Genomic DNA, 144,179 nt, shown 5'->3' with positions numbered 1-144,179 from the left:
TCAAAAATGAAATTGCCAGGCCCGATTATTTGTAAAAACTGTTCAATAAGCATATATTGAAAGGAATGATCTCTTATAAAGACCTTTTCTATAAGCCAGTTAGAAATAAAATGAATGATAACATTAGAATGATATTGAAGAATGTGAAATAAGGACATTATTGCTTCTCAGCCTTTTGGCTAAGGTCAAGTGAGATAAGAAAATTCCATTTTTTAAAAAGTAATTTTATGTCTTAGGTACATCACTCACTTCTTAGAATTTTATTAAGTATTTGTTAGAACGGTGGGGGCGGCTGTCCCTATGGAGCCCCCCCACCTCACCTCCCCCCACCCCCTCCCCCCAGGTGCCTCTCTCTCTCCTGGCCTCTTTCTCTCTCCTGAGCTCCGAGGACCCTTCCTTTGCATCTATAACTCGTTTCCAAGGCCCGTTTCCTCTACAGCTCACTTCTGCTGCCGTGACTTTCTAAATAAACTTTCTCTCACAGTTAAAAAAAAAAAAGGAAGAAAGAAAAGAATGGTGGGGAGAGTAAAATGGAAGAATCCTCATTTTTAAAACCAGTGCACACTACTTTTCAAAGGCAGACAATAAAGCTAACACATGATATATGATGCTGAGCTGTAGGTCCTTTGAGAAAGGATTTGTTGAAAGCATTGTAGAAAAATAATGGGAAAATCATTACTGTTATATCCAGGAGACCTGCAATCATTTTGAAAGGTTTATTGAATATATATTCTCCAGAACTTTTTTCACTAAGAATATTTTTTATATAAAAAGTAAGAATAACATTTGCTTACAATGCAAAATCAAGTTTCAGCTGAAAAATGAAGCCTATTAAAAACAACATCAGCAAAAATTCCAAATATTTCTTCAACAGTTCTCATAAAATGATGTATTTGCTTTAAAAAACTTTTTTCTTTTTTATTTCTCTAAAAAGGAAGACAGTTAAAGAGACTTAGACATCTGAATGAACTCTTGGTGGGTTACAAGGAAAAATGTAATCAAAGACAAGAAGAAGAAGAAAGATTTCTCCTGACTGCTTCTCTTCTTGAATTGTCTTTTCTCCATAATTATCTTTTCCAATTAGTGATAGGGAGGAATTGGTGTAAATATTTTCAAAATGTCCTATTCCCTCGGTTTCCACATGATTACCTGCTTTAAAAATGGGTGCTTTTTTAGAAATATTCAAGGTCATGAAAAGCAGGGACCTGCAGCCAAGGTTGCTCTACCCAGCAAAGCTCTCATTTAGAATCGAAGGGCAAATAAACAGCTTCCCAGACAAGAAAACAAACTAAAGGAGTTCATCATCACCAAACCATTATTATATGAAAATTTTTAAAGATTTTATTTATTTATTTTTAGAGAGGGAAGGGAGGGAGATAGAGAGAGAGAGAAACATCAATGTGCGGTTGCTGGGGGTCATGGCCTGCAACCCAGGCATGTACCCTGACTGGGAATCGAACCTGCAACACTTTGGTTCGCAGCCCAGGCTCAATCCACTGAGCTATGCCAGCCAGGGCGCTATTATATGAAATGTTAAAGGGACTTTTTAAAGAAAAAGAAGATCAAAACTATGAACAATAAAATGGCAATAAATACATACCTATCAACAACTGAATCTAAAAAACAAACTAAGCAAACAAGAAGAACAGAGACAGACTCACGCATATGGAGAGCGTTTTGATGGCTGCCAGGTGGCAGGGGGTTAAGAAGTACAAGTAGGTAGTTACAGAATAGCCAAGGGGATGTAAAGTCCAGTGAAGCTATAGAACTTACACGCACGACCCATGGACACGAACAACGGTGGGGCTGCTGCCTGAGGGAGTGTGGGGTGCTGGGTGGAAGGGAGGAAAGGGGGGAAAATTGAGACAACTCTAATAGCATAATCAATAAAATATAATTTTTAAAAAACTTACTGAAAATACACATGTAGTAAAACGTGAGTGTCCTCCTCGGCCCCTAACCTGTGTCCATTCCCACTTTACAGGGCTTTTCTTGCTTCAGAAAAACCATAGTTTTCCTATGGGTCCTTCCAGATCCTCTTTTGCCAGATACAGATACGGTTTTTCATGTGAACATAAGTGTATGCTTATTTTAAACACTGTTCTACCTTTTTTTTTGATATGCCAAGGTCACACAGCTGGGAAGACCTGGGACTGAGATGGGCTCCTGGTGTGTCTGACTCTGCAACTTACTCGTCTCTAATGCTCAGTCACCAAGAGCACGGCCCCAGCTGGGAAGGCGGGTCCGGCGGTGTCGTGCAGCTACGTGACAGCAGCTACGCGACAGCAGTTAAACTCTTGATTCGATCAAGACTTTCTTGATTAGTGACTTGTGCATCTCCAGCAACCAGGAAATAAATTGTGCACATCGACCAGGTCATAGGCCAATGGTGAAAATAATGAAAACTATGTTGCAACATGGAGAAGTGTCTATGGTAAACTCTTCAGTGAAAAAAAAATGGTATCCTCTTGTGACTTTTACCAAAACAAGAGAATTTTGCACCAAATCTAAGTTGTCACTCTCACCTCCTATGACACTGGTTTTAATGGGAGTTTCCTTCTTCGCAACAAATAGAAAGTCCTGTCTCCCTGGGCAGAGATAGTAAAAGTCTTCTAGAAACTCTGAAGTTATGAGACAATTGCTTCCTATTCTTTTCCTGCAGGGGATGGAAAGTTGGCATGGAGTGAATTGCATCCTCCAAAAGGTATGTTGACACCCAAAGCTCTGGAACCTGTGAATGTGACCTTATTTGGAAATGTGGTCTTTCTAGATGCCAGGAAGCTGAGATGAGACCATCAGGACGGGCCCTGATCCAATGTGACTGGTCTCCTTACAAGAAGAGGGGACCGTGGACACAGACCCACAGAGAGGACATCACGGGAGGAAGGCACAGGCGCAGGAGGAGGACGGCGACAAGGTGAGGTCATGCTGCTTTGAGCCACAGAACAAACACCTGAGGTCAGCAGCAGCAGGCAGAGACCGGGAAGGAGTGGCCCCCTGCGGACCTCAGAAGGAGCGTGGTCCTGCCGACACCTTGCATCTGGACTTCTGGCTTCTAGAACTGTGGTAATAAATCTTTGTTGTTTTAAGCCACCCCATGTTTGGGGCTTTGTGATGGCAGCCCTAAGAAACGAATACAGAAATCCTTAAAGACTTTTAAGAGGGACGAGGGGAAGATTACCATTTACTGAGAAACTTCGATGCTGTTCCAGGCTCCGGGCTCGATGCTGCCCGTGTTTTATTTCATTCTAACAACTATGGGAAGAAGGCACTTTACAGAAGAGGCAGTCAAAGCTCAGGAACTGAGTAAAACGCTGATGTTCCCTCGGCTGGAAGGGTCTGGGGCTGAGCCCCTGCCTCCGAGGCCCACGGTGTTTCCAGCGCACCGCTGCCAAGAACACGGCGTCGGCCTGAGAAGACCGATTCAGCAGGATTGCAGCCACTGACGTTCAACATCAGTTACCACGCAACCTTTGCCCAGGTGAACCGGACCTTCCAGGTCTCCCCGGGAGGTGGGCCAACAGCTTTTCCCTGCCAAGTATGGCTGCGCATAGCCCTGCAGCTGCGTCGTTTGCCAGCTAGCACTTGAGCCCTGTCAGTTTTTAACCCAAGTTAACTGCAGTGCTGAGAGGGTGAACTAATAATCCCATCTGCTGGCTCCCAGGCCTTGACACTGAGTGGGAGAAGTCAAACACGGCCTGGTGGGCACACAGCCATCACAGACGATACCCTGGGGTCTAACTTGGTTTCTGGTTTCAACAGGTTTGCTTCAACCTCCATGTTCTCCCCGGGCTTCAGTGACGGCGAGCTGGTGGGTGATAAAGCTGGTCTCCAGGATATAAAGGCTCAGGACACCACTGGTTTGTAAAGTCAGTAGGGTGGGTACCTGAGAACTCAGACTCTGGACCCTCGATGGCTGGGTGGTAACATGCACAAGGACAGATACTGGAGAGGCGGGCGGCGGGCTGGGTGTCCGGCCCTGCGCAACCCTTCCGCAGGCCTTTTTGGGCAGGGCCCCGCCTGCAAGCAGGTGGATACCTCCGCTGACTGTGGGTGGTAGGGAGATAGGGTGTGTGGCCACACAGCCACAATCAATAAAGGCTACAGGAACTGTCAAGAAGATAATAAGACCACCCCTCGCTGGATTTATGGCTTAAAACCAGCAAAGACCAGCTCCATCCAACGTGGTGACTAATACCGTGTGGTAACCGCTGGCCCCATTACGCGCTCATTATACTACATTAGCATGCTAAATGACACATCTCACACTGCCGCGGTCATCGGAGACAGAAAGCCACCTGAGCACGCGAAATGACCAATGGGGCTAGTCCGAGAAGTCTCCACCCCTTTCCCCAGAAAGATCCTAAATGTTCCTCCTCCTCATTGAATGCCCTATCTCCCCTCCTACTAATAACCAAACCTCAATGAAGGAAGCACATCCCACTAAAGGGGGGCTGCTCTGTCTGGGGTATAGCCCACTCTCTGTCTCACTGCTTTACAATAAACCCACCTTCATGTCAAACCCAACGCCGGCTCACATTCCACAGTGGGTCACAGGTGCTCGGGTGCCCGGACCCCGGACGCCTGCATGGGAAGTGTTCTCCATGTCACCTACCTGCCCCCAAATACCCAAGTAAAAAGGAGGCAAGGCAATCTGAGTCCAAAACCATTACATACATTTGATACTAATGCGATTGTTAATGAAACCATGCATCTTCCCCAAAAAAGGAATGCAAAAACTGTATTCCTCCATCATTGTCGTTCTCCTCTCGAGGGACGACCTGAGAGAAAAGACAGGACTGTGGCCACGTGGTGTTGGGGTTCAGCCAGCCACGCCCCTCACCTGCTCCTCCAACTCCACTCAGCCAGCAGTCGGTCGTCAGGATGTGACACCTGGATGTGGCTGGGGATACGTGTCTCCGTGTCTCCGGGAAGACTAATGAGCAGCTTGCAGAGAAGAGCCCATTCTCTGGTGCCCCATTAATTACAGAGCTCCTGGCAACTCACGAACGCTTCCTGCGCAGAAAGGTCATACCCTGGTGTCACCAGTCAGATCTGCACGGGATCTGATTGCTCTTTATGGTTATTTCCCTGATCATCGCTCCCCAGAGGTCGGTCTGGCTACAGCCTGGGATATTTGAGTGCAGTAATTTGCAAGATTTATGGAAAACAATTTCTCAGAAATGTGCTCTCAATTTTCATTGGGCAAATTCTTCTTTCTCCAGTAAGTGCTGGAGCATATGGAGGCGGCAAATGGTTTAATGGACAGCGTAAAAGTAACATTTTTCTTCTGAAGTTGATGATTTGCACTTAAGGCTTCCAGTCGCATTTTTTACTATAGCAAGTGTTCAGAGCAAATTAAAGGGAAAGGGAAGAGCTCCCATCTTTCAAGCGGGCTATCTCCACAGCTTGGGAACAATGGGGCCATTCCATTTCAGAGACTCGTGTGCACCCCCTGGCGCTCCCCCCCTCACCTCCATCCTCGGGAAGGAGACTGAACGTCTCCACCCCAGGCTGTCCTCTCCTACCTGTCTCTGTGCTCTGTACAACGCACTCATTCCTTTCTAACATGCAACACAATGAGATCAAAATGGCCAAGAGCTGTCTTTCTAGTCTCTGGGCAGAAAGGTTCCTGGTGGAAACCATCACCTAATGAAAAGTTAGGAAAAAATACACAGCAGAAGTAAACACGGCCCAGGTGAATATGCACAAAGCCCAGCTGCTCTTTGTAATCATAACATTTGCAGCCATTATTACATTTTTGTCCTTTCACGGCGAGAGAGAACAGTAGAGGGAGGTCTTAGAATCAGCCATCTGACCATTTGAAGTTGGAGTAACAGCAGTGGGACACACTGGAACAATGGAACAGCCATATTGGAGTACAATGCACTCGTTTGTCCAGCCATGTCCATTCATTAAGCATCCACCAGGCTTCACGCACCCGTTTTTCCATCCCCCAGTGTCACCCACTGCGATGTCGCTCTCACACATCCATCAGGCGGCCTTCCTCTATCCTCCTATAACACCCTCTCCATCGCTCTGCCCTGCCTTTGTCACTACATGTGGCCATTAGCAGGTGACGTTTGTCCTCTACGTCGACAGTGGGCTGGGGTGATGACATAGCCCACTTTCCACTGAATACTCAGCACCTGGAGCAGGTGTTGAATAATGAACCACAACGTGGGCTCAACGAAATAATGAGGACCTGGTGTGATAGGCAAACGAGCCCAGTTCTCCTAGGGCCCGCTCTGAAAGTCGACGTGGAAGGTGGGGCTGCTCTAAGGAACTGTGAAACCGGAAGGAAAAGCTCTCTCTCTAAAACTGACATATCGGGGTGCTCTTTTAAAGGCTGCTATTGGATTTGTTTCAGCACCAGCAGGGAAAGTAGAGATCGCCTGGGAGACTCCACTCCTTCCTCTGCCCTCACTTACGTGCAGAGAAATGGAAGTTATGAAATCTGCTTAAAGTCATGCAAACCACTGGTGACTGGGCCATGGGAAGGGCAAAGGTTGTTGGATGCCCCCAGTCCACAGGCCCGGAAAGGCAAAGCTGACCACCTGCAAGACACACCCTTGAAGCACTAGCTTCTGCTTTCACAAATGCAACTCTGTGCCACACGTCAGAGAAGCCATGCCCTCGGGCTTGTGCTTTAAATGAAGGTTTGTGCAAATGAAGGCTCGTCCTTTATTGGACCTGTTCCCATCCAGCAGACATGCACACACACACACACACACACACACACACACATATATACACACACACATACACACACTCAGTGCAAACGCCACTTCTTCAAGGGAACCTTTCCTTACTATTCACCCACCCCCAGGCCAGATCAGATTCCCCATTACACTCCAGCAGGGCACCCCTTCTCACAGTTTCAACACTTATCGCAATTTGAAGTGACATGTTTGAGGGACTGTTCAATGAACAGCTGCAAGCCGTCTCCTCCATTAGATCAAGGGGTCGCAAATGATGTCTCTAGGGAGAAGACGCCTGCTAAAAGCTCATCCTAGCCCATCTTTTCTTCGCCACACCAACCTGGGAGTACAGAGAGCATCAGGGTGATGATGTCAAAGCTGTTTCACTGAATCTCCCCCACTTGCTAGTGTGGGTCCTTCTGACTCAATTCAAGGCCCTCCCCTCGGGCTTCCAGGAGTCCGTGTGCTCGCACCTGAGTCCCGCCCACTCTGCTTAGCCATCTCACACTCTGTCCCCATTGGGCGCTGGGTCCCGGTGTCGCTGTGCCGTGAGGTCTCTGCGTGTCTCAAGCCCACCTTGGTGTTGTCATACCCGACCCGCGGGTCCCACTCACAGAGATTTTAGTCAAATATCCCACTGATGCTTTGCTCCCAACCCTGAGCCCTAGGGCTCAAGACGACTGTCCTGCAGGGTTGGCAAAAAAAGACAAAGCTCTCGCCCCGTGTCTGGGAGCAAAGACTGAGATCCAGCCTGTGCACCTTGATGCCCTTTAACCTTGGGGCAAATTCTTCGCCAGAAGCCCCCTTGGTGGCTCATGTCAACAGGCCCCTGTACAGCCTACCAGATGGGCTTCCCGGCTGCCCAGGCCTGTGGGCATTTAAGGGCAATGGAGCTACGTCCCCATGTTGGACTCCTGCAAAGTCAGAGCAGGCCGCCGAATGTCCTCAGTGCCTGCGTGGCTCCGAGGGGAGGGGACCCTCCACTCGCACCTCTCATGCAGCAGCAATACAGCAGAGCAAGGTTTTCCAGGAACAGCCGGTGCGTGGGCACTGAAAATTACAGCCCAGCACACGTAGGACTTACAGAGCTCGGCAGGGTTCCGAGAAGGTGACTTCCGGCACGGAGGCCGGGGTGGGGGGGGCAGCCCTCTGCCGAGGGCTCCGAGCCCTGGCGGGCAGGTGAGTTCGGTGAGTTTCTCAGCCTCCTCGAACCAAAGGCTCCTCAGCCCTGAGCCAGCACAGCCTCTCTCCCTCTCAGGATCGTGCATGAGAACTAAACACAACCAGGTTGGTAGGCCAGCCGGCACGGTGCTGGGGACACAACAGATGCCCCATCAGTATTCAGTCCCTTTCCCGAGACTCGTTCATCTGTTCTGACGTTTACAGTCACTCCTTCTCCCACTGGCTTCGGTTTAAAGTTCTTCCATGAAAATCGTAAAATATGTATTTCATGAAGTAATAATTAAAATTCTACTGTGCTCCTAGAGTTTATTGTTTTAACATTAAATCCAAGAAATTATGCTCACTATTCTTTTTTTTTCTATTTTTGCCCTTCACTATTTTTTTTCACCTACTGATATTTTTTGGAGTGACAGGGGACGGGTGAGAAAGAGATTTGTTGTTCCACTTCCTCATGCACTCATCGGTTAATCCTTGTATGTGCCCTGACCGGAGATCGAACCCACAACCTTGACACATCAGGACAATGGTCTAACAAAGTGAGCCACCCAGCCAGGACTATGCTCACTATTAATTAGCTATTTCCTGGATTCATCCCGTCTGATGTGGGGGAGATCAATTTCCCCCACTTGGGAAATAGTTTCCAATGCAAAAAACCCACCTTGTGGGAAAGGATGGGAAGCTAGTATTTATTTATTACCTACTATGTGCCCAGGTGGCAACAAAGCTGGCAGCTGATGGCTTGGGCTTTGGAGCCACAACGCCGAGGTTCACATCCAGACTCCACCCCATAGGGAGCTGTGTGATCCTGGGCAGGTAACATACAGTGTTGGTGTCTGAGTTTTTAGTCCAGAAAAGGGTGGTGATTGCACCTACCTCACAGGATGGTGGTGACAATTAAACAAGTTAACAAGAACAATGCGTGGCCCATGATAAACCCTCGATACATACTAGCTATCATTGCTTTGCTGTGTTACATACAGATCCATCCTCTCAGCCACCCTTCAACAGCTGTGTTTTCCTCTGCAACCCCCAACTGAGGCGCTGTGACCGGGAACCTGGGAACCCTGCCCCAGAGCCCACGGCCAGCTCACAGCACCTGCATTCCTGCCCCAGGTTTCAGGAGCCCGAAGCCCTGACCTTTCCTCCTCAGCCTGAGGCTCCCCGGGGAGCTGCAGCTGGTTCTCCTGGAAGCACCCACACAATGAACACAATGTTAATTGTGGCATGGATATCACGTGTGGCCAAAGCCCGGCGGCCTGAGACTAGGTGAGACAGATGAGCCTCAGAGCTGCTTTTGCTCCAGCTTAAATCGTGGCCACATGCACGGTGACCAAACCCCGTGGCCACCTGGCAACCAAAGAGAGCACTGCAACCCGAAAGCCCCACACCTGCTTCCATCAGCGGAAAGGGGAAAGGGACTCCTCCTGCCTATGAGTGCCAGCAGGTTGGGCTGAGCATTTTTCATTGGCTATTTAATTCTCTGTCCAAAGGAGAAACTATTTCCCCCGTTTTCTAGGTGAGGCAGTCAAAGCTCAGACAGGTGATGCCGATTCTCCAAAGGTCAGACAGCCAGTTAGGTGTCAGAGGCAGCAGGACCACGCAGGTGGCCACCAGGCTCCAAGGCCTGAGGAAGAGCTCGTCTCTGGATGTAACTACCTGGGAACTGTGACATCCTCTCAAACCCCAGACTTTAGGTCGCAGCTGAGGTTTACCCAGCATCCACTGTGCACCGGGCTCTGCTCCAGGCACTTCCACAGGCAACGCTTCGTTCACTCCCTGAAGCGATCACCTGCTGGCAACGCTGTGGATGGCTCGTCAACACGCGAGAAAAACATACACAGAGACAACCAGGTCCTGTGGGGAAGTAGGAACGAAATGGCCACTCTCTCTGGTGGGGAGAGCCTTGGCCACCCTCTCTCCTGGAGGGCGCTGCTTGGTCACTCCTCACATGGGGAGCGCCCCATTCCCCCTCCGGCGAGGCTTTGTGTTGGTTTCATTTGCATAAGAATTCAGGTAAAGCTCATTACTCATTGCGAGGGAAGTAAGGATCAAACAATAAATAACAAGGAAGTCTGAGGGCCTATTTTGAGTCAGGATCTAAGAGCTGTAAAACTTTGAGGAACAAACTAACTTCCTCCTTGGACCCTTATCATTCAACTGAGAGCATTCTAAACAAAGCAGGTTTCACAGGAATTTACATATTCTTTCTTAGGCCTGATCACCTGGGGAACCCACCCTTTTCAGCACAGACCTGCACCACCCTGTCATTGTTTCAGGCTTAGGTGGAGCAAGGGAAGTAAGGCAGCCAAGAGATAAGGAGATTTTCTTCCAGATGATGAGGACTCAGGCTATGTCACAGCCAAGGAGCGAGGGTCCATCACCCCCTTTTGCTGTAGCCCCCAAAGTCCTCCCTTGGGGACCTCCCACGTGATCGTGCCTGTCTTAGATCGTTCCCCCCTTGGGGAATCTTAGCCGTCATTGGCTAACCAACCAGGCTTTGGGGTTCAGTTATGAATGAAGCAGCAGAAGCAGTGCTCCTGCCAGGGAGATAAGCTTTTGTCTCCCTGGTGGCTTACAGTCCAAGGCCACTCCCTCAGCCTTAGCCTTGGCAGGGGTTACAGCTTCTGATACCAGGCAGGGCAGTTCCCCACAAACTCCCCACCACAGACCCGGGGGTTTGTCCTCCTGCTCCTTCTGCTCACATAAGTGGAAATGGGCTTTTCCCACCTCACGTATCCTGGAGGCAGAGCCGGATGACCTCAGAGTGCATGATCTTAAACTCTGGGAGAGGTTTTCCTCCAGGTAGAGAGGTTGTGAGCACAGAAAGGAACCCCAGGATCCCTTCCCTAGCAACAAGCCTATCAGATGGAGCTCTGAACTGCAGATTAGCAGCCTGGGGCTGGTCCTCACACCTGAATCAATAACTCAGCCGCCCTGGGACTTAGTCTCCTGGCCTGTAAACCAGGGAGGCTGAGCTCGGGTTTTTTCCAGGGCTAGAAATCTAGGAGTCACAGCACATCAGCACCAGTGAGAGAAGCAAATCAACAGAGAATATTTCACTGGGCCGTGGACACCCTTCCTTGTCAAAGAGGCCACTGAAGACTCTAAGGCAGTTTGTTAACATTTACTTGAGCTAGAAACATGCTTTCTTTATTTTTTTATTAATTGATTTTCAGGGAGAGAGAGGAAAGGATGGAGAGAGAAAGAGACATATAGATTTCTTGTTCCACTTATTATGCATTCACTGGTTGATTCTTGCATGGGCCCTGGCCGGAGATCAAACCTGCAACCTCAGTGTATCGGGACACCACTCTAACCAACTGAGCTCCCTGGGCAAAACTTGCTTTGAAACTCATATTTTGCCACCCTAGAAAATGTACTTAATGCACTAATTTGGCATTAATATGTCATCCATATGACAGTGAGAGCTTAGCATATATAATGTAGATTTTTTACTGCCTGGGATGGATGGATGGAGAGTGGGAGGAAGGGAGAGAGGAGATGCCACTAAAGGCAGGTGACCACCTGCGTGGTTCAGCGGCCTCTGACATTTACTGGCTGTCTGACCTTTGAAGAAGTCACATAACCTGCCTGCACTTTGATTGCCTCACCTAGGAAATGTGGGAAGCAGTGCCTATGCTCCTGAGAGAATTAAACAACAAATGTAAAATGCTTAGCACAACACATCGGCACTCAACAGACAGGAGTTCCTTCCCCTCTTTGACTTATTCAGACAGGCATGCATACATACACGACATCTGTCCAGAAACAGTCCAGCCATTATTAATATAACGAGAATGGTTTGCACAATATCCATGTAACCTGGCAGCCAAGGAGAGTGGGCTGGAATGTGCATGTGTGAACGATGACGACTTCACTCTACTAGTCAGTGGGGACAGTAGATGCTGTTGACTGAGCATGTGTACTGTGAGGCCGTCACATTCAAAATGACTGAGCGAGTAGAACAATGAATCTGCATCAAATTTTATGTTAAGCTTGAACATTCCTCTGTAGAAACTATTCCGATGATTCAAAAGGCCACAGCTATGGGCAACTGGTGATTGGCAGCTTCATTACAACAACACACCCATTCATGCATCACGTCTTGTGCAGAGGTTTTTTTTTTTTGGCAAAACATCAAATCACCCAGGTGACTCAGTTCCACTGCAACCCAGATTTGGCACTCTGTGACTTCTGCCTTTTCCCAAAACTAAAATCACCTTTGAAAGGGAAGAGATTTCAGACCATTGACAAGATTCAGGAAAATACAACAGGGCAGCTGATGGTAGAATTGGTAGGTGATGGTAGAATAGGGCAGGTGATTGGTAGAATTGTGTGAGGTCCCAAGGTGCCACTTTGAAGGGAACTGAGGCATCATTGTCCTGTCTACACTCTTTCTTGTATCTTCAATAAATGTCTCTGTTTTTCATAGTACGTGGCTGGATACCTTCTGGACAGGCCTCATATGTAATCCTTAATTTTAAAAATTCAAAGACTAAGAGAAAAAGAAGAAAAAACAAGCACTACAAAGAAACAACCCAAGAGTGAACTGAAAGTTGGATATGTTAGGAGCATCCATATAAATTCAAATGTATCCCCACCCTGGCTGGTGTGGCTCAGTAGATTGAGTGCTAGCCTGTGAACCAAAGAGTCACTGGTTCGATTCCCAGTCAGGGCACAGCCTGGGTTACAGGCCAGGCCCCCAGTAGGGAATGGCACAAGAAGCAACCACACACTGATGTTTCTTTCCCTCTCTTCCTCCCTTCCCTTCTCTGAAAATACATAAATAAAATACTTAAAAAAAATAAATTCAAATGTCTCCCCCAGTGTAGCCAGTGGCAATGAGAACAGGTAGGCAGCGCAGTGAGGCTGCAACACGCTGCAGGTCCACTGAGAACTGTTGACTGACTTCCTCCCCACCCCCTCCCTCCCAAGGCTTGGGGAACACGACAGAGAGCTCGAACCTCTCACTGTCTCCTCATGAATTCTCCCAGTGATTCAGTCCGTGCTGTAATTCACTAATGTCCCTGCTGTCAACTGGAACCACTTAAAATCTCGGAAGTCTGCTACAGAAACGTGTGCTACTTCCCACACAGGCTGACAAACAGCAGAGCCAGTGACATTTTTGGAGGAGTCATCAGACACAGTTCCCAGTGGACTCACACAGCTCCTGGGGCGCAGCGGCAGAATGGGGACGAGGACTCCCTATGAGGCCAGGGAGAATGCCAAGAAAGGGAGCCGGAGAGCAGTGCGCACGGAGTTCATCCTTTTTTTTTTTTTTCAAGTGAACTATTTCTTTTTTTAACTTTCTCTTTGAAGATGAAGTGTCCATTGGCATACGTTTGTAAGAAGTAATGCAAGAGATCCCGTTTTTTACCCAGCTTCCCACCGTGGTAACATCTTGAAAATATATACCATGAGCCACAGCCAGGATATCGACAAGGACGTAGGCAAGACAGAGGACAGCTGCGTCCCCAGGAGGCTGCCTCGTGGTGGCCTCTGCTACCCCTCTCCTTCCTCAGCCCCAGGCAACCATTAATCTCTTCTCCTCACCCGTAAGTTTGTCAGCACAGAATGATAAATGAAATCGTACAGCATGGAATTCTGGGGCTTTAATCCTCTACTGACTCACCCAGGTTGTATGAGTATCAGTAGTTTTCTCCTTGGATTGCTGAGCAGCATTCCACTGTGGGAATGGATCACTGTTTGTTTCACTGCTCACCTGCTGGAGCACATCTGGGTTGTTTCCAGGCGTGGGTTACTACTAGTGAAGCTGCTATCAACATTCACGCAGAGATTTCTATACATACGTCTGCATTTCTCAGGGGGAAATGCGCAGGAGCGCAATCGCCGATCTATTCCTAAGTGTCTTCTTTTTTAAAGACAACAACTATACATGGCATTGTGATTTTAATTCTCATGTCTGTATGTTCATTGCTGGCAACAGAAATTCAACTGATTTTGTATGTTTGTCTGGCATCCTGTGACCTCGCTGAACCCACTGAGTTCTAGGAGGTTTCAGATTTTGTTTGTAAATGTGTCTTATAAGAACATAAATCAGATGATGTCCGTGGTTTCTGTGGCTTACCCTCCAATGGTTTTCCATTGCCCTTGGAACAAAATCCAAACTCTTTCAATGACAGCTGTGATCTGTTGCATTGGTTCCTTCTGTCCCTCAAAGTCGTCCGATGATTTCCCCACCTCAGGGCCGGCACCCTGGCAGGGCCCTGCCCCAGCTGTCCCCACACTGAGGCTCATCCTCAGCCTCCGGTCTCAGTCCCAACACGGCTCACTCCCCTCCCACCTACTTCCTTCACAGCACCGACCACTCGGGACAATTATCCTATGTGTTACGCTGGCTTGTCATCCGTATCTCCTCGCTGCCCCGAAATGCACACTCCGCAAGGGCACCCTTGTCTGCCTCACCCACGGCTGTGTGGCCGCGCCTAGTCCTGTGCCTGGAGCATGGTGGGGGCTCAATATACATGTCTGTGGAATGAACAAGTGAGCAAGTGCCGAGAGATTCTCACACCCTCTGTCCCAGATCAGAGCTGGGAGCCACGAAACTGAGACACCCCACGCACATTGCCTTGTGGGAAAACAAGTCTCCAAGAATTTAGAGTCTAAAGTTCATTCTTTTTTTTAAAATTTTAATTGCTGTTGCAGTACAATTTTCTATCTTTTACTCCCATCCCAGCACCCCCACCCAGCTCTCCCCTCCTCCCTCCCTTTTCCACCCACCTCTAGTTTTTGTGTGTGTATGTGTCCTTTATACCTGTTCCTGTAAACCCTTTAAAGTTCATTCTTAAAAGAAAAGGCGCCCTGGCTGGTGTAGCTCAGTGGATTGAGTGTGGGCTGCAAACCAAAGTGTCGCAGGTTCCATTCCCAGTCAGGGTACATGCCTGGGTTTCAGGCCGTGACCCCCAGCAACCACACATTGATGTTTCTCTCTCTCTCTCTATCTCCCTCCCTTCCCTCTCTAAAAATAAATAAATAAATATCTTAAAAAAATAAAAATTAAAAAATGCAGAATTAAAAAAAAAGAAAGAAAGAAAAGGCAAATGCTCAGTGTGCTAGGCCTCTGTGTCCCACCCCTAGAAATGATGAAATCGAGATGAAATTACCATTTGGAAAAACAACACGCGGTGGCTTCTATCCGCAATCTTCCAGGGGCTGCAGAAAAGACCAGATCTTTGCCAAGTCTCCATCCAGGCCGGCATAGGACACACAGAGGTGTTAAGAAACATAAACCTCTTTTGAGTTGCACCCAGAAGGCTGTGGTTTGAATGGAGTCTAGAACAATGAGTGCCAGGAGGAACAAACGCTGTGTATTGTAGGGGGAAAGAATACTGGTTTCTAAATACCCGGCGCTTCTTTACGCATGATCATTGGTCAGACATGGAAAAGCAGTCCTTTCAGTCAGCGAGCCCAGGGGCAGCTGAGAAAAGCCGATGCCTCCGCTGTTCCCGGAGCTCAGGTGCCGCCCCTGCCTCCTGCCGTGGAGTCCAGGCCCTGCGACTTCCCCCAGGGACCTGAGGTAGGTGGCTCCTTCCAAAGCAACTGCTGGTTCTAGTTACCTGGGAGGAAGGGGGCTGGAAGGGATGCTCTTCTTCTCAGGTTTGAATGATCTAATGCCTTAGAGCAAGGGTGTCCAGCCCGCTGCTGCGGCTCAGGATGGCTGTGTATGTGGCCCAACACACAATCGTAAATTCACTTAAAACATTATGAGATTTTTTTGTGATTACATGTCATTTAATGTGTGGCCCAAGACAATTCTTTTTCCAGAGTGGCCCAGAGATGCCAAAAGGTTGGACACCCCTGCCCTACAGCGAGACTGTATCAGTGTCTTACTTATAATAAAAAGAGAAAAAAACTGTGCTTTAAAAACGCACCTGTAGCGCATCTCCTCAGAGTGGGGCTCTCTGCCTTCCGGTGTGACAGCCCCTGGAAAAACCACTGGGCAGTTTTTTGTAAATGCACAGTCACCGTGCGCTCCAGCAGTCTCACTCCTTGGCGTCCACCAGGGCAAACGAAGACAGGTGCCCCCACACGTGAGCACATGAGTGTCTACAGCATTTTATCCTTAAGAGCCAAAGCTGGACACAATCCAAATGTCCAACAACAGACAAGTAGATAAACAAATTGGAGTATATGTGGAAAACTAGTGGTTAAAAAAAAGAAAAAGAAAGAAACAACAGGCTAAAATGGAGTCACCTTGTTGGGAACCGCCCTGCCTGGTATCAGAAGCTGTAACCCCCGCCAAGGCTAAGGCTGAGGGAGTGGCCTTGGACTGTAAGCCACCAGGGAGACAAAAGCTTATCTCCCTGGCAGGAGCACTGCTTCTGCTGCTTCATTCATAACTGAACCCCAAAGCCTGGTCGGTTAGCCAATGACGGCTAAGATTCCCCAAGGGGGGAATGATCTAAGACAGGCACGATCACGTGGGAGAACCCCAAGAAAGGACTTTGGGGGCTACGGCAAAAGGGGGATGATGGACCCTCACTCCTCGGCTGTGACATAACCTGAGTCCTCATCATCTGAAAGAAAATCTCCTTATCTCTTGGCTGCCTTACTTCCCTTGCTCCACCTAAGCCTGAAACAATGACAGGGTGGTGCAGGTCTGTGCTGAAAAGGGCGGGTTCCCCAGGTGATCAGGCCTAAGAAAGAATATGTAAATTCCTGTGAAACCTGCTTTGTTTAGAATGCTCTCAGTTGAATGATAAGGGTCCAAGGAGGAAGTTAGTTTGTTCCTCAAAGTTTTACAGCTCTTAGATCCTGACTCAAAATAGGCCCTCAGACTTCCTTGTTATCTATTGTTTGATCCTTACTTCCTAGCAATGAGTAATGAGCTTTACCTGAATTCTTATTCAAACAAAACCAATTAAAAAAAGCCTCTCCGGAGGGGGAACGGCGTGCTCTCCCCACCAGGGAGGATGGCCCTGCTGTTCCTATTCCCCCACAGGACCTGGTTGTCTCTGTGTATGTTTTTCTCGCGTGTTGACGAACATCCGCAGCCGAGATGGATACTGCTGGCCGGTATCCATTACATCGCCTTTGCTAAGCCATGTCAGCAAACCACGACTAACAACTAACGTCATTGCTGTCTCAGCCTTTCCCAGGAGTGGACTTTTAAACCAATCATTCTGGAGCTTCCTGGCCAGCACTAGCCAAGTGATCAGCCCGTTAAGACCCCCCGCCCCGGCGTGGGGTCTTAAGAAAAGGTGCCCCCAAGAAAAGGTGCCCTTGCCTGAAATAACCCACTCTTTTAACTTCTTAGTCCCACCCTCTTTCTGCTGATAAAAAACCTTCCATTTGGGACAACTCACCTGACCCCTTCTAGGTGCTGGATGGGAAGCTGCCCAGATTTGTGAATTACTTAATAAAGCCAGAGAGCTTCACATTTACTGGACTGAATTTTGTCCTTGAACACTACCCAGTAATAACATGTAGGGAATTAACGAGGCACACAACATAGGTGAATCTCAAAAGCATTAGCTGAAGAGTACATACTGCTTATTCATTTAAAAAAAAAAGAAGAAACAAACCTGCTCTATAACAACAGATGGTGTAACGGCGCAGAAACCCCATTTCTTTAACACGGCACTTTGTCCCTTCTGTCCGTCCACTCCCTGCCTTAATCACGAAGCCCTCAGGACAACATTCTGGTTGGCATCAAACTGTCTTAAGAACAAAGCCTTAGGTCTGCGGACCACAGAAACACAGTTTCCGGCAAGCTAAAGAGAACACCTTGTCTTAGCGGTGGGTCAGTGCAGGCCCATGAAAGCAAAACCACCCCACAGACCGCGCCCTCACAAAACCAGGCTGACCCACACCTGGGCCGCCATCGGGACCTGACACCCGGATAACCACTCCCTGCCTGGCCCCGACCAGTCGGTAGAGCCCACGACCCCAGCTCCTTCAGTGCCGGTGACGAATGATGCTTCCCGTGTATCATCTGTCCCCGTGGGGGCCGTCCAGGAGCCAGGTCTTGGGGGACTCGCTTATCTGGGACTCCAGACTGGGGGCCATTTCCTCCACTAATAAACCCTCGCTCTCTTGGCTTCAGACTCCTGTTCGTGCTTGGTCAGATTTTGGATGTGCGCAGGCACATGGACCGCCTGCGTCTGGCCACAGATCTTGTTTAGGCCACTGTTCCTTCAGGTTTTTGTCAGGAAAACATGATGTTTAGTCGATAAACTACACTGATGCTCATCTTTCTTAAACCTTTGACGTTTTCAATGCAATGATAAACGTTAAACTAATGGAAAACGTGCTTTATGTACTTACCTTTAAAAGAATAAGGTATGTATTCTTTTTACTCTGAGCTCATGGCCATGCTTACATTGTCATCATAAGAAAACAACGTGCCCCGACCGGCGTAGCTCAGTGGATTGAGCGCGGGCTGTGAACCAAAGTGTCGCAGGTTCGATTCCCAGTCAGGGCACATGCCTGGGTTGCAGGCCATGGCCCCCAGCAACCACACATGGATGTTTTTCTCTCTCTCTTTCTCCCTCCCTTCCCTCTCTAAAAATAAATAAATAAAATCTTAAAAAAAAAAAAGGGAAAGAAAACAATGTGAACCCAGAGACAGGAAGCGGGAGGTAATGATGATGTCACTCTGTCACTCGGCGTCACTGCACCTCCAGGTCCACTAGTGAAGGCCGTGACATGCCCTAGGATGGTGTTGTGACTCGGGTATAAAACAGAAGTGTGGGGGTCCCTTTGAGCTCACGCCCCAGTTAGTCGGAACAGGAGATTAAAATTTAACTTCTCCTGGTCACGGACTACTGCAAACGTCTGATTGTCTTTCTGTGTCCAAGAAAACAGGAAAGGTTGTTTAATTTGGTTAGAAGATTTGTTCCCTGGGTGGGTCTTGGTCCTCTAAGAGGTAGACCCCAAGCAGTAATTCACTGTCGTGACTGGAGCCACCAACCCCCACGGTTCACACGACACCACTCCCTGCTCCACCGCCTTCATTAGCGCACACTTCACTATTCCGGGGCGCTCTGACCCCAGCAAACAACTTCCTCGTTCGTTTCAGGACCGTGTTTGAAAGATCATCAAGTCTTGAACAGAAAGCATCAGCAATTTTCCTACCCACACTCTTTGGACTCCTGGTCTCCTTGCCTTGCTGTGTTCTAGAATCCTAAATTACTTTATATCATAACTTCTAACTAATCCCCTCATTGATAGACTTGCCTTAACCCAAACTTCAAAATCTGAATAAAGCCAGGCTTTGCCCCTCCCCCTTTGACTTGCCAATTAAGCACTCTCGTGCTCCCTCTCTCCCCCCCTCTCTCCAAGCTCTCTTGAGGTGATAATTCTCCCAGGCAACAAACTCAGTTTTATTTTGTCGGTGATATTTGGGAACTTACATTTGGCTCACGCAAAAGGTTTATTAGGCCAAGGCCTGAAAGGGAAGCGGAGGAAGGGGCCCGGACGCGGCTGCAAGCGGCTGTCCCGCAGAGCAGGTCTGAGGCAGGAGGAGCGGGAAGAGAGGCGGGGCAGGAGGGAGGAGGAAGGAAGGGGGAAGGGGCCTTAGGTGCGGTGCAGTTCCACTTTCTGTAAGGCCCTCGGGGAATTCTCGAGCCAAATTCACTCCTTGGGGTGGTTGCACGTCTCTGCGGACTTACTGTCCCTGGTTTGCTCCTTGTGCACTGGGGTGTTTCCTGGGAAGCAAGGCTCTGGCCCGCGCAGCGTGGACCGCTGTCAAGCAAAGAGACTGGGGTGTGGGTCAATCATAGCTTGGCAGTCGCCCTCGGAGATCTGAAGAGACACTCTTCTGGCTCAGGATATCTGATGATCCTCCAAAAGGCCATCTGGAAAAGGATATAAAGAATGAGAAAACTTCCAAAGGAGTCTGACATAGATTCGTGAATGAGTTTTATTATTCACTACAAAAATCCAGTCAAAGTAGTTGGGATTTTTCTGTCTTAAAAATGCTCGAGACCCCTGGCTGGTGTGGCTCCGTGGACTGAGCACCAACCAGCCTGGGAACTGAAAGGTCACTGGTTCGATTCCCAGTGAGGGCACATGCCTGGGCTGCCGGCCAGGTCCCCAGGTGGGGATGTGCCAGAGGCAACCAAATCGATGTTTCTCTCGCACGTTGATGCTTCTCTCCCTCTCTTTTTCCCTCCCTTCCTCTCTCCAAAAATAATAAAAAAATCTTTTTTAAAAGATGCTAAAGACAATATCACTTCAGCTGTTAAAAAATGAAGAAAATAGTAACGGAGTCTTCATTATTTTGAGTATCATGAACAGAGGTACTTGTAGTCTTTAACAATGCTATGGACTAAATTGTGCCCCCCACCCCAAATTCATATATTCAACTCCTAACTTCCAATCTGACTATATTTGGAGATTAGGGTCTTTCAGAAGGAAAGTAAGGTTAAATGAGGTATAAATTTTTAAGCGAAGTTCTATGGAAAGTATCCTCCCAGAATGATTGGCTCATGAATTCCTACCTGGGTAGGTCATGGTGAACAGTCACTCCCAGACACAAAACTTTCTAGTAAAAGGTTAACCTTTGCTTTTAAAAAGCCCTGCCCATTGTTTCTGTGCATTTAGGTTAGCATAACTTCAAAACAAGCCCTCAGCACCCTCGACAGAGCACAAAATCTTAACTGCCTGTTACCCAACCCCTGCCTTCCTTCCTCCCACCTTCCTGTGATCTTCCTTATGTCTCCTCCTTAATTTCAAATGCAAAAAACGCTGAGCGTTTGAGCTCTTGCTCCCCAGCACCTGTGGTCAGTTGGGCCCAACTCAATTCACACACCTGTCATCAAATGGGCCCAATTCAACTCAGAAAAATTCTGTACAGGTGTGGGTGTTTCTTATGTCAACAGAGGTTACAAGTGTTTGGGGGAAGAAAAGGGGCTGAGTATTAACCTGACATGTGCGGGGGCGGGGGCGGGGGGGGGGGCGGGGCCTGTGTGGCAGCCTTTCAAACCCAGAGACCTGCAGTAACCACAGGGGACGGTCTGCAATCAAAACCTTCTAACTGAAAGCAGTCGTGGTGGGTGGCCAAGTCCCGGGCTGGCGTTCTTCCCTAACGGAGTGCAATCTTTACCTTCACGGAGCCGTCTGTTGGCTTTTTCCGTCTCCTCTAACGTGCCTTTGGAGTGTCGACTTTCCTTTCTTCCGCCCCTCTAGGCACACCAAGGGAGGCCCCAAACCCCCTCATTGTCATTGTTACCGTGTTCCGTGTGGACTGTTAACTATCCCGTACCCCCCTGTGTAGAAGACCAGTCTACCATTTCAGGTTTGGTCCAGTCCCAGAGGTTCCACCCCCACCCCCGGCTTTGCTTTCTCCAGCCTCCCTAATCGATCGACAACGGATCACACGTCTACCCCTCACGTCTTCTCCTTTGACTGTAATGGATAAAATAAGGTGCAAAACTGCCATTTTCTGGAGCACTTCTCAATCCGGTGAGATTTGGCTTCCCAGAGACTGGCGTCAGTGGGGCTCACACGAACTCACAAAAATTCCCTGCAGGTGTGAAGGAGCCCGACCTCGTTAAAGAAGAAAGCCACGCCCACAATGGCATCCCTCGCGCCGAAAGCCCACCACTCCCAGCTTTCATATCCGATCGTAGTGCAGCCGCAGCCTCCCCCGGAAAGGTCATCTCAGTCAAGCAGTCTGGAATTTTTGTGCTGAAGCACCAGTAAGGTCACCAAGCTGTCACGTGGGCCCTCTCCATCCCCCCCCGCCCAGGGAAAGAAGAGGCCATCTGCATGATAAAAACCCTCGAGTTCTCTTCCCCAGCGGCTGGACTGGAAGGTGGGGGAGGGGAGTCATGAAGCCAATTAGATCTTCAAATGGACTCGGTTGAGTTTTGTTTTTTAACGAAGGGCAGGGCTCTAATCCAGTGGGATAGGTAGCCTTGGTAAGAGGAGGAGAAGGAGGAGAGGTCTCCCTCCCCTGGAATTTGCATGTGTTTTTCTTATACAACCCCACCGCCGGGGGCTGAGGTTAGACGCTAATAAACACGGGAACTGGAGAAACCGCTGGGCAAGCGGTCGTGCTAGGCTGACAGTCTCCAGAGTAGAAAAACTACAACTTCTGGGTTTATTGGCTCCTTCTCCTGGACTTCCATGTCTGAAGAGGAAAAAGACAGCGCACCGGGCTCTGCCTCGCGCTGTTCTTGCCCCGGCCTCCCGCCTCCCCTCCCACCGTGACCGGTCTGCACCGGCGCCGGCCTGTCTGCAGCTCCTCACGCCGAGACTGAAAACCACCTTCCTTTTCTAAAATGCTGTTTTAAAATTACAGCTGACGCACCATACGACACCAGTTTCGGGTGCACGGCCCTGTGATTAGACGTTCACATAACTCACAGAGTGCTCGCCTGCTCGGTCTGGTGCCCACCTGACACCATACGTGGCTATTACAGCATTTTTTACTGTGTTCCCTGTGCTGTACTTACATCCCCCTGGCCATTCCACAATTGCCAGCAAATCCCTTCACCTTTCCCACCCAGACACCGTCTTCTAGTTGTCAGCTGCAAAGGACTCAGTCCCCCCAGCCGGTGACTTCTGGGGAGTGCCCATCTCTGCATTCCCTCCCAGAGATCCCTTCCGTGACTTCCAAGGGACCAGCCTCTCCTTGTCCTCCTTCTCTGACCGGGTCGCAAGTCTCTTTCCCTCCCACCAATCCTTAAAGGTGCTTGGTTCACAGGGTTTCATCCTTAACTTTCCTTAGCTCACTCAGAAGACTCTGCGGGTGATCCCGTTGACCATGGCTGTCACTGCTGCCTTCGCCCAAGTGTTTGGCCCTGACCCTGCTCTGAACTCCAGGCCCACAGGTTCATTTGCCTCCAGACTGACTCCACCTGGCTGCTCCAGGCCCGTGGCAGTCCTGTGTTCCAGTCATGACTCAGTGTCGTCCGGGAGGCACCTCCAGCGGATCTCCTCGTTCAGTGCTATCATCCGCCTGTCCCCATGCCATGCCCGGGCTGTCCTTTCCTCCCTCCCTGGCCCCTTAGACTTCCTTCCCCTGTTTCTCCACCCTGCCGATGCCATGCCCTTCATAGTACTCACACCCCCTTCTTTTCCACCTTCACTGCCCCCCCCACCCCCGATTCATTTGCTGGGGAGGCAGCACCGAGGGACGAAGGGGAATGTGCATGAGCATCACCCCAGCCTCTCCTGCGGGAGTGAGTCAGACCCGCTCGTGCTCTGCCTACCTCCGCCGTTCCCGCTCTACCCACCTCCAATCCATCTTCCAGGCTGCGGGCGGGATGATCTTTCAGAAACGCAACACTAACTGTGCGATCTACCTGCTTAATAGTCTTACAAAGATTCCCAGAAGGCTTGGGATAAAGGTCAAAGTTGTCTGAAAACCCGTCGCGTGTTCCTTCCTGCCCACAGGTTCCACCTCACCTGCCCCTCCCTTCTGGGCACCCTGTGCTCTAGCCTTATCAAGCGTGGAGGTACTTGCTGTTCCTGGAACATCCCTCCTTTCCTTGCCTGGGCTGTTCTGCCCCACTCCTTTGAACTTGGAAGTCACCTTGTTCAAAAAGCCTCTCCTGCCTTCTCCGAGCAAATAGGCATTTCCTTGTCTGTGTTTCCACTCTGTCCTGTTCATATCATGATTCCGTATTTATTGTCAGATATTATAAGTATGTGTGTGTATGCAATGCCTCACCCACTAAACTGTGAACAGACTTCATTCAATTCCTTTTTGCATGATCTCACGTAGAGCCTGGGATGTAGTATGTACTAAACAAATGCCTCCTGAATAAATTTTTGAAGTAAGTTTTACTTTACATTTTTCCTGATTGCTTAAAGTGTTTAACACATAATAAAAACAACACTACTTTCAGGATAGCATGCTCTTTGAATCCCTTGTAATAATGAGTTTATATTTGAACAGTACTTGTCCTTTTTCAAAGTACTTTCCCCCCAACACTTTATTGTGAATATTTCCAAACGTATAGAAAAGAAAAAGAATTGTAGGTGAATACCCATATATACACCCATCACCTAGATTCTAACATAACCTTGTGTTATTCTGACACACCTCGGAGTCCCTGCCGCTTGTTCCAGACCACTGCAATGGAGTGAGTCCTAGTGCTTTTGCTGGTGGAGGGTCTTGCTTTCAATTTGTTTAAAAAAAAAAAAAAAGGCAACATCAGTGAAGCCCAATACAACAAAGCACAATAAAGTGAGGAATGCCTGTATTTGCGAAACACGTTTATGGGCTGATTTTATTATCTTTTATTCCTAATGACTAAGGTATGAGTCTACCTGTTTTATAGATGAGGACACTGAAACCAGGAGGGTTTAATGGCTTGCTAAAGAGCTTGCCTTCTAATCTGGGCCAGTTGACTAATCCACACCTTCTGGGCGTTAGATATGTTAATGACAGAAGGTCTGAACCTGTAGAGAATTTTACGAGTTTATTGGAGCCAAACTGGTGATGTATGCCGGGGTGCAGGGTTTCAAATGCCTCAGAGCATAACAGTTTTGCAGATTCTTTTATGCGTTTGAAATTACGGAGGTGGGGAGAGCAAAACAGGGATAGGGTCTCAGGATAGTGAACAAGATGATGCGCTCTCCTACAGGAGGTTATGGTTTGTCTCAAAGGCGAGCTGGCCTAGGTGCATGGCAACAAAGAACAGAGCTGGCTTAAGGCAAGGGCAAACCTCTTACTAAAATACATGCCTGGGACCTGACTACCTGACCTGACAGGTCCCTGACCTGACAAGTTAGGCATTTATGATCAAATCACCCTGTGAGGTTACTTTCCATAGAGCCCAGGTGTGGATAAAATAGAAGAATCAGCAAAATTGTGGGATAACCAACAAGAAAATGAATGCAGCCCATACGTCATTCAGAGAGGTACCCAGTCTTGGGTTCCCTCCCCCTCCCCCACTTCCATTCCTGGGTAGTCATCATTTCCTGCCTGATGCGTTTCTTCCATCCATTCTTTTTCAGGACTAGAACTAGATCTAGAATATCTTGCATCTCCGGTGGTCTACTCTTTCTTTTCATGTGCCAGAGATACACGCCCCCCAATTAAAGCAGGGCTCTAATCACATCCTTGCTCAACTCACAAGACAGAGCAGCTCACCATTTCGTACCAAAGTAAATCTACTATAATCTCTGCCTTCTACAGAGTAATCTGCCCGTCTGTCTTCTTACTCCAGCTTCCCTCTTACAGGACTAAAAGCTGTTTCCCTAAATACACCCAGAGCTTTCTGCTTATCTCCTTTCTTCCTGTATAAATCACCACCACCCTCCTCCCAAATTCCACACGTGTAAACTCTAGACCTCCACGTTCTGGCCCAGCTCAAATGCCAATTCTTCTCATGAGCCTTCTAGAAACTCCAGGCCCGTTATAACACCCATGCCAAACTTGAGGCATCCTGTGCCCCGATCTTAATCTCCCTTGTAGAGCCTTGTGGTCTGATTTCTCTGAAGACCTTCTGGCCCTTTGCCTGAGTAAGCCATTCTCGAGGACAGGGACACTGTCACATTCGCCAATTCGCCATCGCCCACGCACATGGTCGGGATTTTATCGTGATCAATTCCGTTTAACGTAAAATATTCCGCCGAAAGAGTCGGGCGTGGACGCCCCTTGCTGTAGTCACACACTCACAGGCACACACCGATGCTGTCTCCCACTCGCACGCACACGTGTGCCAGAGCACCAGCCCCGCACTATCCAGGGACTCCCCGCCTGTGGGCGGTTCCATTCCAGCCAGCGGAGGGAGGAGCCTCTTGTCTTTAAAACCTCGCCCTCAGACCTCGGTTCCCTTAGGCCGCCTGCAGCATCCACTCCACCACCAGCCTAGTATCGCTTTCCTTTTGAAATAGAACCACCCCGGTTCTTGGAACCTAGCCTGGCCGCGTCAGGGCCGGCCCCACGGGTCCCCCCTCCGGGCCCCGCTTGGTAGCGCCCGCTTTGTCAGCAGCCGAGCTCACCGGGTGTCCTGCGGGTCTCGCCGGCCACATCCCGCAGTCCCTCCGCCGCCGCAGCAGCCGCCGGGTCTGCCCTGTCCGTCCGGCTCGCCCGCCCAGGACTCCTCCCAGGGTCCGAGCTAGGCGAGAAGAAGCCCGGGAACCTCCGCTCGGGCGCCCCCGAGAGTCTCCTCCCCTCGGCCTCGGCCGTGCTCTGCCCCTCGGGCGCGCGAGGGGCCGCGGCGGTTGTGGCAGCGGCGCCCGGCATGTTTCAGAGCTCGTGGCGGCTCTGCTCCGCCCTGCTGCAGAGGGACGCGCCCGGCCTGCGCCGCCGGCCCGGCCCGGGCCCCGGCCGGCGCTGCCAGTCGTCTCCGCCGGCGGCCACCCGGCGCCCAGCGTCCCCCCGGCTCCTGGCGGCGGCCTCGGGCGCGCCGGCGCCGCGTCCCAGCGCAGGTGAGTGCTCAGCGGTTCCGGGCGGAGGACGCCGCCTGCAGACGGCGCGGAATGAATGGGAGCTGGGCGGCGGGGCGGGCGGGGTAGCGGCCGCTCTTCCTCCCTCCCGTTCATCGCCTGGGGCTTGCACCTGGAGCATGGTGTTCAGGTTCCCTGTGCTGGGTCCTTGGGTGCCGGTCCTTCGATATTTCTCTCCTGGTCCTATGTTCAATTTCCCCCTTTCTGAGGCCGAAAATGATTCGTGTTGGTTTTACTTCTCATTGCTCTAATTATGGAAATTATATGCAAAAAAACCATTGAAAGTTACATTTATTTGACCATGTGGCTTTCATGGCTTCGATATTCTGTTTTTTTTATCTTCTAAAGTATGTTAACAAGGTGTTAAATACACGCAATGATTCGTCTTACATTTATTTAGGGGTTTTTTGTGGGGTTTTTTTTTTTTGGAGCCTTGCACTTCTCAATACTTACGTCATCCTGTGTCCTACATACCTGGGTTAAGATCTTGTAAAGGTGATGTCTTCTCCAGGAGCCAGTTTTATCCATCAGGTACCTTCTACTTCCTCTTTTTTGCCACCTCGGTTTCTGCCTGAGGACACATTTCTGTGGCCACAAATTACAAATTAATCATACTTTTAAGATGAGAAAGTGTCCCTTTCAAACTGGCAGTGGCTTCACCACACTAAAAAGTGTATGTTTGTGTTCAAGTGAGGCTGTGGCAGTTTTCCACATTCAACATTGTGTGACCATCCGCTGTTAAAGCTACATTTCGCTCGTAAAGTTTTGGAGTAGTTTGAGAAGGACAAATGAAACAATTATGTTCAATGTGACTTTCTTTAGTTAATGAAAGTGATCATCCAAAATGCGATTGAAGCCAAGATTTGAAACTCTGTTCAGATTGTTTGGCATATATTAGGCAGAAGCTGACATTTAAAATGAGGATGTTAAACTGGTAACTGAGACTCCAGACTCTGGGTTCTTTAGGAAGGGTGAACTTGACCGTCATTCCGGTTTTCCCCCCGGTTCTATAGAAATTTCGCACGTGGTGAAATAGCTGTTAGAATGGGCACCACCTTATAACTTAAGTATTTTTTTCTTGCTGGAAATTTTCCAAAGGAAAACTGTTAGGTCTGAGGTGGGAAAAGTAAAAGAAAATCTGTAAGAAGTCCTCTGAAACCCCCTAGTTTCACAGATAAAGAAATTACTGTGGTCCATTATGGTCCTTAAACTACTGTAGACAGTTACCACAGAATCTAGGCCATTTTCCTGTTTCCCACACTTTTAGCTTCATCTACTTTCAGTACATTGGTTCACTCGCTGTGTGACCACACATTCGTTCCACATTTTACTGGAGGTCTCGCACACTGTAGGAGTTTTACAGGGTCCAGATGCCCCTTTTTTATTGCAAAGTCTTACAAAATCATAAGCATGTAATTCTGTACCGTAATACCGCACTCAAGTACACCATGACATTGTAGGTGAAATGTTCAGATTAAAACTGTAAATTATTACACCCATGTGATTGCCCTACCGAGCACACTCAAGCAGGCGTTGCTTCTGCCGGACCCTGTATTATAGGGGGTAAAAGAATGTGAACCTTAGTCTGCCTTTAAGGATTTCACTGCCCAGTAAGACAGATGAGATTTGCAAAAAGAAATAATTAATGAGATTAACACCTTTTCTTCTAAGAGAAAAACGTTGACACAAGGGTCTCATCGGAGACATCTTTGTGGGCTCCAGGAGTGTGTTGTGGGCTCCAGGAGTGTGTTGCATACTTACCTGGGGGGGGGGGGACACCGGGATCATGAAGGTGCCTTTCCCAGGGCGGGGCTCAGGATGTGCTGACCCCTGCGAGGTCCCCGGATGTGGGAACTTGACTGCATAGTTTGTGGTGGTCAGGGACTGCATCATCATACTTTACCCTATACGATGGGAGGAGTGTTGCCTTTGAGCCGGGCCTTGAAGCATGGTTAGGATTGGAAGAGACAGAATCATTTGGCTTGGGAAAAGCCCAGAGCGAAGAGGCGGGATGAGGCATGGATGCTGCAGGGCGAGGGAAGAGGCGCCTTGAAACATGTTTCCCAAAGGGCCTCTGAACCAGCCTTAGGTGCTCTTGAAAACACGCAGGTTCTCGGAGCCTGGTGCGCGGGTCTGTCGAGCAGAACCATTATCGCCGAGCCCCAGATTCCTCATTACTTGACAAAGTAACAACCATAATAAAGCTGCAGGCTGTTCTTACACGCCCCAAAGTGTAGACAGGGCAGGAGAAGCCTTCGGGGAGCTGGGAGCTACCCTTCTCTCCAGCGAGCCTGGGGGGCGGGGGCATGAGGCCCCGTTCAGGATCAGCTCCTTCCTGGAGGAAGCCCCTTGGCAGTCAGAGGTCAGAGTCCAGTCCCTTTGGAGCCATCCAACGCTAGGCTGTTAGACATGAAAGGGGACCTTGGAGATGATCCCAGTGCTTTGCCTCCTTTTCTCATGAGGGGCAGCAGCCCCTGGGGGAGACGCCGCAGCTGCCACAGTTACAGTCCCGAAGGAAAGGCAGTCGAAGGAAAGGCAGTCGGGAGCTGTCCCAGGCTTATATAAGGCCGTCCTCAGGTCTCTCCTCCTCGGATAATGGAGAGTTGGCCAAATTCCTGTTCTCCACCACTAGGAGGTGCTGCTTTTTCCTTAGTACGATTCTCAAAGCCAAGGCCAGCTCACTTGAGCCGGCTGTATTTAGTGTGTTCCTTACCTATGAGCTGCTGGGGGCGGGGGAGAATGGAGAAGCTTGTGCTCACCAGGCTTCTGCAGGAATGCCCCGCCCTCCTGGGGGGAGAAGGGAGGAGTCGTTTCCCAGAGCATTCGATGGCAGGGGTTTGGCTGCAGTGAACTCCCGGGGGCTTTCAAGCTCATAACTGTGGGTCTCAGGGCCACGTGCAACACGCAGTGCATGCTCACTCTCGAAGCATGTGACCTGGTGTGCTGTAAATTAACACTGGACTGCCCTGGAAGAAAATAAGATGCACCGATGATCCACGGATCCTCTCAAATGTTGAACTATTTTCAGAGTAGGGAAGTCAGCACGGCCACAGGAAGGAGTAAGACCTCCCCTGACAATTGACGCCTCCCTGTCCTGTAGTCTCTATCTGGTCTCAGAGCGACACCTGAGATGCACCAGCCACCAGGGACCTTTGGCAGGGGTGCGGGGAGGAACACCCGGGAGAAAGCGAGCTAAAGAAAGCTGTTACCCTCAGACTTGCATGGTTCTGTGAAGTCCCCTTTTCTCCTCCCGCCGACGGAGGGTCGGTGGGGCCCACCCAGACCTTCCCAATGTGCGGACCCACGGGTCGGGCCTAAGCACCCGGTCACTCAGGGGCAGCCCGTGGGCAGCCACTGACCGGCAGCCCAGGCGGACAGCCAGGGAGGACACTTGTTTTACAAAATGCTTAGATGCCCACGAGAGGTTTCTTACTAGGGAAGTTTTTTTTTTCCCCACGAGACGTCTGTGAAGGCAAGTGCGTGCCAGGTGTGGGCAGCCGAGATTTCGGCACAGATTGACTGCAGTGGGATGTCTGGCAGCATCTCGGGCCTGTGCCATCCTCTCCTGCCAGCTGCTGTCTTCCTCTCCCTCTGCTTGCCTTCCCCCAACTCCCTGCACTTTCCAGGCGGGGCGGGGCGGGGGCCTCAGCCAGTCTGCAGCTGCACTGGTGACCTGAAGTGCCTCGTGCAGCAGGGGGTGCGGGGGAAAAGGGGGAGTGCTTTGCAGATGCTGGTGATGCCTTGCCCGAAATAGTTTTTCTGTTTGCATTTGATGCTCCGCTTTCACGGACTCTAACCGTCACTGAGGGATGGCTGAAGGAAGACGCCTTCTTTCAAATGTAGGTCAGGCTTTATAGATTGGCTGTGAGATGTATTGTACAATTAATCTTTCATGATTTTTTTAAATACAAATTTTTTCAATTACAAAAGTAACACATGCCTATTACTAGAAACCTCTTTCTACAGAACTTTGAACATCTCTGGGAGTATGTATCAATTATCTCTAGAAGCTCAGAGGCTTCTCCCGTTCTCGGTGTCCCACGGTTCCGTCAGGGCAGATGCCTGGGCCCCGGGGAGCTCCTCAGGCTCAGGGCACGCCGCTGTCCTCACGTTCTTAGCCTGTGCCACACGGTGCTTGGCTCGTGGACCTGGCCTGCGTCTCTTCTCTCATGTGTAATGTCTTTATCTCTTCCTTATCATGCCAGATTTCCTGAGCGTTCCTGCCTTGCAGTCATTTTAAATATCCAGACGTGTTCTGGTTCTCTGGTCCTTGGTTCATAGAAGCCAATTCTTGCTGGGTGTCCATGATATTCCCCCGTAGTTTTAAACAGGTAGAGACACGCATGCCCCTTTCTCCCTTGGGCCTCTGCTAAAGGGGAGCGGTGAGGCGGAGGGTGGACGGCCAGGTCCCCCCTGCAGCGCTGGAGAGGGGCCAGCTGGCTGCCTCCGCCTTGGCCCGAGCAAGGAGGGCCTCTTGCCCTGTGCTCTCACCTGTTTACATCTTCTCTCCCGCTTTCAGAAGCATCCCTGAGACCCAGAGTTGGCTCCTGGTCTGCTTCCCACGGTGGGAGGGACTCCCCACATTGGTCCCCAATGCGGTGGGGGGCCCTCCCCTCCCCAGGCTGCTCCCCAATGCGGTGGGCGGGGGGCCCTCCCCAGGCAGGCGGCCCGCTGCCTCAGAAGCAGTGCCTGGACCCCTGCTGGGTCCGCCTGTGGGAGAGAAGTGGTGTCACCGGGCAGCTGATTCAGGTGTCACTCTGGAATGACTTGTCCTCACGCTCGCCCCTCAGCTTCTGCTGCCCTTTGTCTCCGACGACCCAGCTCAGCATTTCTGGGACGTCCGTCAGAAGAACCGAGTTTGATTTGCCTTCGGTGGCTGGCGGACAGGGCGGGCCACAGGCCTCTGTCACAGCCGCTCATCCCCGCCGCTGCAGTGTGGGCACCGCCATAGAGGATACGGTGGCTTTATTGCTGGGACCTGGGATTTGAATTTCATGGAATCATCGCCTCAAGAAATTCTGTTGCTCTTAGGATTTTTTTTTGCAGCTGTGTCAAAGCCGAAACTTGCTGGCAGCAGCAGTGCCGGGCAGGGCTGCGGCCCCTGATCCGGAGGGAGAGCCCGTGCTGTCGGCAGCTGGCTCCGCCCTGCTGTCCCGTTCTCATCCGCACCTGTAGAGCGGGCCGCACCTGTAGAGCGGGCCATCTCCTCGCGTCCCAGGAGTGGAGGGCTAGTGCTGGGGCATCGTGTCCGACCCCAGCACCGACCCCAGATCTGAGTGGGGGCCGGTCGTCCCACGGGCTCGCTCCCTCAGTGTCTGCCCCCGCACTCCACGTCAGAGTGCCGCGGTGCGGGAGGAGCCAGCCAGCGCAGGTGACCGGCCAGGCGACTGACAGCGGGGCACCAGCTGCACGTCCCCACCCAGGCTTCTCTCGTGGGGGGGGGGGATTCCTTCTTCCTCGGGGACATTTTCTGGGTGAATCTGGCATGGCCGGAACACACTTGGACCGTCTGCTCTGTTCTGTGACGCTGCCCAGCAACCAAAGGTCACCGGGATTGTCACCATGTCTGGGCGCTCGTATTTTTAGCCATGTTAGGGCAAGTCACGACCTTCACTTGATATCTGCAGCAGGGCCACACGGGGCGTCACACTGCTTGGACACTCTGTGCTGTGCTGACGTGTGTGCTGTGCGGGCAGTGACATCTCCAGGAGGAGAGGGGGTGGAATCCGACCTCTGTTTGCTCCTGTGCGGGCCCCTGGCCAGGCCCGCTGCAGTTGCCCTGACTCGGGACATCAGCGATGCTGGTGCGCGATCCAGGTGCAGGCCGCCTTCCCCAGCTGGTTATGCAGTCCTGAGAAGGCTGTGCAATCTCGGCCTCAGTAGCCACGCCTGTGGAGTGGTGCATGCAGGGCGTACTCGGCTGGATTGCTGGGGCAGCAGTGAAAGTACAGGGAAGTGGTGGTGTGGCTCTCTCTAGGCTGCTGGGTGGCAACAGCCTTCTCCCTGAGCCCGGAAAGTGAGCGTCACTGGATGGAACAGAGTAGAATGGGCTGGGTATGACTGGTTCAGCTGAATCCTCACAGCAGCCCCTGAAGGGTAGGCTACACAGGTCCCCGGACGAAGAAACTGAGGCACAGGGAGGTGACTGTGCTGCTCAGGATTCTATTAGTAAAAAGAAGAGGCGGAATTTAAGGCCAGGCGGCCTAACTGGAGTCATGTGTCTGAATGTTTTGCCTCTAGAGTTGTAGCCTGATCTCAGCGAGAAGAGTCGAGGTGTCAGCCATCTGGCGCGCGTGTTCACTGACTGAATATCTGACCTTTGCCAGAAAAGGGTGTCTTCCTAAAGTGGCACTTGGGGTCCAGTCTCCGGGGTCCAGCAGTCACTGCACTACACAGCCTCACACTCAGTGGCAAAATACAGCCCTGAGCTGGGTTAGAAAGGGAGACACAGTCTCCCTTTCTAGAGCTTACAGTCTAATGCGTGAAGGGCGGGGATTGTAGTTCAAGTATGCAGAGCAGCTTCAGTAAGAGAAGCCGGCCAGGTGTAAGAAGGGGGGCATGGGCTCAGTCCTTAAAGCTGTGCAGGTGGTGTTGGGGGGCCGGGGGCAATGCGTTTTAAATAATGCATTGGGGACACCGTTCATCCAGTGTCTAGGCTGTTCTACGTCGGTGGTTATCTAGTGAAAATGGTCGCTTTGTCAGTCTTGGAGGTGGCCCCATTGACTCAGGAACCTACCCCCAAGGGGCCTCCTGAAACGAACGAGCGGCTGGAGGAGCGCTCGCTGCAGTGGTTCAGCACGCGGCCGCCAGATGGCAGCACAGGCTCGCTCTTGGGGTGGCGCCTTCCTGTGACGTCTGTCCTTTCCAGTTTCTGTGCACTTTACTGGTCAAGGTTTCTTTGGGCCCGAGGTTGGTCAGCTCCGCGGCTTCCCAGGTGTGTACCCAGATAACCTTGCCTCCTGCTGAGTGTTTGTTTTTTTTTTATCTCGCGGTTTTGCCGAGCCGCCACTTCAGGAGGCTAAGCTCCAGCTTGGGGCGAGAGGAGTCCTGCAGAAGCGGAATGGTGGGATGGACTGGGGAATAAGCAGTCGTGGGCAGCCGAGGCGCCTTCCGTGGCGAGGCGCCCCTCTGCCGTGGATTGCCAAGTGCGCTCGGTCGGGCCACCCTGCGGGGCGGGGCATCGGCTGGGGTCTCCCCCGGTCCCACAGGCTTCTTCCCCGGCATTCTCATCATCACAGCCCGCTCCTTCCCGGCGCTGGCGGTCGGCGCTCCTCCGGAGCTTGCCCTATGGGCTGCTTTTGCTTTAGATGTAGCGGTGGGCGATGCGAAGAGTCACGGGTGTTCTAAAAAACCTGAGCTCTCTGGCACGTGTTTCCAGGCTGTTGCGAGGGTAAGGGGTTGTTTGTTCCTGTAAAGTGAAATAGCAGGGAGGCGTTGACGATAATGCCCAGGGTGAAGGCGCCCAGTTCTCATGTAGGTGGAAATGTGCGCACAGCATGGGCAAGAGGCAAGGGATGGCGGCGGGGTTGCTAAGTGAACAGCTAGGTATGAGAAATAAAGCTATTTTGATCTGCCTGTTGATCGATACAAATTATGTAACGTGTATCGCAGAGAGTGATGGCTGATCTATTTGAAGTGGCTCAAGGGGAGGAAAAAAGAATTTTGGGGCAAAAACCTAATACAATATGGGATGTAACAGGACATATCCAGACACATAAAAAATTGGACCTGGAAGCCAGTGCGAGTGCCAAGCAGAGGTTTTATCAAGATTTTGTATTTTTCGGTGTCTTAATTCCCGCCCCCATGAATTGTTTGTGCTAGCTCACCGCAGGAAACTGGCTTTCCGCATTGGGCTGTTCTGAACCTTTGACAAGCTTTCCAAAGTCCAGAATAACAGCTCCTACTAAGGCATAAAAACTTCAGTAGAATGGCTTGAAATACTGGAATCGGACGTGTGTTCATGAGTGAGAAGAATTTTTTAATGGTTGATCCTCCCAAAGAAAAAGTGCATGTTATTTTTAAGACCAGGTGAAAGACAGAGAGACTTGTTATCAGGTTACTTAAGGGGCATAATCAGGGTCGCTAGCTGCCTCTCAGGATTGTGACAATGAGTTGAAAATACTCAGAGCACGCAGAATCTGGACGTGGTGCGTGTATTACACATTCCATCGTCGTCAGCATCAGCTGGCGTAACTTGTAGAACCCGAGAGGTGGAGGAGGGGGCCCCATGGTCTTCAGCTTCCTTTTGCTTTCACATTCAAAGGAAGGCCTTACTGCAGCTCCGTGGGGCTGGGCCTCGGTGCCGTGTTAACAGTGTGAATGCAGTCAGTGAAGTCTTGACAGTGGGCGCTCTTAGTTCTTCTTCCCTCCTGAGACCCCTGCGCCTCCTAGTTCGTATGTTAAACTTTCATGCGCAGTAAAGTGGATTCACTGTGACGGGTGGAAAGTTCTGTTTTGACGAAGGTAGAGAGTCATGTACCCACCACCGCAGCGCTGGACCGAGTGGTCCCGTCACCCTGCAAATCCCCGGTATCAGACGCAGCTTCCTCCCCCAACCTGACAACCACCAGGGTGTCATAAGACCCGGCTCAGGCAATGAATCATTTTTAGGGTCTGGCTTCTTCCACTTCACAAAACACACTTGAGATTCGCCCTTGTTGCGGGGGATGAACCAGCCTGCTCCTGTTTGTCGCTGCCTAGTGCTGTATTGTGTGGATGCGCCGGAGTCGGTTATCCGTACACACAGTGCAGGGCATCTTGCTTGCTTCCGATTTTGGCAATTATTAATAAAACTGCTAATAAACATTTGCATATATAGTTCTGCATGCACCTAACTTTCCAGTTTACTTGGGTGAATACCTAGGGCATGAGTTCTAGGCCGTATGGTAAATCTATGTTTACATTATTATTATTTTTTTAGATTTTATTTATTTATTTTTAGAGAGGGAAGGGAGGGAGATAGAGAGAGAAAGAGAGAGAGAAACATCAATGTGCGGTTGCTGGGGGTCATGGCCTGCAACCCAGGCATGTGCCCTGACTGGGAATCCAACCTGCGATGCTTTGGTTTGCAGCCCACGCTCAATCCACTGAGCTACACCAGCCAGGGCTTATGTTTACATTATTTTAAAAAAACTGCCAAGTGCCTTCCAGAGTGGCTGTGCATGGGAAGCAATGCACAGGCATTTGTGAGGGGTTGGTATTATTTCTTATTTAAATGTTGGATAGGCTACTAGTGAAGCCATCGCAGCCTAGGTTTTCTCGGTGGGGAGATTTTAACTTGATAATTCACTATCTTTGCTGCCCTAGTTGGACTAGTTAGTTACAGGTGGGGTGTAGGTGGGGGCCCAGAGTGGCCCTGTTCTTACCCGAAGTTCCTGGCCTTCCGGAGTAAAGCTTCCTAGTCCACTCCATGCCTTTGGGCTCTGTCCAGAGCACTGAAGGAGCTGGCTTTGACAGTTCCGTCCAGGTTTATGCTTGCCTGTTGGGGAGAGGATTTGTCAGCGCCCTCCTGCTGAAGTCCTGCTGGGTGGGCACCCCCCCCCCACCCCACCCCCATCTGCAAACAAACACAACAGGATAGCCTCTCAAACACTCTTGCCCCAGCCCTAGCCACGACGCCATTTCCCTCCCTTGGGGGTAACTTTCCTGCCAGACTTCTCTCTGTCCTCATCCCCCCCCCCCCCACCCCCCACACAGCTCCACCCAAACTCAGAAATCGCTGTTGTCAAAGTCACCAGTGTTTGCCACATTGCCAGATCCAGACCTGTTCCCAGTCTTCCTTCTCCTTGGACTGTCCGGCAACACTGGACACAGGAGGTGACCGCCGCACCGATGAAACTCTTTCCCCTGCCTCTCTGGCCTTGCTGACACCCCAGGTGCTCTGTCCCCCCCAACCCCCCACATTTCCGCCTTACACTGACTGCCTCCCCTCCGCCCACAGACATCTGCTAGCACTTGTTTTCGGTTCACACCGTCTCCTGAACACCAGTCCTATCTAATTCCCAGACTCCTGTTTTCTGCAAACCCACCCAGTCTTCCTGGTGAGTCTTGGCAACTTCTTGGAGGCCTTTGGATGACTCCTCGTAGGTCACGACCACTTCGCCCACCAAACATGCTGGCTTCCGTTTATACTCACTCAGGATCCAGCCACTCGGTCACCCCTAGTCCAAGCCATCCATCTCTTTCCCTGAGTTGTTACGATTGTCCCACAATGGGTTTCCTTCATCTGCCCTGTTTCCTGACAGGTGAGTGTGTTTTTAATGCATCTTTTAGTGTAAAGACTTTCTTTCAGTGTAAATCCGATTCTCACGTCTGCCTGGACTTCTCCACGGCTTCCCGCCAGGTAAAAGGCTCCAGTCCTGAGAGTGGCCGGCACGGCCCTACTCCGTCCGCCCCCCTGGCCTCATCTGCTGGTCATTCTGGAAGTCGCTCTGGTCCCCTGGGCGGTCAGCAGCCTTGCCAGGCCTGCTCCTTTCTCGGGGCTTTTGCATCTGCTGTCCTCGGCCCAGAGTTTCCTTACACTGGCTCTCTGCACGACTTCCCGATTCCCCGCCACCTCAGGTCCCGGGTCACCTCCCACCTGTGCTGTCCCAAGCCTCACTGAGGGCCCTATGCAAACTCACAGCTCCCTCTGCAGCGGCGCCCCCGCTGGCCCTCTCTCCTGGGTTCTTCTCCGGAGCACTGGTACCGTGTGACACATTATGACAGTGTGTCATCTTGTCTGTGTGTCCCCGCTACAACCAAGCTCCATGAGGGCAGACGGTTCGGTCTGTTTACTGCTGTGGGCTGGAGTGGCGTTTGGTGTCTGGTGTGTGTGCGCGCGCGTGTGCGTGTGAGTGGGGCAGGGGCTGCGCTGGCCTCCTCGGTGCTCCTACCCGTCCTGACTGTTCCCACCCTGTTGCACCCAAGCCCGTGCCACGTCGCGCGCCCTCAGTTTTTCTCTCCTTGGTTCCTGTGTATTAGTCTTCCCCCAGACACGGAACTCCCTAAGGGAGAAGTTCAGCACATGCTCACTGCTACGAAATGCCCTTCCCAAATCTCAGGTAACAGGGAAGCGAGGATGTGAAATCTACACACCAGAGACAGATGATCGCGGAGGACCGTGAGGCTAGGTTAAGATTAGAGTTTTGCCAGCGACCGTCGCCCAGAGGTTCAGCTCACAGACCGGCGTAAACTGCACAGTGGGGCAGAGCCTGACCACAAGGCCTGAGGTCGTCCTGGGGGGCGCATTGCAGGGTGGGACCGGTGAGGAGACTCATGGAAACATCTTCCAGGGCCATCTGGGTTTCTCTGTCCTAATTTCCTGCTCACTGTGCAACAGGCTGATTCACTCATCAGCGTCCCAAATACTGTAGTGTGTCCCAGGCCACTTTGTTATTAAATAGTCCAGTTTTCAGTCCATCACGGGGCCATCTTTGGTTTTCCTGTGAGGTCAGAGGAGCCGAGGCAGGGCTGCGGGAAACACCCCCACACGATGCTATTCTCCTCTCCCTGGTCTCCAGTGCAGAATGTAGTCCAGAGACATCTCTCCCGGGTGAATGCATCTGCAGAGAGGCAAGGGCAAGGGGTGTAGGCCATTTTCAGTGCATCCCGTGCCTGGTCGCTGTTATCATGCCTGATGGAAATTATCTACTCTAGATCTCAAAGATCTAGAAGAGTAAGTCATTCTGAGTGGTGCATGCATGTTTTCTTAATAGAAATGTGTGCCTGTAGCGAGAACAGTAGATAGGTTGTTTGGGAGTTGCTACCCCTTCTAACCTGGATGCACACCCCAAATAAGAAAGTGCGATCACGTAACAGGCCCTCATTTTAGAGGCACGCACGCAGTTCGAGAGCTCCGCGCCACGCACAGCCCTGGGCCGTGAGCCGGCCCCTGAGCCCCGGCCTTCCGGCCTCACTCCTCCTCCGTGCTGCTGCAGTACGGCTTTCCTCTTTGTTGCTGCAAAGCTTTGTCTCTTGAGGGTAAATTTTTTTTTACCCTCACTACATTTTAATGTAAACTACATTAACCCTCATTACAATTTCAATGTTTGAAAACCACCAAAAGTCTTTCAGAGGCCAAGTCACAAATAAGGTGGATGATCAGATTTCATAGTCCCCTGCCCGTCCAAAATGAGCTGGCTCTAACAAGAATGTTTTCCTTATGTTGCAGCTAACAGCCTAGAAATGCATTTCCAAACTGCACACACACACAGCAGAGACTAGGAATGATGGAATTAGAATGTCCGGTTTGCTTCATCTCACACCCACACAACAGTCTCAGAGCAACAGCACTCGTGCTACTATTAGTCATTATGATTACTGAAACATTTAAAAAAAAATAACTGGATATGCTTTCTCATTCTGGCTCCTGCTTTTCACACACACACACCCTTTTTTTTTTTTTTGGTTGCATGAAATCTGTGTAAGTTCATTTTGAATCATGTGGCCATCTTAGATTGTACTCGCCCTCCAACCCCGTTTGGACTTGAATTTCTACGTAGCTGTAGATTTCCCAAGCACCAGCAGTTTGCACATCCGTGTCTCTCTGGTCATTCTGGTCTGAAGCTTGTCCTGTAGTTGCAGGGGCGGCAACATTTTTCTGAAAAGGGCTCGACAGCAACATTGAGGCTGTCAGGGCCAAAAATGACCCTGACACACACTTATGTGTGTGTTTGTTAACAAACTGAAGCCATTCTTAGCTCAGGGGCTGTGCGGATACACCTCCGGCTGCAGGTGGCCAGCCCCCGCCCCGGCGGCCCGCTCAAGAAGGGCTCTGGGAGCCAGTGTCCGCTTTGCTGGATATAAAGTTCTTGGGTCACATGAAGATGGGCTGAGTGTTATTCTCCTTGTGAGTTGCTTGCTCTTCTTGCCTAGATGCCCAAGGGACTTTCTTCTCTTTTCCTTTACAGTCCAGTTGGTGTTGGTCAATCTGGGTTGGTGTTCTCAGGTATGTGGTGTGTTATTTTTCAATGTGTCATTTCAAGCCTCGTTTGGTTTTTTGAGTTCTTTTATCTTTTTCTTTTTTAGAATAACACAGACAAAGCTTTATGTGTTGGTGTTTGACAATGTCCACAATACATTTTTTTAACCTTATAATTTTTTAAATCATTACTTTTATTTTCCCAGCTTTATTGAGGTATAATTAACAAATAAAAATTACATATGTTTAAGATGTACCAGTGATGTTTTGATATGCATATACATTGTGAATACCTCAATCATGCTGATTAACGTGTCTGCCATCTCACATAGTTGCTGTGTGTGTGTGTGTGGTGAGGTCACTGAGATTTACTCTTCGAGATTATTTCGAATGTACAATAGTCTTATTAACTCTAGTTACTACGGTATGTATTAGAACGCCACAGCTTAATTCATGCTGCATGTTAGCTGTCTGTACTCTTAAACTGTTCTTTATTTATAGTTTTCAGTGTTTATTTCCATGCACTGGTCTTCTCATTGTAAGAACTCCTGTTATTCATGTGTTGGATCTCCTTCCATTAAAATAGGCTTATACTATTCACCCCTATCTCTCAAATGCTCTACCTCCTCATTTCTGAGTTCTGCAATTTTGACTTAGGCCATACTCCCCATTGTCCTAGTGACCTTTAGCTCATTTTGATTGATTTCATCTCTGGGCGTGTCTTTTTAGCATGCTTTCATTGTCTTTATCTGAGGGTTTTCCTAAGTTTTGGAAGGAAGTGTGGTTCAGGGTAGTTTTTCTGGCTTCACAGAACTCCTCAAACATTGGACTCGTATTGGACACTTACCCTCTTTTTCATTTTCACAAACTTGCTTCGTATCTCAGTCTCCACCTCAAAACTCAGCTGGCAGATGGGTGTCATCAGCAGGGTGTGGAACAGTCCTGTGCACACTGAGCTACGCTGAGCGAGTAGTTAGTTCCTAGAGCCTGAAGCGTGGCAAGTGTCGCAGTTTCAGATGTGAGACACCCCGCTGTGCCCCGGGAGTTGCTGTGATGCCTGTGACACTTGGGCCTACAGTCGAGGTGACGCTGATGCTGATCTGTAAACCACACTTGAGAAACCAGTAGGACTTTTAGCTGCTTTAAAAAAGTACAGCCGTGGCTGGTGTGGCTCAGTGGGTTGAGCGCGGGCTGCAAACCAAAGGGTCACCAGTTCAATTCCCAGTCAGGGCACGTGCCTGGGTTGCGGGCCTGGTCCCCAGGAGGGGGCATGCAAGAGGCCACCACACACTGATGTTTTTCTCCCTTTCTCTTTTTATCTTTCCCTCTCTCTAAAAATAAGTAAATAAAATCTTTCTTAAAAAGTACAGAAAAAAATTTTCAGTTACACTGCCATCCAAGAAGAAAATTTCTTCCTTTGGACCCATGTACTCAAACAGTCAAGCAGATTGATTAAAAAGAACTCAGTATGTTCAGATCGGTTTGGAAACAGGTGTGTGTGTGTGTATGTGTGTGTGTGCATTTGTGCATGTGCACGGGTGTGAGAAAGAAGTCTCACTGGCTGGTGCATGTTCACTTACGTGTATGCTGCAGAAACCAGCATGTGTTTCTTTGCCCTGACCTAGTGACCTTACTGGGGAGGGAGCTACTCTGAGTTGATGAAAAGGAGAGAGAGCATGCTTGCATGCTTATTGACCCTGCTGTTTAAAGGACATCATTCAGTGGTAAATTTGAATTCAGTCTTGTGACCTAGTTCCCAAATACAGCCCGTCAGCCTGCCAGATAATGTTTTTTAATACAGAAAATTGTGTGTCTTTTAAAACAAGGCAAAGAATGGATGTGGTAGGAAAAGCCAGATTTTCCTCCACACCAAGATCCATCTTGCACAGAACCTTGGCGGTAATTCCAAGGAAAACTTGCCCCTACTTTATACCATACTGAAGAGAAGGCAAGCTTGACCTGAAAGCAGTCAACTGCTTACAAGTGATGTGACAGGTGCAGCTTCCCTCCTGCTAACGAGCTGAAGGCTGTGCGCTGCTCTCCTTTGTGCTTTGTCATTATGAGGCTAAAAAGCAAGCACTAGAAAACGCACAGAAGACACCCTTCTCCTCATCCTTTCTCCCTCCACGATCTCAGGAAATGAAGGCAGCTGTCCTTGTCCCCTTCTCTCCCCCAATCCCTCTTCTAATTAAAAAAAAAAAAAAAAATCTGGCAATTGATACTAGATGGACTGTTGCTCAGTGCGGGGTGCAGAGAGCTCTGCAGAAAGCCAGAGCCCGGCTTCCCAGGTAACATCTAAGAGAAGCGGGAGATGGGCCAACCTGGCCATTTCTTCTCCTAGCAGAGGGGTCTGGAGCAACGGCACGCGAGAGCAGCAGCCTGCTCTAACCGGCTCCTCTGCAGGGCCCACACCGGCTTTCCAACATGCGCTTCTTCACAAAACCGGTCTTCGATATACAGAAAGAGGAATGGGGATTTTGTTTGAGCTCTGCTTTCCTAAGACTGGGTGTATAAATTATGAAGGCAAATCACAGGTTGGAGGTCATAAAGAGCATCTGGTTTTCACTAATAAAGGTGTTTTTACCTTAAGAGAATTATCTTAGTTCTCGGAGACCAGTTTTTTTCTTAATATTTTAGCTTTGATTTAGAGGGCGGGGGAGGGAGGAAGAGAGCGCAAGAAACACGGAATGTGCGAGAGAAACATAAACTAGCTGCCTTCCACCCGTGCCCCAACCGTAAGTCACACCAGCAACCCTTCGGTTCAAGGGACAGTGCCCAACCAGCTGAGCCACGCCAGCCAGGGCTCTGAGAGCAGTTTTAACAGCAGCATTTCAGTTTCCCATCCTAGTGGAAAGGTGGAGCCTGGGAACTCCTCTAATCCACCTGTGCTAGAGACAGCATTGCCCTGCACTCAGGTCTCTGCTTCTGGGGACCGCAGCTTGCCTTCTGGTTGAGCTGGGTGAAAATGGAAGAAAGGCCAGCGAAGGAGCCGAGCGTGTAATTGTGCTTTCCCTTCCTTTTCCTGTGCAGCGTGTCCCATGGGAAACGGCACGAGCAGACTCTATAGTGCTCTCACCAAGACACTGAACAGCAGCGCCGCCTCCCAGTATTTGGAGTCGCCTGACCCGGAACACCTGGAGCCCATCGACCCTAAAGAGCTCCTTGAGGAATGCAGAGCCGTTCTGCACACGCGCCCTCCCCGGTTCCAGAGGGACTTTGTGGACCTGAGGGCAGACGGCCCCAGCAGCCACCCGCCGATGAGGGTCATGCAGTGGAACATCCTCGCCCAGGGTATGCCTGGTGCTTGTGTGCCTGAGCGGTCAAGCTGGCTTTCCGCTTCTGCACACGCCCCGTGCCCCGGGTCCTTCCGTGGAGGGAAGAGGAGTGGGCAGAGGGAGGTGTGCGGGCTGGGGTGACAGGGGCAACATGAGCTGCCAGAAGGGGGAGTCGGGCCAGCCTGTCCTCTGGTTTTCACTAAAAATGAATCCAGCAGCTCGAGACTGATCCCTTAGCTTCCATGTTTGTGGGCCATCCAGGTGCCATGAAAGTCCATCTGCTTCCCAGCACAGCCAAATCGAGAGGACCCTGTCTTTTATCAGCCTCAGAACTTGGTCGTCTCCAGCTTTCAGTCCACAGCACTAAGATAGCATTTGCAGGGGAGAAACTGAATCTCCTGAATGGGTAGCCCAGAACTTTCCACAGGGAATGGGACTTCCCGATCTTTGGTTCAGTCCCCCCCCCCCCCCCCAAGATGTTCATCCGTGAGTAGGAAAAGCTGCCCATTTGAAATGGGTCATCCATTGGAGCAGTGCCCGCATTGATTCAGGAGGCTTATTATAGTCAGCATTGAAACAAGTATATCGAGTTAAATACATTTATTTCACCTGATGTAGTTTAGACCCCCAGAACTACAAAGAACAATTAAAACTTTAAAGTAATATGTCCTTGAAATAGTTTTAATATAAAATAAAGTCAGTTGCTTGCCTTCTGTGAGAGGTAAGAGGTTCTTTGGTTTGGTGGGGTGTTTTAGGCAGAGAATCTCCCACAGCTTCTGGAGCAGGAAGCATCCAGAGGGTCTTCAGTGAACTCCAACCCAAGGAGACCACCCCCCCCAGACACTAAGAAGTCATAGTCTGTAGTGGCTGACAACTGAATGGCTTTTTTGTTTCAGCTCTCGGAGAAGGCAAAGACAACTTTGCACAATGCCCTCTGGAAGCACTCAAGTGGGAAGAAAGGAAATGTCTCATCCTAGAGGAAATCCTAGCCTACCAGCCCGATATATTGTGCCTCCAAGAGGTGGACCACTATTTTGACACCTTCCAGCCCCTCCTCAGCAGACTGGGCTATCAGGGCACGTTCTTCCCCAAGCCCTGGTCCCCTTGCCTGGATGTAGAACATAACAATGGACCGGATGGCTGCGCCTTGTTTTTCCTCCAGAACCGATTCAGGCTCCTCCACAGTGCCAATATCAGGCTGACGGCCATGAGGCTGAAAACCAACCAGGTGGCCATTGCACAGACGCTGGAGTGCAAGGAGTCCGGCCGACAGCTCTGCATCGCCGTCACCCACTTGAAAGCACGCACCGGCTGGGAGCAGTTTCGATCGGCTCAAGGCTGTGACCTCCTCCGGAACCTGCAGAACATCACCCAAGGAGCCAAGATTCCCCTTATTGTCTGCGGGGACTTCAATGCCGAGCCAACAGAGGAGGTCTACAAACACTTCGCTTCCTCCAGCCTGAACCTGAGCAGCGCCTACAAGCTGCTCAGTGCGGACGGGCAGTCGGAACCCCCGTACACCACCTGGAAGATCCGGACCTCGGGGGAGTGCCGGCACACCCTGGACTACATCTGGTACTCCAAGCACGCTCTGAGCGTGAGGTCAGCGCTGGACTTGCTCACCGAGGAACAGATTGGACCCAACCGGCTACCGTCCTTCCACTACCCCTCAGACCACCTGTCTCTAGTGTGTGACTTCAGCTTCAATGAGGACCCTGATGCCCTTTTATAAACGCTTATCTGCGTCTTTTTACTCACAAGAGTCTTAACCTCAGTGGCCCGAGGAAGGGCTCCCAGTTCCTCTCGCTTCACCTTCCGTGTTTCCAGCATGCCCTTGGGAAGGAATCCCACCAGTTCACAAACCTTTCCCATTAAAACCTACAGCAAAAAGGTGTCTGCACTCCACTTTTGGGTTGTATGGTCTTCTTTCCCCTAGCGTTACCTTTAGATCCGTTAAGGGCATCAAGTTAGGCTTGTTCTGAAGCTTTCAGTTTGATGATGCTGTATACAAAAATACTTCCTTGAGTCCTCCGTAATTAACAAGTATGCAGGAGCCATTTCTCTAGACAGTGTTTCAAATAATTTATTTGAGGTTTTAAATGTCAACGGGATATGCATGGCAATATTTATTTTTTTATACCTTTGTGTAAAATTAGTAAATTGTAGGTAGCATACACATTTCAAAACCATGCAAAACGTAAGTTATAATTTATAGTAATTTCCTTAAGGCTTTAAGATGTTTTCACCTGGGGTCTAACAAAACAGTGTACAAAGGAACTAGGTAGCCTGGCGGCCCCGGGGTTTTGCTTGTTTAAGTGGCAGTATCAGCTCTTCTTGGTAAGTTCTTCATCACCATTCTTACTGTGCCTCCATGTCCCCATTGCCGTGTTTCCCGAGGAGATCCCATGACCAGTCTTCGTTATCTCATCACTGTTGTGCATTTACAGTTTCCCATCGGAATGCTATCAGCATACATTTGAGGTCACTCAGTGTCATCATTGTTCGTATCAGGATGAGCTTTTTCCAGTAGGTCTCAGGAGCTGTTCTGTGCAGTGCCTGGGAAAGTCAGTGGGACCTTCTTTTCAGAGATGGGAAACTAGGAAAACCTCTTTACGAGGCCATCATTGACATTTCCTAAGACAACCAGGGAATGTGTTCAGAGCATCTAGAAATAATGTAAAAAGATAACCTGAAATTTTCTTTCATTGGGGGAAAAAGACGGTACAGTCCCTTCGAAACAAAATACCCAAAAATAACCTATTGGTAATAAAGTGATAAATATTTTAACCCATGAGTTGTGTATATTTAAGATTAATAAATGGTCTTTTAAAAGTAATACTTTTGACTTGCTTTTTTTTTTCAGTCCAAAATCGCAACAGATTTGATCTTTTAATACTGTTAAGGTGGTGGCCCACACTAGCCATCTGCACACAGATCCTCGTTTTCCAAAGTGGACGAAGGCGGGCCTGGAGCTGCACACTGAAGGCATCTCTGCTGTGCTTGCATGGTACCTCTCAGTGTCACGGCTGGAGCTCCCCAAGCGGTCCGCCCAGAGATGCCACATAGAGCTACTTTGGAAACGAGAGTCAGTACACTGTACACAGAAAACCTTGGGGCTAGCAGAAAGCAATGGCAAGCAGAAAGAACATCTGTACCATTTGGTTCAAATCTTAGCGGGATGAACAGTAATCCTAAGTGGCTGAGAAACACAGCACTGCTTAGAACACTTACCAAGTACAGGCATTAAACATTGTTTGCCTACCTCCAAGTACACCAGCCTGAAGAGATTATCACAGCAGCCTTGAGTAAGCGAAACCCAGTGAGGAGAGCCAAAATGGTATTTGAATTTCAAATGTTGTTCACCAATTCAGTCATCTGCCACTTAATGATAGGGGCACGTTCTCAAAAGTGCATCATTAGCAGGTTTCACCGTCACATGAACATCATAGAACATACTTACACAAGCAGAGATGGTCTAGCCTACTACACACCTACGCCTATTGCTCTGCAGGGAAGAAAAATAACATTCCCTCTATCCTTTTAGTTTTTTGGGTGAGACAATCCTGTGATACAAGATTAGAAAGATAAAAAGTTTTAGAACAGGAATACCTCCTTTCTACATGGGAAGAGACCCAGGAATAGTAACTCACCACGTTGGCTGAGGCCGGCACTGCAAACACCATTTTCAACTGCAGACAGGATGTGAGCGGCAGGAGCCAGGTGTGGGCCACCAGGGAGAAACAACGAGTGAGGCAGTCGTGGAGAGCTTGGCGTAGCAAATGGTTCCTGGCAACACCATTTACTGAACTGCACACATTTCAGAAGAGTTTGGTTGGATATTCAGGAAGAAACAGCCAATTGGCAATCAGACAAACCCATCTAAGGCTTTGAGTCTAGGCTACACCACGACATTTGGTAGTGAAAATTGTATTCGTGGGTGAGATTATCGAACAATCATGTCAAGGTGAAATCCTACGAGTAAACATTTAATAGAGTGCTTTACACGTGCTGGACACTGACTGGTTCTAGGTCCTGATCGTGAACTCAATTCTTACACATGCCCTATGAGGAAAAGAGCCCCACAGAGAGAATCTGGGTAAATACTAACAGTAATTGGGAAAGCAAAGCCAACGAAGAATTGGTCAGGGGTGGAAAGCCGTGAGGGGTATTACAGAAAACTCAAAGAGAAATTTTCAGGTAGAAAAGAAAAGAAGGAATCTATTTGATTTGACTAATGGGTACTACACACCTCAACGAGAACTGTTCGTGAGAATTCAGACTGCAAGTTACTTAAGAAAAAGAACGATGGGTCATTAACTGTTGGAACAAGGAAACCAAGGTGTGAAAGAGGAAATGCCAGGTACAGGATACACCTGCCTCCTTCCACTGACAGGTGGTGAGGATGGATGCTGGAGTGAGCAGAGGGTCTTAACAGCAAGGGCTCTGGAAAGGGGGCTAGTTGACAGCTCAAGCCTCCCTCCATGTTCTCTGGTCATTTGGTAAGCAGGGTGGTGAAGGCTGGAATTGTTGCTGGAAGATGACCTGAGGGATAAATTGTTCATAAGCCTGGTGAGGCTGGAAAATGGATGTGTCAAGCTATTATGTGGTTCTTCTCCAATATGGACACAAAACGCAAATATTGGGTTGTCCAAAAAGTCCATTACATTCTTTCCATACCATGGCTCTAGTAGTGCTTAGTTGCCTTTAGCTTCATTCAACACAATCCTGTTAGACTGTATTGTGACAGCTGCCGTATCAGTATGCATTTTTTTTAGTATGCATTTTAAAAAAATCTATCAACATTGGTGAATTGTGCAACCATTTTAATATTGAAGATGGAAGAAAATACACCTCATTTTCAGCATGTTATGCTTTATTATTTCAAGAAAGGTAAAAATGCAACTGAAATGCAAAAAAAAAAAAGATTTGGACAGTGTATGGAGAAGGTGCTGTGATGGATCAAACATGTCAGAAATGGTTTGCGAAGTTTCTTGATACTACTGACACTTGGGCCAAATAACTCTTTGCTGTGGGGCTGTTTTATGCATTGGAAGATGTTGAACAGCACCCCTGGCCTCCACCCTCTAGAAGCCAGTAGTAGGAGATAACTGACACACTCAAAATAGCCAAATCAATAAAGTTATTGGTGAAAATGAAAATGTGCCTTTTATTTTATGGAAAGAAATGTAACAGACTTTTGGCCAACCCGATACAATTTATGGTTCAAAAGGTCTGAGATTAAATACCATGCAGCTAGTAATGTCAATCCCCAGAAAAAAACTCCGATCAGTATATACTGTCAACAGGTGTTTCCAGATCTAGGCCATCGGTATACTTATTCTGAAAGAAATACACAAGAAATGTTCGGGTACAGCAGTGGAGGAAGCTAGGCAGTAGCCCTGACAACCTCATTAGAACCAATTAATACAGCTAGAGAGAAAATTTAAAATTACGAAAAATTTAAGTTTCTTTAGCTACCTTCTATAGCACATGACTTACACTCTTAACAAATGTTACCAAAATCAGTCAGTGCCTGTGGCTGACGTGCTCGGCACGTGTGGAGAGGTGTAGGTATGGTATAGTCTCTAACCTTATGCCCTACAGTGGCATGAAAGACACGACTCCACAAATGAACCTGCAGTGCAAGAGAGAAAACTGCCGAAGCACAGAGTGCAGATTCTGAAAGCTGAAATATTTAGGAAATGTTTAAAGAGGTAGAATCTGAGATTAACTCTCAAATGGGATAAGAATCAGGAGAGTTTTTCTTTGACTTTTTATTAAAAAGTACCATTGGGTATGTTTATGGAAAAGGTAAAAGATTACAAAGGGAGCTATTATAAAAATCATCAACTTAAGAAGTATCAGATGAAATGCACAATTAAAGGCCACAAAATATTAAGCATCAGTTTATTTAAATTTCTAAAAGATGTAAAAATAGACAACTTTTCTTTGTAGTAGAAAGAACATTAAGATGTAGAGTCACACAACCTAGTCTGGTGTGAAACTAGGAAATTCATGTAATCCTCTGGTACCTCCAACTTCCTAATCTGTAAAAGACCTAGAGTATTATTACTTGTTCTTGTTAAGCCTCAAAAAGTATGACTGAGAAACAAATGGTCTTGATTTAAAATATAAATTCTTTAGGTGTGGCCAAATGAAAACAGTAAAGTCATTACGGTAAGTATAACATTGTACTTCATGATAGTGATTAGAACGGAAGTGGCAACATGCAGTTATTTACCAAATATGAATACAAAAGGAAAAGAAGGATTCCTTACGCAGTAGTTAAGGAAGGAGAAAGAGGATTTCTACTCTTAACTAAAACGATGTCTCTATTCTAGCTTTTGAATATTGTTATAAATATCACCAGAGACCAAAATGCAAGATAAATTTCTATATTTCAGAAAACCTACTTGAATACACTTTGAAACAAGAGTACAACAAAATAGAATATACTTCAAATGTTGAATATACAAACTATTATAGTTCAAATCTGAACACTGGTACTTTCCCTCTTAAATTTCAACTTAAAAAAAAAAAAAAAGGAAGAAAGAAAACTCCAGGTAGTAAGCATTACCTGACAGAAATTCATGCTGAGCCGAAACGGGTGTGCGCACACAGACGCCAGGGCTAAGAGAGTGAGTGACACAGGCATGTTATAGCAAAAGGCCAGGGCCAACTGTTAACTTGTCAACAATCAAGGAACTGACAGACTTAAACTACCATATAAAATGTTACATGTAAATTCTATAACAATACTGTGCTAGGTACAAGGTTTTTAAAATTTTCCTTTTAATAAAAAAAGCTTTACACAAACAAGCCATTAGCTTATTTCAATAAAGAAAATCGAAAATTAGTCTAAGGCCTTTGTTTTAAATCAGCTTAAGCTATATGATATAAAAAAAAATCGCACTAGATCTTTTTTGCTATCCTCTCTGAAACTTTTGGATCCAGTCAATTCACATTCTAAAATACCTATATTAGCAGAGTCTTCACATAGCACCAGTTAAGTGAGTTCTGTGTGAACACAGTAATATTTGCTGGTATGCATATAAAATGCATCAAAAATCGCTCTGTGTAACAATGAGATCACCCATCCCAACCCCTCCCCACTGAAAACTATGACCTCTTACAGAATGTTAGTGTTCCAAGTCTTAGTGTAACTTGATATTGTAGTGAGTTGCTTGGTCCCTTTCAATCCGTATTCTTATTGGCGGGTTCAGTTGTTTCCTACTGTAAGAGGCAGTTTTCTGTCAGCATCTCAGTATGTAGTTCACTTCCCACTGAAACATGGGATAGGTAACTTGTTTCCAGTAAGTTTGATTGTTTTCCTATATGCATTGAAAGTTTTAAAGTCTCCTTTTGACTTTTCTTGATGACATCCTTTGCAAATATCCGTGTTGGTACGAGCACTAACAGTCTCAAGTCCACGGCAGAGCTGCTATTTATTTCTCACACGTCACCAGTCCTTCCGTTTTCATCGTTACAGGAAGGGCAATGGCTGAAGGCGCACTGACTACCACCACGTGGGTCACTGTCTTATTCCCATCTGCCGGTTTTTCTTCTTGTACCAGCTGCAAAGTTTTCACATCGTGTTCCTGCTTTTTTGCCACTGCCTCTGATTTCACCTCTGGCCCTTTTATGACTGCACTGATAACTCGGGGAGGAGTCTGGCCAGAGGACTGCTGAGCAGGCACTGACAGTCTCATTACAGGTGCACCGTGGGCTATGGAAACAGGCGTAAGTGCTCTCACAGCCAGTGGGGTGCCAACAATGTTAATGCTTCCTGATCCTGTCAGATTTGACTTTGTCTGCAGTTGACACTGTGCAAGTTGTGTAGCTGGGATGGTAATAATTTTGGCAGGCTGCATGGCGATTTTGTCTCCATTTTCAGCAGAGGCTGGCATCACAGTAGGGATTGTCTGGATAACTACCTTTGGAGAGGCTGCAGTTGTTGGGCTAGTGCTGGTTATTAATGGCGCACCTGCATTGACTGACTGAACTGCCACAGTTGAAATTTTCTGACCCAACGACGTCATTACAACAGGAACTTGCATTGCCACACGAACTGTCCTAGTAAATTAAAAAAAAAAAAAAAAGTTGATTGTATTTAATAATAAATTAGATAAGAGGTCCCAAGCAAAAGATGAGTGCAAATACAAAATGAGGAAACCAATGTTCCCAAACTACACATATGTATTGACAATCCCTGACATTTAGAATATGAAATACCATGAAACAAATATATTTAAAAAACTAAAGCCCACATTAAGTTTCATCTATAAAACCATAAAAACCAACTAAGGTTAAATGAGACATCACCTACTTTAACAACAACAACAAAGTACATTTAAAATGTCAGGTACTTTTCAGCCCTGACTGGTGTGGCTCAGTGGATTGAGCATTGTCCTACAAACTGAAGGTTGCCAGTTCGATTCCTGGTCAGGGCACACTCATGGGTTGCAGGACAGGTGGTGTGCAAGAGGCAACCAATGGACATTTCTCCTGCACACCAATGCTTCTCTCCCTCTCTTTCTCCCTACCTTGCCCTCTCTCTAAAAATAAATAAATAAAATCTAAAATAAGATAAAATGTCAGGTACTTTTCAAAGTCCTGACTAATAGTGAATTCTTAGAATGCTAATATTAAAAAAAAATGTATTGTTTTGCCAAGGAGTTTTCTAAAAAGCTAATGCAACCACCAGTTTCCCTCTCTTACCTTGGAGCTGCTGTTGCTGACACAGAGGTGGTAGTAGTAGGAGACCTGGGCGAAGCATCATGACCAGGGGAAGTGATGTTCACAACTCTAGCCACTCCCTTCTCCGCTCTGGAGCAGTTTAGAGGAGATGAGTTTTTCCCACCACGAACAGAGGTTGCTTTCAGCAGACTTTCTGCAGACAGTGACACTCGTTCTAATGATTTTTCATCAGTAGCTGCTGCTAAATCTTCATTACAGGTTTCACTCTTGTCATCATCTATGACCACTATGTTTTTGGGCATGTCCTTGAACTGATACACAAGCCTCTGTCCTTCAACCTTTGCAAGAATGCCCCTTTGGTAATAATACCTGGAAGGAAAAAAGAACTAAATGAATCGAGTATATTACATTCCCCACCTCACCCGCTGGCCCCCAAAAAGCAAACAATAACAAACACCATGCAGAATGGACACTAACTGAAACATTCACTATTTCTGTAAGATAAGGAGTTCTTCCTGCCTTGACTGTTCAAATGGCTGAGAATGAAGTAGGAATGGAGCTGGAACCTGTTGCCATAGGTACTGTAACCTTGAGATATATAAAGTAGCTAAAAGTTCCTTCTTAAAGGAAGTAATATAACCTAAATACAGACGAGTTTACTGTATTTTACAAATACTGGTAAAAATTCAACTCTGATTTACACAGGTTAAAAAAACAATCCGTTGTATGAAAAAATTAAGCTGTACTTAGTAGAGATGAATGTGGGGTACGTAAAATACTGTCACATAAAGTATGTGGTTCCTTTAAAAACAGTCTTAATTAGAAGCCATGTACACTACAAATTTTGTGGGTTTCACAAACTGACAAAACAAAAACTTTCATGTCAAGATAAATCTATAAAGGATTCTATACACAAATTCACAAGAACTGAAACAAACTAACAATTTGGAAACTGTTTTGTTTGGTTTAATTTTCTTAAATGTCTACAACTTAACTTCGTATTAAGAAATAGCCCTAAGTGTAAAAAGCACATTTTCTGCAAAAATGGATTTTCCAATCATGTTGAAATTTTAGACACCCAGGCCAAACTCCTCTTTCCCATCTATCTCCAAATCTAAGAGCTCCCTACAATATGACCCCAAAATTAAAAGTTATAATAAATAAAAGATTTCCACAGCTTATTTTTAAACAACTGACAATATACAGAGGTATGTAAGTTTTGTCCAAAAACTCATTCCCTTGTGCTCTTACCTTAAAGCTCGTCCCATCGTTTCATAGTTCATGTCTGGCTTGTTCTTATGCTTTCCCCAAAGTTTCGAGACAGCCTTTGAGTCTACGAGCTTGAATATGCCTTTTTCTCTCTGAGTCCACTTAATATACCGGGGACAAGTATTTTTATCTTGAAGTAGATCTAAAAGAAACTCCCACAAATAGGTTGTGTTTCCTTTGAAAACAATGATAGACATTGATTAAAAATTCATTAACATAATTAAATACATAATTAAAAGCAGATATTTAATTATGCTGGATAAAAATCAATTCATTTGCTACTGGTGAAACCAATGTACTAAGAGCATGTCATTAAGTGAATGACTTGACTAACAATCTTTGTCCAGTGTCAAATTGTGTTGTCTAGCAATAATAAAGTATCTTTCATTATAACAAAATTCACAAATATAGCTGTTCGCTGGATTTTTAAAACAACATCCTATGTAACTTTCTAGTCATGATATTAATATAATAGAGACCCTAAATGTTTCCTCTCATATCACCCTATCCTAGATTATGAGTTCAGTAAAGGCAAAGCCATAACACATAGCACAAAGTGAACCCAAAACAGAATCATTATTTGTTAATGTACAGATTTAAACTCTGAATAAATTTATTCAAACCTATATATTTATTATATAAGCCCAAATTCTACAATCAAAATTTATCAAAAGGCATTTTTTAATTTATTGAAAAGACAAGTAATATGCAGTGAAATTGGCAAAACCTTTAGGCATTGTGGTCTTGCAGTTTTTTTTGTAAGAAACACATTTTTCTTTGAGATACATATGCTATAAAGTGCAAACTACACATAAGCCTTTAAAACTTATCACCTTTATCAATAAAAACCACTGCCTCTACAAAGAGATTTTTAAAAATTGCTAATCTTTCTACAGAACATACTCAGTTTAGTTGAAGGTAATATATTAGAAGGATTTCATTATATATGAACAGCTCAGTTATAAAAGACATTTATGCTTCAGTCTTAAAATATGATCTTAAATAGAAACACTAGAAAGTAATATGGCAATTCTTTAGTCAAATATTCATCAAATGTTAAACATGACATTTGATCACACTACTCACAAAATTTGAAAATGAGAAAATATTGAAATATTTTTGAAGAATAAAATACTTATTCATCACATACTATGCTTAAGAGTAGTAGGAGATACTGAGAAGCTTTTAAAAACTGATCCCTGACTCAAGAAATGTGTAATTTGGGGGGGTTCGGGGGAGGGCAGGGAATGGTAGATGACAAGTTAAATGACAACATAAGAAAGAAATAACAGTATGAAACCAGGAAAGACACATCACAAGGCAATGTATAATTCTATTTCAAATGAATGACAGAATATAATGTTTGGGATTTCAGGTGTAATAATAAAGTATATTAAAAGACATCGTGAAGACTTAGAAGATGGCTAAGATTTGCATACAGGGAAAGGAACTTTACAGGTAAACTAAGGAACTTAATCCCAAAAGGAAGAAAGCACCCCTTTCTTTTCCTTTGGAACAGGGTGAGTGGGGGAAGGAGGTGGGCAATGGTTATGAGAAGATCAGGCTTTACAGGCTGCTGTGTTTTTTTACTCCTTCCTAAGCCTCTAGGTACAGAGGTTCTTAAGTCAATGAAGGAATAGACGAGAATCCTGAGGAGAAGAGTAGAACACACAGGCCACCACTGAATCACCAGGTCACCTCTGGGCTCCTACTCACAATCCCTTTACTATCCTCAAGTCCACATCCAAGTTACAGACCCCACGAGAAGAACCTCTAAGGGTGGGGGGGCTTTCGAACCAAGCCGCTGCTCCTCAACCTAACCCTTAAAATGTTCTTCCTCTAGCATTTCCTTTTCAACAGGTGGTAACAGTTCTGCAGAAGAGGAAACACTGGCTGGATTCTTAACCCAGGTGTGACTTGAATAATTTTAATCTTCACATTACAAAATGCTGCCTAAATTTTAATGAAGGCCAAAATTTTAAAGAAAGGTCATTTTATTGGTAAAAGTAGGTCATCACAGTTTTACTCCATTGTTAAGCATAAGGTTTTTGAATACAAGAGATACCACTGATGATGGGAATTACTTAAAAAACAGTAGTAACAATTTATAATTACTATGTATTTAGCTTTCTGATATTTACTACAATTATGTCAGTTTTAAAGTTTTCAGTATAAATTAAAAAATAAAACATAAGATGTTAGAAATGTAAATGAAGAAAGACAAAAAAGGAAATGAAAGTACTCTAAATCTGTCCCAAGTTGAATTACCAGTTCTAAACAAATTACGAGTTCACTGTAACTGGATTTTTTTTCCCTAAATTTCTTGGTATGCTTACTTGAGACTTTTTACTTGGATTATTTAAAATTAGATACATCAGACCACCTGTTGAGGATGCAATAATTTGAATATATTAATCCAAAATGAGCCAACTACTGAATATTGGTCTGGAAACTTTTATTCATGGAAGTGATAAATTTTTAGTTAGATTACCAGAACATACCTCAAACCATTATTAAAGTATTACTTGATATCAACTTAACCAACAAATTAGGAGAGCACAGAATATAAGAGACTTGTTGCTATTTTTGTTCATAATGAGAATATATAAATTCTAAAATAAAAACTGGTAAATTTTTATTCTGATCTCCTGACATGAGTTGAGTGGGAAATGAAATTCAGCTTGCCTTTAATTATTGCACTGCTTCTATCAGTTAAGAAATTGTGTTATCAAAACTAAGTCTTAGTTGTAAACTTCTTTCAACTCTAAGTGGCAGTGCATGAGGGCAGGTGCTGTTACACACACACGCCCTCTAGAGAAGCGTGTGCAGCAGGCTGCGCTTAGGACCTTTCCCCCATATGAACGCCCACTCCCTTGCACTCCCCTAGCATGTCTAGGGCTACAGAATCCCAGTGGGGTGGGGTCTGGGTACAGACAGTGTAAAAAATTCCTAGGTGATGGTGACACATCCCTATTGATAAGTAGGACTAAAGACAGTACTTCCACATGGGCCTGTACTAAAAGTAATTTTCTGACAAATGCAAAAATGTCACCTGACTGGAAAAAAATCATTTAGTCTCCAAAATAGCCCTCCCCAAATTACCTTTTCCTTCTCTGGGTTTCTTCTTTATCCCCAACTCAGGAGACCCATTGGAAATTGGTGATTGTTGGGTCTTTGGTTTACGGCCAACTGAAAAAATAAGATATTGAAAGTATACATTAAAAACAAGAATGAGCATTTTTAGCAGACTCTTTGATTACACATTATTCATGAAAATGGACACCAATTTGCAGACTAATATATTCAGTATATATAAAAAGTCTCATTTAAAAGGACCACGAAAAGCACTTCTACAACTTCAGATTATGGCAGTTAGCTCGTAGTAATCTCAACGTATATATATGGCAAGTCAGGTACTACTAACCTATTATTCACATGATCAGAGCCTCAATTTGCTAATAACATGGCAATGGAAACAGATTCTACCATAAACGTTTTTATTTCCTGTCCTATAGGATTGCTTTAAAAAGTTTTACAGCAGAGGATCTGATAATCTGTGAAGTTCTTTGAGCTCAAATGAGGAAAGATAAAAAATATTTTAAATGCTCACTACAGCTCTGAGTCGGTCAATTTACCAGAATTTAAGCATTAAGTATTTAAATTTCCCCATCTCGCCCTGGCTGGTGTAGCTCAGTGGACAGAGCGCAGGCTTGCAAACCAAGGGGTTACTGGTTCGATTCCCAGTCAGGGCACATGCCTGGGTTGCAGGCCTGGTCCCCAGGACAGGGCATGCAAGAGGCAACCACGCATTGATGTTTCTCTCCCTTTCTTTCTCCTTCCCTTCCCCTCTCTCTAAAAATAAACAAATAAAATCTTTAAAAAAGAAAAGAGAAGACGACAAAAAAAAATTTCCCCCATCTCAAACATGGAGGTACATTGTAAGGGTAGGAAAATCTTCCAAGTCATTATTTAATGTCTAGGTAATGTTTATGTTCTTACTTTTATTTCTCCTCACTTCTGTCAGAAGACTCTCTCGAACTAGCATCCACAATGAACAGAAAAGCAAGAGCTGTACTGCTCTACCCTAAAGAAGGTATAAGCCTGAAACGCACTGTATTCAAACCCTCAGCACTGATGAACGAATGCTGGCAGCTGGTTGGAAGCCTCAAGGGAAGAGGTTGGGAATATTCAAGTATATTATCCAGTAGTGCAGGAGATACATTCCAAGATCCCCAGTGGAGGCACGAAACCATGGAAAGTACTGAACCCTGTATATACTATGTTTTCTCCTACAGGTACATACATACCACACATACCTTTTCATTTAAAGAAAACACTTAATGGCTCTCTTTGGCATATCCACCATCATTACTCTTGAGCTTTGGGGCCATTAAATAAAATAAGGGTGGCTTGAACACAAGCACTGAGATACCATGACAAGCAATCTGATAACTGAGATGGTTACTAAGTGATTAATGGGCAGTGAGCATATACAGCGTAAAGACACTGAACTAAGGAATGACTCACATCCCAGGCTGGACAGAGTAGGAAGGCTCAAGATTTCATCACGCTACTCAGAACTGTGTGCTATTCGAAACTTATGAACCATTTATTTCTGGAATTTCCCATTTAATGTTTTAGACATGGGTTGACTAAAACTATAAAAGGCAATACCACAATTTTCAGATTAAATACAAGCACACTTTGTTTTATTGTACCTGGCTTTATTGCGCTTTGCAGACATTGCAGTTTTTTTAGAAATAGAAGGTTTATACTTGATCTTAGCCAAAAGGCCAAAGAGTGACTACAAATAGGTTTAAAGCTGAGCACGTCCACTGGCATCATTTTTCCAGTAGCAACTGCTCCCCTTCTGTCTCTGTCACATTTTGTTAATTCTCACAATGCTTCAAGCATTTCATTATTATTGCATTTGTCATGGTGATCGGTGGTCAGTGATCTTTGATATTACTTTAATTGTTTTGGGGCGCCATGAACCGCACCCCCATAAGCCAGTGAACTTCATTGATAAAGCTGTGTGTTCGGACTGCTCCAACTACCAGATCCCCATCTCACTCCCTCTCCTCAGGCCTCCCTATTCTGAGACACAGGATATTGAAATAAATAACCCTATAATGGCCTCTAAGTGTTCAAATGAGAAGAAAAGAAAAATCAATGTAGCAAACCGAACTGTTGTCTCAGTTTAAGAAACTGCCAGAGCCACCCCAGCCTTCAGCGACCACCACCCTGATCAGGCGGCAGCCGTCGGCATCTTGGCAAGACCCTCTACCAGCAAGAAGACTCCACCTTGCTGAAGGCTCAGAATCTGATGGATAGCAATTGTTCGCAATATTTTTAAAGTATATACATTTTTAGATATAATGTTGTTTATTGCACACTTAATAGTGTAAACATAACTTATATGCACTGGGAACAAAAAAATCCATGTGACTAACTTCACTGCAATACTGGCTTTACTGCAGTGGTCTGGAACTGAACCTGCAGTATTTCTGCGGTCTGCCTGTGTATTATTACAGGTTTGGTAACTGTCATAACCTGGGATTTATGATGTCACTCTACTCTTCCTCAGCAAGGACTATTTCCATCCAAATAAAGAACTAAATTAAAGTATCTTAATTTACATTAAAAAATGCACAGCTACTACATTCTAGGATTTCATTATGATAATTCTAATCAATAAGTATGCTTTGCCAAAATTAAAACAAAGTTCACTGGCCTCCTCATTAAAATAGAGCTTAATTTCTCAATTGAAATAATATATGTACAAATCAATCAGAAATAATATTAACATTGTACTGTCTCCTAAATTCAAGCACAAAAGCCACTCCCTTAATGGAAAGGTTAGCCCCAAAAAACTTAATTTATTTTCTTATACAAGCAGCACTTTTCAAATGATATTCCTGAGAAACAAATAATTTATCAGTAGGGAGAAGGGTTCTACACTCAAATGAACTTTTGGAATACTGCATGCTATCTTCTCTTAGAAACTCAAAAGACACATTAGTGTATTAAAGGCTCTATAAATACAAAATGCTGTGCTATTAAATAACCTACAACTGTATAACCCAATTGTACTTGACCATAAATAAATAATCCTATATGTAATTTTTAAGTGGTCATTCAAGCCATCTGTTTTTAAAAATCTAAAATCAGTATACTGAATTGGCAAATTATTTCCAGGTTTATGTCAAAACACATAGGCTAACTCCATGTACCAACGTATTTATCCAGAGGTCTTGGTTCCCTAAATGAGCACAGCTTTTGATGGCCTTTTCCATCTTCTTCCTTTTTTTAAATTTTTAAATTGTTTTTAACCAATTAAAAATAAGTATTAACATATGACACTTTTTTTTTTAAATCTAAAAATTCCTTGTGCTTACTTCGGCAGCACAAGAACAATACAGAGAAGATTAGTATGGCCCCTAGGGGGAATAAAGGCTAAAAATTTCTTAAGCATTTTGTCATACCTTCCAGTGGATAGAACCAGCCAAAGGTTACCTTGGGCAGTGGGCTATTCATATGTATGTCTTTTGCTTTTAAACATTTATAGCAGGAAGTGATTCTTCCTTCTAAATTCTCATTCACACCTCTCTCAAAGTACAATTACTGTTATGGATTACATGAAGGAAGGCATTGTCTTATTCTTCATTGTATCCCTAACAGTAATTAGCACATACCCGTGAACATTACAGCAATCTAAAACCCTTCTAACAACTGAAAAGAAAACAGCATTATTTTTAGTGTTTTCCTTTATTTTTGCTTTTGATTTTTTTCCATTCTAAAATGTGAAGAAAGAGGAATTAATGAGTACCCATTTATATAGGATTTTGTTTCTTTCAAGCTTTACCTTTTACTCAAAGAGGAAAAGACCCCACTTGCTGCGCATCCTGCACCCTCAGGATGTTAGGGGTGTGCTGGAGCCCGTGCCCCACCCACCTGCCAGATCAGGTGACAAGTCTCAGCAGCAGTCAACTCAGCTGAAACACTCTTTACCCACTGGTGAGTTTATTTCACTTGTAAGTTCCTACTGGCAATCTTAGTTTTAAAAGACGGTGTGGAAAACAAAATTGGGCTATTATTTTTAATCCCCACAAAAGAGTAGAAAGTAAGATTATGAGAAACAGAAAAGATTAAATTTCTTTTAAAAAGCAACCAAGATCAAAAAGTATACAAATGTGCAGTGCATCCCCATTTTTCCTTCTGTGTGTCCAACACCTGTTTATAACCTCATTTTCAGGCAACTGCTTTTAGGGTTTAAATACTAACTCTCTCAAAACAGTACGAGTATGTTAAAATACAAAATTAAAAGTTTAACTTGTTGATTCTTTGAGAATATCTAGTTATGGTAACATCAATCATAAATCTATAGTATATATTTCCTACATCCCTTGATAGGGAAAACGATATCAGAAGAAAATGTCACCCACTTTCCCAGAAATTTGTAACTATACCCTACCTTTTTTCTTCTTCATCGGTTCATGGCTGTCCGGTGACGTGGGAACAGGAGAGGTGTCCATTGGTTCAGACTCCTCAGTTGACACCTCCACTACAGTCTCTGTTATGACGTCTGGCCTCATAGCAGCATGGATAAATTCTGGAGTTGATACACAAGGAGGGACAAACACTTCCACTATAAAAAAAAAGTTGAAAAATTTAAAAATTTCCCACCCCCATTAAATGCTTCTTATAGTGGACAATTCAATATTTAGTAGAGAAGAGGTTTATTAAGCATTCATCAAAGCAGGACAAGCCTTGAAGTTAACATGCAATATGATCTAAAGTATGTCAGGAATAAAAATGTAAGAAAAATGAACTTGAAGGAAATGTTAATCCTCTGAGTTAGGGAGGGGTGAGCAGTAACCCTCTGGTTCCTTACACTTTTATACACAGGTCGGGGCAAAAGTGGGTTTGCAGTTATTCATATGGAAAATAATACAATAATAAACTCTGTGTTTCACATACAACTGTAAACTTATTTTCCCCCACTCTCTGTTTTCAAGCTCACTGTACAAGACTTATTTTGACAACTGGAAAAACATTTGAAAATAAAATAGTGAGTTCATTAATAATTACTTTCCTTCCACATACCCATCATTATTCTCTTGGTAATTCATGCACATGTTATAAAATTTAAAACACTTAATAAAGGTGATTTCAGTAACATGTAAGCACTTCTAGTTCACTTTAAAATACGGGATTTCAATGACAAATAAGCACTTATAGTTCATTTTAAAATACAAATAAAAGGAAAATCTGCTCATTACAGTGCAGTGAGTATCATCTTTTGATATTTAAAACTTTACTTAACGAACAGTCCTGGATTTTGGGTCACTAAAACAGTACATACAGATTGGTACTTAGTACTGCATTACATACAACAATGTTGCTCTGGCTTCCTTCCAATGTGTGCAAATAATCAGGAAAAGACATTTCTATTTCGATTAAATCGTTAACACACACTTTCATGGACGAATACATATCCTAATTTTCTTCTCTTATCTGTGAGTACATAAGATTCCTATTCTACTTTACAAGTCTAGGTGCTCTTAGTATCTCTTGAAAAACCCTGTAAGAAGGTCCAAACTTACTATAAAATAGCATCTGAATGTTAAAATTAGGACAAATTGAAAATTAGGAGAACATAACTCTCGAAGGCAGTCTTCAAGGGAAAAAAGGGACCAAAAGAAAAGGAAAACTCTCAGCCTGAAGGGAGTGTGAGGCAAGGGGGATGCTACCCCTTCCCTCTACAATGGACGGATTCCCTGGAGTCACTGCCTATTTATCACTGAATAAAGAATTGAAACTGGTCCTGGCCAGTGTGGCACAGTTGGTTGGGGGTTTGAGAGAGGGAACTGATTGATGTTTCTCTCCCTTTCTTTCTCCCTCCCTTCCCCTTTCTCTAAAAATAAAGAAAGAAATAAAGTCTGTTTTTAGAAATTTAATTCTTGATACATACAGTGGTGTGTCATGTTTATGTAAGGAAGGGCAGTTCACATACCAGGACTTCTGGAATCCCTCAAGCAGGTAGGAGATTCCATATGAAGCAGGGCTTCAGCAGCTTCAATCGTCTTATCTGTACAGTGTGCATTACTGCTATGAACTGATGCTTCCACTGGGGGGGAAAATAAGTTCTACTCAATTAAAAATGCACTGAACACATGACAAAATTTAAACGCATTGCTGTAGGTGATATAAATATAAATTAACTTTCATGTGCATAACTCTAAGTCATTGGCATTTTAGTCTATATAAAATATTTACAGAAATACTTTAAACACCAAAACAATCTAGTATTCTCATCTTATAAAATGAATGCCAGTTATAAAGCAACTATCAAGATTAACTAGAAATTATTGAGAAATTTCTGAATTCATCCAAAGGACAACAAAGAAAAACTCCTGAAATTTTAAAATTGTATCAATTATAGGTCAAAACTAACCTAGGCAGAAAAAACATGCTTGTGCATTAATACTATAATAAAGATCAATTATGTATTTTAAAATACTGTTACTAAAATTAGGGGTGATACATATTAGAATTGATCAGAAACACTTATCTAAGTTAATTTAACGAATCAGTTCAATCCCTACACACCCTCCTTGGTGAGTACATTAGCTGCAGCACCAGAGTACTCCGGAACATTCTTCACAATAACCTTGCCCTCTCTCCTTCATGACCTCACTGGACTTTGCTGGGTTTTATCAAAGAAATTCTTAGAGGTTTTATGAGGTTTTTTTTCATGAAGCCTTTTCTAACCATACTGCCTTTTGTAACTTTCTCCAAGCACTTAGTTTATGCTTTGCTGATTAATAAATTACTTGTGAGGCAGTAAAGTGTGCAGCAGTGGTTGGGCTTCCAGGTCCACGGGCCTGTGTTCTAGTCTCTGCCCCTTGTAATTTTTGCTACCCTAAGCCAGCAATTTAATTTCTTGTAAGGCTGGGTTTCCTCTGTCACGAATCAGTAGTATTCCTTACCTCATACAGCTGTGAGAATTAAGTGAGGAGACTCCCACAAAAACACAGATAAGAATTCGGTAAGCAGTGATAATTTCTTATCACTCTGGTTAAGATTATAAAGCCTTTGATATCAGAGAGACTATATTAATTCATCTTTATATCAGTTATAGTTCCTAACACAGACTTTTCATACAGTAGGCATGCAAGTGTGTCTTTTATGTATTGAAGTTAAGAACCCACCAACCTTAGAGAAAAAATAGGCAATTGAAGCACAAATGTATTATCTTAATGAAATATTAATTTCACATCCTGACTTAAAATATTGAATCTTCTACTTGGTAAATGGTTCTGAAACATGGGTATATATGTTTCCAAGTTAACATATTTCCCTGAAGATGTCCTCTAAAACTAATAGGATGTATTTATATGAATTTTATAAAACCATATTACAAATTCACAAGTTCTACACACTAAAGATATGAATCTTTTAAAAACTGTTTCCAGGAGACTTTTAATTGAAAAACAAAATTCACTTAATCTCAAAATTCCCCAAATGCTAAAGGCTCAGCCTTAAATATCAGTCATTTGGAGAGCATTTGTTAAAAAAAAAAAAAAAAATCCAGTGACTTTTACCACCTGTTGCACATCATCCACACTCTCAACCAAGGTACTGGGTCTCTCCAGTTGCTCTTTCCATTTATGGAAATCTGCTCAAAGCTAAACGGTTCCAGAGAGGCAGCCAAACCTCTAAGTAAATCTATCTTTAGGTGACCCTGCTTACTCTTATCTGCAGCTTCACTGAAGCAAAGGATTCAATCAGTGCTTCCAGCTCAACTTTAAGAAACTTAATTATTAGTAAGTATAAAATACATTGCAATTCAAGTATTTTTTTCAAAGTACCTCCCTATAAATACTCACATACAATAAAGAACCTGGTAAGCAAATTCACAGGTTTTGAAAATTCACGCTAGGAACTTCATTCTTTTTAAAGTATGCCTGTGTTGCAATTTAGCTGTTGTCTTAGGTGCTATTAATAAACTGTCCTGGATAAACTAATTCCTTATGTAATTGTATTAAGACGAAACCTAAAACTACCACATTAAAATCAGAGCATCAAATATTTGATAATACAGCAACAGAATTCCACCAGATATTTAAATTAGGAGCAAATGAAATTTGCCTAAATGTTATATATTATACTACCTGAGTTCCTATGTAGTTTGAGACAGCATTAATTTCATATTAGTTATATGAGTGGAAATTATTTTCTAGCTCATATTTCTGACCTCAACATACTATTATTATTTCCCAGAAATATTTCATATTTATAGATTAAAACAAATAAAAGATATACAAACTTAAAAAGAAACTTTCCTTATTTATGCTTTAACTTTAGAATGAGAATAAAGAAAATGCATACCTTTTCTATGAAGTACCAATCAGAAGATCTAATACTCTATGTGCAGTCAACAAATGGTTGGTTGAGCATTCATCACGTGCCAGACCCTACGCTACAAACCTGAGATACACATGTGACCAGATTGCTGGCCTTATGAAGCTTACGCTGATAGTTCAGAAAGTGTCAAAAGAAAGTAAAACATTTGAAAGCTAAATAAAAGTGCAAAATTAATTTAAAGTTACTCTGTAAACTAACAGCTTATTAAGAGCACTGATTTCTTTTTTTGATGCTTACTGACTTTATTTAATCATTTTTACTTACCAAAATAACCATAAGCACATCCTAAAAAAAAATGAACACCTAAGAACTCACTTAGTCTACACTAATGCCCCACAATAGTTTCCAAGAATATTTCACCCATTTTATAAAAGTGAGCACTCTTTTTACTTGTCTTTCACTGACATAAGTTGAGAAGTCATTTTTGATAATAGAAATTTAAGAAATATTTCTCCTCTTCAAGTTTCTGTAGCTTTTAAAAACTTTTTAACACTACCTTCTGACCAATAAGTCAAACACAATTTAAAAATTCTGCACAACTCTTAAGGACAAACATGAGTTTTTACAATGTGGTACAATCAGCTCTGGCTGGCGTGGCTCAGTGGATTGAGTGCGGGCCTGCGGACCAAAAGGTCACGGGTTCAATTCCCAGGGCACATGCCTAGCTTTAGGGCCAGGTCCCCAGAGGGGGTTGCAATACACATTGATATTTCTCTCCCTCTCTTCCCCTCTCTCTCTGAAAATAAAATCTTTTCTAAAATGTTGTACAATTGAAGAAAGCAATCTATTATATAAGCAAGGGCTGAAAATTCCTTTTTTCTAATTTAAAACCTGATTTACTGGTGTGCACAAAAAATATGGGAGGAAATAATAAGCAACTCGCTTTAAAAAAAGAAACAGTGACCCAAAAGTTAATCTGACAGATATTTTCCAGTTAACACTAGTAGTTGGTGTTGCTGGTTTAATACTCCTTGAAGAAATAAATGTATCAAATAAATTTCAAAACTATTTTATTTTAAATCATAGTGCCATTAAATTTGCTTACGCCTTCCTTTACTATTGGTGAGAGTCTGTTTCTTATTCTGTTTCTAGCTTTCTAATCAACTGGTGTTTGTATGGTAGACTATTCCAGCCTCACTCAACAGCTGTTACTAAATACCAAACTTGGTAATTAAGTCTGACAAGAGACATACCTCTCAGCTTTGCAGAAGAGAATGCTGGCAATGGATCTAGCTCATAACAATGTTCTTAAAGTCAAAAGTAAAAAATAACAGCAGTTTAATTGAGAGCAGTGGGAAAAAATTAGAAAACACTTCATTAAATGAGAGTGGCATTCTCCTCCAAGCAAGACCATAAACTAGCATTACAAGGTCATCACTAAAGTACCACACCTGACTCACCACAGCTTCTCCTCTAATGCCCCGCGGCTATAACCTAACAGGTGAGTGAAGAATACAAACGGAATGCAATGAAAAGAGGGGAAAGGTGAAAGATCTGGGACATTCCACCTTTACCTGTTCCCCTCTGACTTTCTAATCAATATAGTTGTGCTACAAGGTTTAAAGGGGAAAAAGAAAAAGATTATAAAGTAGAGCTGTCTAATAAAAATATAACATGAACTACATAATTTAAAATTTCCAGTAGCCACACTAAAAAAAAGCAAAAGGTTAAATTAATACTTTTTACTTAACCCAGTATATCCAAGATATTGTCATTTCAACATGTAATTGGACGTAAGGTTTTCCACTGCATCAGCTTTTACATTTAAATAAAATTTTTTTTAATTAAAAATTTAGTTTCTCAGCCACATTTCATGTGCTAAATAGGTCATGTGGCTAGTGGCCACATTACTGAAAAGTGTTGCCTACATAAAACTGTATTTCAGCTATTTTCAAACCTTTCTGGTAAAAGGACCCCATTACACCCGAATTATTGAGGACTGCAGAGATTCTGTTTGTACAGACCTATGAACATTTATCCTATTTGAAATTTATCCTATAAGAAAACTTTAAAAATGTATATTAACTCATTTAATAAACCCAATACCTGTAAATGCAAGTAATATTTTTATTCAAAATAACCTTTCTAAAATAAAAAAAATAGTGATTAGCTTTATTTTACACTTCTGCAAATCTTCTAAATACATGGTAGATAACAGCTGGACTCCTATTTGCTTCTTAATTCAATCTGTTGTAATAGCCTCCAGAAAACTCCTCTGAGCACTTCTCAAAGTGAAAGGTAAATAAGGTGTTAATATTATTATGAGAACAATTTTGACTTAACAGACTTCCAGAATCCCCAAATCAGAAATTTTAGTTTCGTAGACTTTCAGCTGTAATTTATCAGATATGATTAATAAACACCCAAATTCTATCCTCATGTTTCTGTAAGTTTTAGCATCTGAACATAAACATCAATGTATAAAATGAAAAATTATTATTCCATTTCGATAAGCACAACAGTATTTTTGTCCACTTATACATAAAAGATTTTTTAAATTTTTCATAAATATTTCACTGCACCCTTTTAAATATTTACCCTATAGTTAATAGAAAGAATTTGAATAATTATCAAGAACACTCTCATGCCTGCCTCTCTCCAAACAACCAAATCTGTTTCTGAAAAAAATTGTTTTATGTTGAATTATCCTTACTGACTACACTGATGTTACTCTTTAACTCAGTTTTTATATGAATTTTAGTACTATGCTTCCATGGATTCTGGAGTAATTTCTTAACCACATTTTCAAGAAAAAAAAATTTTAAGGTAATGACATTCTTTCAGCTTTATTTAAACATATGTTTTGCTCCAGCTGGTGTGGCTCAGTGGATTGAGTGCTGGTCTGTGAACCGAAGGTCTCTGGTTTGATTCCTGGTCAAGGCACATGGCTGGGTTGCTGGCCCAGTCCCCAGATGGGGGTGTGGAAGAGGCAACTGATTGATGTATCTCTCACTCATCAATGTTTCTCTCCCTCTCTCCCTTCCTTGCCCTCTCTCTAAAAATAAATAAAATATTTTTTAATGTTTCATCTTTTTACATACTGCTAAACTTTTTTCAAATTGGTGATCTTTTCAAGATTGATATTAGATATTCCAATAAATAGTAAGTTAGAAATCAGATTTTCACATTCAAATTTCAAGATGAACTTCAACAAACTGGACAACTTTTGTTTTATCAGTGAAAATGCTAAGGCTAAATTTCCAGAAAAAAAATTTCCCCTTTCATTGAACAACTGCCTTAAAGTAGAACAAAGCTTCTGGGGACTCTATTTCTCAATTCTCAAATTCTCAAAAAGAAAGGAAAGTATGCATGAAAATAATGCAGAATATTTTAAACTGAAAACTTTCCAGAAAATCCAGACCATAATACCCTATATTTTTGCATAAACATTACGAAAGTAACATTTGTTTTTTCCCCTACAGACATCCATTTTTCCTATAATATACTATATGTACATATAACACTAGAAATAAGCCTAACAGTTAAGTGGACTATATCATAGTCATATTCAAGTTCCAATTTAGCACAAAGACTAACTAAAATAAACTTTATGTTCATTTACATGATGTAAAGAAATAAATAAAAAAGAAAAAAAGAAAATCCTTCACCTTCCACTAAATATTTCTGAGCCACTTAAAATTTTAGAACTTAAACCATTAGAGGTCACCTAATCAATCCTAATGAAGCCTTAAAGAAGTTCAGTCACTAGTACAGAGATAATTTAGTAACAGCTAGATGGAGGTCCTCATCTCCTGACTTCAGAGTTAAGGCTCTATTGTCATATATCTTGTTGCCAGTGAAAGTTTTATAAAAAATGTCAAGTCTTCACCACAAAAATATTTTGTACACTGAGTGATTTATTTATTTATTTTATTTTTAATTATCAATTTGAGAGACAGAGAGACACAAAGACATTGCTTTGCTTTCTACCCATTTATGCAATTGGTTGTTTCTTGTTTGTGCCCTGACCCAGGATCAAACCCACAGCCTTGGTATATCAGAATGATGCTCAAGCCAACTCAGCTAGCCAGCCAAAGCTAAAAGTGATTTTTAATAACACTAACCTCACTCATTTTATTCTTCAGTCAAATTCCTCTAACAGTAAATGTTTATATCTAAAGCTGAAGTTGATAGCTAAAGTTGATATTTAAGCCTCTAAAGGAGGGAAATAAAAGCAAAATATATCCCCTAGTACCTTAACAAATAACAATAGTAGTGGTAATACTAAGTACTTTATTACTTGCTTAGAAAAAAGTTATGCTAACAATATTCAACTTAACAAGGAAAACTTATGGAGGAAACAAACTTTTAACAGTCATTCTACACTAATCATCAACCCATTATAGCAATCACTGCATATTAACATTTATATATTTACGTATAATACAAGTTTTCATCTGTGTCTTCAATTACACTGTAAAATCTCTGAGAAGGAATTATGTGTAATACCTGACAACCTCCCTCAAGGGAGTTAAAAAGTTATCATTGTGTCCATTTTACAAATACAATCATTACAAACTACTCTCTGCCACTGGAATCTAGCAGCAATAAAAATTTAGATCCATGGTTCTTCATTTTCTGGGCCACCTTCCCTCCCCAACGTTAACTCACTTGAATAAGCCTTGGGTAAATCAGCAAACATATATCAAGTTTCCTTCTAAAATAGGGCTTGTAAAGGAGCCTCAGATTACATGAACATGATTGAGGAAATATTTTGAAAACAATTATATGTAAAACATATTCCTTAGAGGACATTAAAATCATGAAGCAAACTACAACTGTAAGGTTTGTATACACTAAAGAAATGCAGTAGGGGTGGAAGTCAGCATTTAAGTAAAAAAAAAAAAAAAAACTTAACAAAGGGAGATGATTTGTATTTTCAAACTGTGGACTGACATGCATCTACTCCAAGCAAAATATCTACAGGTCACATTCAGTTTTAACAATAATTCCAAAGGCTTATGACACCTTCCATCAGCAAAATTAAGCCCTCTACCTTTACAATATTTTTCAAAATTCAAACTGCAAAGGTTATTCTTAGGTTCTTTTGGTAGGTTCAAAACCAATGGAAACATTTATTGAAATGTAACGTTTATCACTCCCAGAAATATCATGACCTAATCATTCATATAAATTCAAATACCCTTAATTCATATTGTGTTATTAGTGGACTGAGCACACACACAAAAAAACAAGTTCTCCTCGTACTGACTCTTATTTACTAATAACTTCTTCCTTTGATCAGAAAATAACTGTCAAATGTGTTTCAATCACTACTCAGTAAACTGATTGTTCTTTGAGAGCTTTGAAACGTTTAGTATTACATTTTATAGAATAAAGGTTGGTCACCCATATGTGACACAATACACATGGTTAAAGTATTCTAAACTTTATTTCAACTTGAAGTTCTGTAAAATTTAGAGACACGCATGTGTTCATGATTCCCCCCAATCGAAAAAGAATCAGTTTCACCAACCAAACTTAATTTCACGTTCCCTACCTAAAAACAATGGATGGAAAACAGAGGGCAAGACCTTTCACGGCATTACTCTTCCGTGAATATTTCCTATCTCCCAATTCCCATCGATGGCGATATGAAACAGAGCCGGGGAAAGGAACATGTATGTTTATTATTCCAGTAAGTAAATAGGATGCAAGCACTGCTGCATCGATTCCGGACCCTGGCTGCGCTGTCTATAAAGTAAAGCTGCTTTTTCTATGTAACTTAAGTCCGTGCCCTTCCGCTGCAGCAGTAGCGCTGCACATCCCCCACCCCCGCGGCCACTTCCGTGTTTACACTCCTCTTCCCTCCAATTCCATGCGTACATTGTCAGCTTCACTCCCGCCCAATCTTCATTGGCCCAGCGCGCACCCGGAGTCCCGCCCCCAGAAATCAACGTTCTCAATTGGAACGTTTCAGCGAGCAGATTGGAACCAGAGGCCTGTCAATCCCGGCCGTTCTGTCCTCTCCGAGGCGCTTCCGCTATGGTGGGAGGTTTGGGGGGGAGGGGAAAAGGGGGCAATTCCGTGCTGAGACTTCCCTGGGGCCAAGACTCCCTCCCGCCGCCCCACTCCTTCACATTCACTCACCGTTTACAAAAATAAACCTCCTTCTCTGACACCCCAACGCCCCAGGTCAGGAGTACACGACATATTCCGTGTCCTTCCCATTCTTCCCCCGTAAAAAAAAAAAAAAAAAAACCCACGAGGGAAGGGGCATAAACCTACTTCTTTACAGCCACCCGTGAAATGAGGAAGGGGAGGCGGGCCGCCAAAAGAAGCGGCACCCCGGGCCCCTCCGCATTAAGTGGCCCTTCCCAGAACCGTTACTCCTGAGATTACACAAGGTGGGGATGCGAGGGAGGGTCACGGCATTTTTTCTTTTGGCGGGTAGCGGTCCCCCGGACAAGGCCCGGGGCCGCCTCGTCCACGCGGAAGTGGTGGGTCTCGGGACCGAGCTGGAGGAGGACGGGGCGGGGGGCGGCGAGGGTCCGCCGGCGGAGCCCTCCGCCCCCGGCCGCGGGCAGCAGCGGCCTCCCCGGCCAGACAGCGTGGCAGGCGCAGCCCACAGACAACAGCCTCACTCACTTCCTGGTTCCTCGGCAACTGCGGCGAAGCGCACAACTCGTCCGCCCCCGAGTCCCCAACTTAACTGCGGCTCGGCTCCCCGGCGCCCGCTGCCAGCACTCTGCCCGACAGCTGCCGCCGCCGCCCGCCCGAGCCACCCCGGAGCGGCGGCGCCGGATTCGAGGCAGGTTACTCTCCAAGGTGATCACTTCCTGATTCGTCGCCTCCATTACTTCATTCACTACCCCCCTTTCCCCCCGGCCGCCCCGGCGACTGAGGTGCACACTGTACCCGCGGCGCTGACCGCCACAGGGGAGTCACCCCGCCTTCCGTGCACCCCTCTCCTGCTGCACGGGTGCACGGGAGAAAAGTTCCCCTGCCCTTACCGGCCCGGATGAGCAGATCCAGCTGGTTCGTGGGTCCCTCATGCAGAGACGTCGCCATGTTTATCCCGGGGCTGGAGCTGCTGCTTCACATTGACTTACACCGTGAGCAGCGGCGGCAGGGGAGGAGGCGGAACCCACAGCCGAAGACACGCCGTGCGGCCGACACACACACTCACGCACTCGCACACTCTCAGACGCCCAGATCCTTGCGCGTCCTCCGACAGGAAGCCGAGGCCGGCCCGCCTCCCGCCGCCGGGCTGAGAAACCCCACCACCTAACGGCAGGGGCGGCGGCGGCGGCGGCGGCGGCCGCCTCGGCTGGCAACGCGATCCTTCCGCCCCGCGCCCAGACAGGAAGTCCCGGACGCCCGCCCGAGGGCGGCCCGGCCCGGCCCGCGACCCGGGGGGACACCTGAGGCTGGAAGTCGCCCCGAGACCCGCGGCCCGCGCGGGGCCCCCGGGCAGGAAGAGGCACATTTCACGCTGTGCGGAGGGAAAGTCTGTAATTGTCCCCGCTCTGGACGAGAGCCATGAGCCCAATTTTCTTCCTGGAAGACAGCTCGTCCCTAGTCCCGCGGCTGTAAATAAAGGTGGCTGTTTAACTTGTTTTGACCGTTTCCCAGCTTGGGCACAACCACTCACTTGAAAGGGCTGCCCTTTAAAACTGGAGTACCCACCCCCCAAAAAAAAAAGTCATACCCACAAAATATCCTAAAAACTGTACTTGGAAAGTAAGGCGCTTCCAGTTCTTGGAGAGACCGCCTGCGTCCCTTTCCCTGCGTTACAGAGACACGAAACAGGCATTTATTAGTCAACAGCAGAACGTGCCAACCTCGGGGAGATCTGACTATCCTTCCCCAATCTGCTAGTCACGAAATTCAAGCACCCTTTCCTTTCTACTGGGTTCATTTGGTAACAAACGTATACATTCATATCATCGTCTACTTTTTAAAATGTTTTTCACAGAAACATTTTTACAAGTAAAGTCCATATTAAAACGCAGCAGAAGAGGGAGGAGGTAAAGTGTCATTCGGTGACTTATAAATTTGTTAACACAGGAAATCAAACCAACAAAAGGACTCAAATGAGGCTTCATTAAAACAAACAAAAAAAAATGCTTCCCCAGTTTAAGAATTTCATAACATAAAAAATATGTTTGAGACAAAACTTGCCCTAAAGTTGTTGCTACACAAAATTTACATAACAATGCGCCCTACACAGTAAGTGCTGAATACACACAAAAAAGATTTGGCACTTACAAATTCAGAGTAAGGCTTACTTGCTATGATCTGAAGTGAATGAACTGTGCTGATAATCTGGAGAAAAATTTTTTTTCCACTGGTAACATTAATGCAACATTATTTGACAAATATATGCCCAATATGTCAGTGCAAATTCAGATGTTCTTTTCACTTCTTCTAAATGCTCATTTGCGCTCACTCACTCTCTCTTTCCCCTTCCCTGGGCCCTACAGCATGATCCCATCCTCCCAAAAATGAACCCACAGGCCATTTCCGAAGTGCGCTCCCCTTAAACCAAACAGGGACCCCTTTCTTGCACAGGTGACCTTCCCACCCACTGGACAAAAGGAACTCCATGACTGGTAGCTTGTATTTTTTTATTTCTAGTCAATTTGAAACAAGGATTATCCTCTGATAGGCAGCATCCTAGACAGCCAGGTTCCGGGTGATAAGGAACACAAAGCAGTAATTGCTGGCTTTAGGCAGATAATTGAAATTACAGCAAATCTGAATTTCCACTCCCATCAATCAGGCTTGCATGTATTACATTTAGAAGGGAGAAGAGTCATGTAAGCCAAAGGTTTACTTTTTCCTGGATGTGACAAGTAAGCTTGGCTCAAGGAGGAGCCCTGTCCTCAACGTGGGAATCGGCATGAAGCCAGATACCTACCTTTTACTTTACTATTTGCTTTCTGATCTGTATCTTAAGTGAATAGTACATGTGCGTGTGTGTACTTACTTGCTGCACATCTTAATTATGTGTATCCATGTCAACCTTATATTTTAAGTTCCAAGAAAATAGAAGCTACATCTATTCCTCCATAATACTTCAGTTATTATATACACACATACACTATATATATATATATGCATGTGTTTGTTAATGCCAGAAATTAATGAAGAAAAACTGATTTCTATACATTTAATGCTCTTGTAAAAATACACTTTTCTGGGCTTTACTGCAATTCTGTTGTGCTATTACTGTAAATGGAATTCTGCCTTGCTATTCAAACTAGGCTTTCAAAAACCACCAATACTTTTTAGAAACCAGTAATACTAGGAATGGCAAGTAAGGGCAGGCTGCTGCTACAAACAGAAATCAATACAAACTTTCAGGAAAGCAATGGACATTACATATCAAAAATGTGAAAGCCATGCATATATTCTGATCTAGGAATTTCATTCCCAGGGGCTAGCCTAAGGAAGCAATCAAGACATCATGGATTGTTCTAGCCCTGGCTGGTGTGGCTCAGTGGACTGAGCATGGGCCTACAAAGCAAAGGGTTGCTGGTTCGATTCCCAGTCAGGCCACATGCCTGGATTCCAGGCCAGGTCCCCAATAGAGGGTGTGTGAGAGGCAACCACACAATGATGTTTCTGTCCCTCTCTTTCTCCCTCCCTTCTCCCTCTCTAAAAATAAATAAATAAAATCTAAAAAAAAAAGACAGTCAGTGGATTGTTCTATTAAACACACGTTTGCAGAATTTAACAACATGGCAAAATATTAAATATATAAATGTGGTAGGATTTAATATGTATTTCCCATACAATGTGACTCAAACCATGCAATACAAATGAATATATTCATATGTATATGTGTATATGCACATATCACACACATACATACATTTGCATTTCTCAAGTCTTCAAGATTCAGTGGATATTAATAAGCAGAATAAAAAATTGAGTAAGAAAAGGCAGGTTAACATGGTAGACACTAGAGAGCAAATTCATATTCTGTTAATATCACAAAAAGACATCCCTTATATCAATGTTACTGCTGTGTCCTAGCAGGGAAAAAAAATTTAAAAATAGCGAACTCTTATTTCTCTTCACTTTCCTCACTTATTCCTCTCTACCTTACTATGAAATAGATACTACTATTGTGCTCCTTTTGTGGATGAGGAATCTAAGGTTCCTTGACGGAGGTCTGAATCAGTGGGAGGCAGGGCCAGGATTCGAACCCAAGCACCTGACTCTTACCCTCAAACACTCCCCAACTGCCAAAGTAACAAGGCCTGTTTAAATGTCATGGATCTTCTTGTCTGAAAATTCTTTCTCAGACAAGAGGTGGAGCCTAATTCCACTTCTCCCTCTGAGTGTGGGCCGGACTTGATGGCTCACCACCAACAAAGAGCAGAAAGCTGAGTTGCTGCGGTGTGACTTCAGAAACTCCCAGCGCGACCTCCGCGGTCGTGTCACTCTCGGGAAGGAAGCCTGCTGCCATGCTATGAGGACACTCAAGTAACTCGGTGGAGGAGCCCATTCAGTCGAGGGACAGTGGCATCCTACCAGCAGTCACGGGACAGAGCAGCCTGGGAGGCGGGACCTCCAGCCCTAGTCAAGGTGTCGGATGACTGCAGCTTTTAGAAAGACCCCAGAGCTGGAACCGTGCCGGTAAGCTACTCCCCAAACCTCAACCTCAAAAACTATAATAAAGGGTTGTTGTTTTAAGCTGCTAAATTTGGGGTGAGTTGTAAATCAGCAAAAGAGAAATAACACAGGGGGAAGGAGCAGTTTAAACTCCCAACTAGTGACATCTCCCAGCTTAGATGACGAAAGAACAGGGTAAAGTTATTAAACGACCTCTAATTTTCAACTACTGAGTCCTGAGCAGTACTCTCCATTTCTTAATTCTTGACGGGCTGGGCATCAACTCTTTCATCCTCCAGTCTCTCTATTTTGAAAACAAGTCTTCATAATATACTCGTTATCATTAAAGTCTAATGAAACTAAAAATAATTAGATGTCCTGGGCTATTCAAATGATTTTATGGTCCTGCAGTAACCAAGGTGGAAAACATTCTTGGGAGATTACAAGTGTTTCTAATACCATATAGATTTTTCAACGTCTTTTTTTATCTTTAGCTTGCCCGGGTGATTTCATTTGCATTTTCCTTTTATCTAGTACACAGAATCAGGAAATGTTATGGTTGGAAAGGAGCCTAGAAACAACATCACCAAGAGGTTGTCAAAAAATAAGGAACCTGAATATCATGATCTCTTTTCCTAACAACTACGAATGAGATATATATTTTACTTAAAAAAAAACATACAGAATTGTGTGTTCTATCAGATACTAGTACAAACAAAGGTCAAAACAAGCTTTAAAGTTTAAAAAAATTTTAGGTAGGCCCTGGTTGGTGTGGCTCAGTTGGCTGGAATGCCATCTGTACACCAAAAGGTTGCAGGGCTGATTTCCAGTCAGGGGCAACATGCCTAGACTTGGGGTTCAAGCCCTTGTTAGGGTGCGTGTGGCAGGCAACCAATCGATGTTTCTCTCTCACATCGATGTTTCTCTCTGTCTCCCCTCTTCCTCTCTCTCTAAAAGCAGTGAAAAAAATGCCCCTGGGTGAGAATAAAAAAATCAACAAAAGAAAAAAATGCCATTTAAGAAGTAAAAAATTAAAAAATTATAGATAGGAATCAAATGGAGAAGATTGTCTGTCCATTAATGTTATCTTTCTATAATATGGAAGAAGGATGCCAATTTCCCATTTTAGTAATGCTAACAGCTCTTTAACTACCAATGGTAGAATTATTTGAGAATCACTGCTTTAGCCCAATGCCCTCATTTCACACATCAGGAAACTGAGGCCCCACGAAGTGAAATAATTTGACCAAAGTCACATAGTATCTGTGACTTCAAAGACAAAAATTCTGCAAAACAATCTTCATCTATAAACTCAGAGGTAATAAAATAGATTTAAAAATCCATTTTACTATTATATTTATGAATTACAAAATGGTTGTTTTGCTTTTTTCAATGTCAAAAGCTAAAGCAATGGTTAAGAATCTTTCTAAGAAATTTCTCTAAGTGGAAAAAAACTTTGAGCAGTGAATGGTGGGAGAACAGTAAGAGGAGGCCAAACGGTCTAAGCTTTTCTGACAAAACCAGACTAAGGATGAAATCCAAAGCTGGGCTGTGGTGTATTGGGCGTGCTTAGCAGAAAAAAGGGGTCAAGAAAACTCAGCTATGAGAAAAACATGTCTACCAAGGACAACACACTGGAGCCAAGTGATTTAGGTAAAGCCTGGTTCCCCAACACTGGAAGATTGACAATAAGTGTAGGAATGCAGACTACAGACTTACAAAGAGAAAAAAAGTGAATTTTTTCCTATTTTTATACTACTGTTTAATTCTCTATTTGCAGTTTGTATACTACTATTTTATTTAATGGTCACATTTTATAAAATGTTATTAAAATGAAGATGTTTGAACCCATAGTCACATATTCATTCATTTATTCAACAAATAATTACCCAGCACTTCCTTTGAGCAAGTTTCTGTTGCAGGCACCTATTACTACTCCTGATAGCACTAAATAACATGACAAAAAAAAAAAATAAACTTTCTAGCCCTGGTGTGGCTACTCAGTGGATTGAGCGCAGGCCTGTGAACCAAAGGGTCTCTGGTTGGATTCCCAGATCAGGGCACAGGCCTGGGTTGTGGGTCAAGTCCCCAGTAGGGGGCGTGCGAGAGGCAACCACACACTGATGTTTCCCTGTCTTTCTCCCTTCCTTCCCCTCTGTCTAAAAGTAAATAAAAGTAAATAAAATCTTTAAAAAAAAATTTTTAAACTTCTGACATTTCATTTCATATTTTTTAAAAAAGCTTTCTCAGTTCACACAGAAAGGGTGAAATTCTTAGAGACAGTATGATACACAAAATTGCTTAGTGGGTATATGTTACAATTTGGACTACTACTCAGGAAAATTAAATTATGTGTATAAAAGCCTTCATAAGACATGGATTTTTTTTTTTAGTCCTCACTGGAGAATATATTTATTGACTTTAGATAGAAAGGAAGAAAGGGAGAGGGAGAGAAACATTGATGTGAGAGAGAATACGGATCAGTTGCCTCCCACGTGCTCCCCGGCTGGGGATCGAACCCACAACCTAGGTATGTGCCCTAGGCATATGTGGGAGCCCACACCCTTTTTGGTGTAGGGAACGATGTTCCAACCAACTGAGCCACCTGGTCAGGGCAAGACATGGGTTTTTCATAGTGAGTAGAAAACCATAAAATTTTGCTGGCAAAATGTACATTATTCTGAAAAGGCCCATGGCAATTTTAAGATTCTCGAAGACATCCACAACTCCCGAGAGTTATTTTATCCTAAGTTATGTTGATACATGCATTTGTGGACCATGAGAACACTGGGATGAATGGGGATCCAGTATGTACCGATTTTGAGACTGATGATTTGCCTTAGGTTCATGTTTCCTGCATTTTACTTAAGTTACCCCCGGGCCAGACTCTCTGGGACCTGGCTTCTTCACCTAATGGTTTATCCCGGGCAGCAAACACAGCTTCCAACCCTTAGCTGACACTCCCAGAAGACTGTCAACTGGTTATGGGAGGCAGTCTTCTCTAACGGACGGCAGACAAACAACTGTTTTCAAAGAGCACCTACTAAGCACCCTCAGGTGCATGACACCCTGAAAAGTGAGTTAAAATAGTTAACGATCTCTGTATTTTAAATAACCTCTGAAATATTTAAATGTCCTAACATTTAACATGTCCTAAATGAACTCATTTCAAGGGCATAGGTTATGTATTATCATTAGAGAATGGTTAGTATCTGGAAGTTTTTCTTCAATTCCTCTGAAACTTTACAAGAGCTAAAAACATTGTTCTTTTTTAGCATGTTTATGAAAATTTTACTAGAGTTATTAAACATATTACAAGTCAAATTCTATTTTGATTGATTCCAAAAGGAATATTCAGACTAATTTCTCCGCACCCTGCACCCTACCCCCTCCCCTTGAAATACAGCTTCTGCACCTTACCCCATTGAAAGGTTCTTCAAAAGTCAACATTGAGCTTTGAAGCGGGCGGGGGGGATGAGGACAACTGCAATAGCATAATCAAGAAAATATAATTAAAAAAAAATGGTTAAGTCAGCACTGACTGAGCTTTTAATGACCAAACCCTGAGACCTCTTCTTAGTCTCCACCTGAGTCGACTTATCCAAACAGATGGCATTACTGACCACCCATTATTGAAATCATTCCCTTCATCTGCTTTTCCTAATAAACTTTTAAACTGGCTGGCTTTGTTTGTATTCCTCTTTCTTTCTTTTCAGTTGATCTCACCCACTTTTAAACAGCCCTTAGTCGTGAGAGTTCTCCCCAAGTGCCACCTTCTCTCTTCACTCTCTACCAAGAATGGCATTTAGCATCCATTCACCACCCGGGCTTTCAGCATTTTTATTTTATTTTATGTATTTATTTTTAGAGAGAAGGGAAAGGAAGGAGAAAGAGAGAGAGAGAAACATCAGTATGTGGTTGCTCCTTGCGCGCCCCCTACTGGGGACCTGGCCAGCAGCCCAGACATGTGCCCTGACTTGGAATTGAACCAGACACCCTTTGGTTTACAGGCCAGCGTTCAATCCACTGAGTTACACCAGCCAGGGATGCCTTCAGTATTACTTCTGCACTGATTCAAAAGTCAACATCTCCAGGCTCGACTCACTATTTTTTTAGCTCCAGGTTCTAGTTTCCAATTTATGGTAAGCATCTTCATTGGGAAAATCCACTGACATCTAAAGGCCTTTTATCTACAGATCTCCTTTGTTTCCTCTATCCATGGCACATCACCATCTTCCCAGGCTGGAAATGAGTCATTTGTGTTTCTAGCTTAGGAACTCATCTCATCTAATTTTTGAGAGGGATCTAAATAAAACGTGCATGAAATTACAAAAAATAATGTAATAAACAGTCAAGTTCCCCCTACCCAGGACCAACTATTTTGTCATTTATGGCATGAAAGTGGGGTTTTTCCCCTAAGAAATAACATATTAAAGGTGAAGACGGCATCTTTGACTACTACCTCCAGCCTTTATTCACCATTCCGTCTATCCAAAGAAACCACCAACTTGAGTTCTGTATGTACTCTTTCAGTATATGTTTTACACCTTTATGTTTTTGTGCATATATATGTTTGCATGTGTGTGTATCCTGGAATGATATATAGCATTATTTTGCATGCTTTGGGTATATAAGTGACATTATACTACATATGCCATTCTATAATGTACTTTTTTCATTCATGATCTATATTCTATCCATGTTGCTATAAGTAAATACAGCTATGCTTTTTAGATGCTACAAAGTATTTCAGTACATGAATTCACCCATTTTATTCATCAAATTATCTGCTGGGAAGAAAATAAAGTTGCTTCCATTTTTTGCTTATATCAACAACGCTGCAAAAAATCTTATCTAGGTTTTTTTAAGCTGTATGCTAGAGTATCTCCACAGTACATACCTATACATAGAATTTTTGGTTCACAAAATAATGGCATTTTTAATTTGATGTTACTCTCTCCAAAGTAGATGTGCAAATCTAAAATCCCACCAGTGATGTGTCAGAGTTCCCATTTTTCTCACATTCTTGTCAATAAAAATTATGATCAGACTTTTTAAAATCTTGCCATCTGTTGCGTGACAAGAAATTTTACACTGTTGTATTAATTTGCATATACTTAATAAGTACTGATAGACATTTTTTCATACACTTACTAGCCATTAACATTTCCCCTATGAAATGTTTATTCATAGCCTTTGTCATTTTCCTATGACACCTTTTGTCTTACTGATCTCAAGAATGTTAACATATTCTTGCTAATAGTTCAAATACATGTTGCAAATCTCTTCTGCCAGCCTGCTGTCTGGCTTTTATTTAGGTTGGTCTATGGTATCCTTTGTCTTATAAAAATTTTAAATTTTGATATAGTCTAATTAATACATGTTTTCCTTTGCAGCATATGTTAAGTAGTCTTTGGAATAAAAGGGAAATCATAAAGTAATTTTAAAATATTCAGAAATTAATTACAATAAAAATACAACATGCCAAACTATGTGTGACATAGCTAAAATAATACTAGAGGTCAGGAAATTAAAAGTTTAAAAAATAAACAAGCAAAGCACATTCAATTCATAAACATGGAAAAATTAACAGAACACAAAGAAACAAGAAGGAAGGAAATAATGAAGAGCAAGCAAAATGAAAGAGAGAAATATATTTTAAAAACCAGATATTCTAAAAAACAAAAACAAAAGATGATCTGAAAAGATTCATAAAACAGATGGACCTTGGTAAGAGTTATCAAGAGAAGGTGTAAATGTAATACAGAACAAAAAGGTGTGAAACTATAGGTACGACATAAAAAATATTAAATCAAGCCCTGGCTGGTGTAGCTCAATGGATTGAGCGTGGGCTGCAAACCAAAGTGTCGCAGGTTCGATTCCCAGTCAGGAATCACATGCCTGGGTTGCAGGTCATGACCCCCAGCAACCCCACATTGATGTTTCTCTCTCTTTCTCCCTCCCTTCCCTCTCTAAAAATAAATAAAATTTAAAAAAATATATTAAATCAGCATTATGAAAATTGTAATCTAATAAAGTTAAAATATAGATAAACTGTATAAAGAAACTATATTTAAAAACCTGAGTAGAATAGTAAGTAGGAAAGAAATCAAAATGTTGTCTAAAACCTTCTCTCCACAAAATAAAATCCCTTTAATGTCTCTTCAGGGAAATTCCTACAAATTGTAAGATTAATTTTTACCTTATAGAAATAGTTGCAGAAAATAGAAGACAATAATAAATGAAAGCAACCTGAATTATTTAGTAGCCTATCGTAATCTTGATCCCAAAACCAGATAAGGACAATACAAAAGAAAATTATAGTTCCTTATCACTTATGAAAGGCCCTTATTTTAAAGGGAACCAAAGCAAAATGATGAGCGACATGTATTCTCAAACACAAGGAGAGGTCGATGTCTGAAAATCTGTCAATTAAATGACATTAGAGAAGAAGAAAAGTCAGTCCTGGCTGGTGTGGCTCAGTGGACTGAACGCCAACCTGTGAACCAAAGGGTCGCCGATTTGATTCTCAATCAGCGCACATGCCTGGATTGCAGGCCAGGTCCGCATTGCGGGGCACATGAGAAGCAACCACACATTGATGTTTCTCTCTCTCTCTTTCTCCCTCCCTTCCCCTTCTCTAAAAATAAATAAATAAAATCTTTTTAAAAAAGGAGAAGAAAAACCATGACTTATCAAAGAAGGCTGTAAAAGCATCTGATAGGACTCCATACTTATATATGTATAGGTAGCACATTTAATTCTGTTCTGTGTACCTGTTAAAAATAGCACAGACCCATGTTAAGATCACAGTACGTGATTTTAGTATAATTTCTGGTGTCTGGGACTTATTTCTACTATCTTGACTTATGATTTGTATTTCCAGGGTTTTTTCCACTTTTGTTGCCCTTTGTTATATTTGTCAAGTTTGCTGTATTCTCTACCCTACCCCCCCAACTCCGTATTTTGGAAGCTGTATCTTCTATCTCTATTATTTCAGTATGCCCTAGTTGCTTAAAATAAATGTCCTTTTCACTTCTCCTCTTCTCCGGATCATGTTTCACACGGCTCCTGTTTTGTTCAAGGGCCCCCACAACCTGGCGGCGCTCTGTCTTCCTACCTTTTTGTTTCTCGGCCGTAGGTCTCTACAAAGCCTAACCCCCAGTTAAACTGCATTCTTTGTCCGTCTCCGAGTAAAATACAAAATTCCCGGCCTGCGGTTCTGATTCACCATGTCTTCTCATTCACTCACTCCCTCATTCAACAAACCCTTCACTGAGAACCTCCCTGGCATCGGGCTCTGAGCAATACCAGTGAACGCGGTGTGTGTGGTCTGGCTGTATGCAACACTGTGTGGCAACACCAAACGGACAAACACAAATATAAATATAACAGAGGAAAACTCCGTGAATACATGGAATCAGATAAGTGACCTAGCAATGGCCTCCTTTCTTCCACTCTACTTCCCCCGCACCCGCGAGAGCAGTCACTGGAGCGCGCAACCACCACCAGGTGGCACCAAACCACAGGCGGATCCCAGCCTCTTTCGGACGCCCCGGTCCGGGCCCTGGAACCCCCTCCAGCCACTTTCCTATCTTCACACGAGAGCGACTCGCGTCCTTTTATTAAACTCACAAGAGTGCCGTATTTTACACAATTTGAAAATTCTGGAATTATTTACTACCTTATCATGGGAGCTTATTGTATCACAAGTTATAGGTGCCAACCCCTCCCCTACAAGGGGTGGGGGGGGGGGGCTGTGACAAAAATAACAGAACCGTCCTGAGATGGAAGAGTCTCAGCTAAGCCTCTCTCTCAGAGAACGTGACATTCAGACTAAGACCTAAAGGACGACCAGGAGTTAGAAGCTGAACAATGGAAAGCAGTGTGTTCCAAGAAAAAAAAAAAAAGCCGCATAGGTGAGAGCCCTGTGAGGTATGGATTAATGAAAAGGTGAAAAGACAACTGTGTGTGTGTGTGTTCCAGGGTGTGATAAAAATCATCTTAATACTTGACAGCCAGGGCTCCAGAGCTCTACAGACTATCCAGGTTTAAAGCCTTGCTTTACCACTTAAACTGATGGCAAAAGTTTTTGGAAATTTTTTTTAAAAGCCTTGGAAAAGCCCTGGCTGGTGTAGCTCAGTGGATTGAGCGCAGGCTGTGAACCAAAGGGTCACCAGTTCGATTCCCAATCTAGGGCACATGCCTGGGTTGCGGGCCAGGTCCCCAGTAGGGGCCACGTGAGAGGCAACCACACATTGATGTTTCTCTCCCTCTCTTTCTCCCTCCTCTCCTCTCTCTCTAAAAACATAAATAAAATCTTTATAAAAAAAAGCCTTGGAAAAGTTCTTCAACCTAGGGTTGTTGGGAATATTAAATATGTTAATATGTAAAGCCCTAACTACTTCTGGCAACATAGTAAAGAAGTTTTACATGTCAGGGGTGTTGTTGATGTTATTGTTGTAGCTTCTAGCTAGGTACGAGCCAAATTATTCAACGTCTTGAAATATCCTGAATATATCATCCTAAGTGTAATTACCAGTAGAACCCACTGAAAAGTTTTTAATGAAAAAAAAGAGTGCCATGATTGAATTAACAGATACCTATTTTAAGTCACTTTGGCTACTACTATGTGAAGAATGGATTGCCCGAAATAGTAAGAAAAAGGGACAAGAGTTAAAATGAAGTCTGCTGACCCTGGCCTGTCTTCAGCAAGAATCTAGTTAGGTCGGGTTGGCCAGAATGACGCTACTCCTCATGTCCGTCCCCTCTTAGTGTCCCACCCACAGACCCCACCCTGCTCCTCCACTACCACCCTTCACCTGCCCACCGTATTCAGTGTTGAACCTGCTATCCCCAATACAAAATTCCACTGCCGTGGTGTCTCTACCCCCACCCCAACCCCCACCCTGAATAAAGTTTCCCTTACCATGCTTTAATAGGTGTCATTAAATTTGTTTTCTTAACGCTTCCCCCGCAAATTTTTATTTATCCTCTCTGGCTCAGCTAAAATATGAACTTTCCCCATCACAACAGCTAATAGCTCTCTCCTTCTCATTCTCACACTGATTTTATTAAACCTTAGGTTATAAAGACTTGTTTTCTTATGTATTTTCCCTAATTGAGAGCCAGCTCCTTCACAGCAAGGGCCATATTTAATTTCTTATCCCAGCCCTCCCACACACAGGAAATGCTATCCACACCGCTGGCAGTCTCAAATAACCCCACAAAGGATCTCAGAGTAAGGGCGGTTCCTGGCACTTTTTCCCCCCTTTGTCAGCACCAGAAGGCAGCCTGCTTTCTTCTTCTTTCAGCTGTTCTATCTTTTGGAAGTCTGTTTCCCCGAAGACGAACTGCAGAATGAACTCGTCTCTCATTAGCCTCCCTATTCCTTGCAGCCCCCAAACACAACTGTATAGAGATTTAAGCACTTGCTACTAATTCCTGTTGAAAAACAGAAGGTGGCAAAAGTAAACAGAGGGTGATATGTTTACGGTGGTGGTCCCTAACCGATCGTTCCTTCGGGAGATGGTGAGCTGAATGCCCTGACACTTCTGCCCTTTACTTTTACTCCCAAGGATGAAGTTCACCAAAAGTTCTTCCTTTTTTGTGGGGTCTCTCTTCCCAGAGCACAGGCCTGCAGACGATGCCTAGACAGACTAACGAGTGTTCTGCCATCTCGAACAGATAACTGGCACTTCTGAGGGGCCTCCTAAATAGGCATGCAGTTGTCGCAGTGGAATTAAAAACAAATGTGATTCTGCCCACCTTGTTTTCTCCAAACCAAATGGCCAGAGCTTAATGCTATAAACTCAAAGCGATGCTGAGGACCAATGTCTTTAGAGAAGAAAAGGATGTTCAGGTTTATTCAAAAAAGCAAATGTCTCAAAAAGAAATCAGCACCTTTGACTTCTTTGCCCTCTTGACCCAAATCTTTGGTTTCCTCTTCAAAAGAATTACCTCCTTAGCCCTAGCTGGCGTAGCTCAGTGGATTGAGCTCGGGCTGCAAACCAAAGCATCGCAGGTTCGATTCCCAGTCAGGGTACATGACTCGGTTGCAGGCCACGACCCCAGCAACTGCACATTGATGTTTCTCTCTCTCTGTCTCCCTCCCTTCCCTCTCTGAAAATAAATAAAATCTTTAAAAAAAATAATTACCTCCTTCGAAGATACTCTAAATCTTTATTTTTGGAGAATTAAGTAGCAGATGGAAAAAAGGCACTATAGAAAAAAAATGGTTCCGGTTTCCCTAAACGTCTTGCCAAACACCTAAACAAGAAGTATGACCCTGGCTGGTGTGGCTCAGTGGACTGAGTATCCGAGGGGACCCTGGAACCAGTCCCCCTGGGTTACTGAGGGGGGACCCCTGTATCTTCTTGACAACTGGATTCGAGACTCAGCTCTTGTCTTTTTGATGTAACACTTTTGTAAGCTCATTTGGTAGTAAGAAAATCTCTCCAGAGTTCTGGCTAACACATAATTCATTTTGTTCATATATATCCTTAAATAAGTCCTGAAGGATAGATAATTCATACTTCCACCACCTAGACTAATATAAAACATATGAAAAGTCTTTTCAGTTAAATAAAAACACTTAATTGTTTATTCCTTTTCAGTAATATATATATATATATATTTGGCTGACTTACAAGGTGAAAAAAAAATAAAACATTCAGTTATGACCAAACACTGACCTTAAACTTGGAGAATCTGGAATTTCTATTATACGAACTGGTACTCTATCTTAATAGAGTCTAAGGGGAAGAGAGGAATCAGGCTACATTATTTCCTCCCTTGATATGCTCAATGAAAAGAGTTATAGCAATGTAAAAAAATAAAAATTAGTCCTACCTCCCTTCCTAATCCCATTCCCACACTGTAACTACCCACTGCAAACAGGCTGAGTTCTTAGCCCTGCTCCCTGACTTTCTGTGAAGAGAAAAAAGAAGTCACTCATGTGTTCTGACAGTACTGCTTCCACGCATAAAAAAACTACAATGGTGAGATTTACAAACGCATAGTTCGACCTGACCTGCTCCTCTGCCCCTCATCCCAGAGGTCTGAACTGTCATCTGTGCCCTTATGATGAAATTTCAGTATGACCCATCACAGAAGCAATAATGCAATCGGGACCCTTGAGATCAGCTACCTTCTGCAGCAATTCTTTGTCTACTCCGTACAATTATTTCTTCGAATGCCTGCTTTTTCCAACTCCGCTGGTTGGTAAATGTCTTTAAGGCACCACGTCTCATTCCACTTCCTCCCTGGGAGCTATGACAGTACTCTGTATGTCAAAGGTAGTTTTTACTTTATAAATACTAACTTTACCAGTATCTCAACTGTACTTAATAACTGTCATATGGAAGAGGAAAGGCAAAGAGAATTTATCTGCTGCTGCAAAGGCTGCAAGAGAAATGATTCTTGAGTTTTTTTAATTTTAGCTTAATTGCAAATATTAACCCAGAGAACAATTTCAGGAGTTGCTAATTTAGGTAATCTGACTTGTGACAAAGCACTTTTACAGAACGGTGATCTTTCATGCTTTCCCCACTAGAGGGTAAGCACCAGGAATACAGAGACCTCACCTGCCTTGTCTACCGCTCTAGCCCCACGCCTCAAATAGTAGCTGGCATGGAGGTGCTCAGTGAATGCTTACCAATGAACTAACCGTAGGAGTGCATTATGTCATCTCACACACACCTGAAAGAACTTCAGTGTCTTTCACCCCCAATGACAATCTTTTGTGATGGGTTTGATACTTTAAAAAACTACAGTTATTAGTTGGGTTTTCACAAAGGCAGAAGCTCTCTATTGGTGCTGTCGTTCCCAACTGTCTAGATAATGTCTCAAACCTGAGCCAGCAGCATCAGCATCAGGATCAGCTGGGGACCTGCTGAAAATGCCAAATAGTGAGTGCCACCCCAGACCCACCGTGTCAGAAATTCAGAAGGTGAGGCCTCGCAATTTGTATTTTAACAAGTGTCCTAGATGATTCTGATCTATGCCCAAGTTTGAGGGCCACTGGCCACAGAAATTCTGTCATGGACATAGATGAGATCTCAGGCCAACAAAGAGGTCATAAAATATTAAATAAGCCTTTTTGAAAGAGTTTATTTATTTATTTTTAGAAGGAAGGGAGAAAGAGAGGGAGAGAAACATGGACGTGCAAAACTGATTGGTTGCCTATTGCACGCCCCCAACTGGGGACCTGGCCTGCAACCCAGGCATGTGCCCTGACTGGGATTCAAACCAGCAACCTCTCCGTTCACAGGCTGGCACTCAATCCGCTGAGCCGCACCAACCAGGGCTAAATAAGTCTTTAAAGAAATGTGTTAAATGTTCAAGCATAAGAATGTTGTAGAATGAGTTAAGTTAAGTCAAGCAATTAAGGGGCACGAAAAACCAACACTACCTAATTGGGAGGTGGTGGTCCTTAGGAGGGATCCTAAGACTGTTCAGTAAGTGACGCACTTCAAATGGCTTTCAGATCCCTGCGATGAGTTCGTACTAGGGAAAGAGAATAGGGCGGGGCAGGATCTGGAGGAGGCAAGGCTGAGGGGAAGGTGCATGAGAGCTAAAACAATAGGAAGAGACGTGGGAAAATGCTTTTTTTAGATTCTAACGGAAATTTGGCACTTTCACTTTTTAGAAAGGTACAAGCTGCAGTAGTTTGGGCAGTATCTGTGACTTCGTGACCAATGGAAATCAAATATTTTCCCACTGAATTATAACTGCTACGAGGTATCTCAAAATAAAATCTGTGGCCATCCCTACTTTCAAATTATAGCAGTGATTTAGACCTGCCACTAGATCTAATTAACGCATTATTCAAGAAGCACATGCATTAACATACCACAAGTAAAATAGTCTGAAAGCTCTATTTCAATATATTTGGTGCTTAGTAATCCTTGGTGTTTCATATATTTTTAAAACATGTTCTGAGAGGTCCACAGGCGTCACCGTATGGCCAAAGAGGCCCATGAAAAACAGTACCAAAGTTAACGGTTAATGCCCGTGTTGGAAGTGTTCATGACCCCCCTAAGTGGTGGACTGAAGAAAACTCACCCTTTTCCCAGTTTGCAAAAGGGCATGGAAGATGAATAAGGGACACTGACTCCCCCACGCTCTGAAACAGCACCGTCCGGAAGCACCCAGCTTTAATCCCCACGAGAAAGACCAGCTGTACAACCTCTTCACCTTCACGCCTTTCGCTGAGGGCGGACGGGAGCGTGCCCGCATCTGCAGCGGCAGACAGGTTGGCGGGAGGCGGGTAAGAACAGTTCACTAGCTATGAGGGAGCTGTCAGCAAGGAGCCGAGGAGTTCAGACTTTATTCCAGGTGATGCCTAGTCTTCTTTTCCTTTCTGTTTACAGCCCTCTTTTGGAAACAACTAAATCTGTATTAAAAAAACATACTTGAAAACTCTCAAAAGGCCTCCTTCCCACTGCCTTTTACATAAAGCCCAACAAACAAGATACAAAGTTTACCAAACCCTCAGCAGTTAAGTTTTTTTTTTTTTACCTCTTTAGCCCCACCTTTACCCTTTCCTTCTCATAGTCCATACCCTAGCCACACCTAATGCCTTCCTGCAACTCAAACAGGGCCTGTTCTCCTTCCCCAGGCTTCCAGCCACGCTATTCTCAGCTCGGCTAGTTACCCCAAACTCCTCCAATCTATTCAAGTGTCACTTCCTCGGGGAGGCATCCTCCTGCGGTATAAACCGTGCGATAAACCGTACCGTAACACTCGTCACATTTTACTGTAATGACATGTTTAACTGTTCACAAGAAGCCTGGCGAAGGCAAAGACGGGGTCTCGTTTGCCGCAAATCACTCGGCTCTGAGCCAGGGATGCGGCGGGTCCTCACTCGGTAAGAGCGGGTGGAGGATGAGCCAAGGTACGGATGTGCCTGCAGACGGGCTCCAAAGCCTTCCCTTTCGGGCGTCTGAGAACCTCGAGCTACCCCTCCTTGGCAACACCTGTACTCTTGTGTGCCGCCACCCATTTAAAATTACAATTCGTGTTTAGCCTTCTCCTGTCTGAATTAATAAAATTGTTAGTACGTAGACACATTGTTACATAGTAAGATTGTTACCCAGTGGTCTTCTTTGTTTGTTCGTGTGTTTGCTTTTTTTTAAAAAATCCTCACTGGAGGGAGAGAAACATCTAACAGTGGGAACCCAGCCTGCAACCCACGCATGTGCCCCGACTGGAATTCGAACTGTAACCCTCCAGTTCACAGGAAGACGCTTCTGCCACTGGAGCCGCACCCGCCAGGGCTGCTACTTAGTGTTTGTTTTGTTGTGTTTCGTTTTGTTTTGAAGTCTGAGTGGAAAGGAATAGTATTCTACGAGTCTCCAAACCCAAACAAACATCCTTTAATAATCTATTTTCTAGATACATATACTCATCTCTCCTTTTACATAAATTTCTCTTGAAAACTACACAAATACCATTTTAAATCATGCCTTTTCCTGTCTGTCTTATTAGTTGACAGGGTGGTTAGTTCTTCGCTTTCGGCCACTGTTTTCTTCTTCACATAGTTAAGAATTTGCAAAAAAAATTCAAGGACATTTAAAATCAGTGGCTATTCTAAGAGCCTTTAAACAATCCTGTTTTAAACCTTCATTTTAGTTTATTTTTAGATCACGAAATCCAACTAAAAAGTGAAAATTATGATGAAACTGCTTATTGATTTAAGTAAATGCGTTACATTTTTTGCCCTGCCTGGTGTGCCTCAGGGGATTGAGTGCTGGCCTGCAAACCAAAAGGTCATGAGTTCGGTTCCTGGTCAGGGCACGTGCCTGAGTTGGGGGCCAGGTCTCTGGTTGGGGGGTGTGTGAGAGGCAACCTTTCTCTCGATGTTTCTCTCCCTCTTTCTCCTCCCCTTCCCCTCTCTCTAAAAATAAATAAGATCTAAAAACAATTTTTTTCATCATCTATACTCTCCATAATTGAATGCTCTATGGTTATTCTGTATGCTTTTAAACAATACAGTTTAATGACTGTTTGTTCATTTAGATACCCTCTCTTAAAAGACAGTAAAGAGTTTAGAGATCTTGGGAGGCAAGGGGAGGATGAAGAGAGTAACGTGGGTTAAGTATATGGTGACGTAAGGAAACTAGACTTTGGGAGGTGAGCACATTGGAATATGCAGATGATGTGTTATAAAATTGTATACCTGAAACTTACTGTATTTTTTGGACTGTAAGACACACTTTCCCCCGAAATTTAGGGGGATGAGGGTGCATCTTATAGTCTGAATGTAGCTTACCTGGCCCACTGTGGTGGGGGGGTGGCAGCCTATGTTATTTATATTATTAAATATTTTACCACATTTTTTGTTTCAAATTTTTTTTCCTATTTTCCTCCTCTAAAACCTAGGTGCTTCTTATGGTCCGGTGCATCTTACAATCCTAAAAATACGGTATATAATGTTATTAACCAATGTTACTCAGTAAATCTAATTTTTTTTTTTTTAAATTTAGCTCTGGCTGGTGTGGCTCAGTGGATTGGGTGCCAGCCTGTAAAAAGATGGTAGAAGAGGAAGGTTGCTGGTACGAAGGAGATAGGCGAGAAAATATCTTAGTTAGAATAGTACTTTCTCACCTGGCTGGTGTAGCTCAGTGGACTGAGTGCTGGTCTGTGAACCAAAGGGTTGCTTGTTCCATTCCCAGTTGAGGCACATGCCTGGGTTGCAAGCCAGGTCCCCAGTAGGGGGTGCATGAGAGGCAACCACACACTGATGTTTCTATCCCTCTCTTTAAAAAATTTTTTAGAGATCTTAATCAGTATATACAGGGACTTCCAGAGTTACAACTGACCTCCATTTTTCATATTCAATTTTAATGTCCAATTTCCAGAAAATGTAATTTTTTAAAATTGAGTCTTTTTTTAAAAGATTTTTTTTATTTTTAGAGAGAGGAGAAAGGACGGAGAAAGAGAGGGATAGAAACATCAATGTGTGGATGCCTCTCACATGCCCCCACACTGGGGAGCTGGCCTGCAACCTAGGCTGCATGTGCCCTGACTGGGAATCAAACCAGCAACCCTGATTTGCAGGCCTGCGCTCAATCCACTGAGCTACTCCAGCCAGGGCAGAAAAAAGTAGATTTTATAAGATTCATAATTACATGATACCATACTTCATTAATTCTTTTTTAAAAAGATTTTATTTTTTAAAATAATCTCATTTTAATTATTGTTCAAATACAATTTTCTATCTTTTACTCCCATCCCAGCCCACCCACCCAGCCCTCCCCACCTCTTATTTATTTATTTTATAGAGGGGCAGGGAGGGAGAAAGAGAGGGAGGGAATCATCAATATGTGGTTGCCTCCCGTGCACCCGACACGAGGGACCAGCCCGGCAACCCAGGTATGGGCCCTGACTGGGAATCAAACTAGTGACTTCTTGGTTCTCAGGCCAGCACTCAATCTACTGAGCCACATCAGTCAGGGAACCATACTTCATTAATTCTAAGATGCACTTTTTCCTCACATTTTGACAGCTCTGAAATCAGGGTGTTTCTTACAACTGATGGTCTCCTAACATTCATAGTTGGCAGTATTTTTTTTCTTTTTGTGGTCTAAAAATGTTTCTTACAATTGATGGCATCTTAGACTACATGCAACATTTATTAAAATATTAAAGTTTTTCTCTAATAATGCTTTCTAACTGATCTACATCACAGTACAACGATCATTCAAATAATTCTAGAATCAAAACTAAGCTTACGGTTCACATATTTTATGTGTTTAGAAAACTAGTGCCTGGGCTAAACTCAAGAAAACAGATAGCTGGAAGAAAATACTTCTGTTTTAAAAATGAGGAAAATCTAGATTAGAAGCAGAAATACCGGAAATGAACATATTTAAAAAGGCTCGAAGATGTTCAGTAGGAGCTTCCCAGGAAGTGAAGGCAGGAAATAGCCCTAGAGCTTTATCTACGAAAGGAAACAAGTGTTAGGAACATGGCAGGGGGGAACGTGGCAGGGGAGAACTTGGGCGGGCGGCAACCTGTCCAGGAGGAGAAGTACTGTAAAGCCCGATCCCTCCCTCCTCCAGGGAGGACCACAGCCCGCTCTGCTCTTCAAACAAAAGGATGGTGCAGGGAGTTAAAACAACTGTAGTTAAACGCAAAGCTGTAAATAATCTCAGTAAAATGAAAACCAACCCACCAGCATTGTCTTCCCTCTGGCTCAATCTGTTGCACCTTCAGGGAATCCTAGGGTGGGGGGTCCTTTTCAGGCCCCCAATTTTTCATGGCGGTCTTCTACCTCCCTGTGGCAACAACACTTTCTAATTAAAAGTGTCCTTCCGTGCCAAGGGAGGGTTTCGGATGGTATAACGAATGACAAAAATCACCACAGCTCATCGTGAAGCCAACTTAGTCTTGAGGCTCTTCAAGAAGGAGACTGGACTCATTTGCCCAGAGAGAAATCTAATTTTCTTCAACTGCATTGTTAAAAACCTAAACTTTCATTAATTTTTTTAAAAAGCACTGTTTTTCTTGTCGCATTATATAAAAATTCTTATCATGCATCTGCCTTTTCAACTAATCTCTAAACACAATTTTGTCGATCACAAAAAAAGTTTTCCAAGTGTTCTCGATAATTACTTTCTTGACTAAGTCCAACTTTTTATGTTTTAATACCTGGTTAAACACCTAAGTCCTGTTCCTAATCAATGATCGGAAGAGAGAAGGAGGAAGGTACTAGACCCCTTTCAGCCAATGCTTGTTAGTGAAGATTAGTAATTCTCCTTGTATTACATAACAATGCCATGTTAATTCTGCTTCAAATCCATATTTAAAAAAGACCAGCAGTAACTGTAGAAAAGCAGTAGTTACTCTCCTCTCACCGGTGAGAGGATGGCTGATTTTCATTGTTTGTTTTTTGCAACACTTCCCAATTTTCCCAATGAGCATGTCTCACTCATTGCATTGTAAGAAAAAAAAAGTTTAAGTGTAAGCAAGAATGATTAAAACCCACTGTGATTTTAACATAATATTAATCTAAGTATGACAATATTATGGCTTTGATATATTTTAAATGACCATATATATTTTTTTCAATGACTATCTTTTCATATTTTAAATAACCCTAAGGTATTCAATGTTTAGCATCTGAACAAAAAAAGTTTATGATTTTTACAAAGATGGTTCTTGATTATGCTGCATTATAAGTCAAAACTCAATTTGTTTCAGTCTGTACTTCCTAATGGCTACGTGTTACACACTATATTATATACTATGTTTGATAAAATGCATGATCTCTGCCTTCAAGGGACTTACACGCTCAGTTTGGAAACAAAAGGAGCACACACACAAGAACGTAAGAAAAGTGTAAGAAGGTGAAATCCAGACAGTCTAACAGAAGACAGGGCCAGGAAGCGTTTCACGTAGGCCGCAGTCACCGTGGAAAGTTCTTGTAGCTGGACCTTAAAGAAAGGATGATACCTGAACACATTCTTGACAGAAAACTATTTGAGCAAAAGCTCAGCAGCCTAAATAGCACACAGTCCATGCTGGGGGCAGCAAGTAAAGCAGCAAGAAGAAGAATCCAGTGTTCCAGCAGGTAAGACGGCCAGATCAAGAAGGAGCTACTTCTGGATGACTCTGCGGGTCACTCCATGTGGCCGAGGAGTGGCCTTTGAAATCTGATAGACAAAGAGATTCAGGAGAATGATAAATGCAGTAACCAAAGCATAGTTAAGTTCAGGAAGAAACGACCAGGAAAAGTACAGACTGAAGGCATAAACTAAGCATTTATTTTTTTAAACAAGTAGAAGGGAAAGGAAAGAGAAAAACAGAACAGAGAAATAAACAAGCATACTGTTTTAATGTATAAAAAGACCACAGGACAGAAACTGTCACTGCTAACTGTGGGGCACCACCCTATCTCTACGATCGTCCTCAGCTTACCCACATATTTGCAAACTACCCACTTATTAAAATGTCCCTTTAACTATCCTAATTTGAGTATGCCATCTTCTTTGGTGATGGAACCCTGACTATACATTTGATCATCTTTAAATCCCTGAATATGTCCCCTTAATGGTCTGCTTCAGCTCAAAATCAGCATGCCTATTACCCACTCACCTGCTTCCTCAAATCCCTATACAATACTATCGTCAACACTCTGTGTCAAACACACAGTATTATCTTAACTATTCCTCTCCCCTTCACCTGCCATGTCTTGCTAGACCTTACACAGTGACATAGCTTATATAAGCCCCTTCTGTTCCTATTGCTTCTAACCCTGTTTCAATACTTTTCAAGTCATCCCAACTCATGCTACGACCGCCAGCCTGCCTGCCTCATCTTCTCCCCTACAACTTACCCTCTGTCTACCGAGATACTAAATACATAGTACTTTCCACTCAAAACCTTCCCATCTGTCTGCATTTTATATACCTAATTACCCACTCTTGGGTCCAAATCGCAATCTAGTCACAACTCTTAATGGAAGGAACCTCCTGTCAATGTCTTATTTACTCAATATCGTCCAAACATACCTTGAACTCTACTACTCCAGCCTATTTATTAATGACATTTCCTCTAGTCTGAAGTGCCTTTGGCCTACTTCCTGGATGTCCATCCAAATCCTCCCAATATTCCTCCTTCTTCTCTTTCTCAAAAAACATTCCCTGATCCTGTTCATTGAAAAAACAGTGCCCTTGCACATAAAAAAAATGCAAAGTACTTACTAATACAGTCTCATAAATTTAAGTGAAAGGTTAAGAGAGAGAATAAATACAGTAAGTTAAGGTGCAAGATAAAGAGGCAGATCCTAAATAGTTCAATCTTCCCAGACAAGTTTAAAAGATTTCTATCAAAACTTATTATTGTCCCTGGCAGGGCAACTCAGTTGGTTAGGATGTTGTCCCAATGCACCGAGGTTGCGGGTTTGATCCCCAGTCAGAGCATATGTAAGAATCAAACAATGAATGCATCAGTAAGTGGAACGACAAATCGATGTCTAAAGGTCTCCCTCACTCTCTCTTCTCCTTTGCTCTCTCTAACATCAATAAATAAAAATTAAAATACAATTCACAGCCATACACATACATATATACATATTTTTGAGTGAACATAAAAATTGCATTTTCCAATCTTAGGAAATTCAAGAGACAGCCCTCTCCCTTACCCCCAGCTCAGCCCTTCTGTCTAAGGAGCAGCCCCAGAGCTGGTGCACCTGCCAGCCAAGACTACCCTCCATCCACACCACACTGCGTTTTCTCAAAGGCTCTTCAGGGTTGCTAACCCTAAATTATCCTCAAAAAGCAGTTTATATGTTTAGATGAATGTGCCTTTTTTTTAAATCCTCACCTGGGGGCATTTTTTTCATTGCTTTTAGAGAGAGAGGAAAAGAGAGAAAGAAATATCAATGACAGAGAGAAGCGTTGATTGGTTGCCTTCCATAGGTGCCCAGACCGAGAGTCAACCCCACAACCTAGGTAGGTACCCTGACTGGGAATCAAATTTGCAACCTTTTGGTTATGGGACAACACTCCAACCAAGCGAGCCACATGGGCCAGGGCTAAATATGCCTGTTGGTAAACTTTCAAAACATCTGATTTTTCCTATAAATTTTAAGAGGGGATTACTATTATATATAAGCTCTGTGAGGGAAATGACTTTCAGACTATAAAAAGGTGAGACAAAATAGCATATAATTACACCTAACAAAATGAGAAATCTTTTCTTTAAATAATGAAGATGGCTAAATATGCATCACTAGATCTGAGGAGTCCTGCCTGGATGACACCGTGAACACTGTCTCTGGTGTGGACATACATGTGTGGGTACACAGGCACGCAGAGAGCCGGCGTACAGGCCAATGAGTATCATTGCAAACATTTTTAGGAAGACGAATAGAACCCAAGTTACCAGGCAGGAGCATTCCAGGAAGTGTTTCCTAGATGTGCAAAAGGAAATCTTACTCTCCATGAATCTCATTTCCACCACTTCCCCAAATAAAACCTGCTATAACCATCGTATAAATATCCCTTTGCTTTTCTTCCCACTCAGCTTCTTCTCCAAAATTTACTCAAATCTGGAATTTAAGTTAGAACGTTACACCACCAGAAGAGAGCCTGATTCTAATCCCCTACCTAAAAGGAAACATGCATTAGTACAAGACATAACAACCGTTATTCATTTGTATATGTTCTAGGTGTCAGAAGAATGGAAAATTTATTTGGATTTTAATTTGCTTAAAAATGCATTTGAGTCTTTACACAAAAACAAATTTAAGCTCAGGTTAACTTTTCTAAACTAATCTCTATATATTAATGATTCTAAAAAGTTACATTAAAATCCACGAGCTGTAGTACTGTAAAACAACTGTATATTGCAGACTTCATGGTCTGCATGCCTTATCATGAATGAATGTGAGTGTTTTAAATTGTTGTCATTGCTGATGTGTGTGTGAGCCAGCAGTTTTCGGTAAGAATTTGGCATTGCTTTTTTAAATGAGCTGTAACTGAATTCTAAGTTTTACAGGGCTGTTCTGTAAAGAGAGACAAAAATAGCTATACTATGCTGTTCTGTATTTTTAGAAGTAATAAAGCAAGCATAGATTTCCTTAAAAATCCATGAGTCAGTACGCAATTAAAAACTAGGATGAACTTCTCAGGTACCTGTAGACTATTTCAGCATAATGTGAGTTATTTACTCATATTTCATTTTGGTGTTGAAGAAAAAGAAATCTAAAAAAATATTATCAAGTGTTCAAAAACCACTTTAAAAAAAATCACAAAAGTAGCTGTTATTTAACCCGGACTTTGTGGAGCCTCTTTTTCAATATCACAGTCACTCCTCTCTCTGTCCTACAAATGATATCATCACATCCAGAGTTAAACGAGGCTAAGAAAATGAAATCTCTTAAATGGATTATATTTGCTTCCTGTTTGGAATTGCTTTTACCTGAGTACTTTAAATTAACGAAGCAATGACCACCAACTGTAAAACCAGTAAGAGTTGACCGACCTGCTCCGTTATGTTAATGTAATAAATATTTTACCATAAGATAATTGCCTGCTGATGCAAACTTGGCACTGCAGTTTTCATTTTTTACAGTTTCTAATTTGCTATCAAAAATCAGTCTTCTGTAGCCTTTCGAATATTTCCCAGAAATTTCAAACAATTCTATTCTTTCATCCGACTTTAGCTGTCCTACTTTTCTGTTCTTGTGCTCTTAGTTTTCTGTTTAGCTGTGCTCCTATAATGAAATTGGTTACAATAGCTACTTAAAAATATCGTCACACACGACGTTTTCAGCTGTTCTTCCTATTATTCTCCTCAAGAAGGAAATTCATCTCTGCCACTTGATTCCTGGTTTCTGGCTGAGAAACTCTCCAAACGCTCAGAAAAACGCAGGTCTCTTCCTGCCACTTGCACTATTATCAGTTGTAGTTCGAGTACCACTGCAAACTAGAGCCACGGAGCCTATTGAAGTCGGTGGCGACCTGTTCTGAAAAATAACTGATCACCACTCCACATGGGGCTTGCTGGCTTGTTGTCACCACTGCTCTGAGCAGCGAGGAAGCTTCCAGTCCCCTCCGCTCAGCAAAAAGGAAGCTGGAGGAAGAAGCACGGATCGGAGCCAGGAGACGCTGAGAGTCCCAGGGGGCGCCACTGGGCCCCCGCAAGCAGAAAGCCACCGGCCACTCACAATTTTCATCATGAGACTGGGCTACTTCTACAGAAATGTATCTAAATATTTAGGAATTTTTATTAGGGCTATACGCCAAGCACAAGGATTCTTTTTCTCCATTAATGGCAAACGATACATTTTAATGTGCATTACTATAAAATAGTCACTATAATCCTTCCGGTAAAAATACTCTTATTTTCTTTATGGTCAATGGCAAAAATTAAAAGGTTTCTTCAGGAACTGTACATAGTAACCCCCAATTAAACATACAGTTATCTCACCACAGACACAGTGCAAATACTACAATTTCTAAGACAAAAAGGGGAGAGGAATCTGAGAGACTACCGCAAAGATGCTTCTGACCTAAGAAAAAAGGGATCACACTGCTCCACCAATACTGAGTCAAAGAAACTCTTCATCTGTTATAGAATGAAAATGCCGTATTTATTTTTTAGTAAAAAAAAAAAGGTACCCTCATATACTAGCCTACTGACCTCTATAAGTAAATAACAACTAGTCAATTTCCACAGTCCCAGAAAAAGTGATAAAAGCAATTTTATTATTGTGGGCCTGTAACTGTATCCTTTGGATCCACGATATGAGATGCTATTATATCTCAAAAAATTATAATGGAGAACTTCTTATATCAATACATTCCCTTAAGTAAAAGATGTTTCACTGGTTTCCAATCTATACTAAATAGCATTCGAAAGAGGTTTTTGGGTACACTTTTCATCTGGCAACAGCAACGTGGACACTTACGAAATGAGGAAGTTAGAAATAATAAACATTGGAGGAGATGTCTACCTGTTTCCACATTCTCCGTTTCAACTTCTTGTTCTTCTGCCACATCTTGCATCATGTAAGTCTCATCGTCATAAACCAGAACCTGGGCCGCGTAGCCCTGCTCTAATCTGGCACTTGGCACCGGCTCCACAATCACTGCTGGGTATTCAGAAACCTTGTCACTTTCCTACAAGAGCAAATTTAAAAAACAATCAGCCTTTTTGTTTGCAAACGCTGGGTTCCCTTTCAAACCCTTGAGTTCACAGAGTCCCGAGGAGCCCACACAGTGAGTCTCATGTATGATAAATATGAATGCAAAAACCAACACGAGAGGTGAAAAGGGCTCACTTGAGCAATCTGTGCGAGTCAAGAGGTGAGGCACAGACAAAACATTTTAAATAACCAGAGCTTTAGGGTGAAGATGGCAAATTTAAAACGTGCATGACATTTCACTCTCTCATGAGAACAACAAGATGTTTAGCCTGTAAGGAGAAGAGCTAAAAGCAACGAGGGAGAAGAACTAAGAGTAACAATGAAACCTTGGAAGATGGAAAGTGGATGGGCAAATATTGCTGAGTGGTTTAGCGGGCCCAGGAAAGCCCAACCCATAGCCTGACACACTGCACTGGAGAATCCTCAGAAGGCAACCCCAGTGACTTCTGGGAATGGAACAGCAGCAGGTGGGAGAGAAGGAGGAGGAGGTTCAAAACAAGGGAGATCTTGTTAAACCTGTTTGTGACGCGCTTTGATTCCTAGACTCACTTGCTCCTCCATGACGCTAGGCAACCAGCCCTCCCCGCCTCAGCAGAAGCCGGAGAGGGAGAGACAAGAGCAGCTCTGAGGTACATCAGGCGCCTCTGCTAGTATCACCACTGCACCAGGAACAGTTTCCAATCAGCTGTTTAGTTCTCGCCCTCCTGTTACATTTCTCATAGCCACTGTCAGGGACCTCCACGACTTTAATGTCTTTAAGGCTCGAAACGTGGCTTTATTTATCGCCAGCTTTCTCTAAATTTATGCAGAAACACATTCAAGTAAGCAGACTCATTGGCTGGCTTTAGTCCTCAACTTTTAAGCACAAGCAGACAGCCAAGCATTACCAGCTATCTAAGACACAGAATATATACATATACGTACATATGTATACACATATACATATATATATATCCATATTCTTCACAGAGGAAAAAGATTTTATATCCATAAAACAAGAAGAGAATACAATAAATAACATTTAAAAAATGAAGTGTTCTTAGAAATTAAAAACACAATACCTTAAATAAAAAGACAGAGGCTTGGAAGATAAAATCAAGGCAGTCTTCCAAGAACCAGAGAAAAAAGATCAAGCAACGGAAAACAGGAGAGAAAAGAGAACCACAGGAGAGGCCCAGTCCTGGAGGGCCAACCTCGGAATGACAGGAGTTCCAGAAATAAGAAAATGGAGAGGGAGGGGGAAGTTGGCAAGAAATCAAAGAATTCCAGAAATTTCTCTAGAGCTAAAGGACATAAACTGCTCGTTTGAGAAGACCTACCAAGTGTTAGCATAAAAAAATCAAGGGAGACCTACCTACACTCAGGCACACCATTGTGGGACATCATAACAGTGGGGACATGAAGAAGATTCTACAAGCTTCTAGAAAGAAAACGCACACCACACACAAAGACCGAGGACTCAGTTCAGTCTTCTCAACCGTCACACTGGGAGGAAGATGACAATGGAGCCATTTCTTCAAAATTATAATGGAAAATTATTTGCAACCTAGAATTCTTCACCCAGCCGAACCATCTTATGAAAGTAGAATAAAGGTTTTCTTTGGTGTGAAAGAGCTCAAAACATTTACCTTCCTGCATCTTTTCTCAAGAAGCAACTGGAAAGTGTTTTCCATCAAAAAAAAGAGTAAATGTTTAATAAAAAGATGACTTAGGATACAGAACACAGGAGGTCCAACACGGGGGAGAGATGATAGCAATCTTCGGGGAGGCCCGTGGAGGGAGAGCCCAGGCTGCCAGCCGTGTGCCGGATTCCAAGGGGAACCAGTGCAGTGCAGCGTGGCTCCTGAGATAGCGCGACCAACTGTCACCTCCAAGATAAACACCGACGCTGCTTCGCAGCACCGAATGCCCTGATAGAGCCGATTCCAGCCTGCTATTCCTATCTAGCTTGCCTTGATGCACCCACTCACCCCACCCTGCCTTGCTCCCTGGATCAGCTGAGCACACTCCTTTCACCTCCCGGATGAGCTCTGCTTTGCTGCACTCCCAAGTGCTGAAGGAAGACTACCAGGAGCACAGGAATCAAAAATAAAGAACGGCACTCTTCCTGTGTGACCACATACCTGCTGAACCAACATGCAATACGGGGTCCGCACCACAGCCCCGCCAGGTTCCTGACGCCGCTGGCCCCGTGCTTCCAGGAGCTAACTCACGGCACCGCTTACTGCCTGCCTGAGCAGAAGCGCCTGAAACTCAGCGACCCCCATGCTAAGTTTGTCAGCCCTTTCCCTGGGTGCCTCCGTCTAACTGTGGAAATGCCGCCCTTTCCGAACTCAGCAAGCTTGGCACACTCCTCATTTTTTCAAAGGAAACACTATGTCCTTTAGGAATACATACACAGACAATAACACTAGGAGGAAAAGAAGTAACACCTAAGTCAGGGTAAGGGCACCTCTGGGGACAGACAGGGCAGAGATAATAGCAGGACAGACTTTGCACTCTCAAATACCAGTGATTTCTATGTTTTAACCTGAGTGATAGGTAATATATGTTCTTTTTGTTACTCTTAGGCTGACACGTATATATTTTATACACTCTTCACTTTACATCAAACATTTCACAAAAGCTTTAAATAAACTGCACAAAGATACAGCCACTTCCAATTTTTATAAAAGGAAGTATCTGCTTGAATACTAACACTGAATTTCTACTCTGTGTAAGGCAAAAAATTTGAGCCCAACTTTTCACCATTAAAAAATATTCTTTCACACAAATGGAATATAATTACAGTCAAGTCACCGTGCATTCTGCTCAGCTTTTTAGCCACAGGCTGCAGGCAGTGCTGCCCAGCTACAAAGCCGCTGCTGATGAGAAGCACAGGACAGGTAATGACCGATGCAGTCTCCACTCCTCAGAAACTTGGAAAGAAGCATCATAAGGAGCAGGTGAACTCATATTAAACCAATGTAATCCAAGGGACTTATAACTTCTTTCACGCCTCTGAAATCTAACAGCATATTTAGTAGCACTATTAGTCCGAGACTACTTTATACTGTGAACCACCAATCCCCACCCTACCAGGAGAAATTTTCGAAACCATGAAACAACCGAAGACTGGAATTATGCAGAAGGCTGCTAACCTTCTATAGAATAGGTGGGGCTACTTTACACTGTGATAATAGTATGCAAACATACTATACTCGCCCTCAACTTTGGAGGGCATCTTTTCACATTATAATCAGAAATCAGAATTGCTTGCATTACTTCTCTGTGCAAAAGCTTTCACAATTCCCATTTGTCAAAACGGAGAGTTGAACATACTAAACATTGGTTTTCACACGCTCTTTGACATATAAGCCTCATCCATCTATTAAAAGTTGAGTTGTGGCCCCCAAAAGATGGTGAAGCCCTAACCACCAGTACCTGTGAGTCTGAACTTATTTGGAAGTAGTCTTTGCAAGGCGATCCAGATAAGACGAGACCGTCAGGAGAAACCCTAATCCAAATATGAGCAGGTCCTTATCAAAAGCGCAAATATGGACGAGACACATACGGGAGGAGGACGATGTGAAGACCCAGGGAGAACACCAAGCCAAGACAAGCCAAGAAGTACCAGAAGCTACCAGGAGCTAGGGGAGAAACACGGGAGAGATTCTCTGTGACAGCCACCAGAAGGAACCGCCTCTGCCAGCACCTCGGTTTTGAATTTCTAGCCTCCAGAACCGAGAGACAGTAAACACCTTCTGCTTAAGCCATCAGGCTCATAGCGCTTCCTTCCAGCAGCCCCCAGGAAGAAACAGACCACCTTCACAGCCTTAACTGCCTTATTTCCTATGTTACGTCACATAGCTGTCCACTTACTTGCTGTGCCCCTAACTCCAAACGTGAGAGCTTCCATGGCTGTTTTTCATGTTCTTTTATGGCCTGAAATACCTTCCGTATCTGTCCAAACCCTTTTCATCCACCAAGGGCCAGGTTCCAGAGAACCTTCTCATAATCCTCCAGTCGGTTTTCCCATCCAAATACTCCCAGAACAAGTTGTCTGCCTAACAGTACCACTGTTCATTTGCCTGACCTATAATTATTGGTTTGCATATCCAACTCCTTGACAAGACAGTAAGATGTCTGAGAACAAGACTGCTTATCTTAGTCACCAAGATGCCCTTCGTATAAACCGAAGAGGCATTTAAGCATTTGTAGCGTGGCTCGAAGAACGATAAAGCACAACACATTCTAATGTTAACAGGTACTCGTGGATTCTCCATTTGCCAATCTGCAACGCCACGTACGTCTTCAGGAGGTTTTCCTCTGCCAAGTACCAGGAGCCAGAGGCCACCGCTACAGACAGGCAGATAATCACTGCTTTGCACAGTGTAGGGGAGGTAGCTATTCTTACTGGGGAAGGAGGGTGGAAAAGGAAAAGAATCAGGAGTCTTCGCTTTCTAAGAATATGGTAAACACTCACACACCCACTGAGTTCTTTGACTTAGGACCACTGGACTCTTGATAGGGGTCACCAAAATACGCAGTCATCAAAACGCACGACATCCAGGTTCGGTGGGTCTTGGCACAACCCATCTAGTTCCTCGTGAGCTGAGGTTGTCAGACTCAGCAAACAAAAACACAGTATACCCAGTTAAATTTGAATTTCATATAAACAATGAATGATAAGTATAAGGATGCTCCATGCAACATTTGAAACACATTTAAAGTAAAAGTTGTCTGCTGTTTATGTGAAATTCAGATTTCACAGGACAGCCTGTATTTGACCGAGTAAACCTACTGTGAGCACTAACCGTGATCTCGGAAACTCCTATTCGACGAGAGAGGCCCTCCGCGTGAACAGGCAGGGCAAGTACAAGGCTGCAGGGGTAACAACCTAAGTGGCACTTTGGTGATGCCCTCAAGCCACTGCTCTCCAGGTAGCAGAGGTCTCCAAAGGTAAGCACCATCCCAAGGCTGGGGCCAGGGGTACTGTAACTGTTCTATCACTGTTAGGAAGATGCTGAGAGACAGGAAGCTGAGGAGGAAGTCCGTTTCACATTTCCTCTTTCGTGGTGGAGTAAGACCACCTTCAAAGCCTTACCAAAGATGAAACAAATAGGGTGGCAGACACAGGGGGACCTCCTAACTGTTCACCCTCAGAAGCCACAGCAAGTAACTGTTACTAAAATGAATTCCACGGGCTTGCCATGCAAATGTGGTTTTAAGACAAGTCCCCTGACCAAGATGGTCACAATGCAAAGAAAAGAAAAGAAAAATAAGCCCTGGCTGGTGTAGCTCAGTGGATTGAGCGCGGGCCTGTGAACCAGAGGGTCACGGTTTGATTCCCAGTCTAGGGCACATGCCTGGGTTGCAGGCCATGTCCCCAGCAGGGGGAGTGGGAGAGGCAACCACACATTGATGTTTCTCTCCCTCCTTCCCTTCTCCTCTAAAAATAAATAAATAAAATCTTTTTAAAAAAAAAGAAAAATAAATACGCCCATCAGAAATAGATTGAATAACTATCGTGTGTTCACACAATTAAAAGGTTAAGGCGAAATATCTGTGTGTCATCATGAAAAAATATCAGTGACACAAGTAAATGGGGGGGAACGGGTGACAGGGCAAGACTGTTATATAGTTCTACTTATACAAATTTTTATTTTACATATGCATGAAAAGGTCTGGAAGAATATTTCTCAAATTAATTCACTCTGATAAGAGAAACATACTCAGATAAAAGAGAGATTTTCCTTTTTCAGTATGCCTGAGATTACTGTTTTTATAATGTTTTTATATAACTACAAAGAAAAAAACACTTTTTTTATCCATTTAAAAATAACAAATGGAATGAGAAAAAAAATCCTAAAGCCTACAGGGGTAACTTGAAAACTTCTTTTAAAAATTGTGGGAGAATCTATCTCAAAAAATAAAATAACTCATTTTTCACCAACTGCACCTAGGTACTGTCACAAATGTAGACATCCCTGCAATTACCATCATAATCAAGAAACAGAGCACCTCTGCCCTAGCTGGTGTGGCTCAGGGAATTGAGCACCGGCCTGCACACCAAAGGGTTGCCGGTTCGATTCCCAGTCAGGGCTCATGCCTGGGTTGTGGGCCAGGTCCCCAGTAGGGGGTGCATAAGAGGCAACCACACACGAATGTGCCCCTCTCTCCCCTCTCTCTAAAAGTAAATACATAAGGTCTTTAAAAAAAAGAAAAAGAAACAGAACACCTCCACACAAGGCTCCTGGGCACCCCCATACCAGTCAAACCCTCACCAGCACTACCCCCCCCCCCCACCTACACACACAGGCCTAGCCAACCACCAACCTGCTTTCTAGCCCTACAAATTGCCTCTTCCAAAATTCCACATGTACAAAATAAACTGTGTGCTCTTTTGAGTCTGAGTTCTTTAAATTAACATAGTATTGAGAATTATACATGTTGTTGCATATATCAAGAGTTCACTTCTTTTTACTGCTGAGAATTCCGCTGCATGGATAAATCCATCGCTCATCCACTCACCACGTTCACATGGCTGTCATGCTCCTACTGTCCCTTCTGCTCTTGCCCTCCCGTCCTTCCCCCTCCACTCCACCATCACCTGGGAGTCAGACGACCAGATCCTATGGGTAACTGTACATTTAGTTTTAAAAGGACTGTCAAACTGTTCTCCAAAGGGGCTATTTTACATTCCACAGAAATGCACATGGGTGCCAGTTGCTCCACATCCTTTCCAGCACCTGGCATTACACCATTCCAAGCATGTAGCAGTACCTCCCTGTGGTTTTCATTTGCATTTCCCTGGTGCCTAACGACATTGGGCCTCGGTCCACGTGCTTACTGGCCATGCCCGTAATTTTCTCTTCAAGCCATTTTCCCATTTTAGTGGGTTATTTCCAACTTACTATTCTATATATTCTGAATATAAGTTCTTTGTCAATGTATGTACTGTAAATATATTTTTTCTAATCGTTGGCTTGCCTTCTCATTTTCTTAATGGCATTTTAAGAGAAGTTACTCATTGAAGCTCAATTCATTTTTTTCTTTTTTGTCCTCAACCAAGGACATGCTTATTGATTTTAGAGAAGGGGGGAGAGAGGGAGAGAAGCATCAATGTGGGAAACATTGATCTGCTGTCTCTCGCACTCACCAGGACTGGGTACTCAACCCACAGCCTAGGCATGTGCCCTGACCAGGAACCGAACCTGACTTTTCGGTTTAGGGGACAATGATCCAACAGATCCATACCAACCAGGGCCACCATTTTTGCTTTTAAAGTTCATGTTTGTGTGTGTGTGTGCTCAATCTAAGAAATCATTGCCCATTTCAAGGTTGAGACAATTTCCTCTTTTGTTTTCTTCTGGATGTGTTTACAGTTTACACTCTTAACTCTATAGTCAATTTTGAGTTATTCACTGTATATGATGTGAGAAAATATTATAGTACATTAATGTGCATACAGATATATAGTTGTTTCACTACCATTTGTTTAAAGGCTATTCTTTCTCCACAGAACTACGTTAGCACCTTTAATGAAAATCAGCCAGCCTTCCGTGGGTCTCTATTATGTCCCGCAGATCTGCATGCCCTACTCTAGGGCACGGCTCTTCTGGAGTCCTGGGCCCGTGAATGTCCTGGGCTCTCTAGTCTACTCCAGCTGGTTGACACTCTAACATCTCCCAGCCCGGAGGGAACTCTATGGCTTTTCCAGTAATTTACTGAGTTCACACACACACACTCTGGTCATTCTTTGCCTGGCTTCGCAGAATTGCATGCTATACCTGGGCAGCTAGCTCCCTCGGCTCAAGACCAGCACAGAGCTACGGTATTCTTCCTCTGACGCTCTGCCCCTCAGGTGAGCTGTGTCAGCTCCTCCACATTCTGTTTCCTCGGTTCCCTGAGCCTGTCATGCTCTGCTTGGACTCTTCCTCCCCACGCTGTGGCCCAGAAAGTGCTCCAAGCGGCAGGACTGCGTAACCAGGCCCCTCCTCCCCGGAAGCACAGTCCTGCACTGCTGTCCAGCTGTCTCAGCTCTTTCAGATTGCCATGACCAAACGCCACACACTGGGTGGCTTATAAACAGCAGCAACTTACTGCTTACACATGTGGAGGCTGGAAGTCCAAGTTCAGGGGGCCGGCATGATAGGGTGAGGGCCCTCTTCTGGGTCAAAGACTTATTGCTATACCCCCACACAGCAGAAGGAACAAGGGATCTCTCTGGGACCTTTTATAAGGGCACTAATCCCATTCATAAGGATCCCTCCCTCATAACCTAATCACCTCCCAAAGGCCCTACCTCCTAATATTACCATCATTGGGGGTTAGGGATTCAACACAGGAATTTTGGAAGGACACAAACATTCAGTCCACGGCACCAAAGTTTCAGCAGGGTGGTTTCGTATGTTTTGTTCCTAGTTGTTTATGGTAGGAGTATAATCTGGTCGGAGTTACTCCACCACAGTCTGAAGTGGAAAAATGCCCAATCCTGTTTGTCTGGAAGCTGATGCCTGCTAGACCTTGCAGCTACTGTGTTTTTAAAAAATATATTTAAATCCCTTTCTGCCTGCATTAATCTTCTATTTCTGTGAGACCTACCTGCTACACACTTCCTTTTCAAAGAGTGCTCTGGCTATTTCTGCATGTGTATTGTTCCGTGCAATCATCAGGCTTATAGAACCACTCCTCCCCAAAGTTGCCCTGGCATTTGATGGGGATGGAATTAAATACATGTATCAATTGAAGGAAACTGACGTCCTCCACAGCAGCGGTCCCCAACCCTTTTGGCACCAGGAACCAGTTTCATGGAAGACAATTTCTCCACAGACCTGGGCAGCTGGGGAGATGGTCTGAGGATGATTCAGGTGCGTTACGTTCAAGCTCACGTCCTGCTGTGCGGCCTGGTTCCTGACAGGCCCCGCCCAGTACGAGTCCTTGGCCTGCGGCCCAGAGGCTGGGGACGCCTGCTCCACAGCACTGACCCTTCCCCTCTCTCCTGCCCAAGTATAAAACACATCTCTTTGTTTATTCAGGTCTTCTTTCGTGCACTTCAATTTTCTTCAAATAAGTTCCATATATCTATTTATTCCTCAATATTTTATGTTTTGTCAGTTTTCTGAAAGGGATCTTATTCTCCATGATCTATTCTAATTATAGTCCTTACGAAAGAAAGCTGGATATTTTTGGTGCTAATTTTGTACTTGCCAAACTTTTATTAGTTCTAATGGGCTTTCAATGGATTCCCCTGATTTGCCCAAGTAGAGAATCACATTATTTACAAATAATAATTTGGTCTCCTTTATAATATTTTTTTCATTATCTTGCCTGATTGCAGAAAAATATTTATAATAGCAATGGTAGTGCCTACACTTATTGCCTTCCCAATTTTAAGGAAAATACTCTAGTTCATCATTAGACAGGATTTGACTACTGGTTGGTAACAGTTCTTTGAGATTTTATTTATCTTTTTTAAAGATTTTATTTATTTATTTTTAGACAGAGGGGTAGGGAGAGAGAGAGAGGGAGAGAAACATCAATGTGTGGTTGCCCTTTACATGCCCCCACAATGGGGACCTGGCCTGCAACCCAGGCATGTTGCCCTGACCAGGACAAGAATTGAACCAGTGACCCTTTGGTTCGTAGGCCGGAGCTCAATCCACTAAGCCACACCTGCCAGGGCTATTTATTTTGAGAGGGAGAGAACGAGAGAGAGAGAGAGAAACATCAATGTATGGTTGCTTCTCGCACACCCCCAGCTGGGGACCTGGCCTACAACCCAGGCATGTGCCCTGACTGGGAATTGAACTGGCGACCTTTTGGTTAACAGGACGGCACCCAGTACACTGAGCCACACCAGCCAGGGCATGTAACAGTTACTTTTTATAATGTTAAGGAACTATACACATGTATTTATATTATTAAGTGTTTTCCTAAAAAGGCAGAAGGAAAATCAGGACAAAAAAAGGAAAAGAATTTTTATCGGAAATGGATATAGAATTTTATAAAATCCCATTTCCTGAAGTATTTTATTCCTACTAACATATATGTTATATTTCATATTAGTAGGGAGATGTATTATATTTTTTAATATTGAATTATGTTCGTAATCTAAATCCTACTTAGTAACTAAAACTTTTATATATAGTTGCATTTTGTATATTTCTTACTATTTTATTTATGATTTTTACATCTATACTAATAAGTATGATTGTAGTTTACTTTTTTGGTATCTTTGTCAGAAACAGAATTATCCTAATTTTATAAAATATATTCCTTTTTTGTATTACTTCTATAATAAGAAATACAGTTATAAAAAAATAAAGCCTGAAAAATTAATAACTCCTCAAATGCCCAACACTTATTTTTGGCCAACTACTTTTAAAATTTATTTTCAATTATAGTTGACACACAGTATTATATGAGTTTCCGGTGCACAACACATACCCACAACTTTTTACACATTTATCTTTTTCTTCAGATTCTGGAGCTCTGATTATAAAATTCTGACAGGTCATTTCTTTCAACCCATCCTGTATTTTAGAATATAGACATTATAGACATATGCCTTAAAAGTTGCTTGTAAAATAAAAATCTTTCAAATATACTGTCTCCAAAACTCCCTTTGTAAAAACTGGAAGATTATTTCAGATGCTAGTGGCTTTTCACTCTTCCTGGAATTCTCTTTCCCCGGATGTTTCTATTGCCCAATCCCTTACTTTATTTAGGTCTGAATCGAAATAGCACCTACCTCTTCAGAGAAGCCTTCCCTGTCCACCCTAATTAAAGTCCCCCCCACCACCTCTCCATCCATCTCTAGCCTTGCTGTGTTTCTCACAGCCCCTCTGAAACAGTTTACCCCCAGTGCCTCAAAAAGGACTTGACACAAGGTAAGTGGTCAGTTCCCATCTGATGAGGACAAAGCTACCCAAGGATAGTTCACCCCACTCTGGTGCCACACATTGTTGACTAAAGAGTCAAATGACTTCATTTACGAGATTCTTTCTCCCATAATAATCTGTTCTCCAGGCCAAGAACGCCCAGGGTTCCATGTAAAAGCAGAAAAAATATGAGTCTTCCAGAAATAAACTGTTGTGCTCTTTTCCCACATCGATGGTGCCCAGTCAGCACCAGGTAACTATATTCTGCCTACTCTCCCTGGCAGCTCCCTTCATGGGGTTGAATACCAACAGAGTGAAACTACGGTACAAAGAGAAAGCTCTTAAAGAAACAACAAATGGTTTAGGTGGCATGGATGGATGGAAGTCCTCCAAGTCCCTGGTCTCGCGGGTGAATCACACCTAGAAGTGATCGTCCTGAAAGTAAATCTTCAAGGAAGAAGTAAACATTGGTTACTTAATGGCGTCTCTTAAGGACTCTGAACCAGTTTTAGATTCCAACAGGACAGGAATGTTTGAGTTAACAAGCACTGAGAACAAGGGAAAAGCGGTAGGTAGCTTTTGCTTTATCCCCTTCCCACTGAATTTGCCCCCGGGTATGAGGAGGACAGAACAGACACCAAGCAAGCAAGAAGAATCCAGATTCCAGAGCACTCGCCCAGGGTCCTAACTTGTTTCTCAGTCATGTCCCTGTGCCGCTCTGCTGGTACTAAGTGCCAGCAACAGCAGTGTCCTTCCACAGAACAGAGGGAGGACAGATTTTCCAAATACAGTAAACTCTCCATTTTCCCACTGATCACATACGAGTCCATTAGTGTGACAGCATTATTATATTGCAATTTAGCTCCTTCCCAATGTTCAGTCTTTATTGAACAGTGGGAACAGAAGCCAGGCCCTTTAAGTCCATGTATTTCTGGTGCTGTTGTTTTTCTACTCCCATCTCTTGTGCTTTAATGTTACCAGTAACAAGAAGATAACCAAAACTGCTAATAATGTAAGAAATTCTACATGTATAAAATTTCAAAACCTGAATTTATTTTCTGACTTACAAATTACCTAAATTCTTAAATACTCACACACAATTAAAATATGATGGAACCCTCACCCTGAATTAGAGATGTAACAAAATAACAAAAAAAAAAAAAACAACTAAGACTGCAACTAAAGGAGACACAAAATTCTAATTTAAGATGAATTTAATTTAGGGTACAATATACACCTAAACCCTCTATAATCCAAAGCAATAAATTTTATCAGAAATTAAGTCATGTTTTCAATTAATACTACAGCATTCTTTCTTCCCATTTTTTCCTCCCAGTTCATTCCAGCACATCCATCTTCCAGCAGCTCTGGTGAGCCCGGCAGTACACGCCCTCAAACTTCGATTACATAAACTGCGTGAGGACATGTGACGTGTCCACGTACAATCGCCTGCATTATGCATTCCTATTCTCAAATACCTGTTTCCCATGAATTTCAAAACCATGTCATGCATTGGACTTGAGGAATGAAACGATAACGGAATACATTGGATGCCTGACCTCTTGATTTTCTACTCCATGGCTGGAAAGCTCCGAAACAGAACCTCCACTGTCAACCACTGCTGATGTCATTGTGTATTCCCTGAGGAAGCTTGAAATGCTATTAATCAGTGCAATTAACGGTTCATGGATGATTGCCAGTATTATAGGTTTGCATTATCATGTCTTAAAAGTCAATACAGGAGTGGAGTAGACATCCAGAAATCGAATCTTCTAAAGATGATTAACCAGAGAGCCTAAAAGGAGGAAGAATTTGAAAGGTTATTAAACATATATAGGAAAGGTATAAAGTACAACCTATTCTACAATCTAATTTTTAGCATTTTGCATGGACTAAAAAAAAAAAACAAAAAAAGATAGGCTTATACAGCCCTGTGTCAACAGAGGGCAGTAATGAGCATTCTACTTAGTATTGTCCAGTTCATGAACATAATGAAATTAAGTTCTTACCAAGCTACTGCACATTTATGACATTATGATATTTACATTCTAAGAAGTAAAATGTTACAATTATTTTTATGAAGATGTACTTTTGTTCCTGAAATATTTTCATAGTCATTTTTAAAATCTTTTATACATATAAAAACATAACATGTGCTAGACAGAGCCAACTTTTAAAATTATCTTCCTACATTACAAACTAAAGGACTTATTGGTTTGTAAATATTTCACTCTTCTCCTTTGGCTCATTTGGGTTATTTATTTGGATGGTCCTTTTATTTATTATATGGTCCTTTGCTATGGCAGCAATCTCACGTGTGTCCACATTTTGAATCCTCTACCAGAACCATAAAACAGACTAATTTCAGTTGCTTATATTTTCAAATAGAGTAGTTTAAAAATAAAGCAGTGAAATCATTTGGAATGCCTTTAATATTACTTTATCATTCTTTCCTCAATAGTTTTGTTGCTATTGGTTCAACAGTCAATATAGCAAAGGATTTCAAGTAAACATAATTCAATTTTCCTCCAGTAGAGAGGAATGTCAATATGTACCTCATCTAGATTTACACACTAGATTATTCCTAAAAAAGTTACAGTTTTTGATTTTGTATATGTTAAATTTGTCATAGAAAAATTAGAGATTTATTTCTAACAGGATTTTTTCATATAAAAATTAAAGAATGCAAAAAAAATTTAAGTATAAAGAGAAAATACATATCTAATAAATAAATTCATTAATACTATGTGCACTATTAAGTTTAACTACTGGTATCATACAGATATGGAAATAAAATAATAATGTCCATAAACTCCTACAATAAAAAGAAATACCTGAAAATAAAAAGCAGAAATTTCACCTCAGTACCTGAGACCCTTCAGTACTTTTAGTCTCCTTTCTGATCTTATCCAAAGAAAATGGAGGAAGTATTTGTATCTTAAGGATAAAAATTAAGAAAAATCCACAGTCCCACACACACTGAAGCTCACCATTATCATATAAGGTAATGACAATTTTCAGTTTCTATTTTCTAAACATACAGAAGATAATAGAAGAAATAAGTTTTACTTACAATTTTAATGTTAAGTAGTCTAAGCATCCTTCACTATTTTCACAACTTGCCAAGAGCTAAAATATAAACCAGCAGTTCTCTGGAACTAGTAGTGGGGGGAAAAAGACAGTATTAATATAATTCTATTCAAAACATTTTTGCCCAAAATAAGTTTGATTCAGACACTATGTACTTATTACAAACCATCTCCAAATCCTGATGACACACATTACATAACAGATATAATAACAAATTATTTTTAAACTATTGAGGAATCAGAAGTTTTTATGAAACTTAAAATGCAAGTCACCACTCAATAGCAATTACTAAGTCAAGACAGATTCACCATACACAGCCTACGTCTCTTATGAGGGCTTATATTTCAAGTGGCTGAAGGCACAACCCCTGATCTGCAGGAATATAAAATCAAGTTTTTAAAAACTAATCCAAAAAACTACTATAAAGCAATATTGACACATTATTGCCTATTAAGTCACTCTCCTGCCCCCAAAACTCTTCAAAAGCCCTCCTCCTTTCACGGTTAACCCACTGGCCTATACGCAGTGGAGCTCCGGCCTTGCTCCATCAATTATGTCCTCTTTTTCCTCTTTCAACAGTGGGCCCTTTCCTCAGCATCTAGACATTTACAAGACCCTCTCATCTTCAATACGGAAAAGTCCCCCTCCGTGACCCTGTGTACCCCTCTTTCAGCTATTGCTCTAGTTCCTTTCTCAGATAATGTTCTAGAAGAAAAATCGTCTGTACTCTGTCCCCACTTCCTAATTTCTCAGGTACTCCCCCTCCTGTAGAAGTTTGTCATCCATTGCTACCAACTGAAATTGTTACTAAATTCTGGTTGCAACGTCCAATGGACACATTTCTGTCTTCCCAGACACGGTTTCCCATACCCTCCTTGCAACTCTACCTGAATTCCTTTCTCCCTCTCTGGCTCCTCCTTTTCCATTTCCTCTTACAGACCCTCCCGTGATTTTCAAGGAGCTTGGAGCAAGGCTACAAACGGAAGCCCACACACCACATGTACAACACAGGGTCCAGCACAAATAACGCCCCCTATGTGTTAGAAAAGCTTTTATTACAAAATTATAGGCATGTAATTCCATAACATAACAATATCACACTCAAGCACACCATATGACATTTCAGGTAAAATGTTCAAATTAAAACTATAAATTATTACAGTCTTACAATTATCCTACCAACCACACTCAAGCAGGCCCTACTTCTGCCAGACCCTGTGTTTTAAAGTTACATGTCAAGCTAACACGCTCTTAAATTGTTACTCTATCTTCCTGTCTTGACATACGCATTTATAACAACCTAAAAGGCTAGCTTCTGACTTGGACTTCTTAGACTCCCTCAAGTTCCACGGGGCGCATGGGAGAATCAGGCCCCTGCCTGGCCTGCAGCCTGAACCTTTTTTCTCTTCCCAACTTCAGTTCCACTCCACACCAAAAGGAGCCTCATATACAGCCATGTGGACGGACATCCCAGGCTCTGTCCACACGCCTGCAGACTGCTACCCTTTGGCCACCCCTTAGGCCCAGAGAAGCCCATACATGCAGAATGGTCAAGAGAGGAGAGAATCAGAAAACAGGCCTGTCAAGCACCACACGGGCAGGGGTTCAAATACTCAGAACTTGATTTAGAAATGGGTACCAGATGGACTACTTCCCTTGCCCGCCCCACCCCTCCACCAAATCCTAACATCACTGGGAGGGGTACAGCCGGAGGAAGGCCACACAGGGAGTGAACGCTGAAGCACAAAGCCCAGAGCAGGGTTCCCCCCTGGCTAAGTCTAAGGACAGTGCTGCTCTCCTTCCCTGGAGGAACTTCCCGGACCCCATCCCTCGTCCTCTTCTGACTCCACCCTCTCTAAGCTGCCTCCCCTGTCGCCATGGCTTCACTCCAACCTCTCGCCCAGTCTAAACCATATCGTGGGCTCAAGTCTGTCCTCTAGACACTTTCTGCCTCTACTTCATTATGAACTTAAAGAGGGTCTAATACATCGTAAGCATCTACTCCAGGACATTCCAGGCACGCCATTAATTGACCCAGTAATGCAACAAATATCAACTGAGCACCTATTATATGCCAGCACCGTTTTGGATGCTAGAGGTACAGTTAATGCATAAAGCAAAAGTCCTTGTCCTCATGGATCTTAAATTCCAGTGGGAAGAGATGACAATAAAGCATGTACAACACGTATGGAGATGGTGATAAAGGAAAGGAGACAGATGAAACAAAGGGAGAGACTATTCGGCAGGGAAGACGGTTGCAGTTTCAAACTGAATGGTCAGAGAAAAAGTGACATATGACTAAAGAACCAACAGTAGGAATAAGCCACGTCGATAACTGGGGAAAGAGCCTTTTTCAAGGGAAAGCGAAAACTCACGCTCGGCGACAGGGAATGCACCTGACCAGTTCAAGGATCAGCGAGGAGGCAACGTGGCCGGAGCGAAGTGAGCAAAAGGAAGAGCAGGAGGTGATGACCGAGAGGGGAGGGCCCTGCAGGCCTCCTGCAAGGGCTCTGACTCTTACTCCAGGGGGAGGAGGGCTTCATATGCAGGGACATGACCTGACTGTTACGAGGATCATTCGGAGGCTGGGGTGACAACAAGGGACAAGGAGATCAGTTAGGAAGCTCCTACGATAACTGCGTGAGAAGTGATGATGGTGAGGACCAGAGTGGCAGGGTCTGGAGAGAACTAAAAGTGGTCCATGTTTAGCTATGTCTTGAAGGCGAAGTGGACAGATTTGCTAGCAAATTGGATGTGGGGTGTGAGAGAAAAGAGAGTCAAGAAGGAATCCAAAGATATGTCACAGCACCATTAACTGGAATGGGGGAGAGTGTGGTAACCGAAATCCAGTATGTATGTCCCGACCTAAACTCAGTTACCTTCTCCTGTTGTGCTCAGTGCAGTTACCCCGCACAGGTTACCTACACCACCGGGATCCGGGACCCGGGACCCCTGTTCCCGTCAGCACCATCGCACTCCCGCTGCTGACCCCTCCTCTGTAACCTCACCCCCTCTGTCCTCGCCGAAGTCCTTAGTGTCATTGCTCTGTGTTGTATTGTTGTGAGAGCCTCGGAATTTGTCTATTCACCCCTACTCCCGCCCCACTGCCAGTCCGCCGACGGCAGTATCAGGGTGATCCGAGGCGAAGTAAGGTCGGCCCCTCCCAAGTCTTCGGGAGCTCCTCATCCCCTGCAAGGTGAAGTCCCAACCTCTCTGCAAGCATCCTGGTTTAGCAGGAACCAACGAGAGGCCTGGGCCTATTTTCAGAAGTTACGAAACGTTCGTTCTGGTATGTTCGGGTATGAAAATCATGTACCTAAGCCATGCTCACTTGTCCAGCCTCACCTTCCTTGAGTTCCTCCGTCTAATTTTATTTTTTTTGAGAGAGAAAGAGAGAACACACGCAAGGAAGAGATACATCAATTTGTTGTTCCACTTATTTATGCATTCATTGGTTACTTCTTGTATGTGCCCTGACTGGAGATTGAATCTGGCAACCTTGGAGTATCGAAATGATACTCTAACCGACTGAGCTACCCAGCCAGGGCCCCTCCGTCTAACTTCATACCACAGTCATCAGTAGTTCCCTGTATTCTTCCCTCTGGTCCTCAACATTCTTCCCCTGCTTCCCCACTGGGCCAACTCCTAGCTGTCTTAAAAGTCTCAGCTGTAATGCAACCTCGCCCCCTTCAAGTCCAATATCATTTTCTATTATTCTCTTCCCCCAATCACATTATATGCCTCCCTCACTAAAAACATCCACGAAATAACAGCCTCCAGCAGATCATTCGACCTCCCATCAACCATGCTAAGCCCAACACCTATGCCTTTCCCTCGGTGCTCTCTTTACTTCCTTCATCGGCCCCCTGCTACATTCCAAAAGCACCAAGTTTTAAGACTCTGTGTGTCCAGGTGTTTAAGACCCACGATTTAACCAGCTAATCCAGTGCCTTTCAGAGAGTGGGGACAGAGTCAAGATGTGATGAATGCAGGAATAAGCAAACACGCTCCAATCAGACGCATGCTTCCACCGCTCACTGCACACACCAGGGTCTTTCAAACCCCGCTCCCTTTGCTGGTGCTCTCCTGTCACGAGGAATGTCCTCTTTGTTTACTCAAATTCCACCTGCCCTCCAGAGACAAGGACACAATGACATCACCTCTTTCCTATCTCTCACTACACCAGTTCTTCCAGTCATGTTTACTGAGCACCTAGTGCACACCACACAGCACTATGCCAGGAATACAAAAATGAGGTAAAGACTCAGCCTGCAAACAGCTTAAGAGTCTGGTGAGGCAAAGGGAGATGAAGTTCTTCCAACCTTAGAGGTTAAAACGCAAACCTCCAGCCTTGGCAGGGCAGAATCATTTAGTCTTGAAGAGGTACGTCGGGGGTCTCTCAGAATCCGGCACAGCGCCGTGCTCGTGGTTGGAGTAAGGGTACACAGCAGGTGAAAAAGGAAAAAGGCGCAGGTGGACTCGGGAAACACACAGACGCAGTTACAGTGTCAACGCCATGAAGACAACTACGAAGTACAGAGGGGACGGAAAGGAGGAACACCCAAGTCAGCTTTGGGGGGTTCTAGAGAGACGTCAGAGGGGCGCCACCATTAGGCCAGGGACTGAGATAGAGACGGAAGGGGTGAAGACTGGTGTAGCAATAAGAGAAACAACTTTGAATAATAAGACTAAATGAATTCTCAGAACTGAAGAAAAACTGTGTGAAATGATAGCAAACCTAAGTACCTCCCAGAAGTAAATTCTGCTCGTACAATAATTCGGTTGCTTAGAGCACAGACCACATTCTCACCAAAAAGTCTGTTTATGATCTTACTTATACAAAGCACAACGAGGCAAACTCATTCTATGATACTAGAAATAGGATACTACAACACAAAGGGCTAATATTACTAGTATACAAAGAACACTTAAAACAGAGGAATAAGGAACCAAACAACCCTCAGGAAAAATATACAATTCACAAAAACAGATATAAAAATGCAAACATATGAAACAGTATTCAAATACACTCACGGAAAAATGCAAGTCTTTAAAAAATGGTATACCATTTTACTCATCTGTCAAATTGGTGAAAAAATTAAATAAAATGTACCATATCGCTGTCGGTAAACTGTGCAAGCTTACGGCTGCTGCTGGGGAGACAAAGTGACACAACACCGTGGGCGGGGAAGTCGGTGACACCCAGCAAGGCTGTGCGCACATTTACCCTCTTTTTAAAGAGCTTTTTGAGATATGATTAACATATAAGTTCGTCTATTTAAAGTATATGATTCGATGGTTTTTAGTTGTATGATAGCACCACGATCTAATTTTAGAACATTTTCGGCGCACACACTCCCCACCCTCCCCCGATTCCTAGTCCCTGGCAACCACTAATCCACTCTCTCTGTCTGGAGATCTGCTTGTTTGGGCTTTTCATGTAAACAGAATGATATCATATGTGGACTTTTGTGACTGGCTTCTTGCTCTTAATGTGTTTTCAATATTCACCTGTGGGTACCATGCATTAGGATTTTATTTATTTTTATTGTTTTTTAGAAAGAACTGTTAGCCTGCAATTCCGTATTAGCAAGAAACGGTTCTTAGATAGAGGCCTTACATCCTAATTCAAATGTATCCACATTTCAAGTCAAAGAACTACCTGGAACCGAAACATAAACTTTTTCATAGTGCTCAGCAAAAAGACCCCCTGTAAAAGCAGTCTGGGGAACAGTGCACCTACACTCCCATTAAACTGTGTGCAAGATCATCTCCCTATACCTAATTAGGCCACAGGTCTACGGCTTCCTCCACAGGGTCTGGAACACGCGCGCCAAAGGGCCAGCAGAACATGCAATGAATGGAAGAATGAACAAACGCACGATTAGTTTTATCTGAAGGACGAAATATCGTCTTCTCCATTGTACCTGGGACTCTGATCACCAGGCAAAGGGAGATGAAGTTCTTCTAACTTTAGAGGTTAGAACGCAAACCTCCAGCCTTGGCAGGGCAGAATCTCTTAGTCTTGAAGAGGTACGTCAGGGGTCTGTCAGAATTCGGCATATCGGCGTACTCGCGGCTAGAGTAAGGATACACAGCAGGTGAAAAAGGAAAAAGATGCAGGTGGAATCTGGAAGAGTCCACGTGCAAGGTCCCCGCGCCCTCTCCTTCCCTGGAGAGGTCAGGCAGAGCTGACTCCTCCCCGAGCAACAAAAAGGCGCCAATGGGCGTGCAACCCTTCTGCCCAGGCACGCCCATCAGAGACGCAGCACCCAAGGTTCACTGCAGGCAGGTCCCAGGCACCCGCTGCCTCACCTGTCCCAGACTTCCAGACCCCCAGAAGGAAAGCAGGTGTTCAGCATGAACCATACTGTTCGCACGAACAGCCGAGGCACAGTGAGTCACCCTCTGCAGCTACCGGGAGCACCCTGAGAGCCAAGCTCCCAGGGACCAGCCAAGGGCCAGCCTCGCAAGCAGCCTTGCTAAGGACAGCAGTTTCAAACCTGCTACGCTAACTCGTTTCTGAAGAGCAAGTTATTTAACTCCCTGAAATCTCAGAAACCGTAACGTTCTGCAGCGAAGAGGACATCGACACTATCTTTCCCGCGTGTAATATAAGGGAGGTTTAAAATGCTTTATCATCATGGAGTGACGTCATGATTGCGTTTAAGTGCTTGGAGACGACACGGTAAGAACAACGTCTCCGCGTCCAAGTATGACGTAACGACTCACGAGGGCAGACTTCCTGGAGCATTCTCAACTTGTCCAGGTTACGAAATAAAACATAAAAAATGAACTTGCTCTGAGAGTTTACTTAAGCACACTATTGGAGAACAAAAATGTGAGATGAAAACATTCACTAATCCTTTTTAAAGTGAATGTACTTTCTCATTCTTTCTCACTATATTCTAAAATTAAATTTAGATAAGCATGGAATTTAGAGTTTAGAGTATTATACGTTTAAAACACAGAACTGAGTTTTATAAGAAAAACCTACTTTTTTATTCAGGCATCTAAGTTGTATCCACTGTAAGGTTATAAATAAAAATACTCAAACTTTGGCCAGGTTATTCATAAAAACATTGGGACTTTGACCTTTGAGTATTGATTAGGGCTGAGTAGAAGCCTATAGACCATAAAATTAGCAGACTAGAGAAGTTTTGGGGTTTTGTTCTTTGGCAATAAAGCAAATTAATGTTAGCTTGGGAATCAACAGATTAGCTTTACCCCAAATGAGTCATATCAAGGACATTAAAGATTTTAGGCAATAAACAGAATATTTTTTAACTGTCTGGATTTTATCAACTTTTTGTCATTCCCCTGTAATGAAGCAGAAAATGAGACTTTTATTTAAAGTAGTCCCCACTTATCCACAGTGGGATATACTCTGAGACCCACAGCGGATGCCTGAAGCCGCCGACAGTACTAGAAAATACATAACTTTGTTTCCTCTGCATACATAGCTCTGATCAAGTTTAACTTACAGATCAGGCACAGTAAGAGGTTAACGACAACAACTAATAAAAACGGAACAATCAGAAAGTACAATAAGGGTTATGTGAACACAAGCACTGGGGTACCTCGACAGCAGATCTGAGAACCCAGATCTGAGCCCCCAGAGGGCTGCTCAGTGACGAAGGGACAGGGAGGGTGTGTGGCGTGGACATGCTGGACAGAGGGATGATTGATGTCCCGGGCTGGACAGCAGGGAGCCTCCAGACTTCCTCACGCCACTCGGAACGGCGCACCACTTAAACTTACGAACAGTTTCCTTGTGTAATTTTCCACTTAGTACTGTGAACCACACTGAACCCCAGGTAGCTGCACCCACGGGAAGCACGGCCGTGGACGAGGGGGAGGCGACGGTACATGCTTGCAGCACAGCATGCTGTCCACCCCACCAACACAGACCAGGACACGAGCTCCATCAGAGCCGGCCCGCAGCTGTCGTCATTGCCACTGCACAGACACCTCTCAGAACAGTGTCCAGCACAGAGTAGACAACAATTTGATTGCTAGTTTCCTTCTTCTCCAGTATTATCTCTAATACGTACAGGCGCACCTCAGAGATGTCGCGGGGTTGGCCCCAGGTCAGCACAATAAATCAAGTGACACATTAGGGCCAGTCACAGGCATCTTTCTGTTGGACGAGGGTCTTGCCACCAGTTGGTAGAAAGCACAGCATCTTTTCAGTGCAATAACCCGAAGCACACCTGCGTGTGCCCTTTGTCAAGCTACTTTCAATTGTTCTGGGGGAAAGGCAAGCACCTTCTAACCGTAGACACAACACTGAACATAGTCAGAATAAATGTCTAGTGAATAAAGGGGCAAGAAATATATTCAGATGCATAGTATAAATCAGTATTGCCATAGAATTATAGTAGCTCAGCCTGCCTGCTGGAGGGAGGGAGCGCAGAGCCCTGGCCACCCCACGCCACGGCCTACCGGCGGCCTACCCACCCGCAGGAGTGAGCACCGCCAGCCCCCTAGCAGTTACAGCCTCTTTTTCTTCCAGAATGAAGCTGGTCACCCACTCCACTTCCCCCTCTAACTGTCCTCCTCTGGGGATCGACTCTGTGGAGGAAGACGGCATTCCTACAAAGAGAGCATGAGTGATGAATACAGTCATTTTTTTCATGAGTGAGACTTTATTGGTTGCTCAGAGGATAAGTGCACAGACATTTCAATTTGTACACAATTCTTAACATACGTACCAAAAACGTAAAGTCCTGTAGTTGTGATTCTTTTCTGAAGTTATTCTGGTGACTTTCCAGCTTAAAATTTGGGGGCTAACTTTCTTAATAGAGTATCAAATGCCAATTATCTACAAATGTTGATACGCTGTTACATCAAAGCCTGACGATTTAACATCGTATATACTACATAATTGAATTTTCAGTCTTTCACAGCACATTCACAAAGTTACTAGGAAAACTGAACTACCCCAACAAAGATGTTACAGAGCGTACAAAATTCTGACAGGGAGAACCAAGGTCAAGGAGTGGCTTTCTTTAGGAAACAATTCTACCAAAAACATGAGAATAGAAGTAATTTGAAATGTTCAAGCCGTAGTAAATGCACGACTGGCTCCACACTGCGGTTTAGTATGTTCTGTGTTACAGGACATAAAAACTACCCCATCTATGGAATGTTCAGTCGACACCCACAACAATCAAAGCCTCCCATAATTCCATATCCCACTATTTTCTAGTTGTACCAAAAAATAAACCAGCAAATGGTTTCACCTCTTTAAAAAATCATTTACACTTAAAATGGGACAAGGTTGAAGTCCCTCCTTAAAAATGTTTCTAGCGTGACTAAAAGACTTGCATTTACAAAAGAGTTGATGCAAATATTCCTCTGGATTGTGCAAGAAGGCGGACAGGGCCCACCGGTAAGACACGATACGTGGCTGCTGCTTCTCCTGCTCCACCCGAGGCTGGGTTCTCCTCGTTTCTGGTTTCTCCGTTTTCCGCAGGTGGATGGACCTTCCTTAGGTTCCTGGTTAGCCACTTGGGCCTGTTTTCCCTTTGCTCCCCTTTTCCCTTTCGCTTGCACTTTTTTGTCTGCAGATTTATCCTTTCCTGCCGCCTTTTTTGGCTTGGTTTCCACTTTTGCAGGAGCAGGTCTGGCTGACGACCTCGCCCATCTCCTCTCCGGCTCCTTCTTCGCCGCCCCCTCCGCGGAGCTGACCTTCCTCCTGGGCGTCGTGGTGGCGGGGCGGCGGGCTGGCGCGCCGGGTGCCTGCTGGCCGGGCCGCGGCGCAACGGGGAACCTTGGCAAACCTGGACTGCCTGGCCGCTACAGCTTCTCCCGCCCTGGTGAAGGCAACAATTCGTTTACTATGGTTGTTCAAAGGCTTTGGTGGACACATGCTACAATGGAGATCACCGCGGAGGAGCCACTGAATCCCATTAAACAAGACAGAAAGGACGGCAAGGTGTACCACGTGGCGAATGTCTTTCCGCACAGGGGTTGTGTGTGAACTCGGGATGCCCGCCCTCAGGCTCGGGAAGACGCCCCTTGAAAAGCTGAGAGCACAGGCTGCTGTGCAGATGATGATCGTATTGGTGTTCGTGATACAGGTCCAGACGCTCTTTCTCATGCAGAGGTTACTCATATGAAGATCCCTGGAATGTCTGGCTCTTACTGATCAGGGTGAAACAGATTACATTAATTGCCATGGAAGTCAATGTTCCGGAAGCCTGAAAATGTCACGATATTGATGGTGTTAAGTACAATCCAGCCCTGGCCAGATGGCTCAGTTGGTGGGATCGTTGCCATACACCAAAAGGCTTTGAGTTTGATTCCCCATCAGGGCACCTACCCCCGCCCCCCACACACACACCCAAACTGCCCAGCGGGGGTTCATCTCTCTCTATAATCAATAAACATATCCTTGGGCAAGGGGGCGGGGAGAAGAAAAGAAAGGAAGAAAGGAAAGAGGAGGGGAGGGAGAATGGAAGGAAGAAAGGAAGGAAAAAGAAAAGAAAAGAAAAGAAAAGACCAGGTTATTTAGAAGCAACACTTAATGAGTTTAAATTTTATAAGATGCCAGAGAGAAAATCAGAAAACCATTTTACTTTGAATGGAGAATTCAAAAACAAGGCTTTTGCTCTTTAAATTATTAAACCTACTCATGAACGTTGGGGGAAGCACTGCTCATAAAGAAGTGTGACGGAGGCATGCGACAGTCCTTTCCACCGCACGCCAGTTGAGTCAGTATCACCTTCACCCAACAAAGCAACGGAGAAGAACAAGTGTGGCACCTCCTTGGCAAGTGATGGGAACATCTGCCACCAAGAGGCCAGTCCCCAAGGACTTCCAGAATCCACCTCCCCAGGTGCTAGAGGCAGAAGAGCTGTGAGAATCTGCCTTCTGCTGAAACTTCATCCCCCCCCAAACTTTGTGAGATACATATTATGTAAATGAACACTGAATTAAAAAAAAAGAATTGGAGCAATTTAAAAATACCTTCCAAAGTATTGGATACAGCTAGTTGAGCCCTGAACAATGAAGGGGCTGGGCTGTGGACCCCCACACAGGTAAAAATCTGCAGAGAACTTTCGACTCCCTACTGTTGGCTAGAAGAAGCCATACCAGGAGCAAAAACAGCTAATTCACACATATTTTGTATGTTATAGATTATTCTTATAACAAACTAAGCTAGGAAAAAAGAAAATGTTAAGAAAATCATGAGATAATATATTTACAGTACTCTACGTTTTTACTGAAAAAAAAAAACAACCCACATATAAGTGGGCCTGTACATTTCAAACCCATGTTGTTCCCGAGTTACTTTTACCTGGGTTGATTTGATATATCTGGTTTATCTGAAACATGTTTGGTTTCCTTACTGAAAGGTATATTTTCAATATTAAAAATATTATGGCATTATAAAAGGAAATATTAGCCTTTACTGGTCACATTACAAAAACCATAGATTTTTGGTTTTAATAACCAATAGTGGTACTTTGACAGGATAGTTTATCTTTGAAAATTTTATTCAGCCCTGACTGGGGTGGCTCAGCGAACTGAATGTCCTCCTGCGAACTGAAAAGTCTCCAGTTCAATTCCCTCTCAGGGCACATACCTGGGTTGTGGGCCAGGTCATACCAACATACGTGTAAGGAGAGTCCCAAAAGACAAGGAGAGGGGGGAAAGGACAGAAAAAAATATTTAAAGAAATTATGGTCAAAACTTACCAAACTGTTGAAAAATGCTAATCTATAGATTTTAGTTCAGTTATTCCAAAATAGAATAAACACAAAGAGATCCACACTTAGACACATCATAGTGAAACTGTTGAAAACCAAAGGAAAAAATCTTGAAAGCACAGAGAAAAACAACTTGTCAGAAACAGTGGAAACCAGAAAGCAGGAGATGACATACACACAAGGTGCTGAAAGAGAAAAAGTCTCTAACAAAGAATTCTATACCCAGCAAAACTATTCTTGAAAAATAAGGACAAGGTAAAAACAATCCCCCCCAAAAAAAAACAAAGACTAAGATAATCCATTGATAGCAGACTTGTCATACAAGAAATCCTAAAAGAAGTCCATCAAGCTAAAGGAAATAACCAGACTGTAACTCGAATATACACACACGCACAAATAAAGACCACATTAAAAGTTAAATATACATGCAAATGTAAAAGTTTAAATATTTTAAACTAGCCTGGCTGGCGTAGCTCAGTGGATTGAGCGTGGGCTGCGAACCAAAGCATCACAGGTTCGATTCCCAGTCAGGCCACATGCCTGGGTTGCAGGCCACGGCCCCCAGCAACTGCACACTGATGTTTCTCTCTCTTTCTCTTTCTCCCTCCCTTCCCTCTATAAAAATAAATGAATAAAATCTTTTAAAAAAAGAAATGAAAAACTTGTTTTAAAAATATTTTAAACTATTTAAATTCTTTAAAAGATTTCATTTATTTTTAGAGAGTGGGGAAGGGAGGGCGAAAGAGAAGGAGAGAAACAACAGTGCGTAATTGCCTCTCACACACACCCTTACTGGCCTGCAACCCAGGTATGTGTCCTGACTGGGAATTGAACCAGCGACCTTCATTTTCACAGGCTGGCACTCAGTCCACTAAGCCACACCAGTCAGGGCATCTTTTAACTTTTTTAAAAGACACACGACTGCAAAAAATCATAAAATTGTATTGCTGGGCTTCTAATACATGCATATATAACATATACAATACTAACGGACAGGAGAGGGGAGAAAATGAAACTAAGTTTCTATATTTTACCACAATTAGTCAATCTGAAGTAGACTGTGATAAATTAATATACATATTCTAATTCCTAGAGCAACTTAAGAAAATAACTCAAAAAATCTAGTTGGCTGGTATAGCTCAATGGATTGAGCGCAGGCCTGCAAACCACAAGGTTGCAGGTTTGGTTCCCAGTCAGGGCACATGCCTAGGTTGCGGGCCAGGTCCCCGGTGGGGGGCTCATGAGAGGCAACCACACATTAATGTTTCTCTCCCTCTCTTTCTCCTTCTCTTTCTCTCTCTCTAAAAAATAAATAAAGGCCCTCACTGGTATGGTTCAGTGGATTGAGCACTGGCCTGTGAACCAGAGGGTTGCTGGTTCCATTCCCAGTCAGGGAACATGCCTGGGTTTCAGTGAGAGGCACCCACACATTGATGTTTCTTTCTCTCTTTTTCTCCTTCCCTTCCCTTCCCCTCTCTCTAAAAATAAATAAATAAAATATATTTTTAAATAAAATAAACAAAAACTTTAAAAAATAAATAAAATCTTGAAAAAGAAAAAGAAAAGAAAAACTAGAGTGGCCACACTTATACCAGACAAAATATTACTATAAATGAATATGGATCTTTCATAATGATAAAAGTGTCAATTTATCAATGAGATGAAACAATTATATTTGTATACCACACCTATTACCAGTATCTCAAAAACAAGAAGCAAAAATTAACCGAACTAAAACGAAAAGTAGACACTTCCATAATAGTGAAGCATCTCACTCTGCATACTGGTACAACAACTACAGAGAAAATGAGCACAGACGCAGAAGGCCTGAAAACTATCAACGAACTTGATCTGACACCTACAGAGCACTACGACCAACAACAGCAGAATACACAGGGTCTGGCCCAAATAAAGCCCCCTTTTTACTATGAAATCTTTTTATCGCAAAATCATAAGCGTGTAATTCTGTAACATAGCAATATCACACTCAAGCAGGTGTTACTTCTGCTGGACCCTGTGTATTCTTTCCTAGCACAGATGGAACATGTCCTCAGAATAGATTAGGTACTAAACCACAAATATGTCTCAATAAATTAAAAATGAGAAGAATCATACAAAATGTGTTTTCCTACTACAGGGGAATTAAATTAAAAATCCACAACAATGAAACCTGGAGAATTTAACTGGAAATTAGGCAACACATTTCTAAATAATCTATGAGTCAAAGAAGAAATAATAAAGGAAACTAGAAAATATTTAGAACTAAGCCCTGGCTGGTGTGGCTCAGTGGATTGAGTGCCCACCTGCAGACCAAAGGGTTGCTGGTTCAATTCCCAGTCAGGGCACATGTCTGGGTTGCAGGCCAGGTCCCCAGTAGAGGGTGTGCGAGAGGCAACTACACATTGATGTTTCTCTCCATCTCTTTCTCCCTCCCTTCCCCTCTCTCTAAAAATAAATAAATAGCCCTGGCTTGTGTGGCTCAGTGAATTGTGCACTGGCCTGTGAACCAAAGGGTCTCCAGTTTGATTCCCAGTCAGTGTACATGTCTGGGTTGCAGGCCAGGTCCCCAGTAGAGGGTGCAGAAGAGACAACCACACACTGATGTTTCTCTCCATCTCTTTCTCCCTCCCTTCCCCTCTCTCTAAAAATAAGTAAACAGCCCTGGCTGGTGTGGCTTCATGGATTGAGCACTGGCCTGTGAACCAAAGGGTCTCCAATTCGATTCCCAGTCAGGGCACATGCCTGGGTTGTGGGCCAGGCCCCCAATAGGAGGCGCAAGAGGCAACCACACATTGATGTTCCCCCCCTCCTTTCTCCCTTCCTTCCCCTTTCTCTAAAAATCAATAAGAATAAATAAAACATTTTTTAAAATAAAATAAAAATAAGTAAATAAATCTTTTAAATAAATAAATAAAATCTTTAGAAAATAAAAATGTATGGGGTGCAGCTATCAGTGTTTGGAGGAAAATTTATAGCTTCAATGCCTAGGCAAGAAAGGATGACCTCAAATCAATAACCTTAGCTTCTACTTTAAGAAACTAAAAAAAAAAAAAAGGCAAACTAAACCCAAAGCAAGCAGAAGAAAAGCTTTATGAAGATTACAGTGGAAATCAGTGAAATAGAAAACAGAAAAAACAATTAAACCAAAACTTGTTTCTTTGAAAGAGCAAACTTGACAAACCTTTAGCTAGAATGACCACGTAAAAAACAGAAAGGACACATGCTACCAATATTACAAATTAAAGAAAAACATCACTACCTACACTAACAAAATTAAAGACATACAGGAATATTATGAACTATACGTCAAAAATATTAAATAGCTTAGAAGAAGTGGACAAATCCATAGAAACGCAATTACTGAAACTAACTCAAAATTAGCAGAAAACTGGAATAGACCTATAATAAGTAAAGAAATTGGTAGTGTAGCCCTGACTGGTGTGGCTCAGTGGATGAGTGCGGGCCTGCAAACCAAAGGGTCACTGGTTCAATTCCCGGTCAGGGCACATGTCTGAGTTGTGGGCCAGGTCCCCAATGGTAGGTGTGCAAGAAGCAAACCACCTATGTTTCTCTTGCACATTGTATCTCTCCCTCTCTTTCTCCCTCCCTTCCCCTCTCTAAAATTAAACAAAATAAAATCTTTTTTAAAAATAAAAGAAATTGTTAGTTTAAAATTGTCACAAAAAGGAAAAAACGGGCCCAGATGCTTTCACTAGTGAGTTCTATCAAATATATTCAAGGACATAATAATATCAATCCTTCACAAACTCTTACAAGGTAGAGGGAGCACCTCTCAATTCATTCTATGAGGCTAGTATTATTGTTACAAAACCCAAAGACATCACAAGGAAAGAAAACTGCAGGCCAGTAGCTCTAAAAAAATAGAGCCACAAAAATGTTCAACTAAACATTAGCAAACTAAATCCAGCAATGTAAAAATTACATACTATGACCAAGTGAGATTTATCTCAGGAACATTATCTGGCTTATTATCTGAAAATCCATTAATATGATACACCACATTGATGTAATGGAAGCAGAAAGCACATAGTCAGCTCAGACACTCGTGTGACCAACCATACTGGTTTGTCCAGAAACGAGGGTTTTCCCAAGACGCAAGACTTTCAGCGCTAAAAGCAGGACAGTCCCAGGCAAACTATGACAGTCACGCTACCGGGTGCGGATAAGGCACTTGACAAAGTCCAATGCCCATTCATGATAAAAAAAACAAACAAACTCCAAATGAACTAGGATTAAAAAGGAATCTCCCAAATACAGAGATCTGCTATAAAACGCTGTGCCTCTACTTAACAGTACTGTATTGCACCCTTAGAAAGTTAAGAGGATAGATCTCATGCTACGTGTTCTTACCACAACAAAATAATTTTTTAAGTAGAAGGCTTGTGTAACTAGAACACATCACTCAAAACATGGAAATTTCCGTGTTCATGTATTAGGAAATTCAATATTGTAAGGCAGCAATTCTCCCCAAATTCATCTGCATACACAATGCATTCCCCATCAAAATCCCAGGAGCTCTCTGCAGACATTGACAAGCCAAACCTTTTTCTACGGGACACAGAACTGACACAGTTTTTAAAAACAAGTACAAAACTGGAGGGCTAACACTGCCTGGTCTCGTAAGGTATCATGAAGCACATCAGCCAAGACAGGGTGGTGATGGCACACGGACAAGACATACAGGTAATAGAAAAGGAAAAAAATTCAGAGTGCAGAAGATCTCTACATTTACCATCAGTGGAGAAATGTCTTTTTCGACAAATGGTGCTAAGACAATCCATATGCAACTGATGAACTTAGACCCTTATCTCCCAGCATATATAAAAATTAATGCAAAATAGATCATAAACCTAAATATAAGAGCAAAAACTACAATAAAACATCTAGAAGAAAACAAAGGAGAAAAATCCTCAGGACTTTGAATTATGCTGAGAGTTCTTATGACAACAAAAGATTAACCTATAAAATAAAAAAACTGAAAAATTAAACTTCATCAAAATGGAAATTTTTTGCCAAAAGAAATGAAAACTTTTTAAAAAGATTTTATTTATTTATTTTTAGAGAGAGGGGAGGGGAAGGAGAAAGAAAGGGAGAGAAACATCAATGTGTGGTTGCCTCTCATGTGCGCCCCACACTGGGGATCTGGCCTGCAACCCAGGCCTGTGCCCTGACTGGGAAACAAACCAGTGACCCTTTGGTTCACAGGCTGGCACTCAGTCCACTGAGACACATCAGTCAGGGCAAGAAATTAAAACTCTTATGCCTCAAAAGACTGTAATAAAAAAATGAAAAGACGAGCCACAGACTGAGATAAAATGTTTGCAAATCATGTATCTAAAAGGGACTTAAACCCAGAACATATAAAGAACTGCTACAACTCAATAATAGTAAGACAGACAAAACACAGGCAAAAGATTTGAATATCTGTTTCACCAAAAAGGATATATAAGTGGCAAATAATCAGATGAAAAAATGCTCAACACCTTGAGTCTTTAGGAAAATGTAAGTTACAACCACCACAATGGGTTAACCATTTCATTCATACCCACTAGAATGGCTGTGATTAAAACTAAAGACAATAACAAACATTGGCAAGAACGTGGAGAAGCTGGAACTCTGTCATACATTGCTGTTACAGATGTAAAATGAATGGCCGGTTTTTAAAAAAAAATTTAAACAGATGACTCAGCATTTCTATTCCTAGGTATCTACCCAAGAGAATGAAACCATATGTCCACATAAATACTTGTGCTCAAACGTTCAAGCAGCATTATTTGCAACAGTCAAACACTGGAAACAATCCAAAGGCCCATCAACTGGTCAACGGATAAAATGTTGCACAGCTACACAATAAGATACTAGTCACCAATAAAAGAAAAAACAAAGTACTGATACATGTTACAATAAGTACAAACTCCAAAAATAGTGCAAGTGAAAGAAGCCAGATGCAAAAGACTACATATGGTACGATTCCATTTACATAATTGTGGGTTCAATTCCCAGTCAGGGCACATGCCTAGGTTGCAAGTTTGGTCCCCGGTCGGGTCATGTGCAAGAGGCAACCAATCCATGTTTCTCTCTTGCACGGATGCTCCTCTCCCTCCCTCTCTCTCCCCCTCCCTGCCCCTCTCTCTAAAACCAATAAACATGTCCTCAGGTGATGACCAAAAACAAAAAAAAACGGAAAAGGCAAATCTGTAGACAAAGCACAAATCAGGGGTTGCCTGGGACTAAGGGGTGAGAATAAGGGCTAAGTACAAACAGGCTAGAGGGAATTTTTGGAGGTGACAGAAATCTTGTAAAACTGGCTTGTGGTGATAGTTTAATACTTCTATATATTCACTAAAAATCATTGAATTGCACATTTAAAATGGATTAATTTTTTATATTAAATAACTCAAAAAAATGCCCTGGCTAGTGTGGCTCAGTGGATTGAGTGCCGGCCTGGGAACCAAGGGGATGCCGGTTGGATTCCCAGTCAGGGCATGTGCCTGGGTTGCGGCCCAGGTCCCCAGTATCCCGCATGCAAGAGGCAACCACATACATTGATGTTTCCCTCTCTTTCTCCTTCCCTTCCCCTCTCTAAAAGTAAGTAAAATCTTTTTAAAAAAACCAAAAAGCTGATTATCTTAAGTGTACATATCCGAGAGAAATTAAAACATGTCCACACAAAAACTTGATCATAAATGCTCATTAGCAGCATTATTCATAGTGGCTAAAGAGTGGCAACTCAAATGTCTATCAACTAATTAATAAATAGTGTGTGGTATACGCATACAATGGAATATTACTCAGCAATAAAAAGCAATGAAAAGATGGCATGCTACGACACGAGTGTCCTTTGAAAACGTTACGCTAAGCGAAAGAAACCAGTCACAAAAGATCATATATTGTGTGATTCAATTCATATAAAATGCTCAGAACAGCCCCAGCTGCTGTGGCTCGGTGGGTGCAGCACCAGTCTGCGACCACAGAGTCGCCAGTTCGATTCCGGGTCCGGGCACATGCCGGAGTTGCGGTGGGGCGTGCAAGAGGCAACTGATTGGTGCTTCTCTCCCTCTCTTCCTCCCTCCCTTCTCCTCTCTCTAAAAATAAATAAATAAAATCTTTCTTTAAAATGCCCAGAACAGGCAAATCTACAGCCAGAAAGTAGTAGATCAGCGGTGCCTACCGCCTCCGCGGGGCCTTTGTGGGGCGACGAAACTGTTGGAACACTGATCATGGTGATCGCTGCTGGCCCAACTCTGTGAATATATTAAAAATCACTGAACTGCATACTTTCAACGGATGAACTGAGTGGCATGTGAATCATATCTCAATAAAGCTCTTACCAAAAAAAAAAAAAAAAAACCCTGGGTGTGCCACCTGGGAGGCGGTCAAGGCCACCAACACGGGTAGGCCCTGACACAGCCCCGATCACCAGTCTCCTGACTGACAACAGAAAAACCCCAAAGTTACAAACTCTTTCCAACAAAACTCTGACTTTGTGAGAGAGAGAGAGAGAGAGAGAGAGAGAGAGAGAGAGAGAGTGTGTGTGTGTGTGTGTGTGTGTCTGGAATGAGAAGCAATGGTTAATCAATTGAGTCACTAGGCTTCAAAAGAGGCTGACGTTAAAATACTCAAATTCCAGCTGCCCAAGGCAGTTCCACTTTCTCCCAGCTTCCTCGGTGACATTCCCGCGAACACGCCGTGCGAACAAACTGCGGTGCACTACATCACAAACTTCAGTTACTCCTAAAATTCCTTCCGACCTAATGGACCAGCATTACGTAGGATCATTCCAGTCCCACCTCGGATCGTTCTGCCTTCCGAGCACAGGAAGAAACTCTGGAACAGAAACGCCCAGTCCCGAGGAGGGCACAGACATTCTCCTGCGGTTCTGTCACCCTCCCGCGACCACGGCGCTGGAGAGGGCGCTGCGTCTACCTCTCCACAGAGACTCCCAGATAACGAGGAGAGCGAGTCTGATCGCCCAACACGCGAGGACTGCTCTCTGCTCGCCGGATTAAAATTTAAACCGCGCCGCCGAAGTCAAGGTTCAAGAACACACGGAGGGAGGGACACGCTCCCTCCGGTTTTACAACGAACTGCCCCCTCATTCATTTCGGCGAGCGCTCCCAACTTCAAGGCTGCGTGTTCTGCAGCCAACCCAGCTCCTCGAGAAAGAGCCCAGGATGCTGGCTCACGGGAAACATTAGAAACCGGGCAACCTGGGTCACTCTTGGCGGCGTGGCGTGTGTTCTCCGTGCTTTGCTGGGATACAACGCCCAGCCCGAGCACCCGAGGGGCTCGCCGCCCTGCGCGCGGAGCTGCGGGGACAGGCGGCGCCAGCCCCGCCGAGCCCTCCGCGAGCGGCCCGCGCGCCCCGCCACAACAGCCCGGAGCTCGGTCCCCGAGGGCCGGCCCGGCGGAGGGAGGCTCCAGAAGGCCGTCGCTGGACGCGTGTGGCGGAGCCCGTTTCTGTTGTGTTTAAAAACAGACTCCTAACAGAGCCAAGCCTCCCTGCCCGCGGGGAGTAGGGGAAAGTGGCCGCAGGGGGCCGGCGCGGAGCGCGAGAATAAAAGAACGACCAAGTACAACCTGCCGAGCGAGCCAGCGAGCCAGCGAGCGGCCCGGGGAAGGGGAGGTGGGAGGCGGCGGTCGGGCCCGCGGGGAAGGGAGCTGCTCCCCAGCCCCACACGCCACCCCGAGCGGCCGCAGCCTCCCAGGTCCCGCCCCGAGCTGACCGCCCTGCCCCGGCGCCGGCCGCTGCCTCCCGCCCTACCGGACCCTCCCAGGACGCGCTTCCTCCGGAGCCGGACCCCCGCCCTGGCCTCCCCGCGGGAGAAGGCGGGTCAGCTCAGTCCGCTTCTCGGCAGAGGTGACTCGCGCGGAGATGTAAACACAGCGAGCCCAGCTGCGCGCGGCCCATCCCCCCCGCCGGGGTCCGTAACCTCTTCCCCCCGCCCGGCCCCGCGCCCCGCACTGCCCGCGGGCCGGCGCGCAGCGCGCCTTCCCCTTTCTCCGGGTCCCGCTCCCCGACCGTTGCCCGAGGGCGCCAGCCCCCTGCCCCCGCGCCCGGCCGGTGTCACGGCCACAGCCTCCGGAAAACCCCTTCGCAAACCGCGGCGCAAACAACACAGGCGCGGGGAGGGGACGCGGAGGGAGGCGGCGGCACTCGGGACGGCGAGGCTCCCTCGCCGCGCCCTCCGCGCTCCCTCCCACGGCCCCGGCAGCCCGCGCTCTTACCTGCTCTCTCCGCGTCGCCCGGGAAGACGGCGGCGTCGCTCTCCCTCCCGGCAGGGCCGCGGACTCGCCGCCGCCGCCGCGGCCGCCGCTGGCCGGGCGTCCGGAGGGAGCCGGGGCCTCCCGGCAGCCCGAGCCGCTCCGCTGGGAGAGGTGGAGACAAAACAGCGCGCGCCGCCCCGCGCAGCGCCCCCCGCCCGCGCCGCCCCACAGACCCCCAACCGCCGAGGCGACGGCCGCGACACAGAGCCCGGCGCGGGGAGCAATGGTGGCCCCCGCCCTCGGCCCGCTCCCCTCCCTCCAGCCCCCGGTCGGCTCCTCCCCCTCGGCCTCCAGCCGCCGCCGCCAGGACACTTGAGTCCGCCTCCCCCACCCCGCCCGCCCCGCGCGCTCCTCCCCTCCCCGCGCGGCGCGGGGGGGCGGCCCCGCCAGTCGCCGCAGCTCCTGTCAACGCGGGGCCGGCTATTTATACCCCGCGGGGCCCGCCGCCCTCGGCGCCCGGCAGCCCGCCCAAACCTGCCTCCGCGGCTCGCGAGTCCTGCCCGCCCCCGATCCCCCAACTTCTCCCAAAGCCGCCCGCTCAGGTGATGACTCTCCCCACTTGTCTCGCGCCCTGCTTGGGACTCCCCCATTCTGCCTCCCCGCCCGGCGCAGGGGCTCCGACGCGCCGGCGGCCCGGGCGCGTGGGGGCGACGGGGCCGCGCGTGCACCTGCAGCGCCCGCCCTCGCCTCCCGGCCGGCGGGGTCCGCACGCGCGCAGCCCGGCCACTCTCGGAGCGCCCCCGCGGGCCGGGCCGGCGCCCCTTCCCCGCCTCTAGGCTCCCGCCCTTCTCCTGCAGCGCGGCCCGGCACTCGGGCAGTCTGACAGTCAGTCACTGGGGGCCGGGGCTGGAGGACTCCTAGCCCGCGTCCCTCCCGTCTCCACTTCTCCGCCAGCCTAAGTGAAAGCTGGGGGCGCGGGCGGGTAGCGGCACGCCGCCCGCTCGGCGGCGCCCCGGACCCCGCCCCGGCCGCTGACGCTCGTGGCGCACCGCCCAGCCCGGCGCGCGCCCCGCGACACCGCCCGCTCCTCCTCCCCGCCCCGGCCTCGTACACCGGCGGACCCCGCCCCGTTCCCAGAAATTACCACCCGCCCAACGGCCGGGCCGCGCGGCGGTTGGTGCCCGCGTTTGCTGACGGGCGGGCGGCTGGGCTCAGCGCGCAGCCTCGGAGCGAGGCGGACGGCCCCTTGGCGCGGCTCCCGGAGCTGCGGGCGCCCGCACGGAGCCATTGTCGCTCCGCGCTCGGCCGGCGACCGAGAAGTAACTCCGGGGCAAGTATTGTTGGAGCGAGAATGCGGGAGTGGGTTCGTGCGGGAGTGTTTTGGACCGAGCGCCCACAATCGGAAAACGAGGAGCCAGCAGCAGCTGCACGTTTTTGGTTTCCCCACTTCCACACAAAGGGGAACCTCGCGGCGAGGCGCTCTCACCCGCCTTCAAGTGCACAAAGCCAGTGACACGGTGCCCCGGGTTGTCCTGCGTTTGAAGCGCCTCATTAATGATCTTTCTTATGCGCAGTAATGCATGCAAACGCCTCTGTCTACACCCCCCCGCCCCGAACACACACACACTCTTCTGCCGCCGCCTTCCCTGGTACAGTGTTTGTTTCTTTAACAAAGAGCAGTGACTGCCCCGTGCGCGTGGGGACTGATTCTACTCCCCTCGGGCCCCTGCAGCCCGCGCTCGGGTGGGCCTAGCGCGGTCTTCCCCAGTTTCACTTATGGGCACCCTTGGCTGCTCCACAACCGGTCATGAGCGGAGGAGAAACCCTGCGGAATGTAAGTGGTAGCTCTCGAACGTAACGTGGGAACCGTGGAAATAACCCTAGGATGGGGCTCAAATGTCAGAGAACCACAGGAGGCCCCACCGATGTAAGTCCCCGAAGAACCTGAGAATTTAATGGTCTTCTCTTTCCTTTTTAAAGCTATTAATGCCTCTTTATTTATTGGGGGAGGGGGGAGTCTTCCTTTCCTATCTTAAAAAGCAACTCTGGGGACTTAATTAAGAGACTTACTTTTAAAGGGGAAACTTGGATAGCAAATCGGGTTAGTCAAAAAGATCCTCTTAACTCTAATGCAGTTTTATTGATTCCTGAGTTCTAAAACATGACAAGTCTTTGCCGCCCTTTTGGGCTAAAGAATTTATAGATTTGTAACTTTCAAGCCGTTAGTGCACAGTAAACAAGATACTACAAGCCCAGCACCTTTTCTAGGGCAGCATTGCTAATCCCCTATTTCCTGTCAAATAACCTGTCACTGGTAGGAATCAGTGTCCACTTAGATACTTGAAGGAATTAGTGGTCAACGCTTCTGCATCTCCATGACAAAAACATGGGGTATTCAGGAGCACGCAGGGACAAAGCCCGATTCCTGGAGTGAGGAGCAGATCCCACCGTAAGCAGAAATGCATTGCCCCTCCAGCCAAGGGCAAGGAAGCTGGAAGGTTCCAGGTGGATGGCTGTGGTAGGTCACATGACTCCTCCCAGTTCTGCGCTGGTCCCGGCATGCGCGCCCTTTGAAATGGGGCTTTGTAGTCCCTCTCATGAGAACGTTTCTCCACTCCACCGATGTGCACTTAGACCATTCCACATGCTTCTGGCCAAAGGAACTTGCACAGAAGTGACCGTGTGACCGTTCTGAGCCTGACCTTAAGAGGTTGTGCACGTTTGTGCCCGTGTCTCTCTACACCTGCCTTTCGCAGTGGGAAGGGCATGCTCAGGTGTCCCGGTGCTCCAAGAAAAATGAGAAGCATGGGGCAGGTTTAGAACCATCCCCCAGCGTGGACCCAGTGACCTACAGGCAAAAAGAAAAAGGATTGTTTTTTTTTTAAGTATATAACTTCTTTTTTTATTTAAATATTTTATTTATTTATTTTTTAGAGAGGGAAGGGAGGGAGATAGAGAGAGAGAGAGAGAAACATCAATGTGCAGTTGCTGGGGGTTATGGCCTGCAACCCAGGAATGTACCCTGGCTGGGAATCGAACCTGGGACACTTTGGTTCCCAGCCCGCGCTCAATCCACTGAGCTACACCAGCCCGAAGAAAAAGAATTGTTTTAAGCACTGTGTTTTGGGTGTGGTTTGCTCCCCAGAACTAATGCTGCCATCGTTGATTGATACACTAGGAGACAGAGCACTCTGCTGTCTTGGGATTGGCCTTGAAGTTGCCAAACTTAATATCTCCGAGGCAGCTCTTTGATAGCAAGTCTTGGGAGGACACATCCCTTGTGGAAGCTGGCCAAGGGAGAAACCCCAGCAGGTTTGCAGCGTGGCATTCTAAGGAGCTCAGGTTCACGGGGAGAGGGCAGGTGTGGCCAGCAGTCCTAGAAACAGGTTCATAGAATAGGAGGTGTCTTGTGTTGTAACCAGATTGCTTCTACTTCTGGGTGTTTTTTTTATATATATTGCAGTTTATTTTTAATTATACAGTGGTTCATAAATATACTCTCACCATCAATTTTCAAATAATACAAAATAGACTTTTTTAAAAGCCAAGTCTACTTTCCTCCTCCACTTTTCTTTCCACTCCTTCTCTCCACGCACATGCGTCATACCATACCTCTGCTCTTCCACAGGTAACCGGGAATGGTAGGTGAGCACCTAAGCCTCCAAACTATCCTGTACATTTGCATGCATATACGTGCATCTATAGGGATTAAATATAAATGAGATTATATAACCTGTAGTAGGCAGAAGGCTTCCGTGCTTCTTTTCTCTGTTTGTTTCCCCTTCGTTTTCTGTAATTACCCAAGACGGCCTTTTTAAAATTTCAGCCTGTCTTCAATAGTATGGTCTAACCAAGGGAAGAAGCTTTCTTGCTTTTGTATCATATTTCTATATGCTTCCTGGGAAGAGGACCCGTTAGGGCCCAGTTTAGGGATGGAAGTGATAATCAACAGGAGGAACACAGGAGACTAAATTCTTTGAGCAGTAGCTGATAGTTTGCTCCCCCAAACCAGAAATGCTCTTTCTTGGGCTAATCCTTGGAAGCTCTCAGAGTGAACAGTCCAAGAGAGCAAGGGGAAACTGCACTCCTTCTTCGGACCTAGCCTCTGGAGTCACAGCCATCACTGTGCCAGAGTCCATCGGTCATACGAATCAGTCCCAACTCAGTGAGAGGTTACACTGCACAAGGACATAAATACCAGGAGACGAAGAACCACGGAAACCGTAAGACGGGGAACCTTGTTAGGAACTGGCCACCACATGGGCAACCGAAGTAATGAATTTTGACTGACTGACACAATCTTTGAATGTGTTGGCTTCCTCGTTACAGGGGGGCAAACCCCCAGGTTACTAACAACCGTGTAGACTTTGCAAGAATACCCAGAACAATCTCTTCTTTTGCCTCTCCTTAAAGAATTAGTGGTTCCAGGCAACTGTCCAGTTAGATCCTGGTGCTAACTGACTTATTTGTGAGCCGTTTATCTGTCCCTCCCACTACCCCTTTCTGGGCTTCTATAAAGATGATCACTTTAGTCCGCCATCCTGGGGACTAAAACCTAGTCCCCAAACTCGCTCTTGGTTTTAGGTACAGAATTGCCTTTTATGAATCAGAACCTTTTAAACATCGTCTATTAAACAAGTTATGACAAACCTGCCTTAGAGTATGGCCAAAACCAAAGTAATTTGGGGGGACATGTTAAGTTTCCAGAATCCAGTAAGACATTTCTCAAGTATGGTATTTGTACCATCAAATGTAATCAGGTGAAATAAGCAGAAAATATACAGTTTTAAATATAGAAGAAAAATTGAATTCTCATGAGTTGCATGTGTAATGTTACTGTATAACATCTCTAGTAAAATAAGTATGTCATTTTATAACTTTAGTTGTTGATATATTTTAAAGCAATCTTCTTTTTAAAGTAGTACTCTAGTTGGAAGCATTTTATTAATTCTATCTGCAAATAAATTAAACACCATTTTATTGCCTTACTAAAATATTTGAAGTGCTTAAGATGGATTAAACTTTATTTTAGTTAGAATTTGTAATATTTTCAATGTCAAAACCAATTTTTAGAAGCAGATTCTGTCTCCTTATCTTTTTTTAAAGATTTATATATTCTTTTAGAGAGTGGTGGAAGGGAGAGAGAAAGAGGGAGAGAAACATCAATTGGTTGCCACTTGCACACCCCTAACCAGGGGCCAGGCCTGCAACCCAGGCATGTGCCCTCACTGGGAATCGAACCGGCGACCTTTCAGTTCACAGGCCAGTGCTCATTCCAAATGAACCACACCAGCCAGGGCTCCTTTATTATAAAATTAAAAGTCCAAATGAAGTGTACATGAAGGCATTTTATTAGTGATTTAAAAGCATATTAACTCCTTAAAGTTTCTGAATAAACCTGTTTATTAATAAAATTTAGAATAAATGCTATAGTAGTTCATTAAAATGCAAAGATAAGTATCTTTCATGGGAAAAGATCTGAAACAAATTTCCATATTTGTGAGGGAACTAGTTTTCCAGGCCATTTAGCTCTGTTTTTGCCATGCTACTAAGAATCTTTAAAATTTATTTCCTGGGTCACCTTAAAGATTAGAAAAACAAACCAAAGTCTTGTTTTCCTCATTATTTATTTGCTTTCTTCTCTGGAAGTTTTTCCTATTGGTGAGCTCATCAGAGTGGGTGGCTTTATTTGAGTTACAGTAAATAATAACAGCTAGAAAAACAATAATAGTGACCACTATCAGTGTACTACTAGATACCTTCTGTTCGCTAATCTTATGAGTTCCGTATAATTATCTCCATCTCACAGTTCACATCTCACAGTTCACATGCCTTCTGTTCACTAATCTTATGAGTTCCGTATAATTACCTCCGTCTCACAGTTCACACTGAAGGTAAGAGACATTAAGCCACTTGTTCAAAGTTCACAGTAGACAGTGGAATTCAAGGCTGAATCCTTCTTCAAACCCTGTGCTCTGAGCCGCTTCTAAAATGCAGCCTTGTTGTAACTGTTCTTGCCCAAACATCAGGGATAAAAAGTATTGCTTTCTGCATCAGCCTTGACACCAGCCTCACATCCCAGTCCCCCCAAGGTGGTAGACACAGTGGCCACCTTGCACCCCTACTCACCTCTGTTTGGCATCCCTGTTCTGCCTTGCAGAGCCGCAGCCAGCCGAGTGCTTCGGGCCATCTTCGCTGCCTCCCTCTTTCCAGGCCCTCCCTTCTCCACTGGCTGCCGGCACGTTCCCTCCCAGGAGCCTGTGGCTCCTGTGTCCCCTTCTTCCTGTCTGCCACACTGGGTCTGAGTAGACTTTCCATATCTGCTGACGACGGACTGCTAGGCAAAAAGAGAGAAATTTAAGGCCAGGATAAGAAGCCAGCCAATAGAGAGGAGAAAAAGGTCACAAGAAAGACCTTATTAAAACATGAATACCAGCCCTGGCCGGTGTGGCTCAGTGGATTGAGTGCTGAACTGCAAACCAGGGGGTGGCTGGTTCGATTCCCAGTCAGGGAACATGCCTGGGTTGTGGGCCAGATCCCCAGGGCGGGTGGTGTAAGAAGCAACCAAACATTGATGTTTCTCTCCTTCTCTTTCTCCCTCCTTTCCCCTCTCTCTAAAAATACATAAAGTCTTTTTTTTTTTTAAAGTGAATACCAGAGAGAAAAGAATGGAATAAGAGGGAAGAAGAGTTGAATATTTAAAATACTGTGGATCTACATGAAAGACTGTTAACTTCTCTAATGTAAAAGAGAGAGGGAAATAAAAATAGTTCCGTGGTTAGAATTAATATTCAAGAGTCCTTGAATAAGTGTAATAACTGATAATTGTACATTTGTGTGGTCAGAGCCCTAAGTACCAACAACATGCTTTTGAAAGTTAGCATCACCTTCACCAGTACTCACCGAATGTGCACTTTCTTTTTGTCTTTTCTTTTAATCCTCGTCATAACCCAATCAGAAAAGAGTTAATATTATCGTTGCTGACCCCAGACTCTGTGCTCTTCCTCCTCCAGACAGGCTGCTCAGCTTCCTCCTCCGAACTTCCTCCTCCTCATCGTCCTCTCCAGCTTCTCTCTGTCTTGTGCTCTCCTCCTTATGAATGGGCCATACCTCTGACATGGGACCTGCGGTGGGTGAAGGAGCCCAGACTCCTCAGCAAACCTGAGAGCGCCTTATATTCTACTGGCCCAGGATGTCAGAGGCCCACTTACAACGTCTGTGTTTTTGTTTGGTTACGTGAGTGGAGGAAGGAAATGAATAGTTAACGAGGATTAATTCGGTTACCACCCAGGGAGACCGAGTAGAGAGAAGGTCCTTTTGTGATCAGTGCAAACCAAGCTTCCACAAATAGAAGAGGCGTAGTTGGTTGGAGTACCCTGCCTCCGACTTTTAGTTTCCTAGAGCTATCAGGGGGAACAGTATATATTTACTCTAACCTCATGGTCCCACAGTCGAGGACACTGAAGCCCCCAAAAACCTAAGTGACTTACTTTTGTTAATACAGCTAAGCAGAGTTGGAATTTGAATCCAAAAATTATTTTTACAAGCTCCCTTCTTGAGGTCACCGAGATAAGAGCTGGAGAAGAGGAAGGTCTTTGAAGTTTGGATGCCCTTGAGCGGGAGTGGAAGGAGTTTAGCAACAACAAACACCCTTTAATTGACTAGATAGGCCTCCAGCAAGAGAGGGAGAGCCTGAGCGAGGTGCTGGAGGGCAGGAGGCCAGCCTTGGAGCTGCAGAGACAGGCTTGGATCTAGGGAGGCCAGGGGAGTGCGAGGAAAATCGGGGAGCTTAGGCAAATCATAGGAAAGAGATAAAATTGGTTAGGCAATGTCCTAAATAAATATGCATATTCCTATCTAGTTTCATATCAATAATTCTTTATTTTTTAAAGATTCTATCCATTTATTTTTTAAGGATTTTATTTATTTACTTTTAGAGAGGGAAGGGAGGGAGATAGAGAGAGAGAAACATCAATGTGCGGTTGCTGGGGGTCATGGCCTGCAACCCAGGCATGTGCCCTGACTGGGAATCGAACCTGCGACACTTTGGTTCGCAGCCCATGCTCAATCCACTGAGCTATGCCAGCCAGGGCTATCCATTTATTTTTAGAGAGAGAAGAGGGAGGAGTAAGATAGGGAGAGAAACATTAATGTAGGAGAGAAACATCCATGGGTTGCCTCTCACCGGTCCCCAGCGGCGGACCCGGCCAGAAACCCAGGCATGTGCCCAGTCAGGACCCTTCGGGCTGCAGGACATCACCCAACCCACTGAGTCGCACCAGTCAGGGCGATACTTCTTTATTCTTTCAAAAGAGGGTTCCCCTATTATATAAGTGTCAGGTCCTGTGAGCGTTTGGAATGGATTGGACCCAGAAGGCTACCAGGAACTTCTTTCTTGCTCTCTGTTGCCTGCTCCTCCCCGGGGCTGAGCCACAGCGGAAGAGCTTTCCCTGCCCTTGGTTTGCATATGGCTCCCCCACAACTAGCAACACATAGGTACAAGGGTCCGGAGGCAGCAAGAGGCTGCAGGCCCTGGCCGGGTGGCTGTGTCGGTTAGAGCATCCCCCAGCCCCCCAGTGCACCAAAGGGATGCACGAGGGGTGCATCCCTTAGAAAGTGCACGAGGGTTCGATCCCTCGTCAGGGCACATAGAAAAAGCCAACCAATGAATGCGTGAGTAAGTAGAACAACAAATCAATGTTTCTTTCTCTCTGACAATGAATTAAACAATTTTTTTTAAAGATTTTATTTATTTATTTTTAGAGAGACGGTAAGGAGGGAGAAAGAGAGGGAGAGAAACATCAATGTGTGGTTGCGTCTTGCGTGCCCCCTACTGGGGACCTGGCCTGCAACCCAGGCATGTGCTCTGACTGGGAACTGAACCAGTGATTGTTTAGTTCGCAGGCCGGCATTCAATCCACTAAACCACACCAGCCATGGCTCTAAAAAATATTTTGAAACAATTAAAAAGAGCCTGTAGATGGTGTGTGTTGGTCCCAATTCCAAATTCCTGAGAGAACTACTATGATAGACCCAGTTTCGACAAGCTGCACCTTGTGAGAAATAAATCACAAAAATGATAGATTTTTAAAAGCTGCTCACTACCTCAAAATGTTATAAAACCCAGCAAAAGAAAATATGATATACTTTTTTTAATTAATCAACTGTCTCACGTACTTGTAAAAAAGTTTTCATTGGCTACATACTATCACATTATTTCTTAATGTGATGATTTTGCAATATTATTTTCTATGGAGAGAATAGAATAATTAAAATTTTCTTCCAGCTTAGAAAATTAAAATTTTATTTTTTATATAATATTTTCTTACACTCTTTTGTATTTCTTTTTTTTTAAAGATTTTATTTATTTTATTTTTTTTAGAGAGGGAAGGGAGGGAGAAAGAGAGAGAGAAACTTCAATGTGCGGTTGCTGGGGGCCATGGCATGCAATCCAGGCATGTGCCCTGACTAGGAATCAAACCTGTGACACTGTGGTTCGCAGCCCGTGCTCAATCCACTGAGCTACGCCAGCCAGGGTAAAATTTTCTCACTGTTGATAATTTAGATTAGCTGCTGTCAGCCTCACATCCTGTTATTGGCAATGCCGACCTTTCCAGGCTTACTTCCCACCACTTCTCCAGATGGAGTCTCCGCACCAGCCATGACTGGCTCCTCACTGGGCTTTCCCGCCCACGTGTCCCTCCCTGCTCGGGGACCTCCTCCTACATATGATGCCCTCACTCTGGCTGTCAGGGCAAGGTAGGCTTCAGGGTCTATCTCCAATGGCCTCCCCTCCACGAAGCTTCTCCTGACTTCCCAAAGAACCTCCCATCCCCGACACAGTGATTTCTGCCCTCTTTCGCCTCATCACAGCTTTTGGCTCTCACTTGGCCAATGATGCTATATTTTGCCCTTAGGTGGTAATCATCGCATGCAGCAGCTTCACATCTCACCTAGGGGCTAGGCTCCAAAGTCAGTGAATGAGTTAAAAAAAAAAAAAGGTATACTCCAAAAAATTCCTGCAAAATTCTTAAGAAGGCACCAATTTAGAGAGCAACTTACGGCTCCCCTGGATAAACTGCACTGCGCTCCAGCGTGAAAAGACGTCGCTGTCACGCCCCAGAGGAAGTGAAGGGGCCAATAGTGTAGACTGACAGAATCTTCGAAGCTGCAACCCCCTCGAGCGTCCTGGGAACTGAGCAGGGCAGTTCCCCTCCCATGATGCATTCCCTCCACAGCCCGTGCCCCCTGAGCAGAGTGGGCGAGCGGCCTCACCCATCCCAATGCTCCTGCTGGTCTCTCAGTGCGTCCGGTTGAGTTCACGTCAATTAGACGCACAGATAATGGGATTTTGTAGCAGAGAAAGGACATTGGAAAGTGGTCAAGATACAGACTCGAGCCTTAGATGAGGTGTGTTTGATTCCCGGCTCCGTCACTCACTAGATGAGTAACCTCAGCCAAGCTGTTTAATCACTTATTTTCTCTACACCTCAGTTTATGTCTGCAGAAAGGAATGCGAATGAGGCCTAATTAATAAGCTTGTCGTAAGGATTAATATCGTTCATCTGTAAAATAATATTACCTACCTTCTGGGCTTGCAGTGAAATGAAATGATCAAATTTATATAAAGCACTTAGAATAGTGTTCTGGCACATGTTAGTAGTACTCAGTACATATTAGCTAATAGTCTCGCTGTCTCGCTGTCTTCATATGCTTGTAAAGGATTAAATGAGAGGCACTTAGAGCAGTGCCTATAAAATAGAGCAAGTACTCTCTGAGGGTTGGCTATTATTATTTCACTGTTGTGCCCACCCCATTGCAAGCTTCTTGGGGACAGGGACGGGGACACACAACTTTGTATTCTTGCAGTGCCTGAAATAGAGCTGGTACATATGGGTCACTCAAAAATTAAGTGTAAAATCAGATGTTTCTCCCCCAACATTGATTTGAATTTTTACAAGTTCATAAAGCTCAGTGAAAGAAATGTATATTCACGGATACCTGAATCCCTCTCCAACCCTCTGAAGCTGTCTTTACCTTCTTCTGCAAAATTCCTCATTGCAAGAACTCCCCCAGGTGGCCCTGAGTAACTTCCTGAATAAAGTTATTCAGGTACCAGGGTTGAACTGTAAATTATTTGGGGATAAATGTTGACTTTGGTTGGCTTCCCTGAGTTTTACTAGGGACATTTTCATTATGGAAACTAGTCTTGAAAACTAGTAATTCA

General features: G+C 44.4%; 2 protein-coding genes, 1 long non-coding RNA gene, 1 other non-coding gene and 2 pseudogenes across 17 annotated transcripts; 3 read left to right on the top strand and 3 right to left on the bottom strand.

The window, feature by feature from the left end:
- Positions 1-19,207: 19,207 nt before the first annotated feature.
- Positions 19,208-23,262, bottom strand: LOC123813999. Its single transcript, XR_006784822.1, has 2 exons — positions 23,090-23,262; positions 19,208-19,702 (listed from the first exon to the last, which is right to left on the bottom strand). It is a non-coding gene; the product is annotated as an uncharacterized LOC123813999 (long non-coding RNA).
- A 2,546-nt stretch (positions 23,263-25,808) lies between these two features.
- NOCT (nocturnin) lies at positions 25,809-45,267 on the top strand. 8 transcript variants are annotated; one of them, XM_045831471.1, is made up of 4 exons: positions 25,809-26,237; positions 39,146-39,183; positions 42,187-42,447; positions 43,328-45,267. In XM_045831471.1, exons 3-4 carry the CDS (start codon positions 42,195-42,197, stop codon positions 44,161-44,163), a joined length of 1,089 nt encoding a protein of 362 aa, XP_045687427.1. In that variant the 5' UTR covers positions 25,809-26,237; positions 39,146-39,183; positions 42,187-42,194; the 3' UTR covers positions 44,164-45,267. The 8 variants fall into 8 exon arrangements, with proteins under 8 accessions (XP_045687427.1, XP_045687421.1, XP_045687420.1 ...); XM_045831464.1 differs by lacking the exon at positions 25,809-26,237 and adding an exon at positions 32,927-33,189; XM_045831467.1 differs by lacking the exon at positions 25,809-26,237 and adding an exon at positions 33,173-33,189 and having other exon boundaries at positions 39,111-39,183.
- LOC123814260 lies at positions 28,009-28,163 on the top strand (annotated as a pseudogene).
- Positions 45,268-48,324: 3,057 nt separating the features above from the next.
- Positions 48,325-133,247, bottom strand: ELF2 (E74 like ETS transcription factor 2). Of its 7 annotated transcripts, none has more exons than XM_045831460.1 (10): positions 132,974-133,244; positions 111,991-112,075; positions 110,477-110,712; positions 97,861-98,026; positions 61,414-61,527; positions 59,872-60,009; positions 55,500-55,586; positions 52,380-52,572; positions 51,150-51,497; positions 48,325-50,504 (listed from the first exon to the last, which is right to left on the bottom strand). In XM_045831460.1, exons 3-10 carry the CDS (start codon positions 110,546-110,548, stop codon positions 49,877-49,879), a joined length of 1,746 nt encoding a protein of 581 aa, XP_045687416.1. In that variant the 5' UTR covers positions 110,549-110,712; positions 111,991-112,075; positions 132,974-133,244; the 3' UTR covers positions 48,325-49,876. The 7 variants fall into 7 exon arrangements, 6 of the variants coding, with proteins under 6 accessions (XP_045687416.1, XP_045687413.1, XP_045687415.1 ...); XM_045831457.1 differs by having other exon boundaries at positions 59,872-60,045; positions 132,974-133,243; XM_045831459.1 differs by lacking the exon at positions 132,974-133,244 and adding an exon at positions 132,326-132,343 and having other exon boundaries at positions 59,872-60,045.
- LOC123814253 lies at positions 98,767-98,897 on the bottom strand. Its single transcript, XR_006784874.1, has one exon. It is a non-coding gene; the product is annotated as a small nucleolar RNA SNORA33 (small nucleolar RNA).
- LOC123813664 lies at positions 118,664-122,791 on the top strand (annotated as a pseudogene).
- Positions 133,248-144,179: the final 10,932 nt, after the last annotated feature.

The sequence above is a fragment of the Phyllostomus hastatus genome, unplaced genomic scaffold (genome assembly GCF_019186645.2).
Source record: "Phyllostomus hastatus isolate PE091 unplaced genomic scaffold, TTU_PhHast_1.1 phas_contig_159, whole genome shotgun sequence".
Taxonomy (NCBI): Eukaryota; Metazoa; Chordata; class Mammalia; order Chiroptera; family Phyllostomidae; genus Phyllostomus; species Phyllostomus hastatus.
The sequence above is the reverse complement of the archived record's forward strand: the minus strand, read 5'-3'. Positions and strand labels throughout refer to the sequence as shown.

Excerpts from the sequence above, each read along its gene's own strand:
- ELF2 (XM_045831457.1), bottom strand. The coding sequence starts at position 110,548 with ATGACATCAGCAGTGGTTGACAGTGGAGGTTCTGTTTCGGAGCTTTCC. Across the intron at positions 98,027-110,476 it reads ATGGAGTAGAAAATCAAGAG|GAAAGTGACAAGGTTTCTGA; the intron begins GTCAGGCATCCA and ends TTGCTCTTGTAG. Across the intron at positions 60,046-61,413 it reads GAGGGATTCCAGAAGTCCTG|TGGAAGTGTTTGTCCCTCCT; the intron begins GTATGTGAACTG and ends TTTTTTTTATAG.
- NOCT (XM_045831464.1), top strand. The coding sequence starts at position 32,942 with ATGGTCGCTTTGTCAGTCTTGGAGGTGGCCCCATTGACTCAGGAACCT. Across the intron at positions 33,190-39,145 it reads TCAGCTCCGCGGCTTCCCAG|TCCAGTTGGTGTTGGTCAAT; the intron begins GTGTGTACCCAG and ends TTTCCTTTACAG. Across the intron at positions 42,448-43,327 it reads GTGGAACATCCTCGCCCAGG|CTCTCGGAGAAGGCAAAGAC; the intron begins GTATGCCTGGTG and ends TTTTTGTTTCAG.